Source organism: Tinamus guttatus, unplaced genomic scaffold (genome assembly GCF_059628265.1).
Source record: "Tinamus guttatus ecotype Peru unplaced genomic scaffold, ASM5962826v1 Tinamus_guttatus_pri_ptg000489l, whole genome shotgun sequence".
Lineage (NCBI taxonomy): Eukaryota > Metazoa > Chordata > Aves > Tinamiformes > Tinamidae > Tinamus > Tinamus guttatus.
Window position 1 is genome coordinate 2,328,252 of NW_028289023.1, and position 122,528 is coordinate 2,450,779.

At 41.8% G+C, this 122,528-nt stretch overlaps 1 protein-coding gene across 6 annotated transcripts; it reads right to left on the reverse strand.

Annotated features, from left to right (window-relative positions):
- Positions 1 to 3,453: 3,453 nt before the first annotated feature.
- On the reverse strand, positions 3,454 to 103,164 carry ATXN7L1 (ataxin 7 like 1). Of its 6 annotated transcripts, none has more exons than XM_088533203.1 (12): positions 102,879 to 103,164; positions 102,499 to 102,567; positions 64,683 to 64,787; positions 34,258 to 34,480; positions 26,737 to 27,020; positions 21,610 to 21,692; positions 20,498 to 20,754; positions 18,609 to 18,801; positions 16,043 to 16,164; positions 12,327 to 13,263; positions 8,331 to 8,405; positions 3,454 to 5,618 (listed from the first exon to the last, which is right to left on the reverse strand). In XM_088533203.1, the coding sequence occupies exons 1-12, from the start codon at positions 102,991 to 102,993 to the stop codon at positions 5,559 to 5,561; spliced, it is 2,523 nt and encodes an 840-aa protein (XP_088389329.1). In that variant the 5' UTR covers positions 102,994 to 103,164; the 3' UTR covers positions 3,454 to 5,558. The 6 variants fall into 6 exon arrangements, with proteins under 6 accessions (XP_088389329.1, XP_088389324.1, XP_088389325.1 ...); XM_088533198.1 differs by lacking the exon at positions 3,454 to 5,618 and adding an exon at positions 5,946 to 6,128; XM_088533199.1 differs by lacking the exons at positions 3,454 to 5,618; positions 8,331 to 8,405 and adding an exon at positions 5,946 to 6,128.
- Positions 103,165 to 122,528: the final 19,364 nt, after the last annotated feature.

A 122,528-nucleotide genomic window follows, 5' to 3' on the forward strand; every position in this document is an offset into this window, starting at 1 on the left:
TCCCGTTCCCAGGGAGCAGGAGCAGGGACCCTTCCCGTTCCTAGGGAGCAGGAGCAGGGACCCTTCCCGTTCCTAGGGAGCAGGAGCAGGGACCCTTCCCGTTCCCAGGGAGCAGGGACCCTTCCCGTTCCTAGGGAGCAGGAGCAGGGACCCTTCCCGTTCCCAGGGAGCCGGAGCAGGGACCCTTCCCGTTCCTAGGGAGCAGGAGCAGGGACCCTTCCCATTCCCAGGGAGCAGGAGCAGGGACCCTTCCCGTTCCCTAGGGAGCCGGAGCAGGGACCCTTCCCGTTCCCAGGGAGCCGGAGCGGGGACCCTTCCCGTTCCTAGGGAGCCGGAGCGGGGACCCTTCCCGTTCCCAGGGAGCAGGAGCAGGGACCCTGCCCGTTCCCCAGGGAGCAGGAGCAGGGACCCTTCCCGTTCCCTAGGGAGCAGGAGCAGGGACCCTTCCCGTTCCCAGGGAGCAGGGACCCTTCCCGTTCCCTAGGGAGCAGGAGCAGGGACCCTTCCTGTTCCCAGGGAGCAGGAGCAGGGACCCTTCCCGTTCCCCAGGGAGCAGGAGCAGGGACCCTTCCCGTTCCCTAGGGAGCAGGAGCAGGGACCCTTCCTGTTCCCAGGGAGCAGGAGCAGGGACCCTTCCCGTTCCCCAGGGAGCCGGAGCAGGGACCCTTCCCGTTCCCTAGGGAGCAGGAGCAGGGACCCTTCCCGTTCCCAGGGAGCAGGAGCAGGGACCCTTCCCGTTCCCCAGGGAGCAGGAGCAGGGACCCTTCCCGTTCCCTAGGGAGCCGGAGCAGGGACCCTTCCCGTTCCCAGGGAGCAGGGACCCTTCCCGTTCCCTAGGGAGCCGGAGCAGGGACCCTTCCCGTTCCCAGGGAGCAGGAGCAGGGACCCTTCCCGTTCCCCAGGGAGCAGGAGCAGGGACCCTTCCCGTTCCCTAGGGAGCCGGAGCAGGGACCCTTCCCGTTCCCAGGGAGCAGGGACCCTTCCCGTTCCCAGGGAGCAGGAGCAGGGACCCTTCCCGTTCCTAGGGAGCAGGAGCAGGGACCCTTCCCGTTCCCTAGGGAGCCGGAGCGGGGACCCTTCCCGTTCCCAGGGAGCAGGAGCAGGGACCCTTCCCGTTCCCAGGGAGCCGGAGCGGGGACCCTTCCCGTTCCCAGGGAGCAGGAGCAGGGACCCTTCCCGTTCCCTAGGGAGCCGGAGCGGGGACCCTTCCCGTTCCTAGGGAGCAGGAGCAGGGACCCTTCCCGTTCCCAGGGAGCAGGAGCAGGGACCCTTCCCATTCCCCAGGGAGCAGGAGCAGGGACCCTTCCCGTTCCCTAGGGAGCCGGAGCGGGGACCCTTCCCGTTCCCTAGGGAGCAGGAGCAGGGACCCTTCCCGTTCCCTAGGGAGCCGGAGCGGGGACCCTTCCCGTTCCTAGGGAGCCGGAGCGGGGACCCTTCCCGTTCCCTAGGGAGCAGGAGCGGGGACCCTTCCCGTTCCCCAGGGAGCAGGAGCAGGGACCCTTCCCGTTCCCAGGGAGCAGGAGCGGGGACCCTTCCCGTTCCCCAGGGAGCAGGAGCAGGGACCCTTCCCGTTCCCTAGGGAGCCGGAGCGGGGACCCTTCCCGTTCCCTAGGGAGCAGGAGCAGGGACCCTTCCCGTTCCCTAGGGAGCAGGAGCAGGGACCCTTCCCGTTCCCAGGGAGCAGGAGCAGGGACCCTTCCCGTTCCCAGGGAGCAGGAGCAGGGACCCTTCCCGTTCCCAGGGAGCAGGAGCAGGGACCCTTCCCATTCCCCAGGGAGCAGGAGCAGGGACCCTTCCCGTTCCCAGGGAGCAGGAGCAGGGACCCTTCCCGTTCCTAGGGAGCAGGAGCAGGGACCCTTCCCATTCCCAGGGAGCAGGAGCAGGGACCCTTCCCGTTCCCTAGGGAGCCGGAGCAGGGACCCTTCCCGTTCCCAGGGAGCAGGAGCAGGGACCCTTCCCGTTCCCAGGGAGCAGGAGCAGGGACCCTTCCCGTTCCCTAGGGAGCAGGAGCAGGGACCCTTCCCGTTCCCAGGGAGCCGGAGCGGGGACCCTTCCCGTTCCTAGGGAGCCGGAGCGGGGACCCTTCCCGTTCCCTAGGGAGCAGGAGCGGGGACCCTTCCCGTTCCCTAGGGAGCAGGAGCGGGGACCCTTCCCGTTCCTAGGGAGCAGGAGCAGGGACCCTTCCCGTTCCCTAGGGAGCCGGAGCGGGGACCCTTCCCGTTCCTAGGGAGCAGGAGCAGGGACCCTTCCCATTCCCCAGGGAGCAGGAGCAGGGACCCTTCCCGTTCCCTAGGGAGCCGGAGCGGGGACCCTTCCCGTTCCCTAGGGAGCAGGAGCAGGGACCCTTCCCGTTCCCTAGGGAGCCGGAGCGGGGACCCTTCCCGTTCCTAGGGAGCCGGAGCGGGGACCCTTCCCGTTCCCTAGGGAGCAGGAGCGGGGACCCTTCCCGTTCCCTAGGGAGCAGGAGCGGGGACCCTTCCCGTTCCCAGGGAGCAGGAGCAGGGACCCTTCCCGTTCCCTAGGGAGCAGGAGCAGGGACCCTTCCCGTTCCCAGGGAGCAGGAGCAGGGACCCTTCCCGTTCCCTAGGGAGCAGGAGCAGGGACCCTTCCTGTTCCCAGGGAGCAGGAGCAGGGACCCTTCCCGTTCCCTAGGGAGCCGGAGCAGGGACCCTTCCCGTTCCCAGGGAGCAGGGACCCTTCCCGTTCCCTAGGGAGCAGGAGCAGGGACCCTTCCCGTTCCCTAGGGAGCCGGAGCAGGGACCCTTCCCGTTCCCAGGGAGCAGGAGCAGGGACCCTTCCCGTTCCCAGGGAGCCGGAGCAGGGACCCTTCCCGTTCCCAGGGAGCAGGAGCAGGGACCCTTCCCGTTCCCAGGGAGCCGGAGCAGGGACCCTTCCCGTTCCCAGGGAGCAGGAGCAGGGACCCTTCCCGTTCCCAGGGAGCCGGAGCAGGGACCCTTCCCGTTCCCTAGGGAGCAGGGCTGCCCCCAGGGGAGGAACCGCTGCCCTCTGCAGAGCTCACGGCCCAGGACAGCCCAGGCCCAGCTCCTCTCTAACTGCAACGGGCCCTACACACATACTGGGATCTTCGTGTCCAGGTAAGAGCTGCATTTTTGACAACTATAAAAAAATGTGTTCTATATTTTCAAATTGCAATTAAAGTTACAATTCCTATGCCTAGCAGCTCCAGAAAGCTAATTCTCACACCCATAACGCACGCAGAAACGCACACAGCTAAGCAAGCGGTTTAAAAAGGTTTTCATCGGTCCAGAACTTCACAGCCCGTCGCGACACAGGTCCTGACACGTGAGTGCAGCCCCAGCTGCTCTGCTCTGCCAAACCCTCAGCACGGGCTGTCACCGCAAGGCACCTCAGCCTCCAAACGGAAACACATACTAGGAAATCCTAATCCATACCACTTTTGATTGGTGAAGATAAATAATGACCAAACACCTGTTTCTTACAAACATATAAATTATTTTATTTACAAAGCCATGTTACAAAAAAAAATAATAATAATAAAGCAAAAAACAAAAATACAATCGCTCACTAGAGAATATCTCCAGGCCCGGTGTTGAACCATGGCAGTATCAATCAGATACGTTTGTTCTGTTTTTCCTTTTTTTTTTTTAAACTGTAAGCCATAGAATTTACTATTTACACCTACTTTAGACATTTATTCTGCTTACAATTATCACAAGCATGGAATGAATTCTATTTGATACTGCTAATACGTAAAGGTGCAGGACAAAGGATGAAAATACTTAGTGTTACAAAATATGGATTGTAGAAAAGAAATTGGCTGTACAAGTATGGCATTTTTTTTTAGAATGATTGGACATGCTTTCTTCAAAAGTCTTCTGGAAAAGGTTCTAAAATCTGTAGTAGGAAAGCACAATATAGCAGGTGCAAATTCATTTCTGTGCAACAACAGTTATTTAATATACCCCATGACTGACCAGCTATGCAAAACCCACAGAGTTTTGTTAAAGTGCCATGGGTCAACAGCATAACAAAATATAAGGTGTAAATAGAAAAATTTCTTTTTTTCTCCTTTTTCTTTAAAACAATAGTTCACTGAGAATCAGCAATAATAGAATATGCTGTATAAACTATTCTCTACAAAGGTTGATCAGCACTATGTACAACTGTTACATCGATACAAAAGAAGGCATACAAGTTATCCAGGTCGCTTCGTATGGCTGACGGGCCTATGCAGTGCGGGTGGAACAACCAAAGCTTTGAGCCTCTATTGCTGGAAACGAATCACAAGATTTTCAGGCAAATGGGGAAGAAAAATAACTACCGACTGAATGCTACGCTAATAATGCATTATAGGCTGGTCCAGTTCATATCCTTTTTTTTTTTTTCCTCAAATATTTATTTCCACTTCGCTTTTCAGGCTGAAATTTTATATATATATGTATATATATATATATATATAAAATTAAATATCAGTTCTTTGATGATGAAAGAATACTGTGGGATTTTACTTGGTGCTTAGCTTTCCTGAAATGCTGTAGGTGTAAGCCATTGGAAAAAAAAATAAAGCAGCATTCAAAGGACAGGCTTCATATTCCAGCTTTCCAATTAAAAGATGCATGGAAAGAGATAAAACTTCCTAAAACTACAAAATTGCTCCTTCAGTAATGGACTAGTTTTATTTCTCAGAAGCAACCACTGAATCTCACAACCACTGTTTTCCCTCCACAACTAGCAATAGCAGTTCATTGATTACAGAGGATGACTTTGTTACTGAGATTTTTCAACTCCTGCAGTTTCGTAACTCAAAATAAATTAAAAAAAAAAAGATCAACATAGTACTGCTCCTAAAACTGAACAAGACAAAATTGTGCAAAACTAACAAAGATATGTACACATTTTTTCAGTCTGAAGAAATGTACAATAAAAACATAATTCAAAGAACATTTTAAAAATATAAACATTGCTTAAACTTTCCTAAGTTTCATACTGTTTCTGAAACTATTCCGGTCAGTTAGCTCTGAAGTATAGCAAAACATAAATTATTACAAAATTAACACTATAAAATTTATTTTAAGAATATTCTAAACTTTTTTCAAAGGGTCTAGCCTTGTTTATAATTGCTTAAACATTTTAAGTCTTAAAATTTGCCTTAAGCCTTCTTTTTTTAAAAAAGAAAGTAGTAATAATCTCCCTATTTGCAGTCTCTCGCCTTTCCCAAAGATGTAAATAAACCAGCATATAAGTGCACTTTTAACACTGTAGAAATAAAAATTAACTCCTCTGTACTATTGTTCCAGTACCTAGTATTGGTTTCCTGATTATAAAATCTATATTTTATTAAAAAATTATTCAGTAATCCTATAAGAAACACTGTCAGTGCAATTCTATCAACGCAAGCCAATCTGCTCACCTGCTGTCCTTGCCAACCCAAACTGTTTACTTCAGATATCAAGTACTAGGATCTTAAGGATCTAGAACTCCATCAAGATACGGGGATTTTCTGCGTTGAGCCTCTGCTAACATTAGTTGCCGTTTGGCGCAAAAATCCTCTATGCGTTGACTGAAGTATAGATTCCTTAAGCACCTGATCCTGGAAGAGGCCAAACACTCAGAATTCCCACTGGAATTAATAAATGCTGTGGGTACAGAGCACCAGTCAGGAGTAGTCCCTAAAGTTGCAGTGCCCCAGCTGTTTGCAAATTGCTGAGAAATGCACCCAATTCTTATCCATAGGACAAGCTTAAATACAGAATTACTGTAGTTCTTATTTAGTGAAAAAAAAAAGAAATTTGGAGATAAATTTCAATCATGATGTGATTTTATTTTTTTGGAATGCCCAATGCGTCGTGAGAAGGAACCTACGGGAGCATTGCAACGCCAACAGCTTCAAAAGGCAGGAAACATAATTAAGCAGAACGCACAGATCAGTGGCAAGTACAAGTGAAAAACTAAACAAATCACTATTACGGTTTTCTGTAAATTTAATTCTCTTTAAAACCACAAATTCATAAAAGGTTAAATTCACTTGCAGGACATAGAAAAGAAAAACCCTGTGGAGTAGGGCTGCTGAGAGCTGGAGATTATAGGCTGGTTCCTTTTCCTTGTCATGGAAGAGTCCTTATCCGACCGGTCCGGTTTGACGTCTTCTGGAAGAGAAACCAGAGCCACATTTAAAATCCCATAATGTCTTTCAGGGCATTAACAACATCTTTATCTCCTAGCACAAGCCTAAACGCAGGAGTTGATTTTAAGTTACCAAGTTAATTTCCATGCCTATTAAAGAAAAAAAGAGCAAAAACAACCCCAAACCCAGGACTCTAATTACATGAGACCTTTATGAAAAGGAGCTGCTTTGAATAAACAAGGCATTTCCTTTTGGAATTGGTTTTGGAGGTGGACTTGGCGTGCATGAGCAGAGCGTGTCAGGACATGCAGAGCACAGCAGTCGGTCAACAGGTCTGAAGGGTCTTCCCCTCCACAGCTCCTGTACTCAGCACCTCAGGAAACACCCTCGGGCACGAGTGTCCTCACCTTCCTTTAAAATAACCACCTAGTTCCTCAATATTTAAAACCCAGAACATACAGAGGTCTTGAAGTAGTAACACATTCAGGCACCTGAAAGCACTATGAGGACAAAAGCATGTGATTATTTAAAGTCCGGAGGAAACAACCTTTCAGCACACAGTGGCAACAGGCACTGTGAATCGGACTGCAAAGCAGGCTTGTATTTGTGCAACTGCAAAAAAAATAACATTAACGTTCATTACAAAACCTGTAGGGTTTGTAGGGAAAAAAAAAGTATTTTATTAAACCACCAATAATTGGAAAATCAGGCACGCTTTCACGTAAATGAATCCTTCTTCAGCTCTCACACAGACACAGCACCGTGCACGGTCAGTATGAACTGACGGCAACGGCCTGTGCACGTTGCGGATCCCGCTCCTGTTTCTTTGGGAACAAGAATCTCCTCGAGCTTCCAGCTGCCCCTTTGCTCCGCACACGGAGCAGCTGCTTCCCCAGGGAAGGCAGCGCGTGCAGGTCCGACGAGCCGGGGACTCGCACACGGCTCAGGCTGCCAGCTGGGCAGCTTCAAACCAAGGGTTTATCCCCAGACTACACAACGGCCAAACTGGAGATGAGAGCTGTCAAAAAGCCACTCAGGTTTATTTTGGTAGTGACAAGCATTCATTAGTAGGTTATCATGATTTATGGTTTAAATACTAAAACTCAATATTAGGGTTTTAAAAAAGCAACCATTTAATACAACTTAATACATTGCATTTAATTTCTTATTCTAAGCTCTAGTTTCAACTACCAAATTGAGAGAAATACTAAAGACTCTCTCAGGCCAAGAACAAGCAAACACTCCTGTTTTTCATAAAGTTACAGAAACGGGCAGCTGAAAAGTTCAGCAATAGCCTCTGTTTACATAAGGCTGCCACAAAATTAATGTTTTGTGCTCTTAGGTTTTCCCATGGGATCCAGGCAACAGTTACCCAACAAACTCTGCTCTTTGGGTAGGGAGTATTTTATACAAGTACAGGAGTAGGTTAAAGCAAAAAGGGTTGTACTTCAAAATAGATTCATCGTGTCTGCTACCAGCAGCTGGTAACAGTGTCTCACTCAAAAAAAAATGCCAGTCTAGAGAGACTTTTGGTGTGAATGGATTTTCCATACTTTTTTTTTTTTTTAAGTGTACTCATTCTTCTTTCCTTTGCACCAGGGAACAAAAGAGAAAAAATATATTATTTAGCAGTTCATCACAAGATGGGAGTGACTCAGAGTATTTTTAGTGGGGATGATCTAACTCAAAACTAACGTGAGCTAAATAGGCACGTTGGGAGCCACAAGGACTTCTCACAGGTTATGAAGAATTCAGCTGGATCCTGAGTTTAGTTTTGCTCAACAGCCAAATCCCACCTTCTCTACATCCCGTTTCCCTTTGTGTCTGTTTCTAAGGGCTGCCCGTTCCGTGCCAGCCTGGGGACAGGAGAAGCTGGGCTGGAGCCGGCGGCTCAGCCGGCCCCTGAGGGGCTGCAGCTTCTGCTGCTGCTGCCGGCTGATTTTTTAACGCCCAAAGGACGACCCAGGGGCAGCACTAAGATAACCCGAGGCCTTTTGCAGGTGGTGGAAAACAAGCAAAAGGCAACACGCTCATAAACCTCGGAGGGGAAAACAGCTGCAAAAAATATTAAATGACCAGGAAAAAAAATTGTATTAGTTCACTGAAAAAAAAGGTTCAATTTATAAGGAAACGTATTTAGAGATTGTATTTTAAGGCTTTACAATATAAAATATTTCAAAACCACTTGAAAGACTAAATACATCTGTTTTTTAAAGCCACTTACTTGTCTGTTGTGTACTGGGTTTGATGTACTCGAAGGACTGGATTGTGACAAAGCTACACTGCTGTTTTTTCCAATCTGAAAGACATTAATTGAGCAGCATTGAGAGGAGTATTCGTCACTCGAAAGGCAGGTGCTAGTCAAGGCCTTCTCTTTCCTGGGTAAAGTGGCACTAATTGCTCTGCACAGGAACACGGGCATTTTTGCTCTCGCGCATTTTAAGACATACTTCTTCACAGAGAATCACAGTTGGCTCTCGGTGCCTGCAGACGCTAAACAGACTCTTGCAGGCCGGGCCAGCACGCGGGTTGCCCAGCACGGCAGGCGCGCGGCCGGGCCGGGCCCCTCGCGCGGGGCACTCGCACTGCGGTGGCGGCGGCCGCAGCGCAGCGGGGCTGAGCGAGCGGCCACGCACCAAGGAGAGGCCCCAGGTTACTCTGCTTTCTTCCGCAGAGAGAGCCTGAATATTCGCTCAGTCGAGCCACAGGAAAGCAGGAGAGTCAAGCCCCAGAGGTTTAAATTCGCAGTTTTATCAATTTACTGGATCAGAGATTTTCCTTGGGAATGAGTGCATATATACACACATTTATAAAGTACCCAGTTAAAATATTCTAATAAAACTTTCCCACCTGCATACTTCAGTTCTTGAGGGATTATAACACTCTACAAAGACAATTTCTCTTTTTGTTTCCTCTCCTACAGTGACCCACAAGTAGCTGCAGCTATTTCTACTGCTGCACAAAGAGGGGAGATGGTCACAGAGCCAAGGAAGAGTTTCCAGGGATCAAAGGGCTCACACACGACTAACTAGGGACACCTGCCTATGGGCATGGCTGCCTTGTGAATAATTACTGGCATGGTCACTGCATTTCAGGTAATTTCAACTTCAATAATATGATGGAGAGGATTTGATGGAGGCAGGCAAGAACCTGTCTTTTAATGTGGTGAGAAATGCATGGGAGAGTTTCCTCCGGAGTGCATGGGACGTGGACGCTGGTCTGGGGGGTTGGACCAACACTGTTTTTCTCCTTTTGCAACATCATTTGTTATTTTGCCATTTGATTCATACTGAACAAGGCAGCTTTCGCTGCCATACCCACAGGACTGCCCTCTCTCCTGGGGCTGCTCAGAACAGGTCTCTGTTCACAGTCTGCCCCCAGGAAACGCATCCAGTTTTCACGTGTGGTCAGTTTTGAGGTATAAGAGTCCATTGCTGTGGTGCACAAGGACAGAAGGGCAGGGCCTTCGTGTGCCACACTGCTCTTTGCTAGGCAAAAACATCCTGCAAGATTTCTCCATGTGCAAATCCTGACAAATGGCCTCGCAACCTTGTCGAGCCCTTCCTGATCACTGAGAACGCTGTGACAAACCTGCGCCTGAGTAATATCAGCAGGTTAAACGCACAAAGGCCACAATTTTTCAGCATTTCCAATCTTCTTTACACCCCCCACCAGGGTGCTCATGGTGGGGGGACACGCAGAGCTGCAGGGGCTGCACCTGGAGCAGGAGGCAGAGCCGGGCCAATGCCAAGCGGCTGTGACACTCCATAAAAACCAGGACCAATTCCTGGATGTTTTGGGTCTTTAACGATGGGAAGCCCTTTGCAAAAGGATTTGGATGATGCCAGGAGTCAAGCTGTTTTCTTTTAAAGTGAAGACTACTTCAAAATCAAACGATGAACACTTCCACTTACCATCTACCTGGGTCAGGCTCGAATTAGACTAGAGAAGCTCCAGGGCCTATTGCCCATCACTTGAGCTTCTTCCATTGCTCTCCCTCTCCTAATTTAATTTATCTTATCACCTTGGGGAACAGGAGCAAGATTCTAAGTGGCACCTTTTTTTTTTCTTTTGTGGATTTTTTACTGAGTTTTCATTTCTAGAACACGGAAAATCAAAATCATAGAGCTTAAAAATGATTTAAAATATTCTATTTCCTGAGTTTTAATTCTTACATGTAGAGCATATACAACATTATTTGACCCATACATTTAAGTGTGTACAAATATAATTTGTTTACAGCACAAATTAAAAAAAAAAAGTAGAAAATGCCTATTGTGTGTAGCATATCTATCAGCATCCTTGTCACAGGGACAACTGGCTACCAAACAGAAATCTGAAACACAACAAACTGCCTCCACTCTGCCTTCTATTCTTGCTTGTTAGTGTTGCTATCAGGGTAGTCATTAGTTTAGCTCCAATGGCAGCACTGAGAGGGAAGTGACACACACACATGTGCAGCACACACTCGCATATATACATGTATATATATATGTAAATTTAACATGCTTAAATAACCTCATATCATAACAGTATATGTAGCCTTTCACTTAAGGGCAGATTATTAGTTTAAACTATTCACAGATATTAGGAAATGACCTCTGGTGGATTCTTGATGGTGTCTTGACTTTGGTTATTGTGCAACAGGCTGAACCACACATTCCATTTGCACAGACCAGAACAGGAGTATCCCAGCGCAAATGCCGAGTCACCGGGACAGCTGGATTTTTAACTCAGGGCCTCTGGAATAATCTGAATGATCTGTACAACCTAAGATACCCTCCACATACCTGAGCAAAGAGGATGCAGCCCCTTTCTTAAAACCAGGTATTTACAGAAGTAACAACCTGCACTTACTGTTTTCTTGCCATTTGAGACACTGCGTCTCAGGGCAAGGTAATCTTCTGGGATACACTTACATTTCAAATATTGGGTGTGGGACAGACGAATTTGCAGCACCATGCAGTGACTTTGGTGACTTAAACATTAGTTCTGATTGCAGGACATGGATTTAAAAGGTTCAGAAGAGAAAAGACAACACCATTTGCCATTTTAAAAGCCAAACAAATCAACTCAGCTGCATCTCTACAGGGAGCAGGGAAGACAAGGGTACTTGTTAATCCCCGCCGAGACCATCACGCTCTGCTGCAAAGGGGTCAGGTCTTCCTTATTCCAACACTTCTTCCACTTCTGTCTCCTAGTGACATCTATGGATTGCCTTGCTTAAGATATTACCCTATTTCCAAATCTCATTTTATCACCCATGGCTTCAGGAACTGAGAATTTCATGATGATTCAGAAACAAAACACGCAAAAAAGTGTCTTCAACTACCCAATCTGAGTTTTCTAATGCATCCCACTTCACTGCCTTCTCAAGGTCAGGGTCAAGTTTTGTTTTCTCTACACTGGAGAGTACTGGACACATCAGCAGAATTACACAGATAATATTGACAGTGTTTCACCAAAATTTATCAATTCACATATCATATTTTTGTCTTTATACAGCATCATGGTTTGAGGAGAAAAAATAGCTGGTGACCATGACATAAGAGATTGCAACCTTATCTGTCGCAGTGATTTTGATATTCTGAAGAACGGCACACTTAAACAAAAAACCCCAAATCCTGTCTATTAAAGGCCATCTGATCAGGATTTTAACTTCTTATTTTTTAATTCTTTTCACTGGAAAACAGGAAACAGCATCTGAGTCCTGTGGCGAGTCTCACATTCCCCCACAGGAAAAGGTAGAGGTATGGGTTTTACACAGGAGAGAGACAAGTTGACTTGCCTAACATTACAAAATGAACCAGCAACAAGTTTGGGAAATTAAATGAACAGAAAAGCTGACTCTCATCTTCCTGTTTTAGCAACAGATTATTTATTTCAGAAAGAGCAGATTTGAGATAAGAAATTAATTTCTCTATGTTATTTAACCATTTGGGACATTCACCTTAACTTTAAAAGATGCAAATGTCTACTTTAGTATGAAAAATCAAATTAAATTTGAAAAAAATATTAAAATAGAGTATAAATGCTTTTTGTACACTCAAAGCATCTTCTCATAATGGGTACAAAATAAATACAAATATGTTTCTGTATTAACCTATGGAATATAAAAAACAATCTGAGGCAAATATTATTGTGTCTTTTTCGTAACGCAACAAATCATTGAAATAAGTCAAACAGGACCTGCAAGAAAACAACTGGAAGAGTTCCTTACCTGCCGAGAGATGGAGCTGCTTGTAGGATCTGGCACCGCAGAGATAAGGTTGGCAGTGCTCTTTCTGTGAACACTATTCATACCAGGCATTTTAGTGATTTTACAGGCTTTGCTACTAGAACTAGAGTTTTTACGTTTTTTTCCTTCTGATTTGTCGAAAGAAAGGGGTAGAGAAGACACTGCATTATGTGCTCCCAGGGAGTGGTCCCCCGAGTGATGCACAAGAGAAGATACAGACAGAGCAGAGGAGTCAATACTGCTTACTACCATGCTCATGTGTTTTACTGAGTCCGTGGAACTACTCGATAAGGAAGTCCGTCCTGAGGGCTCCGATTTGGCACTGAGTGGGCTCGTTCCGTTGTTCGTGTTGTGCACAGACATGCTGTTGTAGGAAGATGCAGCCTGATAGGAGTTCAAAGTTGAATTGGGGTTCAGGACACAGTTCTTTTTGTGGGACCCTGAAAACGATGAGGAGGAAGATGTCTGCAGAGATAACGAAGACGACGACGACTGCGGCTTTTTCTTTTTGTTGCTTGAAGATTCATCGCTACGAGACGACAGGTCTTTGACTTTGGAGGATTTGCTGGTTTTTGTTTTGGATGGCTTGTGAGAGGGGGAAGGGATGACTGCTGGCACTGGTGACACAGCTGACGGTGCCTTAAAAGTCGAGTCCATGATACTTAAACTGGCAGCGACGTGAGGAAAAGCTGTAGTGTGTGACATGATGGAATTGGTGTCCGAGGTCGTCACGAAGGCTGCGTTTGGTAACATGGCTGATGTCATTATGTACGAGGAGGAGATTCGGGAGCTGATGGGCGTCGAGGGAATGTACACGGCGCTGGCGTTGCTGAAAGGCTGCAGGACTGAGGCTGGGAACGGAGTGGAGGCGTGTGCTGCTGGGGAAGGCATGGGGCTGTCGGCCGCAGGAGGGATCTTCCTGCAGGCGTCCAGGAGAGAGGGAAAAAGCAACAAAACAAGTGGTTTCAATGCCTGTGACAAACTGATACCTAAGCAACGCAGATGGGAAATAACTTCCTGAAAGGAGCAAATTCTTTAAAAAGTCAAACCTAGATCATTCCGAATCTTTAATATTCACAGTGCAAAACTGGTAAATAAGTTCTGTAGTATGCAACAGCTCAATTTTTTTTTGATCTGATTGTCTGATTTTTGTTCGCCTTCTTAAACGTACAATTCAAATATTCTTAGGGATTTAATGCAAAAACAAACAAACAAAAACACCGACCCACGTGTTTTAATACTGTAAGGATTCAGTAAGGCTGGATCATGAAGTGCATTTTCCTAAAAATGTCCTTGAAGGCACACTAATACTGTGAAGGTAGGGGAGATCGTGGAGATTTGGTAAAGAACTAAATTCTGTAACAGCACGTGACTCTACACTCTGCAGTCACCTACACTGCTCCATCCTCCACTTCAGCACATGGCTCTTAGATGTATGAAGTTGCCATTTAATCACTTTCTTACAGAGTTAGCTTCCTTTTTTTCCACTCCTATTTTACAAAACAATTCCAAAATGCAAATAAAACACCTGATGGCAGACCTATAAGCACTGTATTTCACTACGTTTCATTCATTGTATGTGCTTTGCTTGGAAAGTGCACCTTGTTGAACAGCTTAAACATTAATCTCAACTTCAAAGGTAGGCTGCCTAGGGTCACAACTGTGTCAGTTCTGGCGTTTGTGAATCACTTTAGCACTGAGGTTAAAGAGGTAACTTGGTTCACCCCTTTCCCAATGCACTATTCCCAAGCGCTCATCTTAGGGATAGTTAGTCAAGAGTAGCTAGGAAAGTTGCCAGAGTATTGAACAATGTTTGGTAAGCTCTGTAACTAGTTGCAGACTATTCGGAGAATAAAACACAGTAATATCGTCTGTGAAATTCGTAGGATATAATCATTTTCCTTTCTACTCAGCCACTAACAGTATGTCTTTCACTGCTTTATACAGCCCAGTGCTAGCAAAGAACCAGACTTCCATAACATCTCTTGCGAAACTTGTGCCCTGAGAGAAGTATTCCTGGTCACTCTTTTCTGGGATGTTAGTGTTTTATCAGAAACCAAATCCCAAATACAGGAGCTCGACTGGATGAGCCACCACTGCAGATTGGAGCTGCAGAAGCCACGTTTTAAAACAGCAGCTTCACACGTGGCCCTGCCTGGGGAAGGTGAGAAAATGTCAGTACAGAGGAGGGCTGAGGAGGGTAGAACACAGAAGGGGTCAAGCACTGAGAACTGCTTGTGTCCTGTGGGCAAACAGGCACTTGCGGAACTCACGGCAATGCCTGAGACTTCAGACAGAGCTAGAGGTGAAAAAAACATTCAGAACTGCATTCAGCTGGAGCAAGACAAGGCCTGTTTATTTCTTCTATCACAGAACTAGTATAGATAAAAAGTTTTAATCTTTCTCTTTGGAGATATCAAATGAATTTTATTTGTGGAAGGCAAAACATGGAGCAGCAGACTCCAGTAAACAGCCAAATTTACAAGATTAGAAGGAAGAACTCCCTTGCAGATCAAGCACTAGCTCAATAAACTAACACAAAACTGGCCATTTTACGGCAAACCCACCCATTTCCAATATAGGAAATATACTCCCAGGGTAGTAGTAGTTATTATCAAGTTACCAGGTTAGTCAAACAAAGAAGAAAAAAAGAAAGAAGAAAAAAAAAAACCTTGTTTATCTTTGGCTGCCATCCAAAGAATATAACACAGACATGGTAAACAGTAACACAAAACACTGCACTTCAGTGGCATTATACTGGAAGACACATCTACATCCCATAGCAGAATAACAACAACAAAAAATGACCTGTAGATCCCACAAAACTTTAAAATACTTATTTGTTTCCTTTAGTCTTTTTATGTTTTCATTTATATTTATGATATTATTATTAATTTACTGAAGTGGTACAGTCTATTTAAATGCATGCATGTGCGCAAGACTTGGGAACTGGGTATGTGACACAGAAGTGCTGTGTGCTCAATATGCAGCCATCATTAGAGTGTATGTTATCTTGAGGCTAGGATCTAGTGAATTCCTTCTCACACAGCCCAAGAATCTTATGGACCAAATGCTGAAGACGAAATTGGATTTGGTGATACAAGTATAAAGAAATTTCCCATCCAATTTTGAGGGAAAAGAAAGAGTAGTGTGTAAAGGTCCCCGACTATGCTCTGCATAGGCTGCTGACTGGTCTCTAGAGCTGTTTTAGCAGCACAGAAAATACCTGTTTGACATGCAGGATATGTATGGTAAGTAGAGAGACTTCTGCCCGGTCAGTAAGATGGGGTGCATCAGAGCGTTTGAGTCTCTGTGTCTCTACTACCATGTCCCTGGTTTTGAGAATAACTTGGGAGCCTCTTACCAAGTCTCAGCCTGTGTGTAATGCAGCTATATATACCAAAACATACCTCCAAACCCAGAGAGTATCAGTGCGCTTAAACGTTAACAGAACTACTCCCCTGACACGTAGGGACTAAAGAACTCCTAAATCGGACAGAAAATTATTTCAGAATAGAAGCTTGGTCTGCTGTTGTGTTGCATATTCTTTAACTGCAAAGTAAGAACTTGTACTCAGATTACTCTCATAATTTAATGCTAACGTAACTTTAAAAATGCTTCTCACAGAGCGCCCGATTTAGAAGTTTTACAAAATTAGAAATGTTAAACTGCCGACCAAGTATAAAACTCTCACTTACTTCCACATCTGTGAATTCAAGTGTTTTTCTACCATGGAGTTTAGTGCGAATCGAAAACGGTCCCATCTTCTATCAAAGACATAGTACCCTCTTCCCATTAAGCGACTGCCATATGAACAAAACTGAAAGAAAAGAACATTTTTGGCGTGGTTTATAATATTTTTTTAAAAATACATTATAAAGTAATTCTTATTATAGATCAAGAAACACATATGTGTTATGCAGGTAGAATATCCTATAAAGGATAGTTTCCACTATCTACAGCATAACTACTTTTTGAATGACATGAAATACATGACTAACAGTTGAGGCCAGTGTAAAGCACACTGCCTACTTCACTAACAATTCAGTTTACTGTCACGTAGCACATGTAGCAGGGCAAGTATACAAATAGGTGCTGTTGGGAGAGCAGTTCTGGCCCATACTGCTCGCATTGCCTCAGAGCACAGTTATGCTATTCTGCACACACACACATACCTCGAAACTAACAGGAATCAAAAACACAACTGAAGAGGAAAGACTCAGTGGGATTATTCATAAATAAACAAACTAGTGATATTTCAGCGAAGGAAACAGTCATCACCCCTACAAAAGGGCACCTGGTACTTCACAACGTATGAGAAGCCAACCAGAGGACAAACACTTTGAAAACTCTGCAAAGCTCGAGAGTATCTGCAGCGTTTCCTCTGCAGAACTTTCTGAATTAACTGCAAACCACAATGCAAAGGTATTTGAGGGGGGATCTACCCTTTCCTTCAGGTCCTCCTTGCTGCCCGCACATTAGGCAGGGCGCTGCTGCAACGCCCGTGTGGGCAGGGACAGAGCCCTGCTGGAAACCGTCACGTTCTCAGGACGGCTCCGCAGCTTGCAGGGCAAAGCCAAACAAACCCGGCTGAGAGGAGCAGCTGCTGAGGCAGGAAAGCAGCGGCAGCTTATGCTGCTCTCCAGCCAAGGTTAAACAAGGCTCATTCAAACCAGCACCTAGTCGAAAAACTAACCTCGCTCTGCAGTCAAATGGGCCAGTTGCCACTGAGAGGGACTCTCTAAGAAGCTCTGGCTCTTTCACTGTGGATCATCACCACCTTGCTGGGAAGAGGAAATAACTAAGAAAAGCCCCTAGGCCACTTTACACTGACTTGCTAGATTTCATATTAAACTAGGTTGGAGTCTTTTCTGACTGCCCATGAACACGAACACGGACTAGAAGCACTTGCACTGTCCGTAATTGGTTTCGATGCAGAAATGCTAACTGAGATTGCAAAGAACAGATGAAGCTGTGGGATGGCCCTGCAAGAATGCTAGGATCCTAAAGCAAAATGGCACGTGGGAGTGACAGCCAAACCTGATTGGCCTATGCAAGAACTGGATGCATTTGGATCATCCTTTAAATTGGGTGGGCACATGTGCAGTGAGCCTTGAGTATTTAATTCATAAAGAAGGAGCAGGCCAAAAAGCTCCCCAGGCCAATCATGCATTGTAGATATGAGCAAAGACCAACAAAGATGCAATATAAAGGGAATACCAAACTAGCAGAGAAGCAGGAGGCTACTGGGCATCATTTTATTATATGGATTAACAAGAATTATCATCTTCTGAATAAGAGCCCTATAGGCAATTTCACCTCATAGTCATTTCTGTTAATCTCTCACTTTTTTGGCGCATCCTACCTTTCTCCTTCACTCACCTCCTTCACACATTCTCCTTCACTCCAGCACAGGCAGATAAAGCTACAGTTATCACAGCACTTAATTTTACTGTGCACATCTCACAGCGAGCACAGCTGAAGCACTCACTAACCAGCCTCCTTGATCCGTCTGAGAACTGCCTGCTCAAAAGTTCAATAGTTCTCCCATTACTTCTTGGATTGCACTATGTAAACAAATACACGCTGCAGATAAAAAGCCATATGGCTGCCTCGCTTCTTACAATAAAATTTGTTACTAACACGGGCAAAGACAAAACAGCTGCCGGAGAGGCAGGCACTGACGGCACTTCCAGAGCAGATGGGCTGAGCTGTGCCCTGCACGCTCCGCTTCTACGTGAATGAAGCAATAGCTTCTCTACTCACGTACACTTACATAAATGACACTTAATCACTGCCTCAAGGCAAACTACAGAAATGAGGAACAAAGCACTGTAGTAACACTTTGCTGCCGTATGATTTTCAGAGCTACAACCAATCACAGCGGTTAATTTTGTAAGAATGGAGACAACAATTACAGATTATCTTTTCATTTATAAAAGCAACGCAACTCTTCTCAGTTTGGCAGGATTATGCCTGATTTACAGCCTACTAAGACAAAAGCGTAAAACTGCAGCTTCTTTTTACGTTCTGCTTCTCATCATGTCCTGAAACCTGGAAAGGTCGTGTGCACTGGCCAGTCTTATGCTCTTATCTTACCCAATTGATACCACTGTCTCCTCTCAAATGTAGCTGTCCTCTTCAGAGCACGTTTTTTGGGACATAGGGTCCTCATTCCGTACATTTTTACCAAATTACATCTTTTTTCTCCCCTCCCTAATCACACAAGAATAACAGCCAGGCGTGCCAGAGACGGACACATACCCCAAGAGGCCTGGGATGGTGTCCAGAAAAATGACAGTCTAATTTCTCAGATTCTTCAGCTCCATCCCCTTCTCCTTCATCACTGGATAATCTGCTTGTTAGATCTCCTCCCACGGAAGGCAGAGGCAGTTCTGGTGCACACCCACTGTGGTTTGAAGAACTGTTGCTGTTTATGCTATTTGCAGATGACGGTCTACAAGGAGAAAATAGATTTAAAACATCAGTGTTCAAAAGGCTCCGTAAAGCTTCAAAGTAAATTATGCAAGAAAAGAACATGCACAGAAGGAAGTAAAAGACACGGAGTACCTGGTGTATGGTCTTATCAGAAAGATGTCATTATCATCAAGTTAATGAAAACACATTTGTATTGCGTGAAATTACATTTGAAATTTGCAATAAAGCTGAGCAAAAGATCTTCACAAAGGCAAAGTATATTAAAAATACAAACAAAAATTAGATGTGAAAACCCGTTTACAGAGCACCATTGCTATGCTACTTGGTAACAATCCAAAAGCCCTGCTATGAAAATTTAATCCAAGAGTTCTACTGATACCAGCACAGTAAATACAGCAGGAGTGTTTAGCTTGCTTGCTCTACAGCTAGCTTAGTAACTAAAGCAGCTGGGAGCATCTCCTCCTATGTATATCCTCCTAGTGATGTACATACACCACTCTTTTCACATACCTTTGTCTAAAGCTCAGTCTAAATCGTCTTCCTTGCCTACCATTCCACCTCCTTGGGGGAGTTCTCAGCTGGCTCTCACTGAACCACATGCAAGTTTTGTTTCTTTGACTGCAGCACCTGCCAGAAACATCTGCCAGTCCCTCTGCTCCCTTCTACATAAGGGCCACATAAGGCCATTCTTTTAATGAGAATTATACAGACTTCTCTCTGATTTAGCTATGTGCATTGTTTTACTGCCCATCACTCCAAGGCTTGCAAGACCCATCTTCATCATGTTATGACTACAACTTCATTATGACTTGATGAATACACTGAAAACACTGGAAATGGCTCTGTAAGATCCCAGATAGCAAATAGAGCAAATCCCTCTTAGAGACAGGGACAATATCTTTGCACAAATGCCCTCAAAGAGGCACCCGATCCTGACCAAGTCTTCTGGAAAGAAAAGAAATAGGAAACAAAATAAATCTGAACACACCCAACTAGCTCAGTTAGCCAAAACTAGGACAGAAGAAAACACAGGAAGTTTATCAGAAGATAATTAAAACTGAGCTGATCCAGTAACCTATAGTAGTTCTTCTAAAGGTGAAAAACTTTCACTAATGTCTTCAGAAGTTTGGACTGTCTTTCTGAAGTCTTCTGAATCTTCTAAATGAAGAAAGATACACTCCAGGCAGTTTCAAAACAACAATTTTAAGAACTAGATGCTTGTATCATCAATGGCACTAAATTACACTACACTATACCTTTCTTCACAAGTCGTTCTACTGATACTACTGGTGAAGTACCTGCAGATGAAAGACCTATTTAAATGTGCTGAATTTAGCTCCCTCCCCTCAATCCCTGTCCTGCTCCATGTAAACAGACCCCTATTCCAAACCATGTCAGAATGATTTGAATACAAATGTTCCTAACTATTACCAAGCACTTCATCCAAAACATCCAGCCCATCTGACATTCAGAATGGAGGATGGCATCGCTACTTACCCCATCTCCAGTCACACCACAGGCTACTTTGGAGAGATTTATGTTATCGTAAGTGTCTTTTATATTTTCTACTGCTGAGAGAAATCCCTACTTTAATATATTTTATCATTCAACAGCACAAAAGAAATACATGATGTATATTGCATAAGCTGTAAGAGGACTAGGACACTTGCTACAGCAGTGCAGAACACAACAGCTCACCCCGAAGAATTGCTCACCTGGGGAGTACAGAATTTGGTGGTCTAGACTTTGCAGGAGATGTTACTTTAGATTCTTGCCCAGAGTTCACTGATGATCCTGACAGAGAGTCCTGTGCTGGTGTGGGCTGGCTCTGATAGCTTTCCCTTACAGAAGGTGGATGCTCTTTGTCTTTTGCAACTTCTTTTTCCCTGGATCGAGCTTTGTGTTCAGCTAGAAGGATGTCAAACTGTTTTTTACGGCCTGGAACTGCTCGTCGATGGTTAAGTGAATGAGTCTAAAAATAGGGTGGTTAAAAAGCATTTGTGTGTGCATGATATTGTTTACGAGTCCTCTATACTTCTGATACACCACAACTCTAAAAGACAGAAACCTACTTGAAACAACTTTAGCCACAGTTATGGAAATAAGGCTGTCATTCCACATTATTTTTGATAATTTATGAAATCATTCATGAGAAATGCCAACTTCAGTGCTAAAACTATTCTGCAACTATCTTCATAACAGATACTACTGACTTACCTTTTCTAAAACAGCAAATGCTATTCCAATCATTTTAAAATAGAATATTTAGAAGTGAAATCATTGTAGCTCTTAGCTTACAATGAAAAATTGATTTGATTACATTGAAAATGTGAATACACATTGAACCAAATGCATCTGATCATCTCTACTGACAGGCAACACATACACATACAAATGTTCATTATAAATGTCTTATTGCTGCTTTTTGACATGACACATTATTTTCACAAGGGCAGCCTGCAAGTAGTTTCTTATAGGAAAACATTGCTCATTTTAACTGAAAATTGACTATATTTCAAAACTGCTGTACACATGAACCAAAAAGGAGCATTTAAAATAACACTTGTGCTTCTACATGAAACATTAATGCCTTTTGCATAACAAAATGATAAGAAAGGAAAACATCTTTTTAAAAATATCAGTGGAATAATGCAGATGCTCTGATTCATTCAAAGAAACAGAATTACTCAAAAGAATTACCTGAGGACAGCGTCTGAATACCATACCCATTGTCTGTAAGACAGGAGCAGGTATGACCTCGCAAACTACTGTGGTGGGATTTAAACTATAACAAAGCATCTGATATTTTATCTTCTAAGAAAAATACCTTGCAGGTGAGCGATCTTGTGCAAGGTTTCTTTGTTTCAGGATCCAGTACTCCACAGTGTTTATTTGGGTCAAACTCTCTTTCTGTTTGAGGAAGGGAAAGAAAAGGGGGAGGGAAAAAAACATTTCAGAAATTTTATCCACAGCCTAAGTTTGGCCTGATAGTATCTGATTCAATCAGGCCCACCTTGAAAAACTATTCCCATCACCAGCACCCTGCAATAGTGCCGTGCAAGTCACTAATACAACATTTCTTTTGTCCTTGCATGTTTCATACTATTGAGGCAGGATTTCAGGCACAGGCTTCATAGGAAAAAGGCTGCTCTAGAGAGTGCTGCAAAGGCAGGCCATAGGGGCACCTCTGGGTTCAATGCCCTCTCTAACGCTGGCGGCTCCCTGAGGAGCCTTTGCAAATCCAGCCTCTGAGTCTGGCTGTCTGACTTAAGATACCCACATACCCACAGAAAACACACAACACATGTCTAACATTTTGTCTCTGAAACATTCATACTCTGAAAAACCAATCCATGGTGTCTGAAAAGGTAAATAAAAGATTACTTGAAAAGGTAAATAAAAGATTACTAGTGATATCAGGAAAGAAAAACCTTAAATCTCTTTTTTTTCATTAACTATAAAAATATGTTTGTTAGTTTGCACTGTGGGCTCTGAGCTGGAGGTTTAGAACAATTTTGAAAAGAAGATAATTAAGTCAGCTCTAACCATTAATGACATTAGAACTCTACTTAATATTTTATGTGGTATATTTGCATATTTAAGTCATTAATAAATATTTTAAGATTTTTACTGCACATATAGCACCATCTCCTTCTGACTAGGTTTAATGAAATATTAAGTTTTGTACTACACAACTGAAACAAAAATATGGACTTGTGCTTTTTAGTTCATGCCACATAAAAATCTACCGCTACCTTCATATATACTTCAACATCATGCAAGTCACTGGCAGGACTGATTCATTTTAATTCTACAGTGGAATAAAAACTATTTGATGAATTCTATTTTAATTAGACAGCAGTGTTGCATTTAGACAAAATAAACACTTTTATTTATAATGACTGCTTTTACTTAAACACAATTTTTAATCTAAAAACTTCACAAGCAAAAAATCAGTGCCATGATGGATAGAGCAATTTACAGCAACGCTAATGTGTTGGGACAGCCTTACAGTAAGGAGAATCATTTAGAAGAAGAAACAGGATGCCAGGTACTCTATGTTAGACAACCCCCATCTTCCAGATATCTACATTGCTAGTAGTTATGCATATAGTGCTATCTGGATGTAAAAATGGTAAAACCAACATTAAATAAATGCTTATGTTACTGGCCTAGCAGCGGCGATGCACCAAAAAGTGATCTTGGAGGAGGAGTTGGTTGTATGCGTTTTGGTGAAATCCAGATGGGACTGAAAGCTGGCACAAGTAGCAGTAGTTGCTGTGACTTTTACAGCACAGCAGGAACAAAAATGTATCCATATATGATTTAAATTATGTATATATATAAATATACATATATTTATATAACAGATGAAAATGTATGCTCATGAGCTAAGGAATTTTTGAGTATATAATGTGCCTATCACAGCTTCTTGAATCATCTGCCTAAATTCTTTCAATACACATTGAAAAACAAGCTGAATGGATTAGATGGACTCATAAATGTGCATTTGAATAAAATAAAATGATTAATAATAATAAAAAACAATCATGAGGGTGCTGGGAAGGCCTTGAGACATGTTCCAAAGCTCAGCAAACTGGGGATCTTCGGCACCAATAGGGAAACGTATTTCACAAATCAGAATGTTCCCTCTGGGAACGTCTGGGAAGAGTGGCCTCACGGGGCAAGGCTTTCATGGACGATTCGTGGAAAGTCAGTTGTTTAAGAGGCCATATAGAGGCAAAAATCAAAGTAATGAATTGTAGTCCAAAAAGTGGAAGCCTCTGCCATTGACAGAACAAAATAACATGATCTCTCTGAAAGAAATACTAAGCAAATAGGAAGGCACTTCTGGCTGGAGCTGCTGGGGACTTTCTGGGGGTCACAAAGACCTAATGGATGTCAGCTGGAGACACGCATGTGGGCAGCACATTAACAGGGATCCCTGCCTCCTTACTGGCAGCCAAGTGCACCTTCTCACTACCTTTTTATCAGGCAGTCCCTAGTGGGAGCCTCGCAGGCCCTGGTGTGGAGGCACAGCTTGGGAATGCTGCTTCTCCAGTCAGATCCCACCTCATCATCTCTGTGCTTGGAGCCAAGCAGCACTCCTGCCTCTAAAGAAACATTGGGTCAAAAGTCAACTGTCTAAAATTCCTGTGTGCCATTTGCTGCCTGGGTACCCTGATGCACTCGTGCCAGGTTCTGTGTGCTGTGTTTTGGGGCTCCATGAGCTGGTTCACGCGCAGCAGCTCTCCTGGAAGGAGCGGGGTTCATTCACCCCCAAACAGCCAGCAGCTCTCAGCAAGGAAAGCTCTGGGCTTGAGCCACACTCAGGAGAATGGGATCAGGGCAGACAGAGGTTGCTAAGAAGGAAAGAAAAATGATGTGAACCATCCAGAGCTATTACCAAGCTCAAAAATTAACAGCTGTGCAGTTCCACAGCTGAGAGCTGAAGGGGACTTTAAATTTCCAGCTGCTTTCTCATTCTTTGTTTTTTGTGAAACATATAGTTATTTTAGCTATACTGTAAATTTAATCTCCTTGACCTTCCAAAATCTTTATCTCAGCCTTTGTACAGTTATGCAGAGTGACTGACAGGCATCCATCCCACTGACACCACCACAGACCATTAACCTATGGTGGTTTCAGAAGTTCTGTTGCTCGCATCAGCATTAACCTCTGGCATAGGTGGGTCACTACGTGAGGCAGCAGAAGCCAGCTTTAATGGATTCTACATCTGATGAGAAGAAAAGCTTAAAAAAGTCCATTTTGTGGGCTTGATAACCATCTCGAAGTGAACTAATATCCAACGGAGTACTCGAAACAGCCCCACGCAGAGCTGCAGCTTATTTGGAAGTTTCCACCAGGGAAACTCCCCCGGGCCTAAAGGAGACAGGAGTTGACAGTTCACAGCGAGACTAAGGACGGGGCGTTACCCCCATGGAACGAAACCAACCTGGGCCCCAAAGAACCAGCTCTCCTTTATGAGCACGGCTCAGGGGGCCCTTGTACAAACTCAGCCCAGGTGTCACCTGCATCGCTACAGGGAGTACAGGGCTTGAGGACAAGTGTCAGTCTTAACTGCTCAAAAAACCCTTCATAACTGATGATTAAATTAAAAAATTAAAAAAGCTTCATAACATTAAAGGAAAGATTTGCTTAGAAGAAAGCAGTATTTTAAATTAACTGTAAAATACACTATAGATAGTTACTCATTAGACTAACAAACTGGATCTCAGTAGATGATAATTAAGGAATAAAAGCCAAATTAATTACTTCTCCTTAATATTTTTTAGCTCTGTGTAGTTCTGTCAGGAGCAGCTGCTTGGTTTCCTATGAGCCACCTGTAGACAGCTGAGGAGGAGGCCCCTGCAGTGGCCGCTTCCCCTTCAGGTGGTGGCCCCGTCGCCGCCGCCCAGAGCCCTCACGCGTGGAGCCCGGCGGCGGCGGCAGCGCCGCAGAGCTGTCTGCCAAGCTGGAAATAATGAAGTAAAACCCTCACAGACCAACCGGTATTCAGTAAAGAAAACAGGACACACTCTTATTATCGCCTTGTGAAACTCGGGCTTGGTTCACAGCTAGGGGGCACCTAGAAAACCACGTGAACTAACTCCGTGTGAGGCAGACGAGCGCTGCGGCCCGCGCTCCCCGAGGCGGGATCAGCCCTTCCGGGCACGCGGGGGGCTCAACAGCCCCTGCCTGGCTTCGGAAGCGGCAAACTCCATTCGGTTACTTTTGCTTTAAAAAACAAAGAAAAAGCCCGCCACCTCAAAATGCTTTCTTGCCTCTCATTGAGGACAAAAATATCTTTTCAGCTGTGGGGGCAAATTCCCTCCTCGCTGCCCAACTCTTGGCATGGGAGACAACATAGAGGAAATAAGAAGGAACTTTTCCTGCAGAAGAGGAGGCAACAGCCCCTTCCCAGCCAGTGCTCCTGCCACGTCCCCACCTGCCCGAGGCTTTCCAGGGCATTCCTGCATCCTACACTGCTGCCTCCATCCTGCTGCTCCTGAGAAAGAATGAGATCCCAACTCCAAAGATTTCTTACTTTGCTCATGTATGAAGTGGAGCAGAGATAGTTTTATGACCTGCAAGATTTCCCCTATTTTCCTAGAATTTCTCAGGATTTACAAGCAAAATGAACATTGTTAAAAAAAAAAAAATAAAGAATGAAATTATGATTTGGTGAATGATGTCATCTTAGAACAAAAGACAATTGCCTTGCTGTTATTAGAACCAATATTTCATTCCTTCTCTTATTAGAATGAAAATTGCCTTGTTACAAATGGAAATCTCCAAGCGACGCACACTCTCGAGTCTCATCCCTTTTAAAGATGCAGCAATGCAAATTTATTTGCTATTTTCAGAGAGCAAGATTAGCCTCTGTATTTCTTCACAAGGCAGTTAACACTTACATTTAGAAAATGTTTAGTACAGGCCCAACATTTAATGTGAAAGACTGATGAGACACAAAATGGGCATGAATATTTCAAGTGGTGGAAATTACATTTTGCAGTGGAACTGTCTCTAAATGTTACAACAATGTCCTAAAGCTCAACTTCTCAACTTGATCATTACTGTACTAGGAATTCCAGGATCATCACTCAACTTAGGAATTTTCCTGTCTACTGTAAATAGATTCAAATTATCTAATCAGTTAAAATGAGGAGGCTACCTGCCTTTGTTTTATTGAATTTATTCCCTCAAAATTTTACATAGAGCATGTTGGCCATCTGAGAAATGCATCACACTCCCTGATTTAAAGCTAATAGAATGTGTAATTTGGAAATATTTTACAAATGGGAGTTTGAAAGCTCTTTATTCACATATACAGAATAGCATCCCACATTAAAGAACCGAAACAAACCCAACCTATAGCATTTTATTAGTACACTGTTTCTAAGCTGTAGAAACAATAATGAAGAATGATGAACTACCTCAAAACATCACTCACCTGAAAGTCTTTTGTAAGGCTTGTTACTGCTTTTAGTGCCATTTTGGTGTTTCTTGTCTATTGATGGAGCTATGATTCCTTTGCCGTTCAGAATCTTTTCTGGTGATGGTGGCACTGATTTAGATGTCAAACCAGATTTAACCAAAGTTGGAGCAGGTATGGTGGATGAAGAGGCTGAGGAGGAGGTGATGGTGGTAGTGGTTGCAGAATTCATTTTGACATTGGCACCATCTGCCTTCACTAGGTTAGGAATTTTCTCTAGACTGACTACTGGAACAGGAACACTGCAAAACCAAAGAAAAATCTTCAGGTTGTATTTTTTCTGTACCACAGATTTACAGCTTCTTAACTCCCTTCCACAAATAGAAAACCCTTTTGATGCGAGTGAGATATCATCTTGGGATTAAATACTAAATATTATACTAAAATACTAAAAGTACTTGATATCATTTTTTGCTATTACTGGCTCATACCTAAATGAGTAAATGTGCAATAACTGCAGCTGCTTTTTACCTGTGCATAACTCTAAAAGCAGATGTCTTGTGCCTATCAAGTAAAATTGTATTTACCCCTCCTGACTGATGCAAACCCAGTGAGAAAAAATTAATTTAAGATATAAATTTAGAGATCCAGATGCCTGGAGCTTTAAGCCTGGGTTTCACTGGAGGCTGCTAACAGAAACATGTCACTTATTCCAGGGCTCCCCATACACTGTCTGCGCAGCCGCCTTTGCCAGACACTTGACTAATTGCCTTGCAAGCAGATTTACACACTGAGCATGCAAAAGCTGCAATTTTGAGGGTATCATTCCACACCAAGTAGAAAGGAGAACTGCAAATTGCCTTAAATATAAATGCAATAGTGACGTTTACAAGATGAAACAAAATCCTCATCTAGAAGCATAAATGTGTTAACAGCCTTTTCCTTCTCAATTGCAAAGCTCCTTCATAATTTTAACCTCTGTGATTTTAATCCCAGGTCTAAAGGCAGGAAAACTGGACAGAAACCCCACTTGCCAGCTCGCCCAGATGGCAGCAGTTGCCTGTTTGTGCTGTTTGGGGCGTCCCTCCCAGTCGCAAATCCCACCTCAACTCAGTCTTTTGAGCCTGAAAGATGGAAAGATTTGGGCCTTCTCTGTGTTCTCTATGGAATTTCTGCTAGGAGAAAAAGATCATAACTCTGACAGGGCTTTCTCCATAGGAGATCCTTCAGAAACATGGGAGGAAGTATCCAAAGAAACTCACGGTCTGATCTTCGTGGCATGCTAAAAAAATTCTCCAAAGCAGCTGAATGGAAAGGGCAGGGGCAGACTCTCCTGTACTGCAAGGTTGCATTTGTTTGCTCTTTATATCCCATGCTAACAGAGCAAAAAGCAGGAACTATTATAAAAACAATATGCCAAGAAAACGAAAGATTTATGCATCAGGACCTAATCTGTAGGTGGAATTAAATCATCTACAGCTTTCACGTCCTGCAGTATCGTAAGTGCAGAAGGCACTGATCAGGAAGCAGGTCTGAGCACAGTATAAGCTACTGCACAGACTAGTAAGTAACCAAATGTGTAACTTGACCAAAAAACAGGATTGCAAAACTGTTTTAATAACAATGCAAACATGAAGGTGTGACAGAAGATTTTTTTTCCTACTTTTAAGACTACTCTGAATTTGTTCAGTTAAATGACAGACAAATAATAACAATTTGGGGTGATTAAAAAAAAAGATTAAAAAACTCCCCGACAACTAAATTTTCTGAAAACAGAGTTTTTAACTGTAGGTCAAATCATTTTCCTATGTAAAAACAGAGCTGCATGTATCTTCATTCTCAGTTTATAAGACCTGTGTCTCAATTCGAAGCAGTAACACATGATGGAAGGGTGAAGCGTACGAGCTATTCCTGTAGAAAACACAGCTAATATTAAACATATGGTCAACAGTTGATCTGTTCTGTAGTTTTAGCCAGTTGAGCCCTAGCATGGATCTGGACCTGGATCACAGTGCTAATGAACTGCACCATGGGAGGAAACGGTTTGGTTTAATTTTGTTACAAACCAGCAAGCAAAGCTCAGGAGAAGAATACTTATTCATTAAAATTTTCTTGGCAATGTAAAGAGGAAAAAGAAAAGAAAAATATACTTTAGTATTATAAAACACATATACTACAGCACTGCAGACACTCTACAGTAAATTAGAGATTTTACAGATTACAGATGATAACTTTTGTTGTTTTTGTTGTTTAGATATTAATGCTGAAAGCAGTATTCACTATGGAACCCTAGTTTTACCTTGGCATAATTAAAATAAGGATGAAGTGATAAATAGACTGCAAATTGGAAGCTGTGTAAGACCAGTGACATTTGAGAAGGACAAAAAATAAAAAGATAGCAAGCGCTCATATTTACATTTGATGGTTGAAGAGAGTTCTTCTAAACTGAGGATTATGTTGAGTCAAAATTGAGGGTTTCTTTTATAAGTTCATTAGAAAAATAAAAGAAACTAACTCCTATATTAAAAAAGAAAGAAGTATTTTTTTTTGCAAGGAAAGCCTATGTAGGTTTAATAAGGACAGCAAATAACAGAAGAAACAAATAATAAAACGATATACACCAAACTAAAAAAGAGCAAGGGCACAAACAAGTACAGAGTACGGAGTACAGAAGATTACCAAAAACATGTCAAAAGAAAAATCTGGAAAATTAAGTTTACTGCAAACAAAAGAAAACTTAACAATGCCAGTACCTAAAGGAGAGTAAAACTGTTATTAGAAATAAAGAAAGATAATAAAAATAAGCAAGAAATGTTCAGTAATTCTCTTATGCTAGGACAGAAGCATGATAACGTACTCCAGTCTGGTAAAAGATGCGTTTTTGTTTCCTTCTGCAATTGTAAATTGCCAGCTTAAAAAAAAAAAAATCGCATAAGCAGAGCTGGATAACATATCCATGAATTCTAAAGCAGCTCAGGAGATATTTGGTGTAAGCATGCAGATTTCTGATTGACTCTTGGAATATTTGGCAGATTACAGAACACTAGATAAGGGCTGCTGTTCCAGCCCTTGCAAAACCTTGAACAAGGCCGTGGAAGGAATCAGGCACAGAGAATAAAAACCAACCCAGAAACAATTCATTCACATGGTTGTGCTGAAAGCTGATCTGAGCAAAAATCTGGTTTCGCTTTCTGATGAGGATACAAGTTAGCCTGACAAAGATAACTGTCAAAATGTTCCAGGCACTCAGAAGGCACTATAAAATACAAATAAAAACAGCATAAAGCAAATGTGAAACACGGAATTAAAAACAAGTTTTCAGATATTCACGACTCGGTAAGGATGCTTCCTAGTGGGGCATTTAAAGCACCATTGCTAACCCCGACACCTCATCCGAACGCAGAAATAAATGCAAGATTGCTGCTGCTAACATCTGCTGATGGAGCCAGGATAAAGCAAAACAGTGAAGAACAAAGACAAGGCAGCTAAAAAAAGGGATCTAGAATGTTTTGGAATATTGACTTACTTAAGCTGTATTTTCCTACAACAAAAGGAAGGTTATATGTGAAAAAAAAGCCTCAACAATCTCAGCAGTCATCAGAAGGAAAAACATACTGGAAAATAGTGACAAGTGTTTAGTGGCCACAGGGGATAAAGAATATGAGCTTTTACAGTGTCATTGTGACAGGGGGGTTAATGTGGACATACACTTATATAAGAACTAGTAAATATCATTAAGGAGCAAATTGACTTTTCACATGTCCTTGGTTATACGGATCCTGGGATATTCTTCCCAGTTTGCTGACCAGATCCAGTATGGATCCATTAGAAGAGAAGCAGATAAAGGCTGCAAATACACTTGATGGCTACAGAAATGTTCTATCATGACAATCTTCAAAAACTCTAACTTCTTCAGGTAAGATGATTGTCTTCACACAAATGCATCAACATTAGAAACTGAGAAACTTAGAAGTTTTGCAGAGAGAGACAGTAACCAATTGGAAGAAAAATTTAGTGGGTCATCCAGCTAACCATGTTATGCAAGATAAGATAATAAATGTCCTTTTATTTTCTTTCTCATGGTATTATGCTTACACAGTGCTTATTAGCTCCTGTACCAGAATCCCTGACAAACTTCTGAGGAGGACATTGCTCATCATTTTATTCCCAAGAATCCTAGTGCCTGTATCTCACAATACTGGGGTTATTTATAAATGACTGTCTCCTTAGGACCTGTATTTTCCTGTCTTAAGGCTTTATTAAATTACTTTTCCTTGCAGCCACCTGATTTTGTCATTTTTGTTGTCCTCCACAACAGGATTCATTCTAAAAATCTCAGCCATGTGTTCAATTCTAAATTTCATTTTCTTCAAATTAATACGAAAAAAACCCCAAAATATTTAAAAAATTAAAGCACTGTTCTTCATTTCTGAAATTGCCTACAGAGGCTCTAAAATGCAACTCAAAGTATCCGTGGTTGAGTGGTTAGAATATTTAGCCCGAATCAACTCTGCCGCATTTTGTTCTCAATTCCACGTTGCTTTAGGAATACCCTTACATCTTGGCTGGCTTCACTTTCTCAAGTGAAGTGCAAATAATGGTATTTTCCTATCACAAAGAAATAAAATCCATGAGATTATTAAAAAAAAATCCTTTAAAAAATGACATTACTAATTATGATCAGGCGATTAAGCCATAGCAATACCTTTGTGGTCTCGTTTATATTTAGGAAACTGGCAATCTTTCTATACATGTTGTCAAAATGCTATAATTTCCACGACATTTCCTTCACTTTCAGAGTTTCTTGCAGGCAATGGCAAATCCTCTGTACCGTGCAGGTAAAGGAAATTTCCTTTAGCTGGTCCCACAGGAAGAGCTGCCTCTAGCACTTCTCCCTAGCTTTAGACCACCTTGGAAACGTGGTGCGGGGAAGCAAATGCTCTTGGAGCAACAATTCCTACCCAAATTCCCATCCATGGGGCTCCTGCTCTGCTCCTTCTCTGAGCACTGCTATACTAATAGCAGCATGGATACACAGAAAAAAAAAGTCAGAACTGGTAGGTATTTTGCATAATGTGTTCAGAGTAATATTTCATTCCATACGACGGCAAAAAAGTACTGAAACAGCAGCTACGAAAATTAAATAACCCCTGTCTCCTCCACCTGATGGTTCAGTACTCAGAGCGCTCGTGGAGGAGCTCTGAGACTCTAGGGGAAATGAAAATGAGAAAGAGATACTGGGCGGTGCTTAAGATGGTGATTTGAGCAAAGAAAGCCATCGTTACAGATGACATAATTCCTCATTCGTGGTCATCTGGTAACAGCTTGGAAGAACCTGTGTGACCTGTGTGTGAATGGGACTACAAAACAAAAGCCTTGAATAACTGGAAGCTTTTGAGGATGATAAATCTCGGCTTACTTGGGTATGTGATGAATTATATATGCATTTCTCAAGACAGATATTGTGTCAATGGAGTATTTCTTTCTAAAAGTAAAGTAGGTGAAATTCTATGGCTCATAAGAGTAATTGAATGGCAGATTATAATCTTATCTTTAAAAATAAAATTTATGAATATGAAAATCAGAACTATTGTCTATTTTCTGGAGCTCTAAATAGAAACAATAATTCACTAATGGAACAGGAACAAACTCCTAGCAATTGCTGGCCTGCTGTAACCTGTAATCAATCAGACTCATTTTTTAAAAGGTCATCAGATCTAAGACACTTAATATTAAATTTTGAAAGTTGATTTCCTTGATCTCCAAATTTTGTATTGTTAGTGATTTGTTATGTGAAGAGTACAATATCTGTGTTCTTCTATTTTCCCAATGGTAAACAAAAAACGCAGTATTGTCCCTCAACAGACCCAAAAGATTTCAGCAATTAACAGCTAGAACTGCTGACATACTCAATGCCTTTACTATCAATAAACATTTGGGATGTTCTCAATAAGGGGAAAAGGAAATGCTCAACTATCTCGTCCCCTTTTGGCTTTTGTTGACCGACAGATTGCCATCTGTTGCCAAAAAGAGAGATGCTCTTTAGAGCATCTTCAGAGCTCTTTAGAGAAATTCAGTCAGTAGGCTGAAATGCAGATACCAAGGTTGCTGCTTGCAATGCTGAGATGGCAAACAGGTCAATATTGTTAATACTTTCAGGTCATTTTTGAATTTCTTTTTAATTAAAAAATCTCTTGTATGAAATTGCTCAAACACTCACAAAAAGTTCAGTCAAGAGAGTTGTTTTCTTAGAGCAAATGTAGCAGTTGTGTCTTAATTAGGTTCTAGTCTCACTTGTAAGCATGCGCATGTTAAAGAATAATTCCCATTTTCATCAATTACAATTCATAACTGTCTAAAATTCTTATCATACCTATAGATATGGCAGATTCAGATGTATAGGAAAAGTAGATTTTCATCAAGTTTGTCCCAATACAAGGTAAATTCTACATCTGCGCAGAAGCTGTTCTCTTTGAAACCACAGCCAGTAGAGCACAATGTTTTAGAGACAAAACATGGTCCATTATTTCAACATAATGTGAGTTTATGTTTTGCCTTATTGGTGAATTGTTTGGTTTAATTATTTACTTCTTTAAGGCAGCTGCATTCAGAAACCCTACCTAAAATCACAATCTTCTTTTGCTAGGTATTACTTTTAAAAGAGAGAGATCCTTACGCAATAAATAGATAAAATGTAGGGAAAGCAAAAAATGAAGTCCTACTATCTTACATCTACAGACACAGAGCTGAGGCCAAAGAGACTAAGTCATAGTAGTAGCCTGTGCAGAACCAGGAACTGAACCCAAATCTCTTGAGTCACCAAGCTAGTGACCTAATCACAAAGCATAATTCCTGTAAACAACCAAAGACAAAACAGTTTAAGGCATAAAATAGTGACCTGATTATGCTCTCATTTACACTTCTACAGTTCTACACTACCATAATCACAGGAGGACGGGCCTAGCAGTTTCAAAGCCTGGATATGTATACACCACAGTACATGATGCAAGACTTTAAAAACAACTACATAGTGATTTTTGGAGACAGAACATTCTTCTGTATTCTTAAAAAGTATCAAACATTATAAAAACACAGAATAAGCTCCAGCAGCAGCTGGCTTTGAAGATAAACGACTACAGTCAGTAAGTTTTCATGAACATCAGCTGAGACAATAATTATAAATGCTACAAAAATTACCCTGCTGTTTAAATGCATCAGTTTTAAAAGCCAATATTGTCATGTCAGATGGACCTTCAAGATAACAAACTGGGTCACTTGCTATAAACTTTTTACACACATCTCAGAAAAGCAGACATATGATGGAACATTAATGAAGTGAATCATCAGCCTTTCTTCCTCTTCCTAGTATTTTTTAAAATCTAAAAACATCCTATTTTCATCCCCTAGGAAATTTAGAGGCTTAAACTGCAAGCTTAGAAAATAAGAAAACACAGAGTTTTGCGATGCTCATGAAAATACAGAGATACTTTTTATTTACTGAGAGCAAACAGCTTGGCTATCTGTTATTTTGGTACTCACCATGGTTTATCCCGTGATACTTTTGAAGGAAAGACTGTGTGCTGTTTGCTACTGGAGGTAAGTAGATTGTCTTTGGGCGTTTTGAATGGCTTTGAGTTGCTGCTGACAGGGTTATGGCCGCTGATACAGGATTTCGGTTTCATTTGTACTAGGGATGTCCTGGAATTGCAGGCTGGAGAAGCTGGAGAAGGGGAAGGTTTACACATTGAACCGTGTCTTCGTTCTGCAACAGAAGAAGAGTTACATTACAGCATTTCATAGGCCAAAAGGGGGAAAAAAAAAAAAAAGAAAAAAGAAAAAAAAGAAAGAAAGAAAAAAAAGAAGTTGGGGAAGGGAGAATTGTGCCTCTATATTCTAGTCACAATAATTTCATCGCTCCAGAGAAAACTAATTGATAACCACTGTGAAAGTGAGCCTGCCAAAAGATTAAACCAAAGCAACTCGGTGAAGTGCTCTCAGGAATATAAAAATAGTGTAATAGATGCTAAGTAGCACCGCAAATCTCCCAGGAAATTTCAGTGAGACGTCTCAAGGCATTTTGCAAGCAGCAAAGGAGCCCCGGGACATGCGTGAGGAGGGCGTCTCGGCTCTCGCACGGAGCATGGAAATGGGAGGCTGCCTCATGTTCCCAGATGACTTGGTGAAAATCTCTGCGACAGACACAAGATTGCTGATTTTGGGACTCACAGTTTGCTTTATGACCCTCTTGCTTTAATTTTAATGGAATGCTATAAAGAAAAAAATACAGGAGACTGGGAAGTAGCTAAAGGGAAACAAATCTCTTCTAATGAGACAGCCTCCAAGCTATTAACTGAACAGAGCTCTATCTCCAACACCAATCAAGGGAAAACTCATTTCTGTTCCAGAGAGCAGGCAGCAAGCGGAGAAGAGCAGAAAGTCTATGGCCAGTTAAAGCCACCGCGCCTGGAGGACTGGCACTTGCAGCAGAACTGCTCACTCCAGCACTACAACCTGGAAAGCACCGTGAGGAGCAAGGCCTTGCTGACCCGGAGCTGGAGGACCAGCTGTAAGGCAGACTAAAAGATTTGGGCTCCGTTATCATTTTTATATCCAAAAGGTCTATCCCTGACATGATCCCTGCAATAAACATGTTGATTTAAGGCCAAATTGTTGATTTGGCCATTATTTTTGTTACCAAAGCCAAACTTCTCGTGGGGAGACCTGCTGGCGCTAGGCTGAGCGCTGGATCGCAGGCCCTGCCAGCGCCAGCTCGAGCAGGGCTACAAAACGCGGCCCGGGAGCAGGGAGGCCGCGCGCCCAGCACCAACGCACGCGCTTCTGAGCCCAGCAGAACCCAAGGGAAAGCTCATTTGGAGCTTGCACATTTTCCATTAGCCAAGAGCCAGTAGCAACCTGCTGCTCCAAGAGAAGGTTCTGCAGTTGCACCATAATCCAGACACTCTCTCTGGTTTGGTATTTCAAGGATAACTTAAGAATTTTTTTTCCTCCACAAAGAATCAAAACAGGACAATTTGTGTGGCATCTTCACAAGTACAAACTTGCCTCCAGCAGAAAGATTCATCTATAATTCATTTGCAGCAGGCAAATACCTCAACAACAACGAGAAGTGCTTAGAAATATATAAATATTTCAAGTTGTTCTTAATGCAGCTCCAACGACTAAATACAAACATTTTCTATTCAGAATTAGGTACTTTGTATCTTCCGATTCAGAGCATTAATTATAAATGCTGAAGTCTCCCCAATACTTCTCCACATCTGAAGAACAAAACATTCTTAATTTTTTTAAAGAGGAACAAGTAGCTCCCCCAGCAAAACCACTGCCAACTGCCACTGCCACTTCTCACACTGCCTCACACCTCAGCACACAGCCTCGGCCTTAAAACGTCCTTCCCAGGACTTTCATTTCTACTTCTTTCACTTCAAAGAGGTGGCAAGAAACATTTTAGATCAGCATCTGCTTTGGAAGTGCAAGAGTTCCTTGTTTATTTTATTTTATTTTTAATGTTTTCTAATTTGGTATATTTTATTTAGTTAAGTAATAGCTACCAGCTTAAGATTTAGGAGACTTCTCAGCAACTACTTAATTTAAATTTCAGTTACCTTAATAAAAATACAAATATCTTATGTGAAATGTTGCCATTAATTTCTTGAGGGCTGATGAAAAGGGTGGGCTACAGAACCGGCAAAAGCAGGCTGGATAGAAAGTGAAGCTTTGGAAAAATCATGTTTCTCAGCTACAGTCAGGATCGCTTACTCAAACCTCACTGTGGCTACTGGTTTGCTCAAGTTTGCTGCTTCCTAGTACTCTGCACCTGTGGCATCTTCCCTAAGGAATATGAGGAAGGAAATGAAATCCGCTATCCTATTGTTCAAATTAGTATCCGGGGAAGACATTTAAGGTACTGACCATCTCACATTGCATCTTAAGGTCATCAGAAGTATCACATACCACAGTATTTTTTTAAGAGTCCCTTTATACTCAATTTTATACAATCTAATGCTCATTTTTTTTCTCCCCATTGTAACTTTTTCAAGCTATTAATTCCCAAGAACAAAACCGTGTACTAACATTGTATTAACGCTACAATATATAACGTCAAATGATAGAAAAACAGTTATAATATGACAACATAATGAAGTGCATTCTACTGTTTTAGACAGAGCTTACGTAGAAGATAGGGGAGGGAAAGATTAATAGCTCACTTATTTTATCAGCAGTGTGTCAGAGCAGTCATCATTCTCCTCATGTAACCAAGACTGCATTTTGGGAATCTGGGTATTACCTGCATTAGGCAGCACCTCTTGAAATTTTCTAGAAGCAAAGCAGAAATTAAGAGCACTGCAAAGTCCCATGGCAGAAGGAACACAAGTAGCTAGTATCACACAGCCGTTCGTATTTGCCAATACACCTCAGACGGGGAAAAATGCTGAGTTTACTTGTGATAGTTAAAATCACCTGAGTGTTATCAGGAGAAGGAAGCAGCAGCTGGCAGGGAGGGTGGCTGTGCAGAGCCAAAGGAGTAGCTCCCTGAAAGAGGGTGGAAAACCCCTTGAAAAGGGGTGGAAAACCAGGGCTAGAGCCAGGCAATGGCGCCTAGAGGATCTGGGGCTTTCTACAAGGAAAACCTTTCAGAGAAGATGATGAGAAGTGGGGGAAACAAATCGTAAAGAACCAACTATTAATGGATTCCTTTCCAGGAACCGTTACATTGGCTCTCATTTTCCTCTTAGTGCACGCATGGTGGTAATTCAGCCGTAGGTATCGCGTAACAACTTCCGAAGGGAAATAACAGGAGTGTTTTCTCTAGTATAAATAGTAAACCAAAAAATCGCATGAGCTGTAACAAATCGATGGCTAAACCTGGCTGGCTGTGCTTCACGAATGAAACCGAGGTTCCTGGTCACACTCTGGGACACAGCTATTCTTGAAAAACTTCTACTGAGATGCCTAGGGGTGGTTTACCTATACGCAAGGAATTATATTCACAATATAGGTATATTATACCTATATAGAAGGGTATATAGAAGGGCTATACAAAAGCAGATATGCAACTAAAAGGCATTTGCACATCAAATACATAAAAACAAACATTCACACACTAACACTATAAGAATATAAATACTTCTCTGTGTAAAACGTTCTACACATCTTGGCGGTGCATGTGCAGGCAAAGTAGGTCTAGCAGGGCAAGGGAATTCAAACACGCATAAGTGTGGATATGGCTGCTGCTGTTTATATCAAGAAATGGCATATTCACTGCACACAAGTCAGCTTAAAATAAAATGTAACTTTTTGTCCCTAAAAACACGGAAAAAAACCTTGCAAAACCACTAGTGTGATGATTGTCACTCACAAAACAGGAACCTAAATAATACAACAATCTGCTTTGCGGAACCCTGTGAGTGTACAAGTTTAAAATAGGAAAGAAAGCTTTACCAATTCACTTAAATACTTCCAAAAGGATGTTTACACTCTGCATAATGAGCCACATAGATGCCTGAAAAAAAAATTAAAAAATAAAAAAATCAGCCTACTAACTGCTGTCAAATCCACCAGCAGTGAGAACACAAAGTTACAACCCTGTTTACAGCATTAATCCTCCTGCACCTCTCAGCAGTCTCAGAGCAGCCGCTGACAAGCAACATGTGACTGCCGGTGTCAAACAGTTAATGCAATAATGACATTAATCTCCGAGAACAAAGTTTAACACTCTCCCTGAATTCACAGCGTTTTTCTAAAGAACCAATTTCAGATCAATATTTGTTATTTTTTCTAGTGGGTGCCAAGATTATAAAAGGTCACTGCATTTCTGTCGGCGTGGCATGACACATTCCACTAAGCCACATTACAAACTGTGCATTGGTAACTTGCAAATGATCTTAAAAGTATTCCAGGAGATTCTCCATGTCCTATGGAAACATGGATGCAATCCAACTTTCCCAGCCAAATCTGAATTGTTTGCTAGATGCGAAGTCCGTATGTTGGCTGAGACTTAACAGTCCCCGAATCTCCCGAACTTCTCGCTCCTGTCTTCGTACTTCCTTCCTCGTCCTCCTCCTGCACCCTGCGCAGTGCAATCCTCTACCTCTCCCAAAAATTTCTGCCGTAGCTGCCAAGGTCCTCTAAGTCTCCTCAAGTCCTTGATTCCATTGGATCCTCCTTGACTGGTCACCAGGGAATATGAGCAGCTGTTTTGCAGGAAACGCCACATCTCCTTCTAATCATAAGCAAAAAAGCAACGCAATAAAAAAGCAACACCAGCTCCAGTTCCACCAATACAGCGTGTGGGAAAAAGAGGCTAAAATATATTCTGAAGTAGCAAGTTTTTTTCTCTCCTACGTGCTTTTGCCTTGACTCTTTCTCAGGCAAGATCAAGCACCTCCTTAGCTCACCTCAAAAGACAATGACTGAACATGAAACAGGCTGCGAGTAAAATACGCCAACCATATGTTTCCAGGTGGGTTGCAGTAGTTTTGTTCCCCAGAAATATCTTTTTTATGATACTAAAACTGCAGTTTTCTCTAATTTGGACTAGCCCATTTCATCCAAATCCATCTCTACCCAGCATGCTCTAACCAAAACTGGTCAAATCAAGTGAACAGTTTTTGCCCGCAGTCAGTACCTTCTCCATGGGTGAGATGTAAAGAGGGGAAAAAACAATCATGAGATACCTTGAGGCTATCGAAAATCGTGCCTTTGCTCTTTGAGATTTTTTTGCAGGTAGTTGAGCCAGACAAAAACCCCCCTCTGATGCTGTCAGGAGGGACGCACTGAACGTTGTCAGCAACAGTCATTCTGAAACGCAACTCGCGCTCAATGCGAGCCGACTTCCTGCATACAAAGGGCCTAAAGCAAAAATTGGTTCTGTGTTGATCCGTGAGCAACCCAGCGCCCCTGTGTTAAGGTTTAGAGCTTCGTATCACGTTTGGTGAAAGCAAACAAAGCCTAATTGCTAAAACCAGGCACGGAAGGAAGTTATTTGCTGCTAGCAAACAGCCACAGTATAAAAAACCTCAATTCAGTGCTGACGTTCGTCACAACAGGTTAGTTTATAGCCATTTTACTAGTGATAATATAAACTAACCAACCAGGCTGTCCTGAACACAACATTAATAGTTTGCTGTTGGTCATTTAAGGTATTTAGCCACACGTTGATGAAAAGGGGTGTCTCATCCTCAGCGTGGCCCCGCTGCAGCCGCACACAGCTGCCGCATACGGGATGTCCCCCGGGGCTTTTGCTGGAGCCCTCCGCGGTACCAAGTTGAGCAATGTATACTTACAATTTCAGTAAATACCGAGTGAAGCTCTCCGCCTTGTGCTATCCCAGTTCAAAGTTTTAAACCGCGCTTGGCATTAATCCTGCTAAAATCCAAAACAGCAGGAGAAAAAAAAAAAAAAAAAAAAAAAAACGCATGCCCAAAAAGCTGCAGTCAGCGAGCAGAAAATTGGACAACTGAACGCTGGCAGAAATGTGTCATCCTGCAGTAACTGGCAGCTGGTTCATAACAAGAGTTCACAAACACCTTGTAAGCACTTTCATTTTGTAGCCACGATCTTAAAAAAAAACAACACAACCCAGCGCGTGAGGCAAAGCAAAAATAAACTTGGATTCGTTTCTAACGAACGACGGAGTAACGTCGCGAGCCCGAGGGGTAACTTTACCAGCTCGTTTGGCAAAACACTATTCCAAGCCCAGCTGAGAAAGTTTGGAAGCGATATCCGCAAGCTGTTCCGCCCTCGCGCTGCGCAGGAAACGGCTCCGTTGCTTTCATTTTGATACTTCTTGTAACCCGAGCGAGGGAGGAAGGTGCAGGGAGCGCAGCCCTGTGCCGGGCCGCTGCGTTACGGCTCGAATGACATAACTGGGAAATTACTGAGCGCTCAAACGAGCCCCGCTGCGCCCGCGCACGAGCTCCCGCACACGGAGCGGCTGCAGCGCGGCTCCATTTCGCAGAGCCTCCAACGGAGGCGGCTCGGCACAATTATGCAAAACATCCTGCGCGCACAAGAAATGTAAACGGAGCCACTTACGGCGAGGAGCGGGGCTGCCAACTTAATCTGATTCTACGGCGACTGTAAACACGGGCGCTGGGAACGCGAGGCGATTCCCGCTGCCGCCGCCGCGGATGCCGTCAGCGCCGCGACGCGCGGCGCCCAGATGACCCGCAGCAGCAAATACCCGCCGGCCGCGGGCGCTCGCCGAGCACCGGGCCTCAGCGCCGACCGCCGGACACCGGCACGGAGCCCCTGCCAGCGACGACGAGCGGGGAAATGGCGGCTTTTTTTTTTAATTGTTGATGTAGATGGAGTAGCTGCAAAAGTGAAGTGCAAAATCACAGGCGATAGATATAGCAATAGCAAGTGTAATTTTACGGGGATCTTTCTTTTTTTCTCTCTTTTCTATTTTCTTTTTTTCCCTTTTTCTTTTTTTTTTATTCTTTCCTGAACCAAGAAAGAAATAGGGTGTTTGTGTCTAACCCAGGAGGACAAGCCTCTTGTTTCCCTGAAAGATATTTTACTTATGGAATATATATATTTTTTTGCCAGCATGATTATACCAGAAATAACAGAAATAATGCTCAGAATATCTGTTACTCTGAAGTGCAAAGATCCTTTTAAAAATGGTCAATTTCTCCAAAAAGCCACAAAAACAGCATTTCCCAGAAGTTTTATTTCTCTTCCGCTGAAAACATTACCCATCAAAAAAGGGAAAAGAAAATAAATAAAAAATAAAGATCAAACAGAACTCCACGACACAAAAATGCTCCAAATAACGGGATTTATTAAGCTATACACAAAATATGGCCACTCATCCCTGCTTGCTGCTGCTGCAAGTACTCTGTGCTGTGAAGACGAAGCCCCAGCGTGGCGACCCTCCCGTGGGGCACGTTCAGCACCCAACAGAGCAAGGGAGGAGCGACCGCCTCGCCAGGGCGACCACAGCAGACTCCATCCCCCGCCGAAAACCCAGATTTAATTCTGCTGTTGAGGCCTATTGCTTCAGCTAGAAATGGGGACACTCATAATGATCTAGGCGATCAGCTTGCTTAAGAGAAGCGTGAGGTTTATGTGGGAATTTGGCACATTCTAGTACGACAATTCTGTGCGCGGGAGCAGTAGTTACCACCGGACACATTGCTACAAAACTAACACTATTTCTACCGTATCTCACACACTCCTCAGCTCAGTGAGACCAGTGGGTTCTGAGCAAGGCACAGATGTCCAGGCAAATGAATCAGCACCGACCACTACTGGTAAATTTCCCACCATTTTTGTCTCAGATGAAGGAAATGCATTATCAGCACTAAACTACAAAGCATAAGGGAGGCCACTAAGCAACAGTGCTCATGTTTGAGCAAAGGTGAGCACTGCAGGACAATCACCTTTCTGGGGGGATTGAAATGGGTGAGGAGAAACTTTTAATTAGGCTACTTGCTGGATGCCAAAAAAAAAAAAAAAAAAAGATAACTTTATCCAAGGCAGAAATAGAATGAGGATCAGCACTCTGGCTTCCTAAGCAAACAAATTTAAAAGCAACTAATTTACAGACTCATCCAAGAGTCTGACTTGAATATTTTACTCCATGGACATTTCTGAAAATGAAGAAAATTTGGTTTCTCTCCCCCTTATCCTCTGTATTTCATCACAGACCTGCTTCCTCAGCAATACATATTTGTCTAGACGTGCACCACAGGAGCTCTCTGGCAACCTACATGCAGGAAGCATCTTTCCAAGGTTATCAAATGTGTGACGTGACACACGTCAGTTGTCTTTGTCTGAGACTCCTTGTGAGCTGGACTGCAGTTTAAATATATGAGGATGACTACTTCCTATTGTGGCTGAGTAGGCTTTTTAAAAGGCTAGAACCTGGCTTTGTCCATGCCAGGTGCATGTCACCTCTGATGGAAAGAAGGAAAGTACAACAGTTTGCCAGCAGATGAGAACTGCCGCAGGTCAGTCAAGAGAGGATTACAAGGGGAGCAGCTTGGCAGCTAACAAGAGGAGGAGACAACAACTTTAAGACACATATTTCAAAGTGCACAGAGGTTATTTACAGAGTCAACGCTCAATTATTTGCCCTCACATTATGTGTACCAGAGAAGCAGCTCCAGCCAGGCTCGTTAGCTCAGGTGCAGCTCAGTGCAAATGTTGCTCTACGTCCAGGGATGACTTGGTCCGGAAATAACACAGTAACTTTCTTCCAGTGTAACACCAAAGTCCTTTCAGATATAAGCTGAGGATGCTTGGGAGGTCTCTGCATGGCATTTCCATGCAGAGCATAAGGAAACAGGCCTAGATGTTGTCCTTAGAGACACCTTCAGTCAGCTTAGATTGAAGTGTCAGGGCGCCCTATCCCGCTGTGTCATGGCCATGGCCTCCTGGAGCTGGGGAGCCAGAAGTGGGCAAGTGTGGGATCCCTGGGACATGTCAGGACGAGGCACCAGCCAGCAGGGCACACGCTGACGAACCCACACACAGCCGGGAGGGCCTCCTTGCAGAGGGAGCGAGCTGTGAGATCGCTTTATATCCCAATTTACAGTTAAACCATTTAAATCACGCTAAGTAAGTGGAAACTTAAACAATAACAGTTTTTCTAGTTGTAAGAAAAACAAAAGCAAGAGACAACAGTAAGCAAGACTGAAGCTGTTTTCCTGACCACAACACGAAAAGCATAATTAACAGTGAAATGAGAATGTAGGCAGGGAAGGAAATGGAAAAACAAAAAAACGAAGAACATTTCCTACCTGCCAATTGCTTCCTCTGAATCAGACTATCTGTGTTCATTCTGCAGGGCCGAGTCCTTTCTCCATCTGTCAGGAGATAGCAAACTCCACAAGAGACTTTATGCTCTTTAGACCCTTCTGGAAGTTGTCCCTCCTCATCAAATTGATGCTGCTAAAGCTGAAAGAAATTCTACTATTCAGAGATAACAAGAGGTATTTCTAAATTGGAGGAGTTTGAGATTCAATTCTTTTTTCCAACTAAGAGAGTAACTTGACCAAAGAGGCAGGGAAAGGACAACATGCAGGATACTAGCATGAAAAATCTCAGCTATAATCAGCTGACTCCAGCTTGATTATAGAGGAGGAACTCAACTCTGCATTTGGCAAATGGATCACAGAGCAAGTTTTTTCTAAAGCTTATTGCTGAGCCTGCCGATTGGTAGCTAGACAGTTGAGCAGATTTAACCAGCAAAGTCTGGCAAGATTTAACCAGCAGATTTAACCAGCAACGTGCCTGAACTGTCACCGCTGGGGGTTGCCTGCTCCACCAAAGCACTAGGCAACAAAGATTTACCTGCGCTGGAGACCACACACAACGTATAGCACAGAACTAGGTAAGCAGTCCCAAACGATGACAAGAAGCAAAGAGTTACAGAGTATAGGACAAGGAAGATAGAAAGGCTTATCCACCCCAGCAGAACATCATTGTGACACTCAGACACCTGCAGAGACTAAAGCTACAATCTCGTTACCGCTCCTTTCCTTCTCCCTAAATCATTTCCTTCTCTCCTTGAATTTCCAAGGTCTGAAAAACAAGTAATTCATGGTTCAAAACCAAAAATTCACCTTCATATTATTTACCATAGAATTCTGGCACTTTTAGTTGTTACTGTTCTCCTTGGACTTCAGGTTGCCTAATGGGTGGTGGTGGTGGAAGTTACAAGAGGTTTGTTGTCCTTCTTTGCTGTTTTATGCTAGGCCAGGAAATATAATCTCAGTATTTGAGACTAATATATACTGGATAACACAACATTTGGACAACAAAAATGCCAATCATCTTCTGCTTTACAATATTTACAGGTCTTCTGTATGATATTTTTCTTGGAATACCTCCTAATCATGAGAGAGTTACAAAGACTAAAAGTGAAAGTCAATCACTAACAAACAAGCAGGAACCAAAGACTTTGTTAAACATCTGACAATTCATAGGAACAGAAAGTTTGAAAGCTTTCACCTCTCATTTACTGCAACAAGGGCAAGGCCCACACTCCCCTTCTCCCACCCAGCCAAATCCCAACCAACAGGGAATGAGCAGGGGTGCAAAAACCCAAGAACTGAAGCACCACAGCCCTGCCCTGCTGAAAGTTCGAGTTGCTGCAAAGTCGGAAGAAACACACACCAGGTATTCCTTCCTCAGGCTGCCATAGCAAATTTCTGTCTGCTACTTCTCGGTTTGTAAACGCTCTATCAGCAAGCCTCTTTAGAGAAAGTTCCACAGGTTTCTGAGGGCAAAATTGAGAAAAAATAAATCACAAAATGTTTAGTTTCCAAGATTCTAGGCAATCCGAACTACAATATTTGCACAACAGTATGCTGATATGGTTAGAAAAATCAGTACAGATAATCCAAGGGTCAAAGTTCTGGTTATGCCTGAAGTTTCAGCTGTGGCACTTCCTGATCTGAGTCTAACCTAATCTTGCTTAAATCTACTGTGTCCCTCATTATTGTACTATAAAGCAGTAAGCAGCGTTTTTTTATTATTTCATTTTTGCTTCCCTATTTCATGCATCTATTTCTGATATCCTCACTCTCATCCTTAAAAGCACAGTGGCCCCACAAGGCACTGGGGTGGGAGCACCAAAGCACCCCTCAATTCTCTGCTAGCCTGAGCGAGGACCAAAGGAGCTGGACAGTCCTCAGAGGCCACCTCTCTCCACACATGCCCGCAAGAAATACATGCCCAGGGACAGGTGACTCTCCAGCAGACGTCCTGGCTCATCCCATTGCCTTGCAGGCTCCTCCGAGGCCTTCATCAGAGCAGACTTGCACTCAGACCCCACTCTAAAACGCTTTTCTGGCCTCCTTCCACTCATCTGCTGGCAGAGCTTCCCCGAGCAGGAGCATTGGAGCTGTGCAGGATGGCTGGGCCCAGTTGTTACACTATGGAGCTCGGCTCCCCACACGGAGGCTTCCGAGGCGGCCAGCGGCGATCGGCGAGCTCCCTCTCCTGGGCCCGCGCGAGCACAGTGCGGCCGCCAACATGGAGCGGCACCGAGTAAACAAGCGGCGCGCGCGCCGGCGCATGCTCCCCACAGCCTAGAGAAAAATAAAGGCCACGCTCAAGCTACCAAAGAGTTTAAAAGCACAGTGTAAATGCAAAACTCTTCATAACCAAGTGCCCGTGCTGTTATCACTCAGCTCCTCCTATGCGGCACTGTGAGTCCCACATGTGCTGGCAATGGGACGCGAGAGGGGCCTGCTCGTGAGGGGGGCAACGACGGCCTGCACGTCGCGACCGCCGCAGGCTCCCGCGCCGAGCGCCTCTCCCCAGGATTCAGTACTCGATAAACTCCATTTAACAGCACGCAGCCACCAAGAATTAAAAAATAAAGCTTGTGAGGTTCTTATCTTAGATTTTATTTAAAAAGCAGCAATCAAGGGGACTCTGTCAGAATAAAGATCTCATTATAGTCGACTGCTGCATAAACACAAAGTTCTTTAGCAACTGCTTTTCGCCTTGAGCACTTGCAAGCTCTGCTGTCACTGCCAGAAATAAGAAGCTTCACAAACCAGGTGGGCTTTGCTGCCGAAGCTCAGCCGGCCGAGTGCTGCTAGCACACGTACGTCCCCCGCTACCTGGGAATCCCTCTCCTGGCAAAGCTCCCAGTGTTTGGAGCAGAAGTAACGCTCAGCTCATGCCATTACAAGCAATTTTTGCTTCAGCATTATTTAAAAAGGTGAGAGAAGAATGTGATTCACATGGGGAAGGACACAATAGATGGGTATAAATATACAGTTCCCCTGCTCTTTCAATGCAGAAGCAGCCTCAATTGCAGTAGAGGGGTTATTTCATTGAAATATTCACCTCAATTAATCAAACGTATTATTCCCCAAAAAACAGCCAAAAAAAACCACACCTGTACTGGACTAGCATAGGATGCTTGTTTAATACAACTCTATTTTTGCCTCTGCTTTCAGCATGAACAAGCTCTCACCAAACATACTTACGAAGGCCTTAGGATTTAACTTCCATAGATCCGTACTCATGTATGGCACACTGTGCCCCAGGGATTAAATCTACAGATGTTTCCTAGAGTACCGCGTTCACTGGCTGCTCACCCTCCCTGACTCCACAGGGACTCCGATGGGAAAGGGAATAGCCCTGAGTTCCTCTCTTAATCACACAGCCCTCAGCCCGAGCACTTGAAAGAAGAGAGAAAGTGGATGGGGAGGGTGAAAAGAGAAACCAGTGTGCTCAAAGATGAGCTAAGGTAAGTTACCTTCTGGCAGCACCTGCAAACAGGGCAGCAGAGAGAGCTAGAACTTGGTTCAAGATATCCTGGACCACTGGAACCAAAATGGAGCCCAGTAAGGAGCCAACATACCTGCTATGAGGGTCCATAACCTGTGGTTTGGTTGCTTGTTTTTGTGTAGCCTGAAAAACTGATGAAGGACGCGGGGCATGAACCTACCCTAAGCAACATAATTCCAACTGCTTTAGGGAATTCAGCGTAGGAAAGCGTTCACTGCAGGTACTCCTCTCTTACAGAACAATCAATTACACAAGCCAAGGAACAAGAAAACAAAATAGAAACACGATAGAGAAATAAGCAGAAGAAAAATAAACAACAGGTACAGAAATAACAGGTAAATAACATTAATATGTAAATACATAGTAAGATAAGTAAGACAGTTTCATATCAATTGGAAAAAACACACTAAACTGTATAATTGTAAAATGCATAAAGCTCACTGTAACAAGTAATCCTGTGGATGCCTGGGAGAGCTCTCTGCAAAGCAAGGCTGCTGCAAGGTAAGCCTGAGATCACAGCTCAAACCACAGTTCTTGAATGGCTTACATGGCTCTGAGCAATTAAAATATAGCAGAGGGTTGCGTTAAGGAAGGGCTAACTTTCACGTAAAAGCAAACCCATGCAAGGGTCTGCTGAGGGAAAAAGAGCAACACACACTGATCATGTGAACGACCAAGCAAAAGTAAATGCAACACAACACTTTCAGTACGAAACATACAAATCCATTATCTGAAAAGTAAGGCTAACAATAGCTTTTGGTTAAGATATCGAATATTGAAATATGGAAAACTGACAGCCTCCTGGATGTATCTCAAGAGATCCATCAACAGGTCATCTGAACCAGCATTTCAGGAAGTTATAACCAAGTGCTTTTCAATCTAAAAAGGAAAATTTATCAGAAACATCAATAACTCTTTATACGTAAAAGGGATTCTTAGAGGAGCTGAAGACTACAGTAACTTTCCTTATAAACGGATTAACTTTGTGCAATGACTTTCTTTACACACTGCCATACTAACGCAAGCACTCTGCGCTTTGACAGATGAAATTAAGAAGAACGGGAACATAGCTGAATGTGAACATTACAGAAAATAGCTGGGTTTTGAACTACTGGAGCTGCATTTGTTGCCATTAAAACAAAAAAAAGGAGATATGCCAGCATCACTTTATAGCAGCGTTCTGTGCAGTGCGTCACAAAAATTAATTCTATGGCAATTTCTACTGGAAGTCCCAAATTTAAAAATTTATATTATTTCTTGATAGCCAGTGTCACTATCTGACAGTTTTCTTACTTTAAACTACTAGAACTTGGTAACGCTTCTTGGTCCCCAGTATGAAAAGGGATGGCCTAGTCTGGAATGTGTTCAGGGATCAAAACTTTAGAAATGCAGAAACCATAGTCCAATCTGTTCGGAAAATAGATGTCTCTTGCAAAAGCTTGCGTGGGCCTAAAATAGTTGCCAAAATTAATTTTCTTTCCTCAGCGCTAGGTAGGTCAACATGCAGGGTTTTTTCCACTTCGAAGCAAGGCAGCAGCTTCAGCAGTCCAGCACTGGCAAAAAAAACAGAACAGACTTGAGGCAAAAAATTATCCTGACACAGAAAGGAGGCAGCAGCACATGTATTTGGACAGCAGCTGCAGTTAAGTGTGGTGTTCTGCTTTTCAAAGCGTACATTCATCTCAACACAAGCCCAAATCAGGTTTCTGATGTTTCACTGCCAAGGCTATTTCAGCACTGCAGGACAGAAAAGGGGTTTTAAATCCCACTGAGGTTGTCGAGGGCTGAGCCAGAGCTCTTGGGAAGGGCAGCAGTTGTAGCGAGAGCAGAGTGGAAGAACTGTCCAAACTCTCTGTCTGATCACTTCTGCAGACTGCAGGTCAAACCTGCCAACAGATAGCAAAAAAACAGGAGCATGGACCCAGATTTCTGTGAACGCCAAGCATCGAGTCAACACCTCCAACCCACCAAGGGTCAGGTGCATTTTTAAACTCCAGCCTGTAGAATGTGTTTGGGGCCTATCAAACACTGCTGCTAGTCTGAAAGCATCACAGAACTTCACAAATAAACCAAAGAGATGTGAATATCCCAAGAGACAGCACAGACACCCCACAGACACAGTGCGGTTTCTGTTCTCCTATAGACCAGACTGATGCCACAGACATCCCCAGTTTTTGCAGCTGCTCCTGCAGAGAGACAACGGCACCCAGCTCCTAATTCTCCTGGAAAGACCGTGGCAGAAAAACCAGGTTTTGAAGTGAGATCGAGCACCTTAGTCCTGAACACTTCACTCCTAAGGCAAAAAGTTCTACGATTACTTTGGAGAAATCCTAGACGGCCTGGCCTATACCCAACCCCCTTCCTTCTCCTTGCTCTTGCCTCGTCCACGCGGGTGAGATTTGCTCCCTTTCGGTCAGCTCTACCCTGTGACTGAGCTTGGCCCTACTGATTTAGGCCAAACACAGGTCTCCCCCTCTCCTTCATCACCCACGCCAAGAACCCGTGGCCAATTTTGATGTCAATATGCACTCAAGAGACTTTTTAAAACAGCTCTGACTTATCTTTTTTGGATGCTTTTGGGTATCTAAAAAAAGACTATTGGGGAAGTACAGTAATAAGGAGACACAAGGAATATCATGGACCGTTTCTACATTTTACTAGACTTGGAATTCAGTACTGTTAGGGCACAAGTACCTAGCCCTGCTGCTGAAAATGGTCCAGAACCTAGATTTCAAAATACGTTTATCTGCATTTTAACTTGTCCGCAAGTTTTCAAATAAAAAAGTAACCCAGAAATACAATATTTGCACTATTTTATAGTTAACTAGAAGTCCATTTTTAGTTAAATTGAGAGTTCCCAGAAACAAATAATAATAAAAAAACTTTAGAAGTTCTCTGGGAAACAGTAAATGTGCATTAAAAAAAAGGCAGCCTAAGTTGTTGTCTATCAGAAGAAAAAATAGTATAAAATGTGTTCGTTTGCACAATAAACATATTTGTTATTGGATTTCCTGCACCATTATCTTAATACTCCAAGCATTATGGAAGGACAGACCACTGAGGCAACAGAAATAATGCAGTGAGAATAAGTGCAGTACAAGCAAAGTTACAAAAATCAGCTGATACAACCCTGGGAGAATTTTATTGCAGCTGGATAGTACACATTAATGAAAAGACTACCACATAGCATTACAACCAGTACTTTTCATTTAAATTAATTTTGACTAACACATAGTATATTATAATGTAACAGTAGGGGTTATATTTTTAAATTGTTTAGTCATTTTTGCCATTTGTACAACCTAATATTTCAAGGAATGCAAGTTATTTTTACGAGGCAGCCAGCTGCAAACGTTGCTGAATGTCAAGTATGCTCAGCCCCAGAGAACCCGGGGTATTGACTGTTCTGTACATGCTTTAAAAGTTTCCCAAACATGTGAACAGAATCTATGTTTGAGTGGCAAACAGCAAAAAAATTTGGGACTGGATTAAAGGAAATAAACAGTGATTTTTTTGCAAGACATCTTTATTCCACATAAAACCTACTTGTGTTTAGCAACCAAGATTTGGTTCACAGTTACAAGAAGGCACTAGTGCAATGACATATTATGAAATAATATTTTTTAAAAATAACAATTGCTTTAAAATAATTATTTTGTGCACACAGCAGCACAGAAGGCAACGATGACTAATGGGGAAAGGCAGCGCGTGGCCGGCTGCCTCCGCCAGCGCCGGGGAGGCCCCGCAAACGCCAATAAATGCTCGCAGGGCAGGTAAAGAAGCATAAGCAGAAACCCTGCACAATTTTCTACAGGAGCAAAAGCTGACCTGTTCATTAGTATAAGCTGATAAAATGTCTGTATAATTCTGTCAAAATGCCCTTTGCTTTCAAGGCACATATTGAATGGCTGGCTTGCATACGGAATGATGTCTATACTGTCTCCAACTGACTTTTAGCATTTTACAAAGACATAATAGGAAAAAACAGTATTTTAATTCGCAGCACAGCTCCAAATACAATACTATATGTAGCCTCTATTCTACAAAATTAAACAAGTTACTAATTATTACAAGTTCACCCAACAACACTTCTATCCATGTTAATAGAACTAATTTAAGCATCATGTTCTTAAAGAAAAAAAAGCAGTTTGACTTTTGTAAATATGTGTATAAATATATATATTTAGAACAACAACAAAAAATATAATATCTCAATCCTCTGATGTACGATGTAAATACCTGATGGGAAAGGTGGTAAGAGAAAGAGTCCCAGTTCAAAGGAGAGGGAAAAGAAAGGAAGAAAGAGCCAGCGAGGCCCAGGCAGGATGAAACGGTGCTTTCAAAACCCAGCAGAGTGTGCAGAGCCCACACGGAGCGGCCCAGAGCTTCCTTTTGCAATTAAGCAAGGCTCTAACCTCTTCCTGTTGCACTGCCCCGTGTTACTTCACCCATTTTCTCCTGCTATAAAACAAACATCAATTCTATCAACTTCACCAACATAAGTATTTAAACAGCTACATACTGGTATTACAGCCCCTTTTAGAGCAGCTACATTGTGAACCTTCAGATCTATCTTGTCTTGTCTGCCCACTAAAATTATTTGTGATGAAATACGACTTATCCCTTATAAAATACTAGCATGAGAGAGAGGATTTTCTTAAGCAGATGCCGTAAAGCCTCACAAGAATGCAAAGTTTTTGCTCTAAAAGCTCACAATAAGAGAATTTAAATACTGTCTTTATACCTCACCTAACTCCAAAAGATCATTTTACAGCCTCAGTTAAACAAAACTTTATTTAATAATTTCCTTTTATTTATCTATTAATATCCTACATGAGTAGGATCATCAAGCTGCAGGATTCTTTGAAAAAGACTTTCTCAAAGAGAGGTTTCAAGACAGAGTGAGTGAAGTGAGTGTGATTTCAGGGATTTCTTTTTTTAAATGACTTTTCTTCCCCACACTGAGACTGCCCATCAGAAAACTCTGCTCTGCCCGAGTGAAGGAGTTGAGTCGAGAGGGCAGTTTTTGATAAACCCAGAGACTGGGAGCATGTGAGAGGTGGGATGACCCAGGCACGGGGTGACCCGACACCTGAAAACAGAAGGGAACAGCGAAAAGCAAGACTGGAAAAAGCCAGAGGCAGCCTAAGATAGATGCACAGTAAATATAGCTGGTCAAGAAGCTCATTCCTCAAATCCAGCCTTGCCAGAGCTAAAGGAGGAAAGGCTGCGAAGTGAAGGTGTGATGGAGGAACCAGTGGCCAGGATACCTTAATCTCTCATCCACCAAAACTACCACCTGCTTTACTTGCTTTTCAGTTAGCTTTAATCGAGACTTTCCAACACGTATACTAACCTTCATCAAGCACTAAGGCAAAATAATTACAACCTGCTTTTTCTCTTTTCTTTTGCATCTCTTGAAACATCATCCCAACCTTAATGTGCCACATTAAATGTCATACTTCAAAAAAAATAGAAACAAAAGTCACAAGGCAATTCCACTAAAATGACACTAAGATTCAGCTTAAAAAATGAAAACCTTGTTCTGTTCTTTTATAAAACAGATCCATGGAACAAAAATCCCAGTGACTGAGCTGAAGTGAAAATAAAGGCACACATTACTCCATGAATAATTAAAGGTTAATGCAAAGTTTTGTATTAAGCAAATGGAAAAACATTTAATGGAATATATTTGTCTCCATATTTCCTTTCTGCAACCATGACGTGCTAAGTTCTGAGTACTGTTTAATTTAGTTATGTCCAAGTGATACTATCATCTAGCTAAAATTGTCATAGCTGTTTCTGTGAGCAAACAAAACTTGTTTAGAAACTGCTCCTGGTGCTAATGCTGGCAACAACTTTGTGATCTCTGCATGTGATCCTACTGCCTGATCAGCAGCTGGAAATAAAACCGCCCCAGCACAGGGGCTCCCGAGTAGCTGCTGATGAGAGCACAGCAGCAGTGACCCAAGGCGACTTGACCAATACCCATCGGCTGGGAAATGTAAGGGAAGAAGTGCCTTGCACTTCCAAATCTGCCTCTATCTTTGACTTTTTAACTTATGATGATGGAAGGATCTATCATACAACCTCTGCTCAGAGGACCAAGACGACTGGGCATCCTTAAATTAGGGCAGAGCAACAGTTCAAGTCTGTTCCCTCACACTTGTCCACACTAGTTTGCTGAGTGTTGAGCCGAATGTATGTTGGGAAGATAGCAAAACACATGGATAAAACGGCACAGGGTGGGAAGGAGGATGAACTCGGCAGGCTCAGAGGCAGCATCTGCACTGCACACATGTTGACTGTAAAACAGGAGCTTTTCGAAGTTTTGTTTCCAAGAACTCTGAAACGAAGGAATCGTTCCTAAGTATTGCAGCAATCTTGAAACTACTAATGTCCCTAAGACATGGCTGTCTAGTACTAATGGATTTGTTTCTCTAGTTTATAAAAATAATGTTGCATATAAGCGAATCTGTGAACTTAAGATGAGCTGGATACAAACACACGTCCCAACTTCGTGCCCTTTCTCTGCTCTGGGAACAAGATACGAAGTTCTTCTTCCTCTTCCTCCCTTTTATTGTTTGGCAAGAAAAGAACCTGACCTCGGCAGAGCAGCCAGAGTATCCTCATGTCACCTGTTAGAGGCCGCTTAGCCCCGGGCATGCCCAGCCCGTAGATCCCTGTCCCCAGTGGAGCAGCTGGACTGAGCTGGGCATGAGCAGCCTGAATGACCCACATGGGGAGGCTCTGTCTTGTCAGGCACCAGCCACTGAAAACCACTGTCTGAGCATCTGCAATGCCTTCAGATTTACACTGTCAGCATATGTCAGCAGTCATCATTGATCAACATAGGAGTTGATAACACAACTACTTTTTTTTTTAAAAAAATTACTATTTCCTGACAGTTCTCTACCCGGCTTTACATCTCTTTTAAAACTACCTATTTCAGTTTGCTTCGGAGAGTGTTTGTTTCCAAAATTCTCATTGCTCAACAAGGTAAGTATTTCTAAGCATGTTTGTCCTGAGAAGCTATTCAAATGCTCCACCTCCACAGGGAAGGTGGTGAACCCCGGGCAGATGACTGCTTGCCCGATTAAAGCGCTCTCCTTTCTGCCACAGGCACTCTCAACTAGGGCTCTGTATTAGGGCCTGAAATCTTCAACCTATATAGAAATGATCCAGAAGATTAGGTGGCTAGTGAGACAATAAGATTTTCAGTAATCAGAGAAATAAAGATGAGTATCAGGATGCAGTATAGAATAGCATAATAGAATAGTAAATGAAATTCAGTGTAAAGAAATGTAAGGTGATGGATGTGGAAGAGAAAAAAAACAACACACAGTCACATTATATAGAAAATTATGGTCTCCGAACTATTATTACCCAGTAATGAAATATGGGAGCAGGAGAGTAGGGAAGGAATATTTTACTTCTGGTTTCCTCCCTTCAAAACAAATCAGGAGAACAGGGTAAGATGCAAACACACACGATGAAGACATGAAGAGCTTCCATGCAGGTGACAACTACACAGATTAGGACTCAGCAGCCTGGAGGGGCGATAAGAGCAGAGGATAATGATGTCTGTTTCTTACAGAAGTGGGCAGGGAGGGATTATTCACTGCGGGATGCCAGCTTCAAAAACAACCAAACAAAAAAAGGTGCTATTTCTTAACACAGGATATGGTTAAGTTTTGAAAATCCTTCCTAGAGGACATTAGCTGCTAAAATTTTGCATTAATTCCATGTATTGATAAAACTGATTGGCCGCAGAGTGACCAAAGACAAGCCTTTCATTTACAAGGCTCAGTCTTCTGCTATAGTTCCTATATTCATGTCATGGAAAATATGCTTTACTTTAGGCTAGTGAAGGAAAGGTTAGCCTGCTCTAAAGTGACTTAGAACCAAACTACATACACTGATATAGATTTGAACTTCCTCAAAAGTATTTTTGAGTACATCCTCTTCTGTTTTATTGCAGACAGTTTCTGCATCAAGGCTTTTAGTTAATGTGCAGCAACAAAAAAACACCCAGCTACTCAAAATGCGCCATGTGGTTCCCTACAGCTTTAAGCAAGGGTTTCTGCCTCCTGCATGCCCTTCTTGCCTGTGCAAAGAGGTTGAAAAGCTTTTCTCCTTACTGCAACACTCCCAGTAGTGCAGTTGACTTTAGGTAGTCACACGAAGATTAACAACAGCAAAGAAGTGCCTTGCTGTCCTAACCAAATTAAAAATAAATAAATAAAAATAAAACTGTTCTTGCCCATATCTTATAGTTTTCATTCACCTCATGTCACTGAACAGGAAACACCTCTTCCAGCTTGTTTGGACACTTGAAGAACTACTGAAAGTTCGACCAACCTTAAAATAAGTGCAAGGATGTGCTGGATAATGTTCATGCTATCCAACCAAAATCAAACACAAACTAAATCAAACTGAAAATATGTACAACCAAGGTAAAACTTTTACTGCTGGTCAAGAACTCCTTCATGTTTTAGCTTTTTTTCAGATAGATTCCTGATTCAGGATTTCAATGTAAAAGCTGCATCAAAAATGGGACTCTTCCCTGCAAACATTCTCCTCACAAATTGAATTAAAATATGGAAAGATTTTTCAGTTAGCAAAAAACTAAAACTATACTACTTAACCAAAAGCAAACACACACACACAAAAAAATCTGACAATTAGATATTAGTAAAGCACAACATGCACAATACACTCAACACGAGGTGACCCTATAGAACATGATCTATCCAGAGAGAATAAAACTCAAGCAATTGTATAAAATAACGATACTGCAATTTTACGTAAGAAGGTACTGGGTAAACTTCTTTAGATGTAGAACAGACGCTAGGCATGGTGAAAGGTTATATCACAGAAACAAGAAGTGTATCCAAAAAAAGAGGTAAAAAATCTGCTATTTCCAAGAACATTAATTAAGAAAAATGTTCCTGGTTAACAGCATAATTAGTTTCACAAACACAAATAGCTAACAAGGCAGATTTCAGCTGGGCATCTTTACAGTGGGCACATTTTGGTGTAGGAAGCTGAATCAAACATTTGAAATTGAATCAAAAATACCAAAATAGATACCTCATGAGGTAAATTAGTTGCCTTTGCCTAACATGTTTTAAACAGGTCTTTCATTGATGTCTCCTAGAACGTAATTCGTTACCTAGATCAATGCAGCAAATCTAGTTTAAAAACAGAAGCCTACAGTGCTTCTAACATACCTGTAATGATCAAATATATTTTAGAACAAAGTCTAATTCAATATTTTTGGATTATGTTATGACAATTATTACTTTAATATCACTAGTTGAATAGAATAGCATTAAGCTATTAAGATAATTATATGAATTGCCACAGGATTGTGTAATGGGAAACACACAGAGGAGCTTCAGCTATGTTTGAAATGATGAGAATTTTAAGTACAGTATTTTATGCATGCAAATAAGATGTTTTGAATAGATTTGGCACTATTCAAGCACCAAAAGGTTGTATGCTACTATTACAATGAAATAAACACAACTCACTGGATTTTAAACATGAAATTGTGACACATGTGCTTGCATATTTGAGGATAAAATCATATCATAATAAACAAGAAGAAATATTTAAAAATCAAGGAGGCATAAAAAAATCTGGAATAAGTATTACTGAACACTGCAAAACAAGTATCTAAAGTAGATTTGCCAGCTTGGTACTAACTGACTTGTCATAGTTGAATTTCCCTCTGTTAACAAAATATATATATATATATATGTAAATATATTTTTAGCACCGAATTAAAAAAAAATCTCTTCTACATAAAAGGCATTAACTGCTTCTGATGCTGAAAAATATAAAGCTCAAACTATAGCTCAGTATTTGTTGTCATTGCATGCAATCTCTGATGTCTACGTGCTGCAGCTCCTCGAGGGACACCCTGCTATCTCATCACCCCTGAGCACACAGCGAGGCTGCTGCCTGCTGCACTGCATCCTACAGAGGCCATGGGTGCTAGAAATGGTGCAGGAACAGCAGCAGAAAGCAGCACTGTGCAGCATCAGAAGAACCCGTGCAAAGCAGCAGGCTGCCACCCCGCTCTCCCTTCATCTCCCTGCTGCCCACACTAAGGCAGTCGAGCATCGGCAGCCGTGAGGGCCAAACCAGCCCTTGCTATTTTCCATCCTGCCACGTTTAACAGGCTAGGATGGGAAGCGCTGGGCAGCTTCTCTGCAGCGAGGTGTCCTGCAGGTCTTCCCTGTCCCCGTCCCTGCACGTGCAGCGGCTGCAGGAGCGACGCACCCAACACAGCCCTGTAAATTATAGCACATAGGAGATTAAACTTAAGCCTAATGCTACACTCAACCTTCAACAGCTGAGCTCTATAAACAGATACTCTTTAAAAGAAATCCCTACTGGTTACTATTTAAAACCTCATCTCTTAAAATCTTGACTGAAATGAATTACCAGTTATGCCCATCTCCCATCAATGGCATGACAACACCCAACAGCTCAAGGAGGAGCTCTATCATTTGACACAAGCTGGGTGCAGTTACAGAGAATACAGAGCAGCTCACTAATCAAACCCTATACAAAAGACATAAGGCATATTATAAACTAGTTTATGCATAAACAAGAGCAATGCGCTTCCAGTACTCAGGAATGACTCCCAACGTTGTTACTATTCTTTAAACTCACTTCCTATGCAGAATTGTTTAGATCAGCATTAGAAAATTGCAGCACTGGAATCATGGAACAGGTAAAGAGGCAAAACTTAGTTAAGATTAGAGAAAGGACATTTAATCATTACTTTATTTCCACATTTTTCAATTCTTTAGCTAGAACCCTAATAGGAAAGATGGAAAAAAGGTTTAATGGCTGTTGAATACTCCCTTTTCCCTGATGTACAAGCCTCTGAGAGCGAAACAGTCCCATCACGTTCATGCCTTTGCATTCAAAGAATTCTTTGAATGAAAAAAGGAATTATTGAAACTATTTAATCTATTTACAAAGAAAAACTTACTAGGTCCTAAAGTACATAAGTTGTAAGTGGGAAGCTCACAACAGCCCCAAGATGCTTCTCACTGGTATCATGCATCTATTCGGCATGAAGAGAGAATGAATGGAGAATTCTCCAGAATTTTCGGCTTTAGGCTCTCTCCCTGATCATGAATTAAAAACAAACAAACCAGCAGCAGCACACACATATACACATACATACATAAGTAAACATAAACTTACATAATACACATATATGTATTTATATAATCTCTCTCTCCCTAAATATGCATATACATATACACATATATATTTATATATAAGGCAGTCTGCCTTATATATGGTGGTAAAATTACTTCCTAGTGAAGTAACTAGAGAGGACTTTTCCTGAATGAATAAATGAACACAGCCCTTCTACGGAGGGGAAAAACAAGTTGCTTGAGTTCTGGACGAGCAGAGTGGCGAGCTCTGAGATGCCAGAACTCTCGGGCACGAAAGCAGTTGGGAAGGATTTCTGCTTATTGCTCGATCTGAAGCAAGCACTAAAAATTCAACTGATTATCTTTGAGGCAGCTAAGCACTTTTTCAGGATCTGGCCGGAGTCTACTAGCAGCCAAGATCTAGAGCGGTTCCCTCTAAGGGTTAAACTGAAGATAGTTTGCATTTCTAGATCTATTCAGAGACCCAAGAATTGCTATGACAGTCTAAAAATGCATCATTCCAACAGGGTACATAGGGAAAGGGACAATTAATTCAAAAGCCGTGCTGTTTTAGGTTGGTCTCTGCAAGGGTAGCATTCAGTCTACCTGGACTGTCCACGTAGCACCTGACTTTAACTTCTGCAGGGACCCAGTGGCCTCAGTTTTACGCAGTTTAAAGCGAATGTAATGAGAGTACAGACAACAATCAGAAAATCCAATACAACTGCACAAGTAGAGTTAGAATGAGTAAGCAGAATACTCAAGTCCTTGCCCCCCGCAAAGGAAAAGCAAACTGGGGTTCCTGCCAGTCCGACTGCTAATGCTGAACAACTGTTGCCATATTTGCCAAAAGGCAGTAATTTTCATTATTTTAATTCTCTTATGCATGCAACCTAACCATGTAATCGACATCCAAAGAATTAAGTGATGAATAACTGTTCCATATCACACGCTTTGACAAGGCTGTGAAAAACGACAGCAGCAGAAGGGAGAATCACTCAAAATGCCACTGTCCCTGAAGGGCACAAAATGCTCGTGCTGAGAAAAGGTCAAATGCAGCCGATAAAACAATGACAAAACCCCCAAATATCTGTATTTAATAAAAATACGTCATTGAATAATTGCACATAATATCAAAACTGAGAAGAATCCATCAAATGTGACGGTGATAGCAATATCAAAATCCTTAGACAAAGTAAGATGCCAGCTACTAGCTGTGTCCCAGCCTTGTTAAGAAACAGATCACTCCTATGCACATGATAAGTGTAGCCTTCTTTGTTTAAATCATGGGGCATTAAATTGTAACATGCAACTATCCCAGGGCAAAATAGCCAGCCTGGTAGCCTAATTCAGAAATATACAAAATCTCTTACAAAAATAATTATGATCTGAAAGGGAAAACAATTGATTTATATTGTTCAGTGCTCAGTTACTTTGTGTTTTTTTTTAATGATGCCTGCCTATACAGCTAAAAAGAGGGAATAAAAAGGAAATATCCTTTTCCACCCTTCATGGGGACACAAGCTTGTCATCACAAGAATATACATAACTCAGAAGTAATGAAAACCAAGGAATGGCATTTTTTCAGCAAGACTTTCTACCTCTTAATTAGAAACCTATGTTAGAATAACCTTAGAGACTGGAAGGACAGATAGCAATGAACTTGCAATTAAAAAAATTATAAAGCAATTGATCTTCACAGTTGTTTTTCTTCAACAAAGCAGGACTGTTCCCTCCTATGCATCAAACGGAGCTCTGAACTATTCACCTCATCAAGAGAGCATCCACATATATGGAAACTGTTCCAGAGGATGTTTGGAAACTTTCTTTGATGGTTCTACTACAGTCATTGTTTAGCCAAGCTAAATTATTTAAAATAATTTAAAAATTATTAACACTTTAATTAAAATTGAATTCCCCCAACTTCACCTTTTTATATTTTCCCCTCATTGATTTATTTCCTCACACTAAAATAAAAAGTAAAATTAATTTGACAAGTTCTCTGTATCTACACTGCTTGTACAGTAACACTGAATAACCTCAAGAAATTATTTTATTTTTAATAGCTTTCTCAGCAGTCTATAAAGCCAACCCTCTCTTACAGGGGGGGCTTATGCTGCATGTACATGAATGGTTTAATCCTTTAAAAGGATGTAAATCTTTATCCCAGAGATACAGAAACTGTTCTTAAAAATACTTCAGTTTTTGCCCAACCTAGAACCTAGGACAGAGTTACTTTGCAAAGCTCAACTTTATGCTGTGTTTATTCAAAGGCTCTCAAAGGTAGCAAGCCAGATGCCCAGCTAGCCAGGCCTGCTTATTTTACCTTGCTGATTACAGCTGGTCATCGCTTTCCATTTGAAGAGCCTGAAGCACAAACATATTTTTCTCTTTTCTGATTGATATTGCAGGAATCAAGCCCTTAAAAGTTAAACAACATCTGCCTCTATAATCTTCACATTTCCCTGTGCCATCAAGGGCAGATGCCACATCCAGAAATTAGAGACAAATGAAATATTGGGTCTTATGCTCCAGAGAGGTGAAAGCCAACAAGGGAAGTGTTACAAAGCACAAGCGTTCACTTTGCTAAGCGTCCCAGAGCCGCCCTCCAAAGCCAAGAAAAGAAACAAGAGACATGAAATATGTGTGTGGCATGAGCCCAAATCCTTACTGAGAGGTGAACGACAGGATCTTGCTGGGGATACTGGCCGGAAATCACATGCGGGAGATCCGAGATGGATCCCTATAGCTGCAGTGAAGACACCCCATGACGGAGCTTTCAAGAGCTAGAAAACAGTGGTGGCTTCTCATGCCTTCTCCTCTCCCTGTCTCCTTTACAACTTTAGAGCTGCAGGTCAACACACATAAAATAGTACATTTTACAGTAAATAGGACTGTTTAAATTCCCTCAAAGTCTAGTGAGTGGGCTGTTCAGTTTAAAGTGCACTGACATTAAAGGCACACTCCTGCATGACCTAATTAAACAAAATCCCATCCATCAAACTGATTCCCATGCTTCGCAGGTGATGAAACTCTAAATAAAACTGGAAGATAAATATTCCTGCACTGAAGGGATTTGTTGACTTCAACCTCCTAAATGACTGCAGCCAGAACCAGCATCTCATAAAAAACTTTCCCTTGCCCTTTCTCAATGATATCATATATCACAACATACATAATACATATGTAACACACAACACAGTGAGAGATTATTCTAGTCCCAGGCAGCTGACAGTTGATCTGTTTTCTAATGCAAGTTTTTTCTCATTTTCTTCACAATTAACACAAATACAGATCTAATTAATAAGGTAGGGTGTCCAGCCCTTCTTTAGATCCTGCTCAGTTCTTATCAAGATTACTATAGATTAGTGGATGAGTGTCAGCTACACAACACACAGAACTTCAATCAGTTTCATCATTTTAAAGAAGAATTGTTTTATGATAATCACCAAGGCTCCAACAACCCTTCTGTCTTCTAAATTTTTATATAGTTCTAGGCACATCACCTTTTCTGTTTCTTCTTTTAAAGAAAATATTCCATCCATATCTTTAAACTCTTCTACAGGCCTTTCAGCAATACCCCAGGGCACATTCCTTGAAACAAGGCTGATTAGATTAAATACAGTCTTCAAGGGGATAACACCATCTACCAATTCCACTATTTTCCAGTTCTTTTAACGCAGGCTGCCTTGTTTGGTTTTCAGGTCCTTACTGAGCTTAGCTTTTTAAAGCAAGCAATTCAGACTTTAAGTCTCAGCTGTCCAACCTAAACCAGGACTGTGACAACAAGGACGAAGCAAAAGAAACTGCACAATGAAATAATGGAGAGTGAAGGCAGGCCAGGGATTCACGGATCTTTGCAGCTTTTGGGCACTAGGCCAGCACTGGTGATAACTGGTTACTCACAACGAGCCCCGGAAGGGTCTTGCAGCACCAACTGCTGTACTCTGCTCTGCAGCAAACTCCCTGCCTCATCGCTTTGCCCCATTGCCCTCTAAGTTACTATTATGTCACTATTAGCTAAGTTACTATTACCTTAACTATAATACTCTTAAAGTGAAGCAGTTATCTGCAGTGATATTAGTAGGTATTCTATATTAAGTGGATGCTGCATCTAGCACTATGTCACCCCAGCTTCTCTCCGTCTTACATCCTTCTCAGCAGCACTAAATCTCACCAAGTCTCATTCAAAGCTTCCGCATGATAACAGCAAACCTGAAAGTTCTCTGCAAAGTTTCCACCTCCTTTCAGTTTTTCCTAATAAACAAAAATCTCATGACCTTTCTTCAGACTACCTGTTTGTGAGACACTTGAGAATTTTTTGGTATCCAGCTGGTACTGGTTAATTTAAATTCCCTTGGCCTTCTTAATTTCTACCTGACACTCACCTGTCATTATTTAGACCCGTATTATTTCTTTCCTATACTGTGCTTCTACTTTACCCATAAACCTGAAGGCCCAAACTCTTACGTTTCTTACCTTTCAGTGACACATTTTCTACCTTTTCGATTATACTTATTTTGTAACCTAACATTTTTCAAAATGTTATTTCAACCTAAATCTCAATAGTTGTACAGGTGACAGAATTGCTAGGTGCACTGAGGCATCACGGCTGCTCAGACCTTACGAGGAACTTGACTCCCAGGCAGAAGGTGAGGAGAAAACCTTTGTGTTCAGTGTAAACCTTGGCTTGAGACGGAGGCTCGTTACCATTCTAAGCTGACACACAACCTTGTGAACATGAGATGTGTCACCAGGATGAACAGGATGAACACATCAAAACCTACAACTCAACTCAGTAACTTAAACTAAACCCACAGCTTTAGGCTCAACTGCTGAAAAGGTAAAGTCAATAACGAAGTCAAAACACTGATCTAGCATTTCCATCTTCTAGTAGTTCCCTCTGCCTGTTGCATGAAAACAGGACCAACTTTCATACTGCTTCCGAAACCAGCATGCAGTGGCCACAAAAAGCATCACTGGAAAAGGCTACAGCAAGTCATTTGTCAGTGGTCATTAGTCAGGAATTCAGCATCATGAAGATTTTTCTGTTCCATAGCACATCTTTTATTAATGCACCAATTCAGGGCATGGGACCCACTGTACTTATGAAGTTACTCTGTCACTGAAAGAACTGTAAAATACCTGAATCTAAGCAGGAAGAAACCACATATGTGACTATGTGTGAAAAATAAATATTTAAGAGAAATGACTCATTAAAATTCTGGATTATCTTCCTGACAAGTAATTAAATTAATATTCCATTCTCCCAGCATACTAATGCTTTCAGATCTTTTCTTATTCATTGAATATTAAATGTAATTTGCCTTTTCACAATTATTTAAATCCAGACCAAAGGTACTGTTGAGTAATATAACTGCCTTTCTACATGATTGCAATTGCTTCTGCTTGGGTATTAGAGCCCATCCATACAAAACCACGGTAACATTTTGGTAATCTCTTTCTCAAAGCAAACAAACTTTTACATTTTCTGTTCATTCCACTTATGTTTTCACTTACTGAGTTGCTTTGTTACCAAGAAGAGTGAGAGAGACACAGGATTTGTGAAGTCCATTTGTGGTATTTAAGCAAGTAAAGAAACAAGTCTTTCAGGGTGATTCTTTTTTAACCTTCTTAATGTTTTTCACTGATCACATCATCAATCCTAGCTACCGTGCATTATTATGCAATTGCCTACAGGCTAACATAATTGAACTGAATTTATAAAAAGAAGAAGAATCAAAAATCCATACAAAGTTAGCCATTTCAGTCACATTGTGCAATCCTTTAGAAAGACAGAAATAAACTTCTGGACAAATAATAAATAAATGAGATCTTGGGATTAAGGTTTTCAGGGAATATTACAAACAGTTTGTTAAACAATAAAGAAAAATCCAACTAAATAAGTTTTACTTACAAAAAAATCTAAAAATTGTAATCTTGCTGTTGTCATACTAAGAAATAAGTATCTGCATATTTCTGAAGCTTCTCAAATAAACATTTTCAAGAAAAAGTTAATGATTGTGACTTAATATATCATTCATTAAAAAGATTAAACCCTATGAGAAACACAAGAATAAATTCTATAAACCCCTATCTGTAAATTCCATCTTAAAATCACCCATCATTACATCAAGTTCTAGTTAACACAGATCTGTATAACAGATCTCATTGTGCAGCTTTGATAAAAGACAATCCAATCTTATGCCATAATAGTTTTAGCCTAGCTAGTATCTAACTAACAGGATTTCTTAGTTGTAACAGGTTAATTTATTATTATTTGTTCGATTTGAAAAGCCCAACTTCTAGAACTATTATTTTACCTTTCTTTACAGGAAACATGCCTATTTGAAGGCATTCCTGATGTTTTCTGTGGAAAGAACCCAAGATAAGCACAAAAGTATATCTGAAATGCCTCTGTCATGATCATATGCAATGATTCTTGAGAATCATACGCTGGTTTGGCACTGTAATTCAGGAAAGAAAACATTCACTTACCGCAGTGTGACTGGAAAACCTGTGGCTTGACTACCTGATTGCAGATATTGCACACTACAAGATAGAAATCATCATGAGCTGGATAATGGCCAAATAAGTGCATATCTGTGGGAAAGTTAAAAATATATACAAGAATTAGAAATTTTGCTTTAAAGAATATATTAAGAAAAAAAATGAAAACACTGTAGGGCCACTAATACTATATTAATTAACACAAGGCAAATTTACACACGGCTCCATAACAGCTTCTTATTGCGTTAGAAATTTTTTCCTCTTCTGGGTGCCAAAGTCCCCTGCACTTCAGATGCGATCACATCACCTCATTCCGAGCCAGAATACAGGCTGTAACATCTTTGTCTTAACACTGACTGCAAAGGAGGAGACTAAACATTTCTACACTGTAGAAACAGTAAAATAATGTGTCTTTTAACATCTCTGCCAAAGGTCATTTTGCAGAACATGGTGCAGGATTTATGCATGTTAAAATATTCTAAGCTTGACTACATATTTTCAGAGAAAGATTCACGCTTAAAAGCTAGTTCTTTGACCAAGGTCAAAGATACTACAGCTTAAAATACAGTCGGCAACATCACCCCAGATTTGACCCAGATGTCATGACTCTGGGAAGAAACAAAGATGGTGAATGAGGTATTTCTCAGTGAAGGCATGAGGAATTTAATGAAAATCTATCAACGGGGACAAGCAAATGATTAGAGATATTAATCCTTGCAGTTCAGATACAATAATGCAGCACATGCAATCTTAAGCCATTACAAACACAGAATAAAAGGGGTTTGCTTTAATTATACCATAGGTTTAAAAGTTCTAGACTCACAAGGGAGTTAAGTCAACTTGTGTCACCCTGCATTGCTACGACGTAAGGACAAGCTGACATACTCATCCACCACGTTGCTCTTGCTTCACACTGCTCTTGCTTCCCTCTGACTCGTTCGAGACCTTGTTACCGCACCCAGTGTTGCTAAATGCACCACAGCAGCTAGGACTGCTACACCCATCAATGATCAAGTATTACTTCTGCAGTAAGTCTTGGACATCAATCACTCTTCTTTAAAAACAGGCATTGCTTTCAAGAGGTAACTTAAATTGGTAATTTGTTTCATTAGGTATTACTGAAAACAAACACTCTGAATTATTTTGCCCTATTTTCACACAGACAGAATCACAGAACGGTTGAGGTTGGAAGGGACCTCTAGAGAGCATCTAGTCCAACCCCCCTGCTCCAGCAGGGACACCCAGAGCACGTGGCACAGGGTGGCATCCAGGCGGGTTTGGAAGATCTCCAGAGAAGGAGACTCCACAACCTCTCTGGGCAGCCTGTTCCAGGGCTCTGTCACCCCCACAGGAAAGAAGTTCTTCCTCAATGGAGATGGAACTGCCTGTGTTTCAACTTGTACCCATTCCCCTTGTCCTGTTGCTGGCCACCACCAAGAACAGTTTGGCCCCATCCATCCCTACATTTTCCCTTCAGGTAATTGTACATGTTGATCAAATCTCCTCTCAGCCTTCTCTTCTCCAGGCTAAACAGGCCCAGCTCGCTTAGTCTTTCCTCATACAATAGATGCTCCAGTCCCTTAACCTTTTTGCCCTATATATTATCTCTGCCCTGGCTTGTATCCATGTAGGAAATCCAATACCATTCCTTACGATTGCAGCTCTTGGAAGGACAAGGCAACAAGTGTCCTCAGTCGCTGAGACACCAGCACAGCGATGGGGCAACCCCTCTAGTGCTGATTTAGGCAGACCCAAAGATTTCCTTCCAGTATCCTTGGGCAGAAACCAGCACTGCTGACCTTAGCTACATTATAGTGTGATCAGATTTGAACATTTTCTCTATCCCCAGAAAAGCAGAAGTCTCTCCTGATGCTGCTCTTACCAGGTTGAGATCCAGTGGAAACATTAACTAATTGTCACCTCTTACCAGCATTAGTCCTGGGCTAACCCAGTCTTCAAATGCATCACTAACACATGAGTGTATCAACAAATTCAGCATAAGCTTCAAGTATTTCCTTATAACATCTTTTGATTTTTTTTTTTGCTCTTGCTAGTAGTGCTGATGAAGCCCAAACCATGTGCTTCAACGAAACCCTCTCCACAAGTTATTACTAAAACAAGCAAAAACCTCGCCAGACATTAGGCGAGGGCAGGCCTGCTCGTTTTACTCTTGCTTTTAATATAGTAACTTTAACCAGTTTATTCTACCTTAGCCTCTGGATTAAGTCAGAGATCTTAAAAATCACTTTACCCTGGCAATTCGTAGTCAAGGATCTGCTTCCAATTGGAGACACACAGATTCTCACCGACTGCCTTGTAAGCTCCACAAAAAAAGATTATTCCTCCAAAATATAATTTGACACAAGCTCAAGAATATGCATTTAATTATATCTATAAAATATTTTTAAATGGTTAAATCATCTCATCAACTTAAAATATTTTCACTACTGTTTGAATAGTCAAAAAATTATTTTTCTATGAAAATTCAGATTTTGCCCTCTGCAAACATGAAAGATATTTAAAAGTTACATTTTTTTGTTTGTTTCAAGTTCTTCAAATTCATTCAACCCTCACGGCTCTTTACTGGAATTCAAAATATGCCTAGGTCTGGGGCATACGAAGTTGGGCTGGTGAGAGTCGGAGTTTTAGCAGTAATTTATAAAAACATGCAAGGTATTAATACGGCATAAATCCATTCAAGGACACGGGTAGAATTAGGAAGCCGGTTAGTGTGCAGGATCATGGAATTTCAGACACTACGGAGTGAAGGGGTGAAGGAAAAGTGCTCTTATCTGTAACTATACTGCACAGCTCTGGCAAAGAGCACAGCATCTGGGAGATACCGGATGCTTTATTTTCTTTTTTCTCCTTTTTTAATGATTTTGAAGTGGCCGCAGTTGAGATGGCAAGAAACCCAGCATATATGCAGGAGAGCACACCCAGGCAGCACGGTGATCAACACGGCACCAAAGGAGATGCAGCGTAGGACGCTACGACAGGCGGCGCTCAAGAAGGTTTCTTCAATTTGAGGATTCTTAGAAATAATCCAGGGGAGGGGCAAATCTCTATGGCAAATGCCAAACTTCTGGCATTCAGCCCAAGGTTATTAGTCACATGTCACAGGTCTACTTAAAATAATCCAGAAACCCCAAGAGCTGATGACCATAAGTTTGGGAATTAGAAATATAAAACAGGTTCCATAACAAGTTATTGTGGTTATTTAATCACAGGGGCTAAAACACTAACTAAACACTATTTCTCATATTCCTGAAAAGCTTGCTACAGAGGAATTTGTAAAAGGGAAAATTTGTCAAACCTGGCAAAAGCTCCAACAGGTTCAACTCACCTCAGCAGTTCCACTGATGTCAGCAAGATTGGAATAAATCAGTTTGAAAGACTAAACTCGCAATTTATGACCATCTACACATTACACTTCTTTTTTTAAATGAAAAATCATTTATTAAAAATCATTAACCCATCATTAATACTGTCTGCCCTGAAGTCACACTCCAGGACTCGCTTTACTGGGCATAATGATACTGCAAACGCAATCCACATCACAGAGAATTTACGGCGACAAAAACAAGGAAGGTATGAAATGAGAAAGGAGGCAGCAGATGTAAGAAATGAGAAAGGAGTTAGAAGACATGAACGAGTACGTGCATTTTTAGCCACATGATCAGATTTTTATAAGAACAGTTTACGCCACCATGTGCCGCAGGTAAAAACTGCCTCCACTGAGGGAATTTCTCTTAATTTGTTACTAATTAACAAACTTTGAATTACCCTTTCAGGTCCTGCGAAGCAAAGACGCAAACAGTTAAGCGAAGGCTTGAGGAGCCTCCTGTCCTCTCCTGCTGTCTGGCTCAGCTTTGGTCGCGGGCCCCTCGAGGGCGGTCTCATCCCCTCAGTTTCGCCTCAGGACTCGCCCAGGGTCCCCACATTTGTGGAGCAGGAGGTGGGATCTGTACCCAGGGGTTTCCTTCTGTCACTCCTGGGTCCCTACTCTTCTCCTGGTGCCACCACCTGCCTCCTGTCCCATTTCTCCAGTCACGTCTTCGTATTTCTCCTCCCATGCCTGCTCTCGTGGCATCCTCACACGTCCCTTCCCCAGTCTCCTGTCCCCAGTGACTGCCACACGCACAAGCAGCAGTGCCGTGGGCCGCTCTGAGCGGTGGCGCTTTTGGTGCACGATGGGCTGTTTCCATCCTTTTCAGCACTTGTGGGGCTGGCACAGGGCAGTTCATGGTCACCTTCCACAGAGACTCCCTGCAACCAAATCCCTGCCATTTGGGGCCAATATTCCATATCCTACCCAAAGGGACTAGGGCTGAGTGGCGTTTTGAACATCGGCACTGCCAAAGGGCCTCAAGGAGACTGAAGAGCAAGGCAGACCCTGAACGTCCAACAAGGTGAGCGGTGTCCCTGAGCAAACTGTTACCATCTAAAGGGAGCGATCAACCTCACCACCTGCGTCTTGGAAAACAGCGACTATTTTTTCTGAAAAGGTTAATTTCAGAGAAGAAAATAGCTCTTACCAAGGGTAGTTCAGGAAAGACTTCTTTGTAGGATAAGGAGGAAAGAAGACAGAAGATGAGAGCAGATATCTTGGAAGAAGGTGAGCAACCATCAAGCAGTACTGAAATCACTGAGCACAGCAACACCAGGTAGGGATGGAAGCAGGAGAGGGACTGGGAAGCCTATTTGGGTTCTAGCAACACTGGGATCTCCATAAAGGAGAAACAAGGTGACCAAAGTCAGTGCTTCTCATCGCATGTGAGCAGAACAACCTCCACCAGAAGCTCTGCACGTTTTCTATTGCAAATATGGGCAGCTGCAAACCCAAGATTGGAAAGATCATCCCATCCTTCCTGAAAAGGAAAAGCAGCATGAACATCTCCTTTTCCTAGGAGAGGCTTTCCAAAGATTTGGGATAGACTCTTGATGGGAAGGAAGCGCAGGGAACTAACACTCCAACCACTAGTGGAGGCGCTGCCTACACATCCTCCACTCTTCACCCTGTGTAATCACCATCCTTCAAAAGGAAACTTTGGGCCAGTTATTCCTGTTGACAGCAGCACCAGCAAAAGCCCTGCCTTGCACATTAACTACCTGACTAGTGGGATGTGCTAGAGCCCTATGTCACTTGAAAAGCACTCAAGATAGGAAACCAGAAGCAGTGGCTGCCGCCCGCCCGTAGCAATCCTGACTTTGCCAGATTAAAAGCAGAAACTGGGTATTACTTTGTGTATACTTTACCATGGTGCTCAGAAATCAAATGCAACTTCTGCTTATAGTTTTTACATTATTAACACGTGCAAGCAGAGAGGCAGCTGTTGCCATATGACACAACTTTGAAAGACTTCAGCTTGGTAAAACATGCATTAAAAACACAGGTATCATAGAAACAAAGAGATGCTGCTTCTGCAAACTATGGCACAAACACAAAAATGCAGGTGTCAGATATGACATTTCATCTTCTACAATAGCACACACAAAGGAATCATTTTAGTAACACTCAAACCCGATGACTTTTATGCAATTCCTTTCCTGTTTTATATAATTCATTATCGTTCACACCCAACTACACAATAAAACACAGGCCAGAAATATCCAGAACATTCTGCCATACTAAAGCACTTTGGTTGTTGAACATGAAGACCTAACAATACTGCACGGGAAATTTTATTTTTAATGATGGTATTTTCCTTTAAGCCATACACACTTTAAACATTCTGTTATGTATCAACTGCTTCACTGCATATATATAGAGAGAGTCTGTTCACACACATATATAAAATATTCAAGTCACACCTATTTAAGGCTAAAAGAAAAGCTAAAAAGAATGTAGCAGTAATAGAACAGGAAACAAATGCATCTGGATCTTCAGCTCTTTAAGATACAGATTTTTAAAAATTTCTAACCAGAAATGTGCCTCGGATTCTCCTCCTGAACCTCAGAAATGGCCAATCACTGCATCACTCAGAAATGCAGATATTTTTTCAGTGCATTAGAGTAATTTTACATTTCAGATTAAAACAAAAACAAAAAGTAAGTAATTTGAAAGGCGAACTGAAACTTGAACCTGCAGCAATATAAAGACGTCTTCAGAGTATTAACAGTCAAACACACATAGACAGGATGGTGTTATCTTAGAAATAAATGTAATGCTCATTTAACAACTTCTATTCTCCAAGCATGTTTTTCCTTTGGTTTTCCCTTTTAAGTAAAAACAGGCAAGCTGCTTTAGTTGTTAGTTATCCAGTACCACTTGCATTTATCCCTGAAAACACCAGAATGACAGTTGTAAATAATCACAGAATAATTTAGGCTTCAAGAGCTGAATGTCATTTGCTCCAAGCACTTCTCAATTCAGGGCTAACTTCAGTCAGAACCACAAAACAGTGCTCAAGCTGGTTTATTTTCTGATGAAATAAAAGACCGATCACAGCTGAAGTAACTATAAAAACTGAACAAAAAGAGAAATTCAATATTTAGGACAGAAATTACACAGTGACAAACAACTGTTCTAAGTCCCGACTAACATCCTTTGGGTGTTAACGTAAGAAAGCAAAGACTCTGCGTGCTAATACCACAAGTGATTAATGAGAAAACATAAATATTACACTTTTCTACAATGGCAATAACAAATGAGAGGGAGTGACCAAGACCAGAACAAAAGAAGCAAACAAACAAACAAACAAAAACCACCTAGAAGGGGAAAAGCAGCAAGCAGAGTTGAGCAAGGCTGCTGCAGTGAGGTCTAGGTGGTGACACCTTTAGCCAAGGCCAATGACTGTGACTGGTTCTGCTGCCTCCTGGGTTACAGCAATCATGGCAATGCTGGCAATCCCAGGGAACGTCGGGAATTCTCCATTAATTACAGCTTTTGCAGGAAATACCACCCCCATTGACTCAAGATTTGACGCTGTGCTGAGTTATCAAGCGACTCCACATTTGGAAGCTGTGGTGAAGATGGGAGCGGTGCCTTCCATTTCCAAACATCCATAACCAAAGAAAAAATGCTGATAATGGCTCGTTAGCGATTAAACAAATATCGCAGATTAGTATCTGCATACCTCTTGGAATAGCAATCTGTTTGGAAAAGATTATACAGCCAGCTACACATCACTGACATTAGGATTTTGCAGAGGCATTATATTGCAAAAAAAAAAAAAAAAGCAAAGCTGGAAAAATATATTTTAAAAGGTAAAAAGGTTCTTGCAGAATTCTGAAGATTTTGTGAATTTTACATAGGCTATTTCAATCCTAGACTAAAACAATGTGGGAACACAGAATGAGAACTGCCTGTGCCATCCAGACTAATGAACACTGAAAGAGAAATTCCAAATCTCACCTGCCTAGAAAGCATCCTGCATACCTATAAAACCAAGAAATCTCCTTTTTTTCCCCCCACATCTTAAAATAATACCCAGAGGATAACAGAATAGTGAATGCAGTTTTTTCCTCCCCACAAATGCTGTTTCCTACAATTTCTTCATATGGGCACCTCTCCCATAGGTGGAGGAGAGCTTATCTGCTTCTGGGGTCATTATTTCGCTCTCCATACACAACTCTGATAAAGTGCACCCTCCAACACATAATAAACCAATAAAGTGCTCAGCAACTCTCGTTGCGTTTGCAAAGTCATTTAATTTCTTCTGTACTGACTTCTGTGTAACACCACACTTCACTCAACAGAAAGGTTATTTTGCAATTTTCTGTTTTAACCATTAAGACTGGTTGCAGATCCACACGAGTTTGGACGGACTGGAGTGGGCGCTAGGATGGGAAATCAAGAACACCCTTAACCAGGAGAAAGGCAACAAAAGCAAAGAAAAAGAAAAGAAGAATGAAAAATACATTCTACAGTTTAATTCCCTGAATTATGCCCCTGGAGCACGGGATGAATGCTACTACAAGTGTAAGGGAGGGAAGGTAACATCTAGCTCAGCACTGGACAGCAGGAGGACCTACCACAACCACCAGGACCACAAAGAGCTGGAACTGCTGTGGAATGGCAGCCCCGCTTTAGTGCACTGTGAAATCCGGCACACACGTCTGGGCAACACTAAAAGTCCCACCTGCCTCCTAAAAGCACCTTGGTACAAACGAAGCCCCTTGTCTCTGAATGCTTTGTTGGGAATTAAAGAGAGTGATAACTCAAGGTATTAATTTGCACGTCATCCCGTTTTACATAATTCTTTGCAGTTTGTAACACTTCAGATTGCTAAAAAGATCTTCCCATAAAACCTAATCCCCGCAGAGATGACACTCCATGTGTGGAGCACACAGTACAACTGCTCTCACTGTGTGAGAACACTGCAAGGAAGCTTTCACCAGGATACCTTCTTATCCTGGAGAAGCAGTGGATTCGTTTGCACGTGCCCATGTTTATCACTACCAGAAGGCCTCAGAAGCGAGCAACTATGTCCACATACACGTGCACATGAAGGAGAGAGAATGTGTAGGAGCGTTTGGCCTCTACATTAAGTTTTCTGATTTCTTAAATTTCCTCAGCCAGACTACAAAGGGAAGATCAGCTGGAAATCATCTTCACTTCCATCACAATTCAAAGTCAATGTCAGCGGATATACCTTGACTCCAGTTTCGAAGAACCACTATGTAGTAACAAGACAATTCATTTTTTCCCATTAACATATATCAGTAGAGGTTGGCTGCAAACACGACCTGTCAGTACAAGTTGTATCCTCCACGGATGGCAGAACTACATTGAACTACATTCAGATTGACATACAGCTCCCCTGAAGTAGGTGTTTGACCCTTAGCAACATGAGATGGCTAAGTTTTGGATATGCCATATACGCTGAAGAAGCAAAGAAAGAGTGTGAACACCTTGGTACTGCAGAAGCAGCAGGGTGAAGATCTGGAGACAGTAAAAGCAGGTTGAAGCCTTTTAGCTCTTTGTAAGAATATTTTTCTCAAATTTATTTGCATTCCTAAGCTATGGAAGTACTTAAACTGTGAAAAGATACCTGCCACCTCTTCTCTCCTGTCACCATTAACACTACAGCAGTTGACGACTGCCGTGGGCAGAGGGGTTGGACTAGATGACATCTAGAGGTACCTTCCAACCTTAAGGATTCTAGGATTCTATGGGCAACAGCTTCGTGCTGCTGCCCTTCATCAGCAGGGAGAGCAACCCTTGCTGGTACCCAAGATATCAGCATGTTTTAGAAAAGCCTCTTGGACACTACGAGTCAGTAGAGTCCTGACCGTCTGCACATATCACGCTGTCCAGAGCCGAGGTGCAAACTGGGGGACAGTTAGGGAGAGTTTCAACATCTTTTGTTGAGTCCCAATCACAGATCCAACTCTCCTCCATAGTTTGGCACTAGGAGTCTGGTTAAGGATGCTAACGGTCAAATAAGGCTTTTCCCCCCTTTCTCAGGGGAGATGAGAGCCTTCTCTAAATATGCTACAGCAAGGCTGGCATCTACCCAGACACAGGTGATTTACAATATTGCCAAGGCTGGCACTGAGCCAGCCAGGAAGGCAAACAGTGTTTGGGGATGCAACAAGACTTTTCAGTTCCTTAAAAGTGCTTGACTTACATGAGTAGCAAAGTTTAGGCCAGAGGTTGGTGTGTTCCTTTAGACTGAGCAAGTAGCAGCAAACAGGACATTCCCCAAGTCCTGTCTTGCTGTCCTGAGAAGAAAATGAGCTAGAGCTGCAGCTGCTACTACATCTGCCTGGCTTTGTACAGAAAAGCCTTTAGTTTTGAGCATCTGTTGGCACAGCCTGACACTCATAGTTAAAAAACACCTAGTGTCACATTTGTGGTGTGCACCACTGTAGTGGAACCAGCAGCAACACATGCCCCAGGAAGCTGCCTTACAAACGTAACACAACTATTTCTCCCTAAAAGGACATCACTTACTTTGGACTTTTTCTTAAAAGAAGATTAAAAAAAAGTTAGAATAGTCATTCAACGATACAAGAATCTCTGTTCTGTAGAAAATGCAGACCCTTCTCTACATCAAAGCAAATCTTGCAAATATTTTTCACATTCAAATTTAGACATAATTTCTGGTCGACTACCTGAAAGGACAGGATGAGCTACTGCAAGGTTATCAGAATAGCTGAGAAACAGGTAGGGTGAGCAGAGAAATTTATTTAAATCCTAAATTTTACTTCTGAGAGCATAAACCACTGCCAATCTTCTCCCCTCTTCAGCCTGCCCCAACCTGTGTTCTGTATTTCTGTGCAATAATCCTCGGGGCTCAGATTAACAAATAAATACTTGCTAATGATGCAGATGCTCTTGCTGGGTCTCCAACAACTAGGATTTCCACGTGGTCCTCCTTAGTGTAAGGATTTGAAGTTTTCTGTCGTCAATAAGCTCCTACAAACTACAAAACTAGCAGACTATCCTGGTCCACAATAAAGATGATCTGTAGGCACTGAAGTGTTTTTTTCTTATTTTCACCATTTGCTAAAACAGCAGCTGCAATCCATATGAAGGGTACTGAAACAGAGTGTGAAGGGAAAAAACTTCTCTGATATTTACTGCTGTTTTCATTGTCTCTCTCCCATTTTTTCCTTTTTCTTCTTTTTTGGGGGGGAGCGGGGGAAGAGGCAGAAAAACCAAAAAGATCTATAATATGCCTTACTAAGGAGCAAAAACCAGAAATGTTATAACAAAACAAAAAATCAGTTTGCAATAACTTTCTGTTTTATTAAGTCCATCATTTAGAATGCTAGCAATGAAATACCACAAGAATGTCAGGCTTTCTTCTTACATTTTCTTATCAATACACACTAATACTTTGACACTGGAGTCCAAGTCTTCAGGAGAAAAGTCCAGTGCTGAAAAAAGAGTCATTTCTATTTCTTCTGTGCAGACTGCCATGAAACAGCCCTTAATTGTTCGGCTGGTGTCTGTACACTGCAGCCACAGTGAGGTCCTTCTTCTTGGACAGGGCTTCACTATTACTATAAAACAAGGGATGAATAAGATAATTTTCGGTATGTTTTAGAACTGTTGTGTGACAACTGTGGTACTATTGCAAAGACTTATTAAAGAAACTTTAATATCTTTAAAGGCATATTTTCTGATCCAGGTGATACATGTAGCTGCAATGCATCTTCATTGACATTATGAAATAAAACTTTTATTAGGTATTCTTTACAGAAAGGATGTTTTTTCAGCAGGAGAATGAGTTATTAAATGTGTTAAAAGAGGTCCTATAAACATAATATTTTAATAGGTTTCTAGCCTAGCTCCCTACCAACAAGATCACTGGATTTTTATAACAATTACAACAATCGTATTACTAACAACAGTATCAGGAAAGTGTTTCCAGTTTTTCTAGCAAGAAAAGTAGTAATTAAGGAAAAAAACACCCCTAATTTCACCTGTGTCACTTTACAAAATATGAAGCATGTCATTGTTTGCCCATGTACAGGGAGAGTAAACACTTGTGCCATTCTCATTCCATCAGGTGCTACGTTACTTACTGCTGCCAGAAAATCCATTACTGCTGACAAAAATATTTCTTTATCCTCCACACTCAGACATCAGAAAACTCAAAGAAAATTCGAGCTAGTTTCTCCTCTTCTTTTACCACTGGGTATGGACTAAATCTGAAAGGAGAAAGCGACTCTTCCACTGCTGCCTGAGCAGAACAACCTCCTTTCTCTGTTAAGCCACTGTGGACAGCGAAGTCCCAAACCCTTCCCAAACCTATTCCCAAATTCTAGCAGAACAGGGGAAATCAGGAAACAAAATACAGCTTTTTTGGTCCCACAGCATAGCAAATGCTCAAAGAAACCCACAGGGCTTCAAGAAAAGTTGGGTATTTGGAAGTTTTGCTAGCCCAAGAAAAATCATATTGTTAAGTGCTGCTTCTAAATACACTATAAAGAAAGTAAATTACTTTTAATTTTTGCTTTCAAAGCTCTCCAAGAATACAGAGCAATCTTTACAAAAATCCTAATTTCTCACCTCCCAAAATATTCTGTAGGTTCACAATCAAGTAATATCTTTATGATAAATAAAGCAAAAAGTCTTAGTATATATAAGACAAAAAGATACAATTCATCTTTTTTGGAAGATGCTTCCAGAATATTCTGGAAAATAAAATTCAGATTTTATTTTCTGGATAAAATTCATAACATAATAAATAATTGTAAACATAAATACACTCCAAATGTAACTTTTCAGTTACATCCAGAAAAGTTACATTTGGAGTGTATTTATGTTTGGAATACATAAAGTAGGAATCTAATTGTGAAAGGTTAAAACAAATGGCTAATGATTCATAGCCAACTATTAAATATTTGGTGGCTACTATGTAATTATTTCTAAGAGCAAGTTTCCCAACAGCCATAATCACAGCTAGATCAAGGACATCCTTGATAGAAACTGAGCTAATCTTTGGCAAGTCTCATCAAAAGGCCCTGCAATAATTTGCTCTCTACCTGTCCTACAGCCAGTTTCTCTCTCTCAGGCTGTCAGCTCCTCAAAAGTGCAACTACAAGAAAAGTCAAACGGATCTAAACACTCTACACCTCAAAGCAAGCAGAGGCACCTGCTGAACCTAATCAGTCCCGACACGTACAACACATATGCACTTCACAAGTGAAGCAACGTGAAAAAGGTTGCATCTTTAAATGCATTTAAAGATGGCACTTTTGGCAGCCACATATACAAATTTCAAACTTCTTTCAGTGACCGCCTGCCTTCTCATAATCTCTAAGACCAAAGGTACCAAAGGCACCTTTTTTACTGCAATTCCCCCTCCAACATAGACCAAGGGCAAAGAAGATCTCACCAACTAAGAACCCTTGCTTGAGATGCAAGGTGCCTGCTCATTTTTAATCTGTACCTGGATACCATAAGAAAACAGGTGTATTTTACTGCCATTGTAAAAGGACAGAAACAATTCTCAAGCTGACTCTTTAATTTACTTTCTGCCACTGTCTATGCCTTTAGCACACTGCATCTGACACCTGCAACAACACTTCCCTTTGGGAACATGGCCCTCTTGGGAAGTGAGTCTCTCTTAAAACTCACCCTCAGCTGCACTTTCAACAAGACCATGTTACAGCCACCTTTTCTCTTACCTGAAATGAAAACACTTACAATGTACTTGAAAAAGACCTGAAAGTACAAGCAGGCTGGAAACATTCAGTCACCTCATTTCCTTCATATCTCTGCTCTGTTTTCTGCTTCACAGTAACTAGAGAGGCAAAAGTCCTCCTCTTACACTGCCCTGTGCACATATAAACCCTGTTTCCACAGGAAGGGGTTTCAGACTCTACGAAATTGAGTGCTTGCTTACAAAATGCTCCAGGAACTTGCAGTTGCAAGGGCTTTGCAGGCTGCTGGACAACATACAGTGCAAGTAAGCAAGTCTTGTGGTCAATACATTAAAATTCTAGAAAGCAGCACCTAGAAGATTAAGTACATTAAACTGCCTGCTCTTTCCTTTTTCCCTCCCACAAGCACAAACCATTTTGTTCTCTTTCTTGTCAGTGGCAGACAGAGGGACTGCTAAAGCTTTAACCCATCCTGTTTAGAAGGTGGTGAAAGAAAAAAAAAGTATATGTATATACACACAACAAAGTTCACTAATGCACAACAAGGTGTGTGAAAATACATGCACTCAAGCTTTAAAAGTTTCTTGTTCAGAAACCCTACCCCAAGGCCACTTAAAAAAACAGTTAAAACAGAGGACAATGTTTCTAGCAGATTAAAGAATACCCTTTAGCTCCATAACCTGGCAGCTCTAGAGAAGAGGTCTTTTGCTTCAAGAATTCTGCTCCCAAGAGGATGATTCTCCTAGAAAGCAGTCCATCACAGACTTCACTGTCTGAAAGACCTTGCATCGTGAATCCTGGTTTCGCACAGGATTCACAGAGCACAGTCCACGCACACCGCGTGTTCCTGAAGCAGGACGTGGTGTTGGAGTGCAGCATGTTGAACGAAGACCAGGCGACCGGGCCTTGCTGCTCTCTGGCAATTAAGCCATCTCCCTGCTGCCCACAGGGCCCACGGAGACTGTGGGCACCGTTTTGGGCTAGCAGAGCCAAGTCCAAACCTGTGGCACCTCGACTCTTGCACCTCCCACACCATCCCCTGTAGAAGGGCACTCTCACATATGGCACAAGGCTCGGGAGAAGTCCACGTGGTACCAACACATCCATCGAGGCTTCAATAAAATCTTTCCAAGAACTTACCTACACACTTCAAAGGTTTTTCCCTCTGCCCACTCACAGAATGGTTGAGGTTGGAAGGGACCTCCATCCAGTCCAACCCCCCTGCTCCAGCAGGGACACCCAGAGCACGTGGCACAGGGGGGCATCCAGTCGGGTTTGGAAGATCTCCAGAGAAGGAGACTCCACAACCTCCCTGGGCAGCCTGTTCCAGGGCTCTGTCACCCTCACAGGAAAGAAGTTCTTCCTCACATGGAGGTGGGTGTAAGCTGAAACACAGGAAGCTCCGTTACCCCTTGTACTGTCACCGGCCATCACTGAGAAGAGCCTGGCCCCATTCTCCCTACAATCACCCCTCAGCTATTTGTATATGTTGATCAAATTCCTCTCAGCCTTCTCTTCTCCAGACTAAACAGACCCAGCTCGTTAGTCTTTCCTCATATGTTAGACGCTCCAGTCCCTTAATCATCTTTGTTGCTTTACGATGGATCCTCTCCAGAAGCTCCGTGTCCTTCTTGCACCGAGGAGCCCAGAACTGCACCCAATACTCCAGGGGCGGCCTCACCAGAGTTGACTAGAGAGGGAGGATCACTCATCTGTTCTTGCATAAGTAACACCAACAAAACTAGAGCTTGCTAGAAGTAGAGCCTGGACCACAATTTAACCTCCCTCTGTGGCTCACCTCAGCACCCAGACAAGCCAAGATTCACTGCCTAGATGACAGAAGATGATTTGCTGTTATTATTGCTGCTGCTAAGTCACACAAAAAAAGAAGTCCTTAAGGAACTCAGAAAGCATCATCTACCAACTAAGAATGAATAACAGAGACCATAAATATTCCCCCTATGAAATATTAGAAAAATTCAGTTCTGAAGTCTTGTGAGTTTGAAGAAGCCTGAACATCAGTAGAGCTGAAACAGGATGAAAAAAACCGAAAAAACAAACATGACAATGGAAGACACGTGTATGTTAGTGGTATGTGTCAAAACAAGGTTTTCTGTATTTGTTATGCTGAATGCACATAATACAAATTATCAGTTTAATCTTGTCACTCAGAGACATACAAACTAACATGAAAGCTATTAACAGAGATCTTTGCTTTTAATGAGGTAGTACAATAGCTCAATCGCATTACTGTTTTATTTCATTTTGTGCCCTATGTCTAGTATCACACAAATCATTTTCTGACATGCACATATGTGATCCTTGCTATGTTATTTAACATACACAAAATTACTTCACAATTTCACTTTTGTATTCTCAGAGACCTAGAAAACCTTCAGTTGTTTTTGGAGTTGCATTATTCTCTGAATGGCAGAGAAAGGTGTTTGGTGGGGAATAAACACCTCAAAATAATGCATTTTTTCCCCCCTATTTCTATGTTAAGTATAGCATTACAAGAAATTTTCCAGCTCACTTTTGTGTTGTGTTGCAGCAGAAGTGACTAACTAGTAGGTCAGGGTACAAGACATACTACGAGGCAGCCCAGGTTTCCTTATTTTGAAAGTTGGGAAATCCTTCTGCTTAAGGACACCTGCACAAAATCAAAAAGCAGTAGGTTTACTTAGCTGACATAAAAAGTAAAAAGTAATGCTTTTCACTCTTATGATCGCCGAGTTAATGAGCCTGCCTTTAGATTTACAGCCATACGAGTGAGTTTTCCTCATAGTGGCTGCACTTTAACTTGGTTGTTGTTGGCTCCGAGCGACATTAGGACATGAAGGGCTCTGCACGCACCATGACTGGGGAGCACAGACCCTTCTAGGAATTCGCAAAAAGACAAATGTGCTGCGAGCAGAGCAAGTGCTGAAGAGGGTCTGCTCAGTGCCAGTCACACGCTGGCAAGCACGACAGCGAGAAAGGCCAACAAGAGCCTTCGCCCACACGAGCCGGCCCTGGCGCTCCCACCAGCCCCGGCTTCGCAGGTAGTTAGTCTCATCTCCAGAGAGGAGCTCATCGAGATGAGCGGGCCACTTAGCACCTCGGATGCTCCAGCGCGACGCCTGTCATCCTTGTTTAGAGGGAATCTCCCCTGCAGCAACGCGCTGCGGTGCGGAACTGGCCGTGGCAAAGCAAGAGCTCATTCACTTCGCACAGAATCACAGCCTTGCACTGGCTCTGCCACCGGTGGCATCAACAAAACCGCTCTGTTCAGCGCCCGGTTCCTCGAGTGGTTCGAGGAAAAGCTGAATGAACACGGATCGCAGCCTGCTGTTTCTCTGGTACTCCGGTTCACCTCTCTAGAGGGTCACTTGAGCATGAGTTTTCCTAGACGTAATCCAACACACAGCTTTTCAGAGAACACTTACAGATATACATACACAGGCACACAAACACAACTGGTTTCAACAGTGCTAACATCTTGAACAGACAGAAAAACTAGGATAGAAAATGAAAAATATGTACTTCATTATAATGCATATCTTCACATGTACCACATCTGCAAGTTTACGTAATACAGTGGTGTGACAGTGAATTCCTATTAAAATGTTTAATCCGGGAAAAATAAAACAAAAATCACTGGTATCACTGTGTGCGTTGGGTAGGTGGGACCTTGGCTGCAGCTGAGTGAGAAGCAAATGTGGTCCAGGGATTTAGTGAAGGGCAAACAAATATAACATCAGCTAGAAACGTGATTCTAACCTAAGGAGTTTGTGAAACTCTTTCTGTAAATAAGGCTGAAGTCCATGTACAGGAAAAGTGCAGCAAGCCCTGCAGTCCCGGCGTCGCGCAAGGAAGGACCGTACGTGCCTGCAGCACACACAGCTGCAGCAGCGCTCCGAGAGCGTCTGAGCTAGAAACGCACGTTCGCTACGAATTTCAAACTGTTCAAATGTGGATGCTGTCGAGCCCTGCATCTGAATGGCATGAGACTCCACTTGCCAACATAACCTCCCTATTAACAAAGCCCCTCAAACTATTTCATGGTTAAGTACCTTTCTGTTTCTGGGATCATCACAGAGTCTTCCCAACAACTAAGATCTGCAAAAGCTACTTTGGACTAACGTCCAAAACTTACTGTTTTCTTGCTATGATAACTCCATTTGTTCTTTCAAGCTTCCTCGATAGAAAGCCTCTGCCTAAGGAAAACTCTTAAAACTAAATTTCTTTGCTTAGTGTTAACATATAAAGTATCTTTAAAGTATTTTCATGGGCATTTAAGCCTCCAAATTCAAGTGTGTGTATCATTTGATACCTAAACAGAGCCAAGGGGCCACATTTTAATTACAAGCAAAGACATAAAAATCCTTGTAGGTTATAAAACTGAACTGTTTAAAATACTTTTTTTCCTGCAATGGAAAGGAAAATCACTAAGAGCTGTAAAAATCATGACATGGAAGCACATGCTCTGGAGCAAGTTATGAGGATCACATAATTACTGCATAGCTACACAACAGAGTTACGGCAGCCTGGATATCTTAACTACGTATTTCTTCACTGATTGCATGACTTTTTTTAATGTCCGACTTTACAATTTTACCCCTAATTTCCTACATTGGCAGTTCTTGTTTGGAAGATGCTTGCAACACCCCTCTGTTTTGGTCTTGTAATATTGCCACATTCTCACTACGATTTTAATCTTACCTTAGTTCTATGTTAGTGAGTCTCAGAAAAGAAAATTTTCCTCCCCTGATCAAAACAGAAACAAAATTTACCAATTACACTTCTATTTCTCACTGTAAGTAGAAGCAGTTTCCATTTCATGCATCAAGGGCATTTTATGGTTGACACCATAAAGTCATTAGCTATTAAATTCATCTACAATACTCCCATTATTCCAATAGAAATTGTGAGCATGAGTAAGACTTACCCTTAGATTCAAAATTAGTGAACCTATCAGTGTACCTGTAGAAAGCAGGGGACATGGTTCAAGTTAAGAGTTGTATTTTACAGTGAGGGGGACGTTGTGATGATCCATGAACCACAGCTCCAAAGCTGGCCATGGCTATAATATTTGGCTGATACATTCGTCCACATATTATATTCACAATTAATTTATTTTGGTCAGTATTGGCAGTGTAGCTACCATAAACAAACTACAAAATATGTCAAGATAAAAAAAGCAAAAAAAAAAAAAAAAAAAAAAAAACGGGGAACTAATCATGAAAGAGAAAACATAACACATTAAGAATTGCCGGTAATACAGATAAAGTAAGCAGTCCTGTCCACTTAATTACCAAAACATACTCAATTCCAATTGGCAAAAGCATAGTCATAGCAAGCTTAGAATCACTTTTTATATTCCAAGATAATTTACAAGCCCTTTACAACTTTACAACTGCAATAACCTTGCACAGATTTTTATTTCTCTGTGGAAACAAAGCACTACAAAGCATTAAACTTGTTGCAAAATTTCTGATAAAGTTATAAATAAAATAATCTCCACTAGAATTCTATCAAAAAGATGGGACATACGTAAAAATTAAAGCATTCCTCCCACTATGACTAATTTTTCCTTGCAAGAATAAAATTTAAAATGTACTACTTTTCTATTTCTTATATGAACCATCATTTCATAGAATCATAGAATGCTTAGGGTTGGAAGGGACCTCTGGAGGTCATCTAGTCCAACCCCCCTGCACACGCAGGGACACCCAGAGCACGTGGCACAGGGTGGCATCCAAGCGGGTTTGGAAGATCTCCAGAGAAGGAGACTCCACAACCTCTCTGGGCAGCCTGTTCCAGTGCTCTGTCACCCTCACTGCTAAAAAATTTTTCCTTAAGTTCCTGTGGAACTTTTGGCTTTTCAGTTTGTGGTCATTACCTCTAGTTCTGTCGGTGGCCACCAGTGAAAAGAAGCCAGCACCATCCTCCTCACCGCCTCCCTTGAGGTACTTATAGACACTGATCAGGTCTCCTCTCAGCCTTCTCTTCTCCAGGCTGAACAGGCCCAGCTCTCTCAGTCTCTCCTCATAGGGCAGATGTTCCAGGCCCCTGATCATCCTCGTAGCCCCATGCTGAACTCTCTCCAGTAGATCCATGTCCCTCTTGTATGCGGGGGCCTAGGACTGGACACAGCACTCCAGATGTGGCCTCAACCAGGGCTGAGTAAACTTCACCTTTTACTTTATTAAAGTGTCAGAACAAATACACAAATGCCTGGACTTGTATTTTAGTGACTGTATTATTATCAGAGCGTCTGCAGATAAAAATCTTCCAATGACATGCACTGATTTGTCTGCACAGTTTCCAATTACAATCAGAATATTTGCAAATTTTAACGCCTCCAAATGCAAATGAAAGAGAAACATCCTCACTTCAAAACAGACAAAATTCTAAATATTTCTGAAAAGTTCATTCAGAAGGTGTCCAAAGAGGCATCCACCTGATGCCATCCACTGGAGCAATCCTGCCATTAATGAACACGTTGCCTGATGCTCTGAGGCGCTCTGTGCCTAACACACGCTTCTAGAGAAATGCAATCCTGCCAGCAGATGCCATCAAAACTCCAAGCAAACAAAAACTTAATCATTTACTTGGCTTCCCGATTCCTTCAGACAGAATCTGACCATTTGCAAGCTATGCTAGTCTTCCCTTTAGGTATAACTGAAGCACACATAAGGCAAATTAGGCATGAGGGAAAGCTACCAGCCAGGGCACATTCCCAGAGAATTGCAAGAGAGATTTCCAGACCTCTACAAAGGTGCAAAGCTTCTCCCCGCTCTTCCTCCCTGTCTTCCTCTCCCAGGTAACCTCCTCTACCTCCGCTCTCTCTCAACCGCAAAAACCCCTCTAACTAAAAGCAATCCCATAAAAGAAAATGCCAGGAGCAGCTCGAAGCCAAGGAGAAGAATCTGTCAGACACCATCAGAGCTCTGAGTTCCTTCTTGCAAAATGACTCTAGGAATTATCCAACTTCCTAGAACCATTCCAAGTCTAGCAGTTTACTCTAACAAAATGAAAATAATGAATTGATACATACTAAAAACCGAGAGAAATCTTTCTCCAAGGTACTGAGCATATACAATGACATCAAATTGCTTCTCTGCCAAATGCTTGGAGCAAGAAGAAATTCTGGGGAAAAAAACAGAGATCTGAGCTATTTGAAGGGTCTACAGAAAGGCAAGACATTTATAGATGTAGTTACACCCGTATAAATAGTCCTGTCCAAGGTGAGGGTTTGCCACAGCTGTCTGGACAGATCTCTAGGTTCTGCTAAGTACCTAGCAGGCTTTTTTTGACTATAAGCTCAGGATAATTTTAAATACACAAAAACAAAACAAAAAAGAAGCACAACTTTTCTGAAAACAAAATCCCTGTCATAAGATACCCTAGTAAGACTGCTATTTTCTGGAAAGATAGGGAGCAGAACATTTTTTTTTTTTCCTCCTCAAGGTATTAAAGGCAAGTATTAAAACTGAACCTGCTGCTGTCTCAATTTGAAGTTCTCCTATCTGGTCCGTCACTATCTTGCTCTGAGCAGCCCTTGATAGGTGCATGAAAAGTGAGGCAAAGCAGGATGTAGCTTCTTTTTACATTAACTGCACTGCATAATAACAGTATCAAGGTCTTTTGGGAACGTTGTTGAAAATGTGCCATGTATTGCAGTTATAAGCAGTTTTGGGGGTTTTTGGTTTGTTTGTTTTTAATTAACTTGATCTCAACAAAATCTCCAAATGAAGGTGCATGTAACCAAAGTCCTCTAGCAACAGAGCTGGAGATTGGGAGTCACTCACCCTCTCTCTGTTTCTAGTTCTCCATCTCTGAAGTGTCAGGGAAGGCCCGACAAGCTCAGTTCATTAACAGCAGGTCAAGTGCTTCAGACAAGAGAGCTACTAAAGTACTGAAAGCACAGCTCCATTCCCACGGGCCACACAGAGGTTTCTCCCTGCTCTCCTGGAGCTGCCAGCTGACCAAGGCACCACATCCACTATATTTAGTCTATCCCAAGCTAAGCGGCTCCTCCTGCCACAGCTCCTCCGAGGTGAGGGCCGGCTCTCCTCCGTCTCCTGGAGAAGCTCGCTGACCTCCTGCTACAGGAGCAGGGAAGGGAGGAAGGGCTTCTTTACTATCACATGGAAACGTGATTCAAGATGTCCTGCTTTTTACACATTGGCTTTTTTTTTTTTTTTTTTTTTTTTGGCCAAAGAGATGCATCCAATATTTGTCATGTGTTTTGAGGACTGGATGCTCTACAGCTTGTTTCTCCTAATGCAAACACAACTTTCTGAAGATGAGGTTCATTTCAATGTAGAATTTGCAACTGTCAGTAACAATCCCGAGCATGATCTTCTTCAACATTTACCTTGTTCCTGGAGAAGCTAAATGAGAAGTTTGGGGCTGATAACTTTCTTCTTAAACAAGGAGGAGCCATGAGAAACTCCACCTCACAGGAAACTGAAGCCTTAAGCTTTCTACAGTAAAACAGCATCTCCATACATTTAAAAAGGATTTTTATCTGATGGTAATTTTAAGAAGCACCTGCCTATACATGCACCGAATCACTTCCCTGGCTTGCCACACTGGGCAGGTAAAATAAATACATAAAAATTGTAGGAAAGTTATCCCTACTGCAGAATATCCGTCTCCCTTATGAACTGCTGTCTTCATATAAGAAATGATCCTTTTCAAAGCTCTTAATGCTTGATATAAAAGCAAACGCTATCTTTCTGCAGGAAGATAAGATGTTACCTAATTTGCCATAGTCTCAGATATCGTTTACCTGAATACAGCAGTAGATTAAATGATGCTGATGAAGATTAAGTAGACCAAACATCTGCTTGTTCCTAACACAGTTGTTAGCATTCTGCAGGGCAGATCGTGACTTAACTTGAAGTTCCACTTTTACAAAATTGTTGACAGAGGGATCTACACAGTGTGGGGAACATGACAGCAATATTCAGTCCAAGTCTAGCTTACTACACCAGGAACAGACTGCATGCAACTCAGAGAGCAAACTTCCAAATATTCTGTAATCGCTCCGCTAAGAAAGGATGGATCAGATGGCTGCCAAGCTGTGTCACCTTCTCAGGGCATCAGGGAACAGCAGAGAACCAGGTTCGCTGACTCTGCGACCTTTAGGACTGTTTCTATAAGGGAGTACAGGGCATGTGTGACCCTGGACACTCCCAGTCAGAAATAGTGTGAGTTTACACACACAAAACGCATGGGTCTAAAACAGAATACACACTGACACGTGGGTTTGGAGGAAGCCTTGTCTTTTAATTCACAATTTATCTTACTCTTTCCAGTTGCAGAAAAAGATCAAAATTATTTATCCTGCAGTCTTGAAACTGTTTAGGGTGTCTTTTTCTTGAGTGTGTAGACCCAGAAATCCAGCATTTCATAAAAAGAAATTTAAAACTAAGTATTTTCTCTTTTAAAATCTCATTTGAATATCCTTATTGTACAAGCAGTTGGAGGCAGAAATTCTGGTAAAGCGGTGAAAGAGAAGAATTTATAAACTGGAGTTCTAGCAAATATACTTTTCAATTTATTTTGTATACAATCCTTACAAGAGCTATAGGACCACTGAGGCTGGTGAAATCTCTTTAGATATGTGTTCGCAGAAAGCAGCTGAGGAGCTTCATTTAACCCCACATACAGAAAAACTCCCATCTGAATTGTACTGCACCTTACACCTGCACTGATTCGCCTTGCTGTGGGTATAACCAAAAGAACAGATGACGCTTTCATGCAGACTGATTATTTCCTGATTTTAGAACAAGGAGGCAAATTAAATGATTTAAGTGCTAAGTTCCTTCAAAAGATTCCTTTTGCAAAACCAGGACAAAAAGAGTCATCGCATAGTTCATCAGAAATTACAGAGGTGCTTACCTTAAAAACTGACCTGCCGTGCCCGCATAAATCTATGGACAAGAAGGCAGCCTTGGAAAACATGCTAGCAAAGGTCGTTTTGCTTTGCAAACAAAGTAAAACCCAAAAGATGTTCAGGCCCCGCTGACAGGCAGGGAAGGCCCAAACTGTCTGCAGTGAGAAGGCAAACAGCTCTTTTGGTAAATGATTAAATTGTTCTTACAATCAGTGAATGGAGAAACCTTTGTGTTTTTGATTATGAGGAAAATGGAAGTGATACTTCCTCTTTTACATGACAGTTCCTTATTATCCAGACAGCCAGGAAGTTGCTTTGATCACCTACAGGATTCTATCATCTTTCACATGAATGTCTAACTCAACAAAAGAGACATTTAACATGTATGTGGGGAGAATTAAGAAACCTTCCTTATGATTTGGACTGAATTCCTACATTAAAACAGGCCACAGAACTTCCATGGAGCTTTAAACCCAAGCCTTCCAGCTGGCTAAAGCCAGCTTCTTGGGAAAGCACCACGGCCTCACGCAAGGATTTCATGCAACGGAGTATCTACTACATCCCTGGATAAGCTGTTCCTGTTTAATTGCATCATTAAAAAACTGCACCTTATTTCTAGACTGAACTGATCTAGCTTCAGCTTTCAGCCACCAGAATCCCCTTAATCTAGCTGACAAAGAACCATCTAACTGTCAGATACCTTCGCCCTCCCTGAGTCCTTCCAGTCTTATCAGGTAGCCTCTACCGTCTGCTGATAAACTAAATAGATTGAGCTGCTTAAATCTTCCATGCCAAAGCTGATTATCCAGACCTCAAATTAATGTAGATTTTTCTGAACTCCTGGTTTTTCAACATCTTTTTAAAGTGTGCACACCAGAATAAGATACAGTATTTCCATAAAGCTATATGGAAAGTAGTAATACCCACTTCCCCTCCTACTCTCTATTTCCCAGCCATGAACTTTCAGTTTTCTGCAGGGCTTCCTTGCACAGGGAATAATGCTGAAATTAATCAACCATTCAGGGCTAATTCTTCCTTCACTGCTTATTTTCTAGATATAAGTTCCTCCTAGCACAACTAATTCAGGATCTGTTTGTTAGACAGAACAGCATATTAATTTTTCAGCCCAACTGTGTAAGATATATGTGTGTGTATATATGTGTGTGTACATACATATAAAGTGCATGCAATAAATGCCTGCATTTTAATGCAAGAAAACAATGCAAAGAACAAGATTTTATTGCAGTCATATAATAGCTACCTAAATTAAAGCTACCTCGTTAAACTACTATTTCTTTCAATCATTCCACCACTCCCAGGTTGTTTTGCACTACAGAGTTCAAATGCACACATGTAAATACACTTCCTGAGGGACGAGGTGGCCACAGTAGACTGTTTTCAGCAAAAATCCAGCTGGCACAGTGCAAGATGGCTTTAGCTTTATGCTGGAGGCAGTGTTCAACCAGATAAAAGGCAGAGCTGCAGGCTAGCTATGGAGGATTTGCTCATGTTATAAATCTACTCATAGAGTGAAAATTAATTGCCAGTTACAATCTTCAATTATTCCTGGATCACCAGCTAGTTTCCCTTTCTATCTTAGGGAAAAAATAAACCAAGCGCTGTCATGAAGTGGGTGAGAAAACTACTGCCACAAAAGAAAACAGAAAAAGAAAATAAAAATTAACAACAACAACGAAAAAAAAAAACAAACAAGAAATAAGATGAAATCCTTCCCTGCTAAAGCATCCATGTTCCTCACTGGCACAGCAGGTAAAGAAAAGAAGGTAAAGATCATTCCTGCTTGTACGGGGAAGAAAGAAAACAGGTAAACTAGTTTTTGACACAATAACATCAGGTTCTATTTTTAAATAATTTTAAAATGAGAGAAAAGCACCAGTATTTATGATGCCTTGCTAAAACACAATAGCAAAATACTGGTTTATTTGCTATTATAAAAACTGGCCTACTCTCACAAGCTCGGTTTGGGTGATACTAGCCATTATTTGGGAGAAGATCAACTTGATATTGTATTTCAAACGATGATGCTCTTTGATCACTGCTTAGTTTTAATCAGTAAAATTTGGTGCCAAAAATAGTACCATCTTTGAGAAGCTGATTAACAACATAGCATTAGACCGTGACACTAGGACCACTCAGAGGTAGAGGTACTGTGCTTTGGTCAAGAAGGTATTTAATCATAAATAAATAAATACACAAGCCCTAAAGCCCCTGTAATTTCAGAATAAGATATTGCTCCTTTCCTTGTCAAGTCATTGTGTAGTAAAATATTTCAGTGGGAACTGGATTTCACCCTACTGGTATACAGAAGATTTTCAGAATTCTTTCATTTAATGGCAGTGCAGGCTGGGATCAGGCTCTGAAGAGCAGCCACATTTGCATCCAGAGATCCCTCCACACTCGCACACATTTCAATGACAACTGAATTAATTTCTGCGTATAGCTGGTAGAAGACTTTGGGACCTTTTACAAGTAAAGATAATACATAAACAATGTTAGTAACCAAACTTGTCTGTTCTCATGGTTTCTTCCCAGTTCATTTGCTCCCTCTGCCTCTCATCAGTGCGATATTCAGGTACGCTGTAGGCATGAATCACATATTTCATATCCTTCCTTTAGAACACAGTTTTTTTTTTTTTTTAATCATTACTCAAAGCAGCTTTAATATATGACTTTGAACAATGGAAGTCTTTTTTTCAGGCATTGTAAATGTAATCTCAGAGTATTAATACAACAAATGCCTTTAAAAGTATGTTCTATGTATTCTTCTCATAGCACTCCATGCCGCCACATGGTCCCTCAGCAATCTGCTGTGAGAAGCCCACACTCAAGGGGCTGCATGATGTTCTCCTGAAATAAACTCAGACTTGAGGAGAATTTGGTTGAAGACAGACTGTAAGGCTGGAAGACCGTAACAAGAGTCAAAGTTGCTTAGAACTTCATATCTCATTTAGCCTCTAATCTTATAGCATGTGAACAAATGGACATGTAAGAACTAATTCAGAAGGAGCAGGAACAGGTTGAAAGAATGACACGTGCTGTAGCAAGCGCTTTCTCTTAGTTTCTTTTCACTTTGCAGCTCACATTAAAACTGGGGCATGATTCAAGAGGAAGATGAGAGCGTAGTCTAGTAAAAAGAGGGAATGTTTAAGGAGATATTTGGAGAATATGGGACATGTTTAGAGAATAGTGTTAAACAAGATTAAGATTTACCTTTCGATATTTGTATCATTATTTCAGTTTGACAGCTACAATTAGATACGCTTTCCACCTCCAATACACTAAGACAATACTAACACAACAAGGAAAGCTTTTTTTTTTTTTTTTTTTTTTTTTAATGCTGCTTTCGCTAGAAATCTGTTCTATACACTACCTTCCTGGGTGCTATACTATCAGCTTTGATGCCTCCTTCCTCCACATCATCTAATTATTCTCTATCTCCTTCAAATTCTTACTTAAAATAGCCGCTTACATGATTTTTTTTTTTCAACATTCACAGATAAATTTTCATGTCTTCACAACACATACTGCTTGCTTATGGCTTCATGGGAAGTACAGCACTTTATCCTGGAATAAAAACCACACCATCTTATTTGTTTTTAAAAACTATCATTCTTGTACATTTTATAGCTTTGCTCTATAGCATTTAAAGACACATCAAGTTTCACATCTCTTTAGAGCTTTTACAAATACATGTTCGGAAAAAAGAAATTTTAGAAAATTCAAATTCAAAATAAATTCCTACCTGCCAGGAAAGCAGGCTTTGTCAAAAGACTTGGAAAGCAAATAGTAAGAACAGCAATAGTCAGGAAACAATAATAAAAACTGCAAACCAAAAATTCTGCATCTGTGAATAAGGGGATGCTAGTCAGTAAGATATTTTTTTTCTGAGGAATGAGAAATCGCAAAATATATGAAGCAGCCTTATCTCTTTTAGAGTCTCACCAGGCTTGGTAACACACTGTCATTGTGTTATGAGGAATAGCTCACAATGGGAATAGCTGAAGAAAACTTGCATCAAGCACAGAATGCACAAAGCTCTAGGGAAAATGCAAATTGTGAGCAAAGTATAGGTCTACATGTTTTTTCCTGTAAATTCTTCTTATATTTTTTTCAATTACTACACATTAAATTGCTTAGTGTACCTGTTCAAAATCCAAAAACAAAACACAAACATGAATAGCTTAGAAACTAAAACTTTATAATAGTGTACAAAAAACCTCTGGACTTAGGAACACTTGGAACACAGACCATTGACAACACAGAGGGACAGGCAAGTTGCTTGGGAAAGAAGAGCTGGTAATGACTCAAACCTCTGGCTCGGTTCTCTATGTATAAGCAGACTACTCTTTCCCCTAGCATCCTCCTCCTTTCTCTTTTCTTTAACCGCTGTTTAAAACTACCTAAAAGACATGAAAACCTGAGATTAACCCCTTAAACGCTGACAAATCAGGTATCAGAAAGGACAGTCATTCCACAAAATGCCTCAAAAATCACTAACCTCTACTTTCTCAGGAAAAAAAAAAAAAAAGATTCTGTATCAGAAAGCGTGCCTGCCTGCAACAGTGACAGAAATGAGTTTGCTGGGCCCTGCAAGACAAGCAAAAGCCACAGTCACGTCAGCTGCAGCCCTGTGCCCAAGCTCCAAGGATACACCCTGCCCTGTATGACTTCTTAGCCTGGGTCGAGCCCATGATAGCGTGATCACAGAGCCTTGTGCTCACGGCTTCGGAGCGCCGGCAGCAGCAGGCAGCAGGTGCACGTACATTTACTTACAAAGCAGCGTGAAGAACAGCTTTACTGGGCTAGAAAGCAGCAGGCCAATCCATGCTCACGTCCATCAGGACACGGGATGGATGTGAGCAGTGCTCAAAGCACAGAGGTGCCCCACTGCAAGCTAGGGCATATCCATTCTCCTGACTCCTCAGGGAAAAGGTGAAATCCTCTCACTTTCTCCAAAATCCTGCTCTTCTTCAAGGAACCTTATGGATTTAAGCACAAGGTTGCTTGAGAGGACAAACTGCCCATAGTCTTGAGTCATCTCCAAGAACAATGCTTCATTCTAAAGCTGACCAAAGGCCAAACTGGCACCCTCTGAAAGGCATCAGCCCATCACACCCATCCCGTTACTTCAGCATGCCGGACACCTACAACACCACCCTCCTGCACAGGGATACAGTATTTCCTCCCTTTTTATTTCCATCTTTTTGCATCTCTCTTCCACCACTAGGTCCAACTGCATCTGCCCTAATCCGCTGCTAATCCTAAATACTGATTCCCTTTGTTTTATTCTTGCCTGTCCTTCCAAATCAGTGTGTAATATAGAGGTTATTACACACCTGCTCTACTCCTCTCCCCTGCTGCTTACCAAGCCGTGCCATCCCTCTGGTTTAGCTGAACCCACATCTGCAATTTCAGCCTTTTCTCTCCTACTTCTAACTCACTCCTCAAACTTTTTCCCCTTATACACATTTCTTTCTCCACAACAGAATGCAGATATTTATTCCAAGAGAGACAGAAAAAAAACAATAATTTCATATTCTCTCTTCCCACCCTGTTTCTCTTCCTTACAGCTCTCTCTTCCTCCTACCACAGGTACAAATCACATCTCTCCAAATCCTTCCACTTCCCTCACTCGCATCACCCCAGTTCTCAGATCTCCTCTTACTTTTCTGCTTAGCTTCTCTCTCTTCTTACAAAAGGAATCAGAGGTAGATTTCCTAACATGGGAAAGATTGATTGGATCTGTAATTGTACTACTTCTCTTTCTATCCGTCTTCTGACTCCAAGCTCTTTATAAACTGTTCAGCGACTTATTATTTGCACAGTCATCTCTAACTCCCACCTGAACTCTCTCCAGCTGTCCCTTTCCCTCCTCTGAAACTATTTTCACTAAAATGCCTAAAGAACTCTTGCTATTGCAACATTACTTTCACCCTCTATATGCCTTACCCATGTTTCATAAATATCAAATTTCTCTTCTGAAGCATCCTCCTTTTCCAGCTACCACAATTCTGCCTGCTCCTGCTTCTCTTCCTCCCTGTGAGGACTCTTTTACTTGTCACTGGAAAGCTCTTTATTCTCTCTTCATCTTCTGTTAAGCTCCTACCAAGATACATCTTTGCCCTTCCTTTATCTCTGGGAATTTCACCCCTAATTTCAGATCTTAAGGAGACAGGTCTCACATACAGTAGGTTTATGTCTAAACAAAAATCTCAGCCTATCTTTCTGACATGTCTTGTCATTGAGTAACTGTCAGCTTCAGCTCAATACAGCAAGAGCAGAACTTAGGCCTCACCTCTCCCACCCTCCTTTCCTGATTGCTGTGGACAGCATTATCATTTTGCCCATCATTCGGATACGAAAACCTGTCATCCCGGGCAGTGACTTTTCTCTTGGTTCATTTATTCAGGCTACATCTATATCTAAGTGATTCTTTCTGTCTTATATTCCTAAGATAGAAATATTTCCTAAATATCTTCAGAGCTAAAGCTCTGGGCCAGGCCTTCATCTCACATTAGTTAGTACTGTGCAATTTTCTCCTCTTTGGCATTGACAAACCCTATCCTTCTTGTTCACTGTTCCAAAAGCTGATTTTTCTATTTTGACAAACTGATCTACAATTACTCTCTCTGCATCCTTCTCTACACAATACTCCATTTTAAATACTATAAACTTCTCATCTTTGCTTTCCAGGCTTCTCTGCCCTTCCTATGCTACACTCTCCACACAGTGCTCACTCTCACATCATTTGATCTCATTTCTAGTTGGCTCATGAAGTCAGTATCCATTTATCGCATTTTTACAATAACAATCTGTGCCTTTATTTAGGCCAACTGCCAGGTTTACGTAAGGATATGTCCTAAGCAATTGCAAAGTTACTTCACTACCCTCTGAGCATCTTCCCTTTCCACGGTCCTAAGCAAAGGGTGCTGGTGTACAAAGTCTACTGCCTAGTGTGTTGAACAATTACGTACTGCTGTTGTCAACACTAAACTCCTGCTTTGTCAGGCATTACAAATATTACCTCTCCAGGACACAATTTGACAACACACACATACTCACCCATATGCACAACCCCTCCCTCTGCAGTCAGAGCATATAGCAGTGCCCAGCCCATGACAGGACTGCTAGGCATGAGGATCACACAAATTGTTATGTTCCCTTCTTAATCACTGCAGCAACAGATGAATAACTTATGCTTATCCAGATAACTGTCCTAACACAACTGATGTCATTATCAACCTCAAATAAACAATGTTTTGGCTCTGTCAACACTTGTTGTGGTGGTTTGGCTCTGACAAACTTTCCAGATTTAAATCATTAGCAGCATCAATGAAACATAACTAAGAAGAGAGTAAAAAACAATCAGGGATAGTAACTACCACAGATAACTAACCTAACCTGCACATCCGTGTGTGGCCAGCATAAAGGCCACTGAGGACAGAATATCTTCCAGAAATAAAAATACACATCATGAAATACATTTCAGTAGATCTCTGCTTCCATTTTGATCATTTCATCTCACAAGAACGATAGGCTACAAATCACCTTCTTCTGCCACTACTGAAGAGGTCCCACCCATCCTGTTTTGTCTTGGTGGACAAGGTACTTTTGATTTCACTCCAACAGACATTTCAATGGTTATTATCTGTATGATCCAATTTATTTATCCAATATTTATATGATCTCAAGCAGGGTCCAATTTAAATATAACTTAAAATTTACAGAGTCCCTAGCCCTTTGGGTATGCCCCACTGCGTATCAGAAAAATAAGACAAATACAATAATAGTAATAAAGTCACCACACAGAATCAGCCCCATGAACTCTTGTTCTTTGTCAGTCATTCTTACATCCTGAAGGTTCTTCCTCAGGCATTTTCTCTAGGTCCCCTGCCCCAAGGGAAAGTGAAGCAAGGCCAAGCCCCGTGTGTGCAGCTCTGTCGCAACACGACTGCTTCTGTTTCACAGATGATTCGGTAGCAGCCTGGGGATTAAGTGACCTGCACTAGACAGAAATTGGTACCAACAGAACCTAGAACTTCTGTTTTCGAGTCCTTTGTTACTTCTACTCCCTTTTTGATCTGGGAGAATTCTACTTCTTTTCTCTAACTCATCAGTTTTCTATACACAAACACCAAAAAGTGGTGAGACCAAGCAAGTCCAAGTTCTGCATTGCTGGCAAGAATATAGAAAACAGGAAGATGTGTTAGGTTTATGGGCTGTATTATAAACATATATTAGTAAAATATAAACGGAAATTGCAGAATAATAATGGTATTTCATAAACGAGACATCTCTCTCCCTCCCGTAGGTCAAGAGCAATCAGGAAACCCACTTCTCTAGCAACAGTGGCTTTCATTATACAACTTTTAACAAGCCGTAACAAGTTGAAAGTCCTTAAACTATCAACAATTAACCACTGAAAAGGAACATTAAAAAGGAAAATAAAGAACTGAAGCACAAAACTGTTGCTTTTTTTGCCCCACACATCTGTCTTAGCTGTCTTGGATCTCATCTTCAATCTGAGTCAGCTCAGACAGCTGCACTGCACTAAGACCAAATGAACAAAACCAGATCATTTTACCCACTCTCAGACTCCCCAGGGTCTATCTTTCTGAAAGAGGCATCAAAGTCTCCTTGCCACAGGCCTGCTGAGAGACCTCTTACCTGCTTCACAACAGCATTAGCCACAGGTTTTGTGGCATGCAAATTACCCAAAGACACTAGTTCTGCCTGGCATCCTGCATAACTAACTCCTGAATCAGCTGCTCAACTCGGTGCAAAGTAGTTCAGCTTGTCCTTGAATTCGGGTGCTCTACGCTTAAAGACAAGCCCAGTAAGACAATATTAGTCCATACTCACAGAAATTGAACATCTCATTTGCTGGTTTCTCCAAAACCACTCTTAACAGCAAACCACAACTTTGAAAAGAAAAATTGAAATGTTTTGATTCTAGGATTTTTCACTGCTCCTACCCCGTATACCTTCACTGTAGTTAGAAGACTAGCACTTGCACCAGTGGCAAAACAGAACCTGAGATGTCCTGACCAGGAAGTTTTTAACTATCTCAGAACAAAAGGCCCATTTCAGGAAGTTCTTTTCCACAGTGGCACAGAGCTCAACTCTTGTCTCAGCTAGGGTTTCTTTATATGTAGAAACCTATACTTTGTCTATAAACTATCACATACATGGGCAGATCAACAAGAAAACACACACGTATTTGTCTCAAGATCTCTATCGAAACTAGATACAACAGCCCATAAAGCTTTTGTGGTGACAACAGGACTTAAGATGCATGTTAGCAAACATATGACATTTCTTCCTCTGAAGTCCTGCTATAAATCACAGAGTAAAGGAAAGTCCAAAACATATCTTTAGTGTCAATGCTGTAAACTGACAGAAAACTGTATATGGTTTCCCCACTACTGTCAAACAAACAAAAACACAAAGAACAACAACAAAAAAACCCACCTATATAAGAACCAACATCTTCAGAAGAACTGATGTGCAAATACAGGAGGAATGGGAGACATATAACCCAGATCCTACCAAAATATGTGCCAGGCCAAAGAATTTCACCCCACAGATTAAGGGAATCCTACAAGCAACATTCTCCTTATCTATCCTACAGACATGTTTCGATCTCAGTAAGTTTACTTAATTTTTTTTTTCTTATTTTATGTTGCTGAAAAAAAATCGCTAGAGAATTAAAGCAAGCTGTCAACACTGTAGCTGTATTTCTTTCAACTGCCAATCTCAAGCACAACCTAAATAAAAAAAATAGAAACTTTCTAGTATCTTAGGATAAATTATTTTGGAGACGAATCACCTAAGAGTCATTTCTAGAACAACATTTATTTATATATACACACACATATATGTATATATGTGTGTGTGTGTATATATATATATATAAATAAATAAATATAAAAGCCAAAATCCTGATTCCAAACACAGAACTGCTGATCAGGGAACTTAACTATTAGTCCACTCTTTTTCCCACTCTGGGTTGAAGAGCTAAAGGATACAGTCAACTTCCTGAAACCTGGACTCTATGTAATTATGTCACTGAACTACAGTTTTGACCAAATCTCTTGACTATCATAACAGTATCATATCTCGTGGCCTCTACCTGATATGTTTCATGATCCCTCTTTCCTCAATCCTCAAGCTACATTCAATGAGACAATAGCCACTACGAGGAGCATCTCCCTTCCATCACGCAGAAGCTACCCATGGAAAATAAAATAAATAAAATAGAAAAAAAATATTACTGCTAGATAAACATGTACTCAATTGATCAGATGTTTAAACATCAAAACACAAGCCATTTAATCCCACTGTCTTGCCTCATCTTAAAGAGGCCTCTCTTCCCCACTAGGACCTTTGCTCATTATTCTTAATCCCAGCAGATGATAAGAAAAAGTTCTCCTGATAACAGGGACCATTTTGTATCTGCCACTTTTCAGCTCTTTCACTCATCAAGCTGCACCTGAATACTGTATCTTTTTAAGAAGCTGTATCTCTGGACGACCTGATTATCTTACAGGGAAGAAATTACACAACACTCACTCTTCTGCCCACTGGAAAAACAAAACAAAACACCAACCGAGGTGATCTGAATTTGATCATCTTTTTTTTCTGGAGTATGTGTTTAAGCTTCATCATCATTTTCTTTCCCTCCCAGCCCTTCCCAACATTCCCCAGCACCACAAGAAGATGAAGGTGGCCATGAAATAAAGGGAAAACAAGAATGTTTTATTCTCAAGTTTTTGTTTGATATGTTTTTAACGGAGACAAACAGCACCATCCACAAACCACTAGTAAACAAAAGAAAATCAAATCCAATGCCTATGCTTACATTAACCAGCTGGTTTTGTTTTCTCTTCTTTCGCAATCTCCTCATAATTTTTAGTTCTTTCTCTTCCTTTTGCTTTTCATATCTATAGCAGATTCTTTTCTTTTGCTATAGATATGTTTCCTGCCATCTCCCAACCTCCTTTACTTCTTACTCTTCTGAAGAAAAGGATAAAAATATATTTTTTTTCCTAGAAAAGAACAAAATACTTAAAGTAAAAATAATTAGTATCCTGTTAACTTTTCCTGATGTTATCTGAGTATTATTCCCCTCCCCCCAAAAACAAACAAAACAAAAAAACAAACAAAAACTTTATTTAAGCTATTTATCTGGGAGGTCAAAAATGAAAAATAATTGGGAATACCCAACACTTCATCTAAATTAATTCTTGGTAACTACCCCATACAGCTTAAATTGCAGCTCGCATATCTACTCATCAAGTAAAAGAACCAAGTCTAGAACTATGCAATAGTGATAGATAAAACCTCAAATTTAACATGATACCTCAAAAATGTGATCGAATGGATGCTTTTATATAATATCATTTATGCTACAGGACAATGAATCAGGATGGTTAGCAAAAAGATCATCTTAGACAAAACACACACAGTATCAGACTGAAATCTCCCTAATACAAACCCACTGAACTGAGAAACTGAAGTTGACTATGACACCAAGTACCCAGATTTAGATCTAAATCCCACAGGTCATATTTAACCCTGCTGTAGTTAGTGAAGATAAACAGTGTCTTTCACTCCTCCGTAGCCAGTGCCTGCCTAGAAATACTCCCAGCACTTAATACTAATAGAGTGCTCTCAGCACACTTGCTAATAGAGTAGATATATTAGTAGGAGTTCTGTAGGTAAGGAGCACTATTTTCTAAAACATGGTATAAAGTAAAACATAAGTCTTCAAATTAATCTCAGTTAGAGGTTACTGGAGATGGAGTGATCTTCTAGTGTCAGTCTCAGTCATGTAGTTGTTGTGACTTTTCACAGCACACAACTTGTCAAATGTATGTAGATTCCTTTGCTACACGAGTTATCTACGAGTATATCTGCAATGTTTCAAATATGTCACTCAATGTTTAAAAATTCAATATAAATTCCAAATGCTTCTCCAACTCTGATAACCCCTCTTTCAGCTAAGCTGGTTGGTTGGTAGTGATTTGTCAGATAAGTTACACAATCTTGTTTCTGCTTCCTGATTAGATAAGCAGATAGGTTTTTCTGGCACACACATTTATGCATAAAATTTTTCATTTTTCTGTGAACACTTGCAACTTTGTAATCCCCTCTCCACAAATCTGCATGTCACCAAAAGTCAACCACGGACATACTGCATTTGCTAAAAGAAAGCATAAAATAAGCACTGGCATACAAAAAGCAATTCCACCTCCAAAACTGAACACATGTTCAGGGAATTCCTCTCTCTCTGTATGGCCTATATATACACTGCAGAATGAAGAAAAGCCATAAACAATCTTTTTTAGACTTCACTTTTTTCCAAAGATTAGGTAGAGGGGGCACCTGGCCTCAACACACTTCTTGCATTACAGAAACGAACAGCAGGGCCAGATTGTGAACGCTGGACCCAGAAATGTCCTAAGAAACACTACCTACTTTTGGCAGGTGAAGAATTTGGCAGAGACTCTCCTCCTGACCACCACAAGCAGTACCCCAAGGCTCACAGAGCTTCTTGCTCAACTGTTTACAGGTGAAAAGCCACACAAATTTGACCATATTGACTAAGATGAAAGATTATCTTTAATTTTCGTTAAATGGGGCAGTAATTTCTAATACTTCAAGTGTTAAGTGTTAACTAACTTTTACAGGCAAAGGCTGATCTTTTTTAAGCTCCTATTTATTATCTCCCAGCATCAAAAATGGCAAAAGGCAGTCTACTCAAGCATATACAAGTGCCAAGAAAAATGAGTTGGGTTCGGTACCAAGAGCCACCCTTACTCATTGACATCCCCCGGCACAAGAACGAGCTGACACCTCACACGACGGATACGCGCAAGGTGAAAACAAGAGTACAAAGCCTTCCTGCAAATACGTCAGGAACCTTTTCTGGAGGCCAAAAATTCCCTCCAGGATTTGCCCCCACCTTTACTACCAAGCGAGGCGGGCGAGGGCAGATTTACAGCGGGTGCTGAGCCCCATGGATGGGTGTGGTGGGAGCACCTGTATTCACAGGCTGCTCGAGTGAATACAGTAGAAATATTTCAACACGTACTAATTTATTCAAACTTCTTGAAAGTTCTTTCTAAGTGATGCAAAGCAAGTTGCTACTTGGAAGTAATAAAATTCCTGAAGTGTTTTATTTTCTAAATATATCTCTTTTTTTTTAACTGTACAATTAAGTACTATAAAAGCTAATAAATACTTCACATCTGTCACTACAATAATTCCAGCCATGAAGTTAAAGACTTCATTTAGAAATAATTTTTCTGGATAAAACATTTAAAAAGATTTCATTCAGTCTCTAATACCCTGGAAAACAAACAGTGACAGACGACAGTCGACAATCTATACTGAATCATCCTAGAAAATAATTTACATATTAGATATGACTAAGTAGGAGTGATTCTCTTCAATCTTTATGTCTCAAGTAACTTCATAATAAGAATTTGTCTTCAAGGACACCTGAGAGCAAAACATATAATCTCAACAAATTAAACTCCTTAAGGAAGTCAAGCTTTAATAGCAAGATTTTTGTTTAGATACTTCTGAATAAAGAGTATAGTCAATATCACTGATAGAAGGACAAGCTGTCTGAGCCTTGAACCTTGTAGCTACAAGTGAACTACACCAAAATCCCAGTTTTGTCTCTTGTTTTCATAGTGGCACAACAGGAATACAAGCAAGTTTAAGACTAAAGGCAGAACATAATCACTTTTGGATCTCGGTGAAGGAGCTTTATGGTATTTTGATTTAACTGTACTTTCTGTAATTTTATAGTTTATCACCAGAGTTACATTACTGATTAATTCTCAAGACCTTGTTTTGAAAACATGGCGCTCATTTAAGTTGCCAATATGCTCAAAACAAACCCAGACATGGCAACTGTAATATAACGAGAACCTTAACACCATTTCAGAATCCATATTATGACAGTACACATAATAGTGGGATCCTCTCAGCATCAGTGTCTTGCACAGAAGTTTCACTATGATGGGGTCACTCCTTACGAACCAACTTCACGAGCATTTCTTGTGGCGGAAAGGTTTTAAGTGTGCAACACTTTCTTAATAGAGCAAATAGAGAGCTATGTAAGAATATGGCCCACACCATTTCACTCATTTCCTTATGTGCTATTCCAGCCTGATGTTAACAACACATATCACAAGCCAGAAGTGTCAGGCTGATTTGCCTGCACTCACCATTAGAGCTTCTCCATCAGCAACTGACAGAACTATGTCAAGTGTGGCGTGCTTGTAAATACCACAAGGCTGGAATTTGCTCCTTCGGATTTGTGGTACCAGAAAACCTGATGACCCCAGAATGATGGTGTGATACCTAGCGATGTATTGGTTTTGGCACAAGATGCCTGACCTGGCCTAACCTAAGGTACTCTTAGGCCCTGCCTGCTCAAGATGACAGTAGGACACACTCACCAGTGAGGACCAAAGACTAAAATGGGCCTGACAGATAGGATGGATAACTCAAAGATTGCAATGGAGTGTGTCTTTGGAGGGGGCAACGATGTTTTGGACATGGTTGCAATGAAAACGCAGCGCACGGGCACGCACGGCCACCTTCACACAGAAGCGAGGGCAATGCTGCGCCCAGGAGGGTCAAGAAATAGAAATAAACGTGTGTATCTCTCTATATATGTGCGTGTGTGCCCAACATGGCCACTGAGGCGTCGCTGCCCTGGGCCCGGCCACACGCACCTGTCCGGGGCCCACGGCCACCTGCGTGGGCCGGGGGCTGCTGCACGGGCCAGGGTCGCCGCTCTGCTCTTACCTTCCTTGCTCAGCCTCATGACCTCCCTGCTCTTGGCGCCCTCCTTGCCGGCCTCCTCCAGCTCCGCACCTGCGGGAGACAACGCGGGCCGGTTATTGTGTGCGCGGGGAGGGGGCCGCGCTCCGCGCACACACAATAGCGGCACCATCCGCCCCCCCCTCCCGCCCCAGGGCCGCGCATCCTCCTCCTCCTCCTCCTCCTCCTCTTCTTCCTCCTCCTCCTCCCCGCATGCAGCGCGCATGGCAGCGGCGCGTCAGCTGAGCGGGCGCGGAGGCACCGCGGGGCGCGGGGGGGCGGCCGGCCCCGCGTGCGCGCCCCGGGGCAGCGGCGCGGAGCGGCGCGGAGCGGCGGGAGCGGCGTGGCCGGCGCGGTGCCCTTACTGTGCGGGGGGGCGGCGCCGTGCGCGTGCGGGGGGGCGGCCTCCCGCACCCAGGCGGCCCAGGGCTGGCCCAGGAACGCCTCGGGACTGGGCACGGGCCGCTCCAGGGCCGCCATGGCGCCGCGCCTGCTCCTGCCTCCTGCTTGCTTTTCCCGTTTCCTTCGGCGGCGGCGGGCGGCGAGCGAGCGAGCGAGACACGGGATCCGCGGACGCCGCACGTCATCCTCGGGACGTTCCGCCGCCCACACGGGGGTAGTGTCAGCCCCTGCTCCCTATCAGATCGGCCTCCCCGCCGCGCGGCGCGCATGCCCGCGGCGCGCACCGCGCATGCGCACCGCCGCCGCCGCCGGGCCTGCCCGCCCGCTGCCGCCGCCGCCGCGGAGCCCCGCGCGGCGCCGGCCCGCGCGGAGAGCGTCGCGTCGCGTCGCGTGGGGAGCGCGCGCGGCGGGACCCGCCAAAGCGGCGCGCGAGGTACGTGGCTCGGCAGCATAGCTCACGCCGGCGAGGGCTCCTGGTGTCCGTGAGGCTGTATGGGTGCGTTTTAGCCCCAAATGGGTGAGCGTTCTGGGCAAAAAAATGCTTGTGTGCGCGGCCAGCAGATACAGGAGAAAAGCTCTTGCTGCGAAGTGCCTGGAATGTACAAACCCCATCCTGAGTACCTGGAGGCCAGGCTAAAATCCTTCGTAGCCTATGGCCTGACCAGAGTGCCTCCAGGCTGCCAACGCTGGCTGCAGGAAACTCCCGGAGCACAATTAGGACAAGAAGCAAAAAACTCCCCAAAGTTCTTTCTTCTGGAAGGAAGAGCAATCACAGCAGGCTTCTCAGCAGCCAGCATGGAGCAGCCCTGGGATGTGTGACCGGCCACGTGTGTGTCACCTACACGATTCCCAGAAGCAGGAGAGCAGCCATGACTCTGTACAAAGCACAGGCAAGACCTACCTTGGGATATTAAATAGCAATATAGTCACCGACGTTCCAGCCGTTTAAATAATCTTTCTACGAACAGGTAAAGAAAGGGTTGATCGGAGTGATCAGAGGAATTAAGACTGTCATACAAGAAGAGCTTGACTTAGTCTAGCAAAGCGGAGCTGGGAATGGATATGGTTGATGTCTTTAATTATAAAGAGTCCTAATCATCAGTGAGGAAGGAAAAAATAAGGTAAAGTACAAATAGACATAAATTACTCATGAATAAGCTGAGGATGGAAATTAGATTTCCATTAAGGAACGAGAAATACAGTAGCTACCTGCAAAGACAAGGCATCGGACTTGTCAACTCAGCATAAAAATAATTCTCATCTGTTCCACATTTATTAAACAACCATCACAACACTAAAATATTTCCTCCTTTTTTTTTTTAATTCTACCAAAGCATCCAAATCATGTACCTCACAGTCATGATTTCACTAGTGCTTTGTGACAAAAAAAAACCCAAAACAAAAAATAAAGCCCTGCTCGCGACATTTAAACTCTTTAGTAGGGAGCAGCAGGATGGAATTCCCTAAGAAACAGCATAAATGACATGAAGTTTATAGTTAACACGTAGTAACTGTGCCTGGCACTGGTGCTTCTGTTTTCTGCAAGATAGTTGAACAGAAGTCCTGACAGTGGCCAAATTGTTTCCTAGCTAAAGAAGTTGCACTATGCAGCCATGTGTGATACTTACCTGGTGTAATCACAGAAGCTATCTCAGGAGAAGACTCAAAAGAAAGACATATGAACACTCAATAATCTCCATCAGTGAAAATCCACATGTCTGTTAACATCTATGTATGGCAAAATAACTACCTAAAGGTAAACACTGCAGCAGGTCACAAGCAATGAAGCAATTCCTAACCCCACAGCTGGGAAAAAAAGTAGCGGGGAGGAAGGGAGGAGAAACTATTTAACATAAACTGGCAAAAATCAAGAGAAAGGTGAAGGAACTTTCCAACTTTTAACACATTACTAATCTATGTGCTGTTTACCATGACATGCAGCAGATCTGCAGTGCAGGTCTGCTTAACAGAAGCAGACCATATGAAGGAAAAATTAGCATAAAATCAAAGATGCAAGATGTACCAATTCCTTTCTAAAGAGAAGCAGTCTAGTGACTTACAATTTGAGGGAAGCATTTCCAAAGCCCTCCCAAGGAGTTTTACCTCCTCCCTACCATATGTATTCGAGAACAACGTTATCGTTAAATGATTCCACGGTTGTCAGAACAGGTACGCCTGACGTGCCAGTGATCAGCACGTTTTGTTTGAAAAGTGCAAGTTCTGCTTTGGTTATGGCTACACTGCGTTTGTGATCCACATCAATGAGTGAACCCCATTCCTGCGCAGCCAGTTTTTTCTCCGTAAGCTCTGTAGCATATCTGTAGGTGGGACCTCCGTTCTGTGCCAAGGGTTCCTTACCAAGGGAAGTTACTTCACTGGAAGTGGGCGCTCCAGACTGGAGCCAAATCAAACCAGTGTATGTAGCGTGGTCAACCCTACTTTGCTCTAGAGCTCAATAGCGACATCAGGAGAGAGCCAGTCTGACAGTACGGACAGTATGGATACACATCCCAGAAGCTTTCCCCATAACTGGATGCTTGAGGATGCTCTCTTGTGAGCATCCTCCACGTGGTGTAAATAAACACAGGGTGCAGTTTTATTGCAGCAAGGCACTTCCTGGGGTGCATTAAGAAGAGCGTCTCCAGCAGGTCGAGGGAGGTGATCCTGCCCCTCTACTCAGCCCTGGTGAGGCCACATCTGGAGTATTGTGTCCAGTTCTGGGCTCCACAGTACAAGAAGGATGTGGAGCTGCTGGAGAGAGTCCAGCACAGGGCTACAAGGATGATCAGGGGCCTGGAACATCTGGCCTATGAGGAGAGGCTGAGGGAGCTGGGCCTGTTCAGCCTGGAGAAGAGAAGGCTGAGAGGGGATCTGATCAGTGTCTATAAGTACCTCAAGGGAGGGAGTGCAGAGGATGGTGCCGGCCTCTTTTCAGTGGTGGCCACTGATAGGACTAGAGGAAATGGCCGGAAACTGAAGCACCAAAAGTTGCACAGGAACTTAAGGAAAAATTTCTTAACAGTGAAGGTGACAGAGCCCTGGAACAGGCTGCCCAGAGAGGTTGTGGAGTCTCCTTCTCTGGAGATCTTCAAAACCCGCTTGGATGCAGTCCTGTGCCACGTGCTCTAGGTGACCCTGCGTGTGCAGGGGGGTTGAACTAGATGATCTCCAGAGGTCCCTTCCAACCCTAAGCATTCTATGATTCTATGATTCTTCCCTTTTCTTGGCAACTGCTTTCACAGTTTTTTGAGAAATGTGATTATATTTAAAACTTTCTCAAATTTGATTGAATCAATCGATCAAAAGCTCTGGGTGGAGAGGAAGAAAGGGAAACACACGAGTTTATCACGGGAGACTTATTTTCATAGGACACTGATAAAGCATTGCACAAAAAGACACTGATTAAACATCCCCTATGTTTCTTTTCCACTCATACGGCAATACAGAAATTGAGTTTATTTTTCTCTGACCTTGAACAAGTCACTCTGCCATAGAAAAATCATTAAGTCAGTCAGGAAAGGTACTTCTTTCCTTTCCAGATCCGTAAGGATCTTTTTTGTTTCGACTGCAAAATAGACACTTCCTTTCACTATGTGGCTTTTCAAAATTTAATATAATGCAGTCTTTATCTTGGTTGTGGCTTCTCAATACTACGGTGATCCAATCATAACATGGAATTAAAAATGTATACCATAAGCTAATTGTCTTTTAAATAAGAAAGAGCAAAATACAGATGCAAACTTACTTAACTCTAATCTTTTTAATCCACAAATCACTGGTCTTTTAATAAGACAATCTCCATATATAAGCTCTCCATGAAGTAACTCGGAGATAAAATCATATGTTCCTGTATATACTTAATAGGATTACAGTTAAAGGCTTGAATTTTACAGTACCACAGCAAAAGCTGCAACATTTAGGAGAGGCCCAAAGCAGTATCCCAGTCTTTAGTTTATGTTGACATCTACCCAAAATAATTTCCAGGATCTAAATGTGAGAGATAACAAAACAAGACACAAAAATTCTCAAATGTGGCTATGAGGAACATCACATGTGCTCACCATGTTCAAGTAACCATGATGTGTTTTTATTTTGACTCCAGTCATGTGCTGAGAAAATACCCTGAGTTTGCTGGAGCTATATGTGCAGCCACAAACAAACAGAAGCCCAAATTTTTGAACTTCTGATTTAAGTCATGCGTACCTGACAATAAATGCACCAGATGGCTCTGAAGTGCCTGCAAAAATATTACAAAAACCATCTGTATAAGCCTTTAGTATCACAACAAGATTATAAAACATAGGATTGTTTTTGTGACAAAACCATTACGATTTTAGCAAGTTGGGCAAGAGATTCATTAGTACTTCTCGGAATCCTATTTTACAATGGATTTACCACAATAGTGGTAAATTACGTAGCAGACAGTTTTATGATCCCAGATACCTACTTCGACAGGAACAGAACTGAAAATGAATCAAGACTTTCTCAGATAGTCAATAGTGGAGTTTGCATAAGACAAGCACCAGCAAACTAACTAACTGCCTATCACAGAAGTACAAAAACTTCAATCCTGTTCCGTTGTTTTTAGAAATATAAAACTAATTTCTACGTTGACTTGTGCACAAATCGTTTTTATAGCCTCTTTTTTACACTCTTGCTGATTTTAACCTGTTGCTTATATTTTTATAGTATGTCTTTTTTTCCACAGTGGATATGTGAAGTTCCTATTTATTGGTAAAACTCTATCATGCTAGGTTGAGTAGCAACCTAGTCTGCTATGTGATAATTACAGTAACTAAGTTCTTCTTTAAATAAAATGGATACGTAAAGATTAAAAAACCCGTCATCCAGGTTTCTGCAAACAGACATGCACAGGGTTTCCATCAAAACACTCCACACCTAGAGAGACAAATGTAAAATCCAGTGTGACCCAGTCTGCCTATATAGGCAGAAGTGCTGTTCCATTTGGGCTTTTTTCATAATTTCAGAGGTGTCCCAGACACTATGCTAATGCCACCATAGCAAAATTTGGCTAGAAAGTTGGATTAAACAGCCACCTATAGCAGAGATCTGTTTCAATGTCCTCTAGAAGGGGAAAAAAAAATCTAAATTAAGCTTTTAGTTCCATCTTATCCACAGAAATCAGCACTTAAAAAAATAAAGAGAACTGAAAAAGAAATTCTTGGTGGGAATATATTTTTGCTTATATAGCACTACTCCTGTATCCCAGAAAATGTGTTTCTCCACCAAGTACTGCAGATGCTTTACCCAAACAAAATAATGTTTGAAATACCGTAGCAGCATCAAAAACACTAATCGGATGAAACAATAAATCTAAAGAAGGGTATGTACAGATTTATGTACAGAAAATGCAGAATAACGTGCCTTATTACAGTAGACTGTGAGAAGTTTAAAGAAAAGTGCTAACAAAACCAGTCATGAGCTAGAGATGGAAATCAGCAGTTAATAGACATTCCAAACCCAAGGGAGTTACACAAGCAGTGTGAAAAAATAAATTGCGAGTCCTTCTGTTCCAGTGCCTAAAAGCCTCTCAGTGAAGCAGTTTAACTCACATACTGGTTGTAGTCTTAATGCATTAACCCAGGGCTGTGCTACAGCTAATCTATTATTGCTTTAGAAGAGGATAAATTATCTACTGCATGACCATAGCTGGAGGGCTTCTGGTATCACAAACCAGTAGCACTAACTACCAGTGTGGATCTAACTAGGACCACATCACACAGTGCAGACCTGCCCCTTCACCGGGCACAGGGTCTTATCACTCGCTTGCAAGGAGTTTTGTTTCTCCTGCAACTATTTCAGCCACAAGTCTCAGAAAGTTCAGTTAAGACCTCCACAGGAGGTTATTATATAATATTTATTATATTGTATTATTATTATATCTATTATATCTACAAGAAATGTCCCTCAGGAATGGTGTTCATGTCCCATCCTTCGCCAAAAAACTTTTACCTTTCGCCTCAGTGATACGGTGCAACCTGTGTCAGACATGGATCTCAGACTCGCTCCTTAAAACTAAAAATGCTTGAGGTCCCTGGTCAACTCTTAATCAGACAAACTTACGGCAACGAAACTGCAGATTAGACCAGATCAGAGGCACAAAGTCGCTCAGAGGATCATGGATTTTTAACAATATGGCTGTACAGGAAGATGGGTGACCTGAATGACAGGTCAAAATATTCCTGAAAAGCTAAAATTTTATTTTCCTGAAGCAGTTTATTAGTGCTTCTTAACTTCATTCAGCTTTTTAAGCATTGATGCAGCAAACAAACCACTATATTTTACCTGTTAATTATTTATGTGTGGTTTTACTGAAAATTATTTATTGAGAATTAACAGCAATAATAATATTTGTAAAGGCCATATTCAAATCTAAAGAAAGGCGCTTAGGATCCAATCAGCACAGAAATTAAGACCCCTCTAGAAAGGTCTGACAAAGTCCTTTAGACTTTACAAGGTGGAAACACCTGCAAATGGAGAAAGTTACTTTGCTGCAAAATTATCTTAAATCTGCATTCAAAAAAGTTCTCCTAAGTTTTGCTCTCTCAAAATGCTCATGTGAATAACTAAAAACTACAAAGCACAGATCCCTAGAGGTCTTCCCACATTTCTCATGAGGTAGGCAAAAAGAATATATTAAAAATTAGAGGTGCCCTGCTGGGTAATGCGTGTTGGCCCTTTTCATTCGTGCGCCCGTTAGTCCTCGGTGCAGGCGGTCACTCCCAGAGCGCACGGGTGACAACGTGCACCATGACCCTTCGCTTAGTGCGTCTCCTTGCTGAGGTATCAGCAGTCCGGCCCTGTTTCTTGCCAGTGAAGGTGCTCTATTTTTCCTGCCTGCTTCCCACTCCTAGACTCCTACATTGTCTGCGCTATTGCTCTTCTCAGTCGCTTTTACCCTAAAACTACAGGTTGGCTTTCCACAAGTCGTGGGGCCTGTGTTATTAAGCCAGACTTGCCAACCACCAGCAGCCTCAAGCTTTCACCAAAGTCCTCAGCCCGCCTGGCTTTTCCTCCCTGCTCTGACATCTCCACATGAAGGGCCTCTCTTCCCTTTTTCCTCAGGCTCCGTATTCTCCCCTGGACCCTTTTCCCCTCCCGCTGCCCCTGCTGTGGGGCACGCCGCTCCACGACCGCCATCTCTGTGCGTCCCGTTCCCAGCTCGTACAGGGAGCCAGCATGTCGAAATCACAGGGGAAAGCAAGCCTGTTCTTCCCGTATTTCTGGCTAAGACTAGAAGCGGAGTGCCAAAAACCAGTTGTGTCTCATCTGCTGTGTGGAGAGGTACTGTGGAGCTCCTCACCTCAAAACGCTGGCTCCGCAAGGTGCTTGGCCCTAATAAGAGCCCTGTCCTCACCTAGACAAGTTAGAGATAATAAATAGTCTTCAAATAAGCCTTAGCAATGCTCTGCTCAACCCAGACAGATCCCAGGGGCCTTAGCATTTTAGGGGTACAGTGAGAAAAATACCTGATAACTAAAAGCAACCTACATAAGAAAGTATGTTTGACATTTAAGTAGTTGCCAACATGAAACAGGAGGTTGTGCCTCAGACTTTAAGTCATGGGCTGCCATCATCCTTCAAATGCCTCACAGGCCACCCCTCAATTTCGTCATCAAACATTTTACTCAACATTTTACACAGGCAAAATGATTCCACAGACCAGAACGGATGTTGTTGGGCCACAGTTATGTTCTCACGAATCCAATGCCTTTTTAAATTAAATCCTCCAGCTAATGATAGAAATTGGTCACCCTTTGATGGAGTAATTTGAAACTATTGTTTGACAAGTGTTCCTAAGGCTATGTTTTGTTCTGGCAGACAAAGCATAAAAACACAGTCCTAATGATACTCTGCAGTTAATGCAAGAAAATACCTCGTCAACAGGACAAGATGAAAATTGAGACTATATTAAAAAAAGCTAATGGTGCCTATGAAAGACTCTGAAATGCATAGAAGCGACAAGTTCTCCAGGCTCAGATTAAAGAAGTCTCTGAACCGTCTCTGGTTGACATAGCCATCTTAACTGGCTAAAAAACTGCAGATATGTATGCTAAGTGTTTTGATTTCATGTGACATCTAGTACTGGCAAAAGTGGCAACGCTGATGAAAAATAAGCAATACGATTTTAGGAAAAAAATAACTAAAACTTATTATAAAGTTAGTACTGGGCTCTTTAGTAGTTCAGCTGCTTATGCACACGTTTGATACAAAATTGTGGCCAGAATTGGCTGTTGTTTTTCACATCTTCTCGTCACTGATAGATTAAATAAATGTTATCTCTTTATGAGACAATGGGCATCTGTGGATTCCTTCGTCTCTGTTTAATTCTGCAAAATAATTGAAAAAATCAATTAAAAGTGAAGTTCAAACCAGTTACTAAACACCACGTATCTTTCCTATTGTGGAAGTGGCGTCCTACCCTCTGTGTGCAACAACAAAGCTGTTAGGGTTTCATTTCACTCATAATTGCATTCAGGAAACCTACTGGTAGTCCCATAATGAGGAGCTGGTTTTACTTTCTGATGCGCTAAGAACTTCCTTTTTTCTTAGCACTGCAGCTACTAGTGACTTCAGAGTACCATTGAAATTGGAGCCTCTGCTATATCAGAGGTACTGAAATCAGGAGACTTTTTACATGGTCTGCTGAAAAATCTGACAGAAGATCTTATGCCTGGGCATATTTTGATTTTCAGTCCTCTATGGCAAGAGGTGTCTCCTGTTAACAAGGTCAGTAGAGCCCTTTCTGCTGTGCCCTGAAGCATCACCATAATTAGCACAACGGATACAACCACTATCAAGTTTATCAGTGGCATAAAATATTTTATTGAATCAAGTGTTGACATCATGGCACAATGGGACATTTCTAAAGCTATCCCGAACCAGGGGGGCAAATGGTGTGTCATGTTCATATAAACAAATGCAAATATAAAATTAGAGGGTGTATGTAAATAGAGTGAGCTATGGTGGTGAAAAGACCTAACAGTAGTCTTCTCTTGAGAAACACAAAATTTCTTGGTAGAACAGCCTGAATTGCTTGAAATGAAGAGATAAGTCTATATTGATGGGGTTAGAAATGATCAAATAAGATGCTGAATCCCAAATCCGTTTATTGCTTTTTTGTTGGTGCACGTTGAATACATGTTTTAAGAGATTTCTTTTTGGCGGTTGCTATGGTAAAAAGCAGGCCCTAGTCCATATACTTAAAACCCATGAACTGCAATTAACTGCTTAACGCTGTAACATACAGCAGCTCTAGTAACACCTTAACAGCTTTGAGCATGATACTCCATCATCTCAACAGATGGTGATTTTTGGCATTCTGTGTTTTCAGTTCATTCTTCTCCTTTATAATCCTTGCCATTATATCTTTTGAAAAGTGCTTCTGGGCTAACTTAATTGCAATTTGATTATGCTGAGGCATTCCTTGCATCTTTTTGAATATCCGTTATGGATGACCAAAAAATGGAGAAGAAAAAAAAACAAACGCTTGTATGTGTATCACTGGCAAGGATTGTAAGAGCAGTTTTTCAAAGTACTTTAGGAATATTTTTTTATTGTCTGTAGACATAAACATACAGTCTCAAAATACCTTGTGTGCTGTAGGAATCCTACACCTCAGTAGAGAGGAGACATAATTAATTTTTTTTTTCTTGAAGAAAGATCCACCCTGAATGTTTGTTGAGAGTCTGAATTAAATAAGAGTTACCAAATTCAACTTGTTTTTTCAGAAGGGAGTTGCCCATTATTGTTATTCCTACAGAGTTGAAGACTGAATTGCCCATGAATTTTGCTCATTGTTTCAAAGATTTATGACTCATATAAATCTGTTTTAACATGGAATTTAACCATAATTAGAAAAAGTTGCCTTTGTCCACACATTATCAAGAGCAAGATGGGCTAGTGAAACTGCTTTTCAGTCACTCTCTCTCTCCCATATGTTTGTGTTCCATTTTTAATATGTTCTTAAGTTAGAAATGGATTCTTCCGATTCAAAATCAGAACTGTTTTTTATTTTGCTCCTCCAAGAGATCTCATGTATTGTGCTGCTAAGACACTTTAGGTGTAGACGTTGTCTTAAATTTTCTAATTCAGGATGTTTAGCATTGTGACGAATGTACTGAGTAATCTTTTTGTGTGTGTGTGTGTGCCTTCATTGGCACTATGGGCAGCGTTTCTTATTATTTAGGAAAAGGAAACAACATGGAAAAGGAAAAGAACAGTTTTCCCAGAATCCCAACCAGATAATTTTGCAGTTTCAAGTTTTAAAATACAAATGTCTCACAGCTATTTCCTGGCTGACTCCAGGTTTCTATGATTATTATTTATACAGTGCTGATAGTGTGCTTGACACTGTGCAAATATAGAAGGAGATGGGGACTCTCTGCCAGGATTCCCTAGATGTTCGAGGTAGTGTTAGCCTCTTTAAGCGGAAGCTTGAGGCTGTGTTTAAAGGGAGTTGCTTTTCCACCCTGCCAACATGCAGGTTCATACGTATGGCCGTGGGAAACCCTGCTCAGATGCACCCAGCAAGGCTCGGGAAGGATTGACCCAGTGGAGTTTAATTTAATTAGGACAGCAGCAGCATGTGGTAGCTCTGATTGATGAAACCTTTAAGAACAGACGGTCTTAATAGTTTTAAAAGCTGGAGCTTTTTTAAGGGTAGGTAACCGGGAAGAATCAGTCCCCTTGATCTGGCACCTAAGGAATCAAAGAAGGCTTTGCCTGAATACTTAATCCTGTTAAAATCCCCTGTCTTTTATGAAGTCTATGAACTTTTCCTAACTTTTCCGTAGGACCTATTGACAGGGCATGAATTTAGTTCACCTGGACAGTGATGTTGTCAGCTGCCAGCCTGGGTCTGCCCTGGACGTTGTTAGAAACAGGAGCTTCCAAATGGCACCAGTGAAAGGCTTGTATCACACAGGAATATCTCAGGTTAGTGGCGTTTGACCAAAAAATGATTTTCTTCTGAATTCAAATGAGGTAACTGTTTGTATCTTTATTGAAAAACAGTTACCATCTTTGGATTTCCTCTCGGATCCTCAAAAAAACCATCCTCCTAATGGGATCTTTGGTGACTATCTCTTGACCTTATGTATGAAAGAGCTAGAGGTTTTTGCTATTTTGCAAATGCAGAATATTTTCCTCATGATTCCTCAAACCAAAAACAATTCCAAAATTCCATCAACAACCTACGTTGCAGTGAAGGGAAGGGCAGAGTGTAAACACTTACCCTTGTTTACTCCCTGGCCAGAAAGGGCATTTCATCATCTGACCTGTTCAGATAACCCAGCAGAATGAATGGATGGATGATGACCATGAGCTGATCTCTTTGAGATAGTGTCTGAACTAACACTCAAAATCCTAACACTCACAAATGATATGTTGGAGTTACCATCAAAAAGTCTCCCTTCCAGAAGTGAACACATCCACCGTGTGTCATCCACCGTGTGTCATCCACCATGCTTCTGTGTACAGAAGCAACCAGAACACAAAGACTCTTAGAAAAATGCACAAAGCTCTAAGGGATTTGAAATATCAAATAAAATGTATTTAGTTCAGTTCAAAACTATGAAGACAGTTAAAGAGATAGATATGAAATTTAATGAATAAAATACACTTCATGTATTAGTAGTAGTTATTAGAACCTCAATTTTGTTTGGAAAGGAAAAGGAAGTGCTCAACTTTATTTACTCCTTCAGAATAAGAAGACTTTCCCTTTGCTTACAGGCAATATTTTGCAGAGAGCAAAATGCCTGGATTACACTCAGAGGAAAGTTTAATTAATTCTCATTTTACAAATCCTCCACAATATTTATTCAAAAGATTGGCAAATTGCAGGAAGTGCATTCATCCCTGAAAGAGAAGTTTTGTAAACAAATCTGGCAACAAATTCATTTTAACAGCAGCAACCCAGCTAATCTGTTGAGATGTAGTTCATTTCTGACACTTGATTAAGTTCTTTTTGCTTAAGAATAGGAAGTAATTTGCTACAAACAAGCCATTTAGCTGCGATATGGTGACTGCCCCTCTGATACCTCACAGAGCATTTAATCCATTTCAGCAGAAACCAACTGATAGCAGAATGTTAAGCATGTATGTATTTTAAAACAGAAGCATGTTTAAATTTGTGTATCACTTAAACAGCCACAACATTGTTATGTTCCAAGGACCGTAAAGCCCATTTATGGTATACCTCACAACCTGTGTTATTCCACCTCCTCTGGACACAAACAAGAGGAGCATTTTAGGCTCTGTTTCCAAAGGCATTTTCTTTCCCATAGACCCTGGCCATTTCCCTGGTTCCCTGGCTGTTTGTTCCTGGCCATGTCATCCAGTCGCTCGGTCTCTAACCAGATCCAGGGACACTGGAGGTCCCAAGGAAGTCAGTCAGTTTTCTCTCTGTGCTGGATGCAGCTCCTGGCAAGTTCCCAGCTCCTTAAGTACTGCAGTTTAGATACTGAACTAACAGGGATAATGCTCTCCTGACTGCTTGGGACACCCAAACGGCCTGAAACAGCCTTCATCTGGGGCAAAAGGCTGAGGAAACTGGTTGGTTTTATGTTGCATCTGAAAAATTGGTGTGTGAGCCCTTAGGCTAGAGGGTATGGGTAAATTCCAGAATTTGCGGCCTTCTCTTCAGTACTTGTTTCTGGAACCTGATAACTTAAATATTTTATATTTATATTTATGTTTTATATAACTTAAATATTTTAAATATAGCCAATCTTACTGATGGAGGGACAAGATAATAAACGTGAAGGTTCTAGAAAGTCATATTTATAGGTGCTTTAAGATATTCATAAATCTGGCTTTTCGTGTTCCTTTTTAGAAGGAGTTTTAATTCCACATTATTTATTGGCATTAAAAGCAGTGTAGATATTCTATTTCTCTAATATCACATGCACCAAATGACTTTCCCTCAAAATAAAAGACAATTGTCCCCCCGTAACTCCTGGCAGTTTGACATCAGTAACCTTATAGACCAGCATTATTGTGAGACACCTTTAACTCTAGATATTTCCTCCCTTGGGAGAACCTGTGATATATGATTTTTACAGAATATTGAAATCCAGCATAGGAAAGGAAAAATCTCTTGTAAGGATTTATGTTCGACAGTGTGAAGTCACAAATTCTTAAAATAAAAGCCAATTTGTATAGCAGCCTCTGTTTAATTGGGATTCATGCTATTAAAAAAAAAGTATTCATAGCTGTTCTCATTCACACTCTTTTCAGGTTGAAAAAATTTATTCATTTACATTATTGACTCTGACTCCCTCTGTGATTTAATCCTTTATATCCTTAGTGGATAGAAATAGTGGGAAGGTCACAACCACAAACTGTAACATGCCAATTAACTTAGGGCTACTGACAGCACATTTAAGTAAATTTAAGTCAACATATCTAAGCATTGTGTTGCTGACTTGAAAATCTTGTGTGCGCTTGGAAGTTTGGATTGCTTAATTGATATTGATTTTCAAATTGCCTTCGAAATTCAACCACTGGCTTGAATCTGCTCCAGATGGGCAGTAACTGAGAACTGTTATAATCTGGCCAGTATTTAGTAACATAGATAGGGAGTCTATGGCCTCATTAAAAGTATCTCAAACATATGCACAGATTTAAAAAAGCTCCTCGCTGGCTCGGGGGAGTGTTGGCTGAGGGGACCTGAGCTGCAGTGTCTCCCCTAAGGGCTTTTCTGGTGCGACAGTAGAAGGAAGCTGCTAATAGTGTTGCCCACAGAGATGGATATTAAATATATTGGGATCCATTTGCCTGTCAATGAATGCAGAGTGGAATAGGGCAGTGCTGGTTTTCACTGAAGTCCATGGAAATTCATTTGTGAGTAAATGTCCCCCCACCTGAGTAAGAACCGTGCAACTGAGCTCATGGAATCTCAGGATGAGCTCAGGAATCTGCACATGGTACTTATTTCTCCACCAACAAGTTACCAAAATTACTGTCCATCTGGTACAAATGATACAGAGAGACAGGAGCTTGGGGGCTGGAGTGACGTGAGCGTCAGAGCGGCCACCGTCAAGCCCCGTTACTGTCCCTGGGGAGGGGCAGAATTCAAAGGTACCGTGCGTGCCTCCCGAAAGGAGGAGGGTGAAGATGCTCTGGGGAGCTGTGCTCCGGCAGTGCCGTGTTGTTGCTGAAAGGAGCCTGTGACGACTGACGCAGATATAGGAACTGTATTTTAGCTTTAGCTTTCTTAAGATAGGGGATCCCATTCTAAATGTCACCCCATCGTTCTGAGTGCCAATTGCTAAAACATTATGTGAATACTTCTGCACTTTTTTAACTGCCTTTGAACCTGCTTTCTTCTCCAAAGCCTTATATCTCAGTTTTCACAACATGCCATCATTTTTAAAAGAAGAAAATGTACAATTTTTTATAATAACCTCATCAAAGACACTGACCAAACCGATGTCCCTGTCACAATTTCATGCTGCCTCACAACCACTGCGTGGATCGTTTGGCTCTTTTCTGCTGCAGACAGCTGGATTTCTGTGTGGCACTAGATGGCAATATTCCCTCAGCTCCAGCAGTGGCCGTGGGATGACACGCAGCAAAGGGACAGGGACTCTGACCCTGTTTGCTTGTTAGCACCCGCGTAGCTCATACCCTATTGCCCGGCCTTTCTGCTGCCTGTTGAGTACTGATGCACTGGTGGAATCAGTCAGATCAGATATTGCTGGTCCATGCTGCTCAGCAGTGGCTCATTTTTCCTCAGCTAGAATAGCTAAGTTGTGCAAGTGTAGCACAATGAATCTGTGTATGTACCAGATGAATTTGACCCCTATCCCTGCACGCTATTTGTAAAGATTTGCTCTGGTCACAGAGCTTACAGGCGTCAAGGAACTTAGACCCTGCTGTGAATATTGCATCTCTTCTGTATAGCTAAAACTTTGTTTGCCTTAGGGCCACTTCATTCAGGCCCAGGGCTATTAAAATTGCTCCTTTCAAAACCAGGCTTCTCACGGAAGTCTGTGAGACCAGGATGATTATAATTCTTTTTCAAGAGCATGGATGAAATGCTGGTGCTGCCCAAATGACGTTGAGGTAGAAACTGAAATTATTGTGGAAATTTTCTTTTTTTTTTCGTGTTCCATCAAACCCATAGGAAGATGCCAAGCCTTTTACAGCCTATGCCTGCTAGTTCCCATTCCTCTCTACTGTACAACCTCTTTTTCCCAGCTCACAAACCTAGCTGCGTGCTCCACAGCTGTCCTGTGCGAAGGCACAGCCACAGAAGAGAGCAGAAGCTGCATTTTCACCAGGGAAATCCCTTGCAAGGAGGTAGATGATTACAAAAGCAAAGCCTTTTAAAGGAGCTCAGAGGAGCTCCTGCGACGTCCCCTGGGTTGAGGTTGCTCCTGTGTGGAGCTGGCACCTGCTGTCCTGTCTCTCAGGGAAGCCCTGTGCAACCTTCAGTGCAGGCTCTGTCTCCCAGCCCTGGGCCTTTAGGATTTATTGGGGCATGTCGAGTTCTGTAAGAAATGGCTCTTATATGTTTTTAATTTCAATATGTCCAATCTCAAAGCTCTTATGTTCTTGTAAGCATGAACAAAGTATGTTTTATACTGCTGTGAAATCGTGAACTATCTTCACTCCTGTTCAAAGGATGGAGAAACTTAGGTTAAGAAACTGCCAATTTCTGACAGAAGATCCATCACCCAAGGCCTCGCCCTGTGTCCAGCAACACTTTTCTGTTAATTCCACACTCCTTTTTTCAATCAAGAATAAAAATATTCTATTTGTGCTAAAATGTGAAGTCACTTAGCTAAATCTCTTTTGCTGAATAAACTATGCAAAATGTGGTACATATGATGCAAGTGCCTGTTTACGTAGTTCTTGGTGGTGTATTAAAATATTTGACTAGGTGAAGTACATCATGCTGTGTACATAGAAACCTCAGAGTTTCTGTACCCATATTTGTCCAGAGCATTCTTTCTTGTTGCGTTTGCATCACTTGCTACTTCGAGTCCTTGTTTATGTATTTACCAATCACCTCAGGTGGCCAAGCAATTACAATAATAGACAAACTTGTAATATGCAGTAAATACTGTATCATGGGGTACAAAGTAGGGCTCAGGCCCTGATCCAATACCCAGAATGCTCAGAAAGAGGATTTCATTAGCTTCTCTGCATTTTTCCATGGCTCTGTACTCGCACTAGAGCTTTATATTTAAAGATGAATCACATGGTTAAAATTCAAGCAATCTGCCTCAGTTCATATTTGTTACTACAACAGGAAGGAAGGCAGAGGCTGAGCAGGCAGGATAGAGCAGAAGGCATGGGACGGGTCAGAAAATCTCCCCTGTCTTAATACTCTAATCTTCCAAAAATAAGTGCTCGTGTTCCTTGGAAATGGTAAGTGACGCAAGATGGACTCCTAAGATTCCTTCTGCTTTGGCAAACACTCTCGCTATTGGGGTGTGTAACCACTGGAGCAATGAAAAAACTTGTTTTTAGTACTGACAACAGCTGTTTTCAGGTTTCTGGGTACAGATTTGAGGCTGTTCTTTGTTTAAATCTCCCAAAACGTTGATGGGATCAAAACACATATTAACAGGCACCTTGATTTAGTTACCAAGGAAGTGACTAGTGGTTCTGCAGGTCAGTGCTAGATAGCCCAGACAGTGACTAGAAATTCTTTACATAATTGTACGTGTTAAGGTACTAAAGTAGCTAAACCAAGATCACTTCAGGTGCGATTAAGGTAGCCTGGATACTGTGAATGACTTTTAGTTTGCTCGTTACTCACAAATGATACAGAGGCAGCTTTTAGCTAGGAAATTAAATGAAATGATGTGTAAGTTTTTTGGTGTAGAATGCTGAAGTACTATTTTCATATTTTTGGAAAGGTTACCAAGGCAGCGAATGGAGAAGTTGTACTGTTTAAAGATGAAGAAGAAAATGAAAACTGACAGTTTAGATAATTTAATTAGTGGAATAATAATAATAAGTATTAGGATAGAGACTGGTTCAGGTGTATGAAAACTCTCCTCAGGCTATTATTTTTTGGAGGGTAATTATCACAGTAAGAGCAAGACTCCTCTTTTCCTGTGTGTGTGCCTAAGCAAAGGAGCCCAAGTGCTCTACTCTGGCTGGAATAGCCATGAATGGGAAAATTATGTCATGAACCTCTGTTGCATTTGAAAAGGAAGAGAACGTTGCCTTTCCACTGATTGTCTGGAAGTCAATTGAGAATGAAATGCATAGAAGAAAGGACTTATGTCCTGAGCCTGCACATTTTGCTATGCAAGTAAGTGGACTACTCTGAGGCTGGTCCTTGCTGATGTCCCCCCTGACTTGCTTCAGGAGGTAATTGCTATTGCCATCCAGGCAATATCAGTTTTGCACATCACGTTCTGCTCTGTCCCACCCAGTTTCCCCAGTTTCCCATGTTCTTTCTCTGTGCATCTCAACCTAATGCCAATGTGGTCTTTCACACTCCAAGCTGTTGGCTCTAACCAGGAGTCAAAATCTCTTAATTTCATGGCACATACAGCGTGTTTGTCATGTCCTCTATCTTACCTGATCCTCCAGAAGTGTTTCTCTAAACACTCTAAAATGCCCAGGTTTCAAATAGTCTTGAAAAATAAGAATTGCCTAAAAAGCAGCTCCTTTCTTGACCTTTCCATCTACTCCAATTAATTTTTCTTCCCACTGGTTTTCCTGGAAACTCCTTGGTTGCTGCTTGCACTGCCTCGACCTCCTTTTGTTTCCCCAGAAATCTCCTTCATGTCCTTCTGCAACACAGAGCTGCTGTTGCCAACATCGCTAGTCAACTCCTCTCTCTCTCTCCCCTGTTCTCTCCTCATCTGCTCCTAACCAGTTCTATATTTGGCAAAGTGATTAAACTTTTTTTTCTACTTGATTTTCTCCTGGTTCTGGCCTCGTTTTTAACTATGGTGTCTTTCTCACCTTGCAACCTGGCAGGACAAATCAGAGAACCACACGAATATACCCAGCAGAAGAATGTATGAAAAGAGGGATTGGAGAGACATAGGCGAGGTGCCAGCAGTGACTGAAGGAAGAAGCAGCCAGAGCCCTTTCTGCTCCTACATGTTCCTGCATTGCCCTTTTAACCACCCTTTCGTCCCTCACCACAGGCTACATTCGGCTCTCCTGTCATCTCCCTCATCACTTCTACAGTCATCCCTAAACTGTGAGACTTATTGACACCTGGAGAAAATAGACATTCACTATGTCTACTTATGGGTATTCACATAGCACATGAACCGATTGCCTGTTGCAGTAAGGGAAGGCGAAGCTGAGGAAGGGCTGGCATTTTATGCACACGTTTTCCAAATGCTTTGGCCATCCACATCTCCCATATCCTTCTGTGGTGTCTTATCATGAGGCCAGGTTGCTCTGTTTAAGTCCAGGTATCAACTCGCTTTTATCTTTGTAAGAAAGTATGAAAAGTTTGATGTGCAGATTTATGTGCATGGGCATTGAACTCTTGCTGATGGTAGATTTGTGTGGGTTCTCAGGCGGGAGAGGACGAAACCAAAGAGGTCGAAATAAGTGTTTATAGGCAAAACAAAAGAACAAAACAAAAAAGCCTAAGAAGTAAGAGAAAGAAAAAAAGGACAAAAAATGTGCTCTCTGAGCTCTGAGGAAGGCTTAGCTATTTCAGAAGATAGACTGCACATTGCAGCTAGGAGGGAAAATATTAGCCAGCAGCAGTTTTACAGTATCTTGATAATTAGTAAAAGATTGCAAGCTTATTGTACAGGCCTAGTTCATGTCTTTGCATGCAGGCTTCATCCTTGTTGGATGTCCTTTCAGATAGAAAACTTCTTCATGGAACCAGGAAATGCTGAAGGAAGGGCTCAGTGACAACCTGGTAACTAAAGGGAAAGGCCAGACTTTTTGCCAGTATAAACATATTTACATCAGTATCTAATCGGTACACCCAAGTCCTCTAACGGTGGGCTTTCCCATATTATTTACTGGCGAAGCCTAGGCATGCCTTTCCCTTTCCTGGGGCAGTGGAAGACTGGCTTCCCTGGTACTAGAGGCTGATGCAGTGTGTGCTCGCAGGTGATGTGATGTGGCAACACACTTGGATCGAGGCTGCACCTACCTTTGGCAAGGCCCTGGAAGTGCTCGGAAATACACGAAGGTCAAACATCAAATGAGTATTTCCACTGATTCCTCAGACTAGTATCAGATATATGCATAAGGCCTTATAAGTAGTTAGTTTCATTATACTAATAAAATCCTCCAGGACATACTGTAGTAGGGTAAGCTATACTACAGTTTCAAGGTGCATAGGCAGCCAGCACAGGCAACACCTGTCCCAGTCTTAGGATAGCTGTTCGTGTTCAGCATGTCCGATTAATTAGCAGGCCTATCCTATGCAAAGCCTAGGAGCACAGGACAGAGCTCGGAAATGGCAGCAGCTGTCGTTGTGACAGCCACAGGGTGTCACACGCAGGACCGCGCAGAGATACTAGCATTTCTCACACAGGAGTGCGGTGTTGTCAGAATTGTGTTAAACCTGGACTGGTAAATCCTATCTCTTAGCAGACGTGAAAGGTTGCGTGGAGGAGTTCAAGATACAACTGAAA

Coding starts and splice junctions, on each gene's coding strand:
- ATXN7L1 (XM_088533203.1), bottom strand. CDS start 102,993: ATGGCGGCCCTGGAGCGGCCCGTGCCCAGTCCCGAGGCGTTCCTGGGC. Junction 20,755..21,609: donor CAAGATCGCTCACCTGCAAG/GTATTTTTCTTA, acceptor CCCTATTTTTAG/ACTCATTCACTTAACCATCG. Junction 8,406..12,326: donor GCAGCTCCATCTCTCGGCAG/GTAAGGAACTCT, acceptor AATGTCTTTCAG/ATTGGAAAAAACAGCAGTGT.